This window comes from Equus caballus, chromosome 5, assembly GCF_041296265.1.
Source record: "Equus caballus isolate H_3958 breed thoroughbred chromosome 5, TB-T2T, whole genome shotgun sequence".
Classification (NCBI taxonomy): Eukaryota; Metazoa; Chordata; class Mammalia; order Perissodactyla; family Equidae; genus Equus; species Equus caballus.
Window position 1 is genome coordinate 23,001,963 of NC_091688.1, and position 137,015 is coordinate 23,138,977.

Sequence of the window (137,015 nt, forward strand, 5' to 3'; positions counted from 1 at the left end):
GTTTTCATTAGCAAAGGATACAAGGTTTCTTGAAGAATAAGAGAAATTTATATGAATCCATAGTTCAAAATAGGTTATTATACATTAGCATACCCATCCTTGGCTAAAAAACCTGAAAATATCAGATGGATACCTTACGTATTGAATCTATACTATATCACTTTTCATTTGATTTTATAACATTTTTGTATTCTGTTTTTAATTTCTTCAGTACTGTTTTCCAGGGTCTGCATCAAGTTCTGTTCTATGTGTATTATCTACTCAGTATGTGCTAGTTTATTTAACCAAGTCTATGTGTTCAAGTTTGTTTTGCATAGTAAGTTGACACAAAATAGAACAAAACATTTCTGCCTCTCTGTGCCTTATAATAGATACTTCACTGCTATCAATTTATTTAATCCTCACAATATTTCATAAGTATTATTACCCCATTTTAGAGATGAAATAACTGTAATCAAAGAGGTAATATATTTGCCAATGCCACAGCTGGGAAGTGTCAGGGTCTATGTTAAAACACAGGTCTATTTGACTCTTAAGAGTCTTCCCATTTCCTGTGCTACACTGAATCTCTATGTCCTCGTGATTTTTGAGGCACAGACTTTGAGCTTATAAAAAATTGTTTCTGGACATTACATAATACAATATATCTGTACTTCCAGGTAAGATACCTTATAAGTTCTTGTACTAAGATGTCCTCTGCTCCAAACACATAGCAATGAGAGATAAAATATAAAATGAGAAATTAAGAAATAAAACAAAACAAGAAAATGCTATCAAGTTCAGAACCAATATAAACTTCTCTGAGGCCCAGAAACACCAAAGCTGGACCCCGCTGGGTTCCCCATCTAGGAATTTTGCTCCTGCTGGGTAACAGGAGCCAAAAGTCCTCCCAAGAAAGGGAAGAGATGGATTCAGGTTCACTGCTGAAACTAGGGGCTTCTTCACCCATGAAAAACAGGCTGACAAGAGCTGCAAGGCCTGCTTCCAGAGCCATGGCCTAGGGGGGCAGGAGAAAGGTGACACAGAGCCACATCCAGGACGTGGGTCAATGTGTCCACTACCTCAGAGACTGGATCTGAAATATCTCTTAGCACAGCTAGAGAGGCCTAAGCCACCAATATAAGACCTGACTCTAGTCTGACAGTCCCTTGGGGGAAAATGGGGGCAACTAAAACAGACAGGGTTAACAGAGAGAGAGAAAAGAAAAACAAATCTCCTAGTCAGGATGTCTGCACATCAAAATTCCAAAACACATGAGGGAATGTATACTCAGAAGAGTGATCAACAGAATCAAAAAAGAGGAGATAAATTCATTACTGACGAAATGGACATAGCAGAATGATCTGAAAATGAGTTTTTAAATAAGCATGTTTTGTATTCTCTGAGAGAGTTAGAAAAAAAAGAACAAGGAATTATAAAAGCAAGTAGAAATAAAACAAAAAAGTTGATTAGAGGGGGCTGGCCCCGTGGCCGAGTGATTAAGTTCCCGCCTTCCGCTTCAGCGGCCCAGGCTTTCACTGGTTTGGATCCTGGGTGCAGACATGGCACCACTCATCAGGCCATGCTGAGGTGGCATCCCACATGCCACAACTAGAAGGACCCACAACTGAAATACACAACTATGTAGTGGGGGGATTTGGGGAGAAAAACCAGAAAAAAAAAGTTGATTAGAAAAGCACCTACTAGAAATCATAGAAATAACAAAATATAGTCAATGAAATAAACATTCAATAGACGAAATACACTCTAGACTGGTCTCACTTGAAGAAAAAAATTAGTAAACTAATAAAACTGAGGAATTCACCCAGATCTAGCATAGAGAGAGAGGGTGAGAAAAAGGAGAAGAAAGAAAAGGAGGAGGAGGAATTAAGGGTAGTCAAGAGACAAAAGAATTAAGACGCTTTAACAGTGGTCTAATAGGAATTCCAGAAAAACATAATAGAGGAAATGGTGGAAAAACAATATTCAAAGAGATAATGGGTCAGCATTTTCTGAACTGAACAAAGAAATTCATCTTTAGAGTGAAACTGCACACTGTGTGCCGATCAGAATAAAAAAAAAATTCCATATATACAATGTAGATCTTAAAAATGAGAAAAGACAGTTCGGGAGCAAAGGAATGGCATTTAGACTTACAGCAGCCTTTTAATCAGCAACAGCACAGGTTAACACACAATGAGTAACATCCCAAAAGCACTATGGAAAAGTAACTATGGCTCTCAAACTACACCAAACCCTAAACTATCACTGAAGAGAAGAACCAAAATAAAGATATTATCAGCGACACAAAAACTAAAAGATTTTATCACTCACAGATACTTCCTAAAAGGAGAAACAACAAAAAAACAAAGAAACTGCTATAAATATATTGGGGAATTTACCATTGCAAGACTAATTTTGAGGGAACAAAAAAAAAATCAAGAAATCTGGGCACCAATGATTAACGAAATAGACAAACAGACAAACAAACAAGACTGACAAACCAGATTCTCTGTTGTCTCTCACTCAGCAGAAAACAGATCTCTATAAACCATGAATCCTTTTACAGAAAGCAATGGTCAGACCTATACAACCAAATTCCTGATCATTGCTGCCGCAGAAGGAAATCATTTATTGGCCATATACAAACCAAAACAAAACACAAAATTGGTGGAAAAGAAAATTTAAATGAGGAAAAACAGAGACTTAAAAAATTCTATTGTGCTTCAGGTTCACCTCTGGGAACAAGAAAAATGTACCTGGATTTAGCAATCCATGAGGGGTACTTCTCTGGCAATAAAGTTCATCTGGCTGTTAGTTGAATACATTAGGCATCTTGGTGGGAACAGCAGAACCATTAAAGGATAATTCTCAAAAAAAAAAAAAGGAAAAGTAAAGTCACACAAAATAATTTTCTTTGACTAATTAAATAAGAGAATGAGAGAGATGTTACAATCTGTTCAAGGAAAATCCAAAAACCAGACACCTCACTGATCAAATGGATGCAAAACAGGCTTTTTCTACAGAGAAGGAGAGTTCTCCCTCCATCAGAGAGAATTCATTCAGATGTCTGTAGACAAGAATATTTGCATTATCATCAAGTCTCTACAAATTAATTTTAATCTCTATGGAATTCTAAAACTGTCTAATCCAAGATAAAGGTATCTTTTTTTATTATTTTTTTTTTTGAAGATTAGCTCTGAGCTAACATCTGGCACCAATCCTCCTCTTTTTCCTAAGGAAGACTGGCCCTGAGCTAACATCCGTGCCCATCTTCCTCTGCTTTATATGTGGGAGGCCTCTTACAGCATGGTTTGCCAAGCAGTGCCATGTCCGCACCCGGATGCCAACCGGGAACCTGGGATGCCAAAGCAGAACGTGCATACTTGACCACTACGCCACCAGCCAGCCTGGTGAGTATCTTTTAGGATCAAATAATCCCCCCGAACTCCAGCATTCCATTGAATTCCATTAATCTCTTTTGCTTATATCAGAGTGCTACATTTCTCCCTACATATCACAAACCGGAGGTTATAGAATGTACTAGAGGGGAAAGCTTCCATTCATTCACAGATCTTCTGTAATTCTGGCCCTGTGTTAACCGTCCACTCAGAAATGTTTTATCTACCATCTACTGTGTACTTAGCAGTTGGTCTGGTGAATTTTGAAAATAATGGGTCATGGTCCTTGCTCACAAAGTACTTACAATCTCATTATGGAGATAAGACATACTGATAAGAAACTACTCGTCAATAAATTTAATAAACTGCAAAATTGAGAGTACAATTAGAAAATACGGCAGTTTAAAACGGAAGTACACTCGATCCTCATTATTGGTGCATTCCGTATTTGCGAATTTGCCTACTCACTAAAATTTCTCTGGTACTCCAAAACCAATACTTGCAGTGTTTCGCAGTCATTCACGGACACGTGCAGAGGGGTGAAAAACGTAGTTGACTAAGGTGTGTGTTCTCTGCCCTCGTGTTTCAGCTCTCACACTGAAAACGCGTCCTCTTCACTGTCTCTCCAGTACCTGTTTTCACATTTTGGTGATTTTGTTGTTTAAAATGGCCTCCAAGCTTAATCCGAAGTGTTGTCTGGTGTTCCTAAACGCAAGAAGTCTGTGACGTGCCTTATGGAGAAAATACATGCGTTAGATAAGCAGCTTCACTCAGGCATGAGTTACATGCTACTGGGCATGAATTCAATGTTAATAAATCAAAAATATATATTAAATAAAGGGGCTTTAAACAGAAACACATATAAAACAAGGTTATGTATTGATTAGGTGACTAAAATGTTGTGACCAGAGGCTCACCAGAACCTAAAACGCTGTATTCCCCCTAGGAGCAGTGGTTCCATATTCCCTCGCAGTAACTTTATAGAACATAGACTACCTCAAATAACGAGAATCAACTATGCATATTTAAACCGACAGAAAGTGTTTTTCAAATGCGTCTGATTTCCTTATTAGCACAAAAGAAAAAAGAAAACCCTTTCCAAAAAATTACTCCACTGCTCTCCGAAAGAGCCTAGAAAAGCTGCAATCCTGCCTTCCATTTTCCTTTTCCACTTTATTCCTCCTCAGCTCTCCCTCTTTCTGTCTCTCGGAGGGGTCCCCATTTAAATAATGTTTTTCAAGAATCTAAAGTCCTAGACCAAGTTTGATAAAGGTGGACACTCAAGATACACACGTACATTTAAAAGTGAGTTCTGTGGATGTGTTCTCGCAAAATTAATTGCAAAACTCCGTGGTACCACAGTTCTGTGGGAACCCAGAGAAGGGTATTTCCCCACTTTGGCCATCCACCTTTCAAATCCCAAGGTCATTATAAAAACACGCTAAAATTTTTTTTTCTTCTTAGCTCTCAAACAGTAACTGCGCGGTACGCGCCCACCCGTAGGCCTTAACGAAGCTTTTGAGCCTTTTTAGTTTGCGTCTTTCTCCCTGTTTCTTTAAGACAGAGCTCGGGCGTCCTGCCCTAGGCCGCAATGGCTGCCCGGGCTTCACACCCTCTGCGCATGCTTCTTGAAGGCAATTCTGGGTTAAGGCAATTGGCGACTTTCGCGGCGCAAGATGGGGACTTGGCGGCGGGCGAGGTTGAACCTCCCAGCATGCCTTGCGGCCGGGCCCGGAGTCCGGACGCCTAGGGATGGGGAGCCTCCGCCACTCTCAGCCGCCAAATCGGCTGTAGAGGTGGAGGCCGAGCGCGCGGCCTGAGAGCTGCCGCCCGCAGAGGGGAAGATGGAAGCGTGGCGCTGTGTGAGGAGGGGCTACGGCCGCTGTGTGGTGGGGAGAGGCCGGTCAGTAGTGCTGGGTGGCGGGAGGGAGGAGGAAGGGGCGGGCGCGGGCGGCCCGGGGTAACCCGGGGCGGGGCGGACGGAGGAGGAAGAGGGTCGGGGCGGTGGTGCGGCCGGACGAGCCTCCGGAGACCCCGAGGGATAGGTAAACCCGGCGCGTGGCCGGCGGCACGCTGGGCCTGCGGGCTGCGGGGCCCGGCGCGGAGCGCATCGGCCGCCGGCCGGCCTCGTGCCTTCCGGACCGGGCTTGGCCGTGGAGCCCGGCCCACTTCCCCCAATCCAGCCTCCTGGCCCGCCCGAGCCTCCCGGTCCCGGCTCCTCCCCGGGGGCTCGCCATCCGCGGGGAGGCCGCCCGTCCGCAGTCGGTCCCGGGGCGGCCTGACCCGGAGCGGAGCGCGCGCCGTGCACACGCGCCCGGGGGGTTTGTTGTTTGTTGCTGTGTTAGTGTCTCTCAAACTTTAGTCACTTGTATACCAACCTTTACGATTATTATCAAATTCTTGTTCTACCTCTGCATTATTTACTGGGTATTTTGAAATTGGCTGACTTTTTAAAAAAGCACTTCGTAGATGCTGCTTACATTAGCGTCGCCCTAAGCAGTATCCGCGAGATCTTGGGTTTGATGTACTGATTATGTTTCTGTTTGCCTAATACATTTTAAGATAAATACTTTGCTATTAAAAATCAATACGTTTAGTTGTGTACCATATGAAACTGGTGTACCACACATGGGAAGCACAGCGCTGTACTAATGATTACATAAGTTATGGGGATCTGGTTTTAACTCCTGTAGTCCTGGGACTTGATGCCAGTTCAGTTCAACAATGTTTTCCTGAGTACCAGCTGTGTGCCAGGCACTGTGCTAGGCACTTGGGAAGAGACTGCGATTACACTGAATAAGAAAGCTCTGGCCTTGAAGGAGCTCATCATCTTAAGAGAAAAATCTATATAAGTAACTACAAATATAGAGAATAAGTTTTGTAGTACAAGTTTTATATTTCAGTAGGGTAGCTTATTAGGATAGAAAATGAATGAGCAAGTGCCCAAATCTCTATGGCTTTCAGAGTTGTCATCAAGCAGGATAGGCTGCCCATGTCATGCCTACAATTAAGTTGAATTTAGAGAACAGTTTGAGAATGCATAAGCTGAAAAAAAAAGTAAAATATTTTAATGCTGTTAAAATGAAAAGAACATATAAAAGTCAAATAAGAGTAGGCACAATTTAACCAAAATTCCTTTAGAGATAGAAGTGGACATTTTTGACACTATCTTGGAATGTACCCTTAATGAATTCTGGAAAAAAGGATAGAAGTCCTCCTCTGAATCCTCACGTTTTGCCAGAATAGTATAGTAGGAAGAAGGTGGTCCTTGAGTTGCATTGTTGCTTGAGAGAGCCTGAGAGCAGCATATCTATTCAAATAGTGTTAACACTACTTTGGAGATATTTTAGATGATAGGTTAAATTGGTGCTTTTGGGTTTGGAGTGTTGGTGAATTGCTAGTAAGTAATCTCTGTCCTCTTTCGTTTCCCTCAAGGAGAAGCATGGTTTTAAAAAAAATAAGAATGGAAAAATAAATTAGCCACCCACTGACTAGCAAGAAAGGTAGTTGTGAAGTTGTGTTAGGTTTTTGTTTTTTGAGCTGTACAGATGTTTGGAAAATATAACCTCTGTATAAAAATACTGTGCAGAAACCTGTTTTTATTCCAAACCCAAGTTAGAGGATTCACTTGAATTATAGTCAATTTATGTGTTCCATATTTGATTTAAGTATTAGGTTTGCTGTGGATTTTATTTGCCTAGTGAGTTTTATTAGATGCTAGAAAGCTACTCTGTATATCAGTTTGATGGTTGATCCACCTCTTGGTTGACTGTGGACTTTTTGACGTATATATGGTGTTTTGGGAGTGTGGTGGATTCTATGTTAAGTGTTTAGGTACCATTCATGGTTGTTTAGGGATATTGAGAGATTGCTGCTAGTAGTTAAATACTGGCTGCTCCTCCATCCCCATCTTTCACAGATTTAGAGGTAAGATTTTGAATATTAGACATTATCTTCCCTTGAGGAAACAGATTTAGGTTTTACGTACTGTAGTGGAACAAAAAGTGGTACCTCAAGGAGTGTATTTATTTCTTTTAGATACCCCATGTTACCCCATCACCAGAAGAGTCTGGGCAGAGACTGGACTACACCGTGGGAGAATCTGCAAAGGTGTTGCTGGAACAGACATATTTCTAGTTGTATGAGGTGGCCTGGACATTACTCTCGTGCTCCTTACCCGTACTTCAGTAGTAGGCATTTTTCACTAAATTGGAGACCGCCTTGTCTGTTTGAGTCTAGAACTCAGTTTCAGTACTGGAACTGGAGACCTGAGAACCTGAGCCAGACATCTTTGATTCATCTCTCTAGTTACATCATGAACTCTGAGGGAGATGAGCCTTCATCAAAACGAAGAAAACACCAAGGTAAAGGTAACATTTATCTTGGTGCAGAAATAGACATAAGCCATAGACTAGATTGAAACTTTCATTTCTAATCCTTTAGAAAATCTCCTGCAGGGGCCGGCCCGGTGGCGCAGCGGTTCAGTTCCCACGTTCCGCTTCTTGGCGGCCCGGGGTTCGCTAGGTTCGGAATCCGGGTGCGGACATGGCACCGCTTGGCAAGCTATGCTGTGGTAGGCGTCCCACGTATAAAGTAGAGGAAGATGGGCACGGATGTTAGCTCAGGGCCAGGCTTCCTCAGCAAAAAGAGGAGGATTGGCAGAAGTTAGCTCAGGGCTAATCTTCCTCAAAAAAAAATAAGATAAAAATTTAAAAAAAGAAAAGAAAATCTCCTGCAGGTTTTAGAAGTGTTTGGTGTTTATTTTTAGGTAAAGTTTTCTGGCTAAAGTTTTCCAGCGCTTTTGGTCTGGTGCTTAAGATCCAGCTCCCTTGCCACCATGGCCTGGGTTCTTTTCCCAGTCAGAGAACCACACCACCCATCTGTCAGTTGTCATACTGTGGCAGCTGCGTGCTGCTGTGATGTTGAAAGCTATGCCACCGGTATTTCACATACCAGCAGGGTCACCCGTGGTGGACAGGTTTCAGCAGAGCTTCCAGACTAAGACAGACTAGGAAGAAGGACCTGGCCACCACCTGCTTCCAAAAAATTGGCTGTGAAAACCCTATGCATAGCAATAGAGCAGTCATTGTTTGATACGATACCAGAAAGTGAGAAGATGGCGCAGAAAGACCTCCTGCTGGACACAGGGTCGCCAGGAGTCGGAATCGATTCAGACGGCACCAACAACAAGTTTTCTGTTAGGGAAAAATAAATTCTCTTTTTGTGAAGTCTTCATTTTTTCTTCAGTTAATTGTGTATTTCTGACAGTGAAAATTGAAGTGACTCTACATGTACAATAAGGTTGGAAAAGAATGGAGGAGTAGATTAAAACAGTAGGTTTAATTTAAGAATAGTTTTCAAATTCAGGGTTTTGGGAACAAAGGTCCTTAGACTTCTTAGAAATTGGTGGATGTATTCTTTGGAGTCCACAGATCTATTTAAAAAATTAAGTTGCTTGTTCTCATTTTTTCCCCAAAGATTGGCACCTGAGCTAACAGCTGTTGCCAATCTTTTTTTTTTCTTCTCCCAAAATTCCCCTCGTATATGGTTGTATATTCTAGTTGTGAGGGCCTCTGGCTGTGCTATGTGGGACGCCGCCTCAGCGTGGCCTGCTCAGTGTGGCCTGATGAGCGGTGCCATGTGCTCACCCAGGATCCAAACCAGCAAAACCCTGGGCCACCAAAGCAGAGTGCACGAACTCAACCACTTGGCCACCGGCCTGGCCCCTCTTGTTTTTGTTTTTAATGCTAACCTTTTTGTGTAAGGTGAAAGGGCTTTTAAATAGAAACAATCATAAATATAAGATTTTTTTATAGACTGAGATTTAGCTTATTAAATCTGTATTTCTCATATGGGGTCTATAGATGTAATTTTGAGAGTGTGGGAAGTTTTTTCTCTTAAAAAGGGTACACATCTTATTCAACTATGAGAAATGGTTTTTTCTAAATATGTTGATTCTTTCCATTTTTCTCATAGTCTTTTTACTCTAAACGTTTTACTAGACTCCCTGTGTGCTACCAGCCCTGTCCCCCACATCCAAAGTATACGTGAATAATCTAAGTAGAATTTGGAATTGTCTTTCTTACTGAGCTATAGTTTTCAGTGAAGATAATTTCTCAGAAGATATTTGAAAATTGGCTGTGCGGGTGTTATTGTGTAGGGAGCTGACACAAGGAAGACGTTCAGAGTGAGTCTCACCTGGAAGTCAGAGCTAGAAGATTAGCCAGCGTTAGTGTGCTTTTAGGTAAAAATTCTATACACATTTAAGTAGAAATTCTAAGCACTCAAAAATGGAGATCCATGGTACTTAACCACAGCAGGTGTTTATAAACAAATACTTGTTTGAATGAGTGAAAGGTATATTCAGAGGCATTAAAATTAGGGTCCTAAGAACAATCCATAATCTACAAATCTAGGCCTCTATGATGACATGAGATTGCGTTTCCTTCATGTACTCACAGTGTTTACCAGGTTAGCACACTCCTCTGTCTTTTAGCCTTTTGTAAATCTGATGTGCTGTCAGGAGGAGCTGTGGCATATTGTCATAAGCATGGGCTTAGGAATGCTCCCTGCTCTCATTCTGCTTCACTGCTAATTGTGTGAACTTGGACAGGTTACTGAACCTCTCTGCTCCTTGGTTTCCTGGTGTAAAATAATGTCTACTTTGAAAGCCTGTTGAGGATGAATGAGACGTATCAAAGTGCCTAACACACTGTTGGCTTCATAGTAGGTACTCAGAAAATTGTGGTGGTGGTGTTTTCCCTTTAATGGATGGGGAATTACATTTACATACTTATAAACTTTGACTGCAACCTGACTCTTTATATGTCCATTCTTCCTAGGTATTGTGAATAAGGAAAATGCTCTTCGTTAAGCCATATTTGTGACTTCCGATATTTCACTAATACTTTTCAATCAAGAGAACAGCATTGCTAACTTGCCTATCACTTTAAAGTGGTGTTTGAAGGATTTGTGTGACACAATTATGACTTTCTAATTAGGCACCCTAAAAACCCGATCAGGCCTATTGCTTACTTTCTTTGATTCATCTGTCTTCTCTGCTGTGATCACCTTGTTCCTCCTGACATGGAAGGTATATAAGCTTTTGTAGTGTGAATTTATATTGTGAAGTATATGAAGGCCAAAGATGCTCCACTCCATCAGTAGATTTCAAATTGTCTTCCATGGAACCCTGGCATTGGAACACATTTTTGTATGTTTATTAAAAGCAAACGTGGTCAGGATAAATGTGTTTGCCCCATCGTCCCAGCCCCAGTCCTAACGTGCCAGAGATTGATGCTCATGACGTGAAAAGTCATGCCAAAGGGTTGTACAAGCTCTAGAAGTTTGGAAGCCACTGTATTAATTAGATAATCTGATGGTCTTGGTTATTTAAAAAAATGGAATTGCAAAGAGTTGGCTTACAAACTCTTAGTTGCTAGAATCACAAAAATCTGAATGCATTTATATGCCTTTACATATACGTATTTTACAAGGGAATAAGAACGAGTTTTCTAGACCTTCATCTTCCATATTTTAATGTGGCGGTGACACCAGGTTAGTGCTGTAACTTTGTGGTGATAGCTCACATTTTGTTTGCATGACTAGAGCCCTTTTCATCTCGTATACATATGAAGACTTTATGATGTGTGGCTACAACCATCATAGGCAGTCCCCAATTTATGAATGAACTGTGTTCTAGATAATCAGTTCTTGAGAATCGCTGTTCATCGTTGGTTCTGTTTTCCCCGTAGAAACTATGTTATAAATCTCAAAGTCGCTCTTCGGAGCTAGTAGTTACCCTTAGTGCTGAGCCTTTGAGGGTGGGATTCTCCATATTCAGTGAAGGATAGTGAAGGGGATAGTTTCCTTTCCTTTGCCTGGCATAGGACAAGATCTGGGGTAAGTTGTGTAATAGTTGAAGGCCTTTGTTTAGTTTGGTGTTCTTTCCTTCCACTTTTTTTTCTTTACCCTTCTCCTCGGGCTCCTAGTACCTTCAACTCCCGTGTTCCACTCAGACCTCACTATTGGTAAAAATTATCTTCCTCTTCTACCTTTGGTCACAATTTCTCTTCCCTCAGTGCAGCAGATACGGGCATTTAAATTTTGAGGAAAGCAGTCTGATTAAGTCATTTACCAGACCGTATTTTTAAATTTTTACTTCATTGGCATTTTTATAGAGTGTTGGTATTCTGCTTGTAAATATATTGTCATTGTAGAAGATTTGGAAAAATCTTCCACAATCCCACCACTCAGAGATAACTACTCTTTAAAATTCTGGTGTATTTCCTTTTAGTCTTTTTTCCCCCTGTGTAGAAAATATTTTTCCTCAATTTAATTTTTAGTTGGCAAAATTTTAGGCATTGTAATCCAGTGAAGTGAAAACCTTCATGCGTGAAAAGGCAGAGATTCTTGGGCTGAGGTTCTTCAAACTTGAAAGTCCATCTCCAAGTCTGTTTTCCCAAGTTCTTCCCATTTCTTGTTTTCTCCTTCGTTTGAGCTCATAGATCCTCTGAAAGTTCCGCATTTTTCTTCACGGCTTCCATGGCAGTAAGAGTATCCTCTTTAATGGTGGGGTGAGGGAGACAAAGTCAAAGGTGAATCTATACGGTGGTCATTTCTAAGTCGAGGACTGCCTATAATTGCAAAATCTCATGCTTTTCGATTCTCTTTTCATCACTTTTTCAGGGTACATGGTGTCTTTGCAGAATATAAACTATCACACATTCCTGGTTGCTGCATGCTGGGTTTGTCAACCAGCCATTATCGTTTACTAGCATTCTGTAACTGTGTCACATTTAACTTTGCTTTGGTCTGCATTAAAAAGCTTTCTTTTGTTCATTTTGTCGGCATTGTTCCACTTTAGTGTTCTAGGCAGTAAGCACTGCTTCATATATTGCCAGTATACACCCTTCATTCATGTCTACACCAGTATTCTGAGATGAGTTGTTTCTGGAACTTAATCACTTGATGTTCTTATCTTACTAATAAGGACTAAAATATGATGTGAAATCATCTTATTGAAAAGCCAACTATGACATACAAATAGATTATCATGGTTATAAGGTTGCTAAGCATGTGTATGGCAGAGTTACTTCTTAACCATAAAGAAGTGAGAAACCACGACCCCTGCCTTGTCTTAGCTTTATTAACACACTCTCCCAGCCTCCAGAATCTGTTGCTAGATCCTTTCACACCTGTATTGTACCTTTTGGTCAGTCAGTATATCATTTTACTTTGTAACCAATTTGATGACAACTTCAGTTACTCAGTGCTGCATTGCCATTTCCTAGGGAAAAACATTTTGTTCATTGCCTATGGGAATTTTTAAAAGGCAAAAGAATGCTGATATACAGGAAAATACATGGTCTGTTTTTTATTAATTCTTTATATTTTGTCTAAAACATTTAATAGGCACGATAAAACGGCATTGGGAATATATATGTAACCATAATAAAGAAAAAATGAAGATCTTGGGAGACAAAAATGTTGACTCCAAATGTGAAGACAGTGAGAACAAGTTTGACTTTTCAGTGATGTCCTATAATATACTTTCACAAGATTTATTGGAAGACAATTCACACCTCTATAGACACTGCCGGCGGCCGGTATTACACTGGAGTTTTAGGTTTCCCAATATTCTGAAAGAAATTAAACACTTTGATGCAGATGTAAGTGCAAAATATCATCAAAATTCTCACAAGAAAAAGTTGGGTTAAGTGATTCATTTGTAAACTAAATGGTTTTATCTCTTTTGTTTGTGGGGTGAGAAGGGAAGACGTTTAAATATAGTGATGGAACAGTTTTTAACAAGGTATCATGACTTCCACAGTGTTATTTGCTGATGGTTGTCGGTGTAAATAATCATTAACTTTTCAAAAAAGATCCAAAAAGTTTTAAGTATTGGTCACTTTTGAGACAGGGACTGGCAGCATATTAAGTATTTAATAGATATTTCCTTTGATTTGAAATTTAAGTAACTCATGCAAAAATTAATCTAGATGATGGCATTCAAAGAAATCAGCTCTTAGGAAAAGACTAGAAAGATTTAGTACTAATGAACATGTAAATTCAGGAAAATATCCTGACGTGGAAATTAAAATTATTCCTTTGGGAATTACCAGTTTTAGATACTAAGAGAGCTTCAAGAAAGCCCAGGGTTTTGAAGACTGCTCAGATTTGGAAATACTAATTTGATAGATCTATAAATTACAAAAGAAAAGATCATGTCTTTTATTTCAGTTTTCATCAGGTTTTTAGAATTTTAAAAGCCTGCTTTTAAAGATGAAAGCACAAGAAAATTCATATTTGTATCTTTGTTTTAATTCAAGCCATTTTTTTCTTCCAAGGTACTTTGTTTGCAAGAAGTTCAAGAAGATCATTATGGAACAGAGATCAGGCCAAGTTTGGAATCATTGGGTACAGTGTAACTTTTATTTTAGCCAAATTTACTTTGGAAGGTTTGTGTGTTGTTGAAGTATAACTTGATAACAGATTTATTTAGACCAAAAATCTTAATTTTGAAAAAATGTAATACCCATCTCAAAAGTTCAGGAAAAGATTGAGATATTTCAAGTGGAAACTTGTGTTGTTATATAATTTTAATTCAAATGGAAAGGTGTGTAAGAATATCTTCGTACCTTCCTTTCCAGGAGTTACTCTGCCCACCACCAGACCCCTAAGATTCTGAGCTCTGTGAGATCAGGGACCATTCTGTCTAGTTTATTGTTATAACACAAGTGTCTACCACTGCCTAATGGATAGAGGCTAAAAACCTTTCTGATGAATGGACACTTCTAGAAACAGGTCATCGTTTGAGAAATGCTGCCTACTTTACATTCATTCATTCAGCAGATATTTTTTGAGTGCTTACTATACGCCATGCACTTTCTAGACAATGGGAGTACAGCAGTGAACAAAACAGCTAAAATTCTCTGCCCTTGGGGAGCGTCCGTTCTAGTGGAGAAAGGCTGACAATAAACCAAATAAGTAAGTAAATAACAGGAAAGTAGAATGAGTCAGGTTTCAATTTTAAGCAAAATAATCAGAGAAGGTGACATTTGAGCAAAGACTTGAAGGAGGTGAAGGAACAAGCCGTGCCTAGAACATTCCAGGCAGTGGAGCTGGTGAAGGCAGGCCCTGAGCTTGGAGTGCCTTAGGCAGGAGAGAAGGCCAGTGTGTGTGGAGTAGGGCAAAGAGGGGAGATCTAGAGGCAAAAAGGTCAGAGAAATGGGGTGGGGGAGAGTGGGGGCAGATTATTATAAGGCCTTACTGTCTTTGTCATGACTGACTTTTACTAGGATGGAAGGAGAGTATGAAAATACACATTAGCATATTTAAGACTGAAGTCTGCCAGTAAAGAGACCTGTTAGACCCAGTCCCCAACTTTTTTGATTCCAACACTTATTAGCATCCTGTTTGACTAATGTTTTGCAGAATACACTTTGGTAAACATTGTTCAAAATTATTAGGAGAGCTGTGTTTTGCCATATATAAAAAAAATCCCTTGTTTTAAATTTCTATCTTTCTTATAGGTTATCACTGTGAATACAAGATGCGGACTGGAAGGAAACCCGATGGCTGTGCCATTTGCTTCAAACATTCCAAATTTTCACTGTTATCAGTGAACCCAGTGGAGTTCTTCCGCCCTGATGTTCCGCTGTTGGACAGAGACAATGTTGGATTAGTATTGCTCTTGCAGCCCAGAATTCCAAGCACTGCCTCTCCTGCACTCTGCGTAGCAAACACACATCTATTGTATAATCCAAGGCGAGGTGATATTAAGCTGACCCAGTTGGCAATGCTTCTGGCAGAGATTTCCAGTGTTGCCCATCAGAAAGATGGCAGTTTCTGCCCTATTGTTATGTGTGGTGACTTTAATTCTGTTCCTGGTTCTCCACTCTATAGTTTTATAAAGGAAGGAAAATTGAATTATGAAGGACTTGCCATAGGAAAGGTGGGTGCTCGCTTCATCACTATTAGGAGGCAGTCTTAGCTCACTTCATTGTAACGTGAGGATAGGCATCACAGGGCTGTTTGAAAACCATGGGTGATCCGGTACTCTCACTCTACCAAGCTATGATGAGTTTCCACAACTACTAACGAGTAATTATATTCACTTGATTGAATTTCATCTTTTCCATCTATTTGTGGCAACATTCTGCTTGGAAGAATTGGCAGGCAGCAAAAAATCCAAAATGGAGAAGAAAAAAAATGCATTGACAGACATGAATACTTCATAAATAAGGAGCTGCTCTCAAGGTGGCAGAATAGAATTTTGAATTCTGGATGTATAGGCCATGCAGTTGGCAAAACAGTAATTTAGTATTTCTTTAGTATATATGTTTTCTTTTACTAATGATAAATATTTTAATTCTCTAGCTGAGTATAATTTATCCTATGTTTTTATTTTCATCTTCAGTATTTTTAGCCAAAATAAGATCTCCACCACTGAGTTTTGAGTGATGGTTTAAAATTTTATAAGAGTTCATCTTTCATAGTATTTTGTATAATAGAAACTATATTGCAGGTAGCAAAAGGGAGGGCCAGCATTAGTCCAAAGCTACAGATCGTTTAGATATCCAAATTAGAGAAAAACGTGGAGGAAAAGACTGCCATTTTCATGTAAATAATAAGTGCTTCCTGAAGTGTATTTGAACAAGATTTTATAAGCACAAATAATCACTTAATATAATGAATAAAGGGTAATATTTACCATTCTTGGATTCCCTTTTATTTAAGACATAAACTTTTCAATACATAAACTATTTAGAATCTATTCACTTAAGATACCTGTTGAAATTTTGTTTAGGTATCTGGCCAGGAACAGTCTTCACGGGGACAAAGAATTTTATCTATTCCAATTTGGCCCCCAAACCTAGGTATCTCACAGAACTGTGTGTATGAGGTACAGCAGGTACCAAAAGTAGAAAAGACAGGTAAGTGTTTGCAATACATTTTAGCAGACTTCTTGATAACAGTGTTCCCTTTGAAGACATACTACTAAATTTTTAGGGGAATAACACCTCAGGGATGAATATTCATATGTAAAGAAATAGGTTGTTTGCTTATTCCTTTTTTAAAGAGCTCTAAATTTAGTTTTTTAAGTTGAACTTCTAAAATTATCCTTGCATGAATTACTTGCATGTTGCTTTGAAAATGTGTCTTATTTGTGCTAATTCTGGAGACCATCAAAACATAGATTCCAGGATGAAACATTTAGCAATGCGTCTATATAGATATGTATTAAATATTGTTCCCAGAGTAAGAGGACTATACTAAGGCAAACTAGAACAAAACAATATATTGATAGTATTAATACATTTCTCTCTCTTCCTACAGACGGTGATCCAACACAGACACAGCTGGACAAAACAGAGGTCCTAGTGACACCTGAAAAGTGAGTTCTGGAAAGCAGCAGTAGACTTCTGCTGACTTTAGTTGAGTAAAAAAATCATTTCTCAAAAATGACTTGGATAAAAAATGAAGATAATGATATTGCATTCTAGTGAAAAATACTGGCTCTTAAGTCAAATAGACCCGAGTTCCAATCCTGACTTTGCTACTTTTTAGCTGTATGATTTTGAGCAAGAAACTTAACATCTCTGAGGTTCACTTTCCTGATCTGTAATTTGGGTTGTTATGAGGATTAAATGAGACGAAGCTTGTAAAGCTCGATGTTTGATACATAGCTTAAGCAGTGTTATTTAAAAAGAACAACCTGTCCGTGGATGTGGACCAGCTAGCACTCTTTGAAATGTATTGCTATTACATATTTAAACAAAGGTCAAGATCACACAAAAATATCTTTTAGATTTCAGAAGAATCCTTAGCCTCCTCTGACTTACTAGATCTCAAAACAATCAATAGGAGAATTGATCCAAAAAAGATACGCTGGCAGAAAAGATAATTATTTATGCTTATCTCCTGAACTACAGGAAAAGGTCATCAGAGCTACGGGGCAAAGATGCCTGGATTCTGTATTATTAAAGAAGCATGAATGTTTGGGGCTATGGTTGACAAACAGAAGTATGTTCATAACAACAAGATGGAGACTGAAACCGCTTTAGGATATTCTTGAAATGCCCTGATTGTTTCATATTGTGGCTCTTTTATAGTTTTTATTTTTGCTTTAACATTTAAATTTAGGGACAAAATTAGAATCATCTCTCAGTCATTTCATCTGCTTTCTTCTCAGTCTTATTTTATTTTGCATACCTTGTTTTGAGAAAATGTTATCTCAATATAAGAACCTAGTAAGAAAGGAAGCAATTGTTTTGAACTTTTAAAAAAGAATACTTAGGAATTTATAATTAAACCTTTCAAATATACTAAAAACTTCCCTGAGTAAGATTAATAAAAAGGCTAATATGACTAACAAATACTTAGTTTTGAGTAATTCTAAAATCTTTTTATAACAATGTGGGGTATAAGAAAAGATATTTTTAAGTATCTATGTATAAATACAGTGTGTTTACATGCATAGCTGATATCTGTAAACTGGAAAGTTGATAGTGAGATAACAGTTTGCAGAAATCCTGCTTTACATTTAATAATGTAAATAAAACTCCTTAGACATAAAAAGTTGCTAAAACTTGGAAGTAAGGGCATTTTGAAGGAATTACCTTTGTTCATCGACATGTGAGCTCTTTAAAAGCAGGGCAACATCTCTGTCTCTGTATCCTTAGCTTCTAAGGTAGTGCCTGGAAGTTAGTAGATGTCTGGTAAATGTTTATTGCATGAATTAAAAAATTTTTTTCAATTTTGTTTTCTTTCATGACATAAAGGATACTAAACTTCATGATATGTTAATAGGAAATGAATTTTAAACCCTTTACCCATAACGTCATGTATGTATTTGTAGCGTGGGGTAAATGTACACCATTATAAAAGCTGGTTGTTTGTGTGGTTTTTTTTTTAAAGATTTTATTTCTCCTTTTTTTCCCAAAGCCCCCTGGTACATAGTTGTGTATTTTTAGTTGTGGGTCCTTCTAGTTGTGGCATGTGGGACACCGCCTCAGCGTGACTTGATGAGCGGTGCCATGTCTGCACCCAGAATTCGAACTGGGGAAACCCTGGGCCGCCAAAGCAGAGCGCATGAACTTAACCACTTGGCCACGGGGCTGACCACTATAGAAGCTGTTTTAAGATGCATGCAGAATTATCTCATATCTCACGGCAAGAATGATCATAGAAAAATATGGCCCCTCTGACATGAAAAGTCTAGTGGGTTACAGATAGCATTCCTGAAGGCTACTTTGATTTTCTTTCTTAAAAACACAATAAAAAACTTACAGTTTTAGAATATGTTTGTTAGTAAGTGGAAGTCCTCAAATATGCTACGATTAATAAAAAATAATATTAGTTTGTTAATTATTGAGCTTTTTCCCCCCAAGTATCACAGCCCTGTTAATGGGTTTTATATATTGCCACATGTTAAATTTATACATCGCCAAAGCTAAATTGTGACATGATCTTTTTAAATAAAGCTTGTCATAATGTCTGACTTTGTCTGGAAATTAAATGAAAAAGTGCTTTAAATAGGAGGAATTATAAAAATCATGAAGAATTTGATGGATGCTAAATACTTTTTCTTTTCAATTTAGATTATCTTCACATTTACAGCACCATTTCAGCTTATCTTCGGTTTATTCACATTATTTTCCTGACACTGGGATTCCAGAAGTGACCACCTGTCATTCTCGAAGCGCCATAACTGTGGATTATATTTTCTATTCTGCTGAGAAGGAAGATGTTGCTGAGAAGCCAGGTGAAGATGCATGTAATCTTAAGTTCTGCTAGAGAACACAGTAACTAAAACCTCAAGGCTGAAGTTGCAAAAAGTAGCTAAACATCTAGATGAAGTTCAAGATTTAGAAGTTTAAAAATATCTTTAAATTGGTGATACGTTTGACAGATTGGTAATAAATTGGAAGAAATCAGTTAATTACCTGCAAAAGAGGGAGGCAGTGAAACACCTTCAAGCAAATTATTGTATCCTCAACTGTACCCTCCAGTTCCAGTCAGCTGCTGAGTTATAAATCTTTCATATTGCCCTTTGGTTGTACTTGCCATAAATTTACTGTTTTTCTTATGACAGCAACTGGATATATTGTGCTAATGGTCATCATATGGTTTGAGCTTAAATTTTACAAAGGTGTGCTGCCTTCATCGTAGGAACATGCTTACACTGCCATCATAGACCATTTGCCAGGCTGACCCTGGAAGACAGTCACGTGTCACTTAACAACAGGCATATGTTCTGAGAAATGTGTCATTAGGCAATTTCGTCATTGTGCAAACATCACAGAGTTCACTTACACAAACCTGGATGGTATAGCCTACTATATACCTAGGCTGTATGGTGTTGATCTTATGGGACCACGGTCGTATGTGTGGTCCCTTGTTGCCTGAAACATCATTATGGCGCATGACTGTATTGGATCTTTCTGAGAAAGTGAAGTCTGTAATATGACTGTGTTTTGAAAAAGCAGAGATCATAAAACATTTTCCAATTCAATGAAAATCAGATTTTAAACCAAAGGATTCAAAGTGAGGAAGAAAATGCAGTATAAGATAACTGAAAGTAGAATACCATTCAGAAAAATGTGGGCAGCTGTTTGATCTTTTCTGATTTCCCCATTTTTTCTCTTCCATTTTTTTGTGCTATTTTTATTTTTCCCTTTTTCCATTGTTTGTTTCCTACTGAGGATAACCTTATTAGTAATACTCAGGAGATGGCTTTCTCCTCCCCACTAGATCAATTCCACAAAACATGCTTGCTGCTTTGACTTTGTAATGAAGTTCTGGTAGTTGTCATGCCATAAACATTCACTAGGTGGCAAGAGTGTGTCATGGACCAGAATCTCAAATCTTAACATTAAGAGAGTGTCATCTTTTACTCTACTTCTGTGGGTACTGAGTCTCTGGGACAAAATCATACTAATTTATTCTCTAGTCACCTTATAAATTTCCTAATCAGCTGTGGCTGGGTCTGTCTGGTTATATGCAACTACAAAATGGTTGATGGATGAATTTCTTATGTCATTGTCAATATCAAATTACTCTTAGCACTGTTGTTTATTACATTTTTTTTTTCTAAAGATTATCTGCATAACTTGAAATAAATATAAAAAATATCTGAAATATAAAAAAATCTGAAACTGCTGTTTGAGAATTATAATTAAGTTATAACTGAATAAAACGAATTGAATCACATTCTAAAAACTGACTTCCAGAGGGGTTTCAAGTTCTATATCATCGTTTAGAAAAGAATACTTGTATGATTAATTTACAATAGGCTGTTGACACGGTTTCACTAAATCTATATGTGCTTCTTTAATGTAGGAGCTGAAGTTGCTTTGGTTGGTGGCTTGAAACTTCTAGCTAGACTGTCACTTCTTACAGAACAAGACTTATGGACCGTGAATGGACTTCCAAATGAAAATAACTCTTCAGATCATCTGCCCTTATTGGCTAAGTTCAGACTTGAGCTCTGACTCTTCTTTCATTACATATATACTTTTCTTTCCAATTTATATTCTTTTTCAAAGAATGCAAGGTTCTTAAGAGTTTGCATGTTGTTTATTTTTGCGCTGTGGAGTTTCTGAAGAAGTTATGTTAAATGCTTGAAGTAGATATGGGAAGAAACAAGTTTACAACCATTTTCTTTTTTAATAATGAAAAAATATTTTCCTGACAAGTGAGATCTAAATGCTCTTTATTGTAAAAGAGTTGTAAATATTTTTTATTCTAAATCCCAGTAAAATTGACAGTGACTTGTAAATATAGTGCATCTTCTTTAGTTCTTTTAGTAAAGAATTTCTGTTCATGTTTTTGGCAAGCTTTACAGTGAATCCAAAGTACCTTTGAGTTCTTGCAAACTACAACTTGTTTCCCTCCAGAAGGTCTGATTTCACTGGGAGAACCATATGCTTGTTGCGTCCTAGTTAATGCATCTCAGAAATCATTGAGTCATTCACAACCAGCCATTTTGGTTTGTTTTTGAGGGGGCTTGATAATGCTTTTTAAAATTGTACAAATTGCTTAATCCACCTTGTTACTATCCTGAGCCATGTAAAATGCCTGCATTTTTTTGGGAAACAGGTCACCATAACTAGTAGGATGAGGCGCTCTACACGAGCCCGCTCTCTCCATCCCGCAACGACAGACCCTCACAGGATGCCTGAGAGGGAGACACTGGGCTGTGCCTCTGTTTCCCGAGCGGTTTTTCCTTTTTTCTATTCCATTTCAAGAAAAGGCCCCTGGTTTGGGAGAGAGAGTTGCTTTTACTGAACCAATTCTGTAGAAATTTATTTTGTTAGAAAACTTGTCTTTGGAACAAAGTGGCAGCTATAAGATTATTTTTGTTTTGCCTCAGAAGTTTGAGGAAGCCAGCAAAACTCTAGTGGGGAGATACCAACTTGGAGACCTAACACTCTTAAGTAGTAATTTTAACTGTTTTAGTAGTTTTATTTCTAAAATGTTTTATTTTGTAATGATGCAGCCATGTGAGATGGGGCTGACATTTTTTTATGAAGTGGTTAAGAGCAGGTCTAATAAATCCTGCAGTTGGCTCTGTATGAATGTTTGAATCAAAATTTTTAAAACATGAAGAGTGAAAATTTCCTCTTTTTTAGACTTTGGGAGCAAAGAATTGCGTGCATTTTTACTAAGTAGTAATTTTATATTGAATCGTACTGAATTATAAAAGTTTTTACAATGTGTTTTCTTAATAGAATGCTTCATCTTAAATTAGAAAGCAGTCGTTACTTTATAGTCTTGGACTTTAAAAGTTTTTGTACTAAAGCATTTACTACTTTTATTTTTTAAAAAATAAACCAGGTGAATACCCCAAAAACAGCATGTGGGTTATAAGGATTTGCCTAGTAAAAACTGTAGTAAGTACATTTAAATGTTTAAGTTCTCATTTTTTGGGTTTTAACTCACAGTATTAACTGTTAATACAGTTAGCAGATATAGTCATCATCAAATAATAATGACAGGATAATTATACCCTTTTAGTTTGGGGGAAAAAAATGAAAATCCGTTGATTAATTACTGCTTTGTGTTGTGTGAATTTATTAACAAATAACACTATATGTAGGTCATTTTTGACAAACTAACACCCCTGAAAATCTCTGTGAAAAGCTAATTTTTTTTTTTTTTTTTATAAACTAATGATTTATTAGGATGGTTGTGTTTTAAGATTTTTTTTATTTTTTTCCCTTTTTCTCCCCAAAGCCCCCCTGTACAGCGTTGTATATTCTTCGTTGTGGGTCCTTCTAGTTCTGGCATGTGGGACGCTGCCTCAGCATGGTCTGATGAGCAGTGCCATGTCCACGCCCAGGATTCGAACCAACGAAACACTGGGCCGCCTGCAGCGGAGCGCGCGGACTTAACCACTCGGCCACGTGGCCAGCCCCGAAAAGCTAATTTTTTATATCCTGATTAATATATTGTGATTTTAGGCCCTGTTCATGTGCTTCACTTGACAGAGTTAATCCATAAAATTGCTTTCCACTCTAGCTGATAGAATGAAGTATTATTTTGCGGACTGGAGGCCAAAGGGTCAATGGAACCTTCTCACAGGTTTTTAAAGCTCCACTAAAATTGTCTATTTGTCTTTACTTTTTTGGTCAGAAGAGTTGGTAACTCTGTTGGAGCCTTCTATTTTCCTGCCAAAAGCAATGAAATCTGGTTAATTACTAAAACCAGGTCTTCCAGTCTCAAGTGCTATACTCTCCAAGTTTGAAATGGAAAGGGATATTATGGAATAAATGAAATTTTGGTTTTACTGTATCTTTTGATATCAAGATAATGTGCTTGTTTGAAACCTTGTCCTTTTTTTGGAATTTAGCAACTGTCTGCTTTTAACCCTTTGTTTTCCTCAAAAGCTAAGTCAGAGATCTAGAGCGTTCAAGGGGTTGGGGAAACAGACATCAAGTCCTTTGCACTTTGTACCTGTAAATTACCTAATAAATTATTGTACTAGTACATCTGTGCCTGCAGGTTTGTGCTAGGTGTACTAAGCTGTGTAAGCTGGCCTGTTGCCTCTTCTGAACTATTTCATTACCCTTTTCAGCCTTTATACTTAGGGTGATGCTAAAATATAAGTGAATTAAGATGTTTAATATACAGTCTGAAAATTGTGGAAGAAGACTAGGGTGAGAGAGCAATAAATTAGTTTACTAAGACAAGTATGTAATAAGAGGGCAAGAAAAAATCACACCATCTTACATTTTTAGAAGAAAAACAATCCTTACGTTTCCAGGATGGTTTTATTAAAGTCTCATGCTGTGTATAAACATACAAGTGATGAGAAAAACATTAACTTGAAACATGCACTTATCTGGCATTCTCTAAAATACCATTATACAAGTTTTCATTTACTTAGAAAAATACCCACTAAAACAATCACAGTTTTTCTTAAAGATTTAAAAAAAATGTATCGGCCAGAACAAAGTCCAAGAGAATAAACAAGATTTGAAACTGTATGTCAAAAAAACTGTACAAGGTTGTACATAAAACTATAGCTTACAAAAGCCTTGGGTAGAGTAAGAATACTGAATTAAGATTTCCAAAGTTCTATTTACCAATATCTATTAATAAAATCCTTATGAAATAATTGACTTAGAAAAAGTGAAATGCTCATGATTTCAGAGTGTATAGAAAATACTAAATATCACTTTCTGAAATAAAGTGTACTCAAAACAGCACAATGTGTAGTCTAAAATCAAGATTTCTGTCATTCATTTAAACTTTGCATATATTGCCTTAAAGGCCTTAAGCATAAAATTTCTCTTGGATTAATAACTTTTTTAAAAATTAGATTTCAAATCATTTCATAGTTTTATTTTTTTCTCTTTTGAATTATAGCCAGTTTTTAAATCAATTTTGGGGGTATATCATGTCATGGGTTTTTTTTCTTGCCTTAATATTTTTAATTAAATTACTTCACTAGAATTTAGAAGTTTGGTGCCTTTTCCATCTCTTTTAGAAATTAGCATATTCGATAGGCAATAAAAATAGAATGACAACTAAGAACATTTTAAATTAACTGTCATGTTTCTGTGGCTAACTCTTGCTTTGGGGAAATGAATCTTAAAATCAAGGAGTAAGTGTGGAAGAGATCAGGTTACTAACTGAACCATCAAGCCGGTTGGCAGTTTTAAGGCTTATTCATCAGCATATTAGAAATAGTTTGTATTCCTAATCTTTTCCCCTTTTTTGTGGGAAATGAGAGGCTATGCAATGATTGCCATTCTATATTTTAGATGGGACAGTACTTAAGTAATACTTGGAAAATCATATTTCAAGTTCTTAGAATGGCTGCAAGGTTATAAGTAGTCTACTGTTGGATATAGTAAAGTTTCAGATTGATAAAGAGAAGATATAGAGATATATATATATCTATATATGCCTTATATCTCAGAGAGAGAGCGAGCTGAGTCAGTATTGTTTTAGAACAAGAATGAAATGATTCACTGACTACCCCAAACATCTAAACACATGTGCCCGTGAGGTTGCAGATGGCTTTACCTTGTGAAGATAAACAAAGATAACTCATTTTAAACTCTGCTAACTGACAATACTACTCTTAAAGAAAGTGATTCAGTTCAGAATTTTTAACTTACGCTGTAGTTTAGTCTACCGAGATGTTCACTTCTTGGTCCTTTTCATGTAAAGGACATCAGATCTTCTTTTTCAAGAAAACAGTACTTTCCTTTAATAACACTGATTTTTAGGGTAAAGTGAGCTCGTGGCTGAAGGATGAAGTCCTTTTGCTTTCCATGTCACCCTCAGAGGTTTTACTGATAAAGAACCTCAAAGCACAGCACAGATTCTTGATTTTTTTACCCCCTTCCTAAAATCACCTTCAAAGAAAGCCAGAGGGGAAGCACGGAGACTGAAACAGTACTTCTGTTGACTGGCAGACTTCACTTAAATATGCCTTTTGGTCTCATGAGTTGGCATGGTTGCCAAGATAAAACAAATGAAACGGAAGCTGTACTCTTGATGTTGATAACACACAGACTTGGGATGCTATTAGAGTGATTCTGTGTGGGCTGCAGCCAGAAGTTACACCGTAACTACCATATGCAGGCCAGACACTCAGACTGCTTCATGGACTAAATCCCACTGTAAGGTGTAACACTGTACCTGAAGACTTTCCCATTTAAAAAAGGTTCTGCTTCTCTAATTCATTGCATTTTCCAATACCAGTTCGTAAATGTCGTGAAGTGGTACCTAAAAGCAAGGTACTGGAAAATAACCACATCGTGCCACATTTGGTCTTAATATAAGACATCAGAACACATCTCTAACAGTGCATCCTTCAGAATCAAGGCCAGACTCGGGTTAAAAATCAGATGAAACGTGAACAGAAAGGTTATCTGGTTCTCAAGACCTAATGATTCACTCCCGGCCTGTGCCTTTCCGAGTGTGTTTTTGTCAGAGGTAATCGCAGTACAGCTCAATTTGTGTAATAGGGCGGGACCTCTTGTGCTTTTTGCTGGAGTCTGCAAAGTTTAAATGTTAGTGACAGAACATAGACTAGCTTCCGAACGTGCTTTTTGTTTTGTTTTGTTTTGAAGGAATAAAAATTGCTGTCAGTGAGTGCTTTAAGAAAGATTAAGAAAGAAGTAACTGCAAGATCCTGAAAATGGTTTCCCGTATTGCCAGAAGAATTTCAGTGCTTTTTAGTAAAAGACTTGCATATAATACCTTAAATCTCATCACATGTGTGCACCAGGAAAAAATTCCAAACTTTGTGAAGATCCCCATGGGAAATATTGGGGAAACAATACAAATAGAATATAAAAAAACAAAACACCATTAAGTTTGCATATCTGATGTCAAGATGCTGAGGTAATATTAACTGCTTAAAAAAAATCCCACCAATCTTTGCCTCTGTTATTGCTGAAAAAGACATTAATACTGATTGAGTTGCCTTACCATATCAAAAGTAGGAGAGAGGATTTCATGAACATTTACTACTGGTGAGGCATAATGTTCAAAGCAAGTAAAAGAAAGTAGGTAAATGGAAAAATAGAAACTACAGTTACGGTATTCTCCTATCTGGAGGAAGGGAGACAGTCCAACCCCAGTGGGGTTTATTCCTTTAGGCTTTTCATGGTTGCCCCTTCATGAATTTTTTTAAAGTTAATTGTTACCACCACTCAGATCCTATTTCCAAGTGAATCCTTAAAAATAAAATTCACAAGCTCTTAATAAATAGTTGCGGTTCCTTCTGAAGACGCTGGGTAAAGTGCAGAGAGAAGCACCAGAGAAGCCCTCTTGCTGGCTGGTATGGCTTGCCTAAATTCGGATTTGATAGCCCACTTCATTCAGAGTGCTGAGGTCAGCCACTTTCTTTTCAGGCAGTGCCGGCCTAGGGAGAAAGACAGACAGGTGGCGGGGAGAGGGGATGGGAGAGAAGGTCAGTTAGCATTTCCCGGGCGTCCGCTCAGGCTTCCTAACCCTTCTGATGCTTGCTGCCAGCCTTAGCTCCCAACTCTGCCTCTTGTTCCTAAGTCCACCTTTATAGGTTTTAAGGAACATTTTAAAAGGCTTTCCATGTAGTGTTCCAGAAAATTTATGGGCTGCCAAATGAATTTGTTCAACCTCAAGCCTGAATTTGGTCACACTATAACTTCTGAAACCTAGTATCTGTAAAACCAGGAAAGGTCTAAAAGTCACATCTAGTACAGTAGAACTAAAAATCTGAGCCAAATTCTCCTTGAAACCTTGGCTTCCTGGCGTTTGTGCCCTGGGGGAAGCCCAGCAACTACCAGACATCACAGGTGACTCAGATCCTCGTGGAGAGATTCTCTGTTATCTTTGAGAGAGGGTTACTATTCCAGGCTTGAATATATGTAACCAGGGCGAATGTTTTAGAATTCATCTGAGAAAGCATGTCAACGTGGAAAATCATCTCTCTTCCCTAAATACATTTTCTGAAGTACTTTCCAATATAAAACTACACCTAAGCATTTATGTAAAGTCAAGTAAGAAAGTACATCAAGCTGGGGAAAAAAATCATTCAGTAGCATGTCATCTGTCTCCATCAAGACATTCCTTGGGGCCGGCCCCGTGGCCGAATGGGTAAGTTGGCGCTCCGCTTCGGCGGCCCAGGGTTTCGCCCGTTGGGATGCTGGTCACGCTGAGGCGGTGTCCCACATAGCACAACTAGAAGGACCCACAACTAAAAATACACAGCTATGTACCAGGGATCTTTGGGAGAAAAAGGAAAAAATAAAATCTTTAAAAAAAACAGGACATTTCCTACGTGATTTCCCAATATAAAACTAGGCCTAAGCATTCTCACGATTTTTCTCACAACTTTTGCATTTCTTAATGAGCCTCTTCTCACCTTTGATAAGAAATAACCAAGACTGTAAACCAAATTTAGGATGTTCGATATGTCTAGTGAGTTCTAATTCAAAAGTTTCACATTTAGCCATTTTTGTAAGATCAAAGACATTTCTAGGTTACACATGAACCTTGTTTTAACTGGTAAAAAAGAGACCGAAATGAAAATATAATTGTTTAAAAGTTTCTTGATTTATACCTTTGAAAGATTTCCTAATAGCAAATGGTTTTCTCCTGTCACAAATGTGGTCCAACTCATTCAATGTTGACAGAACCAGAAATCACAGCTAGCTTCCAATAAGGGTGCTGCTCAACGAAGGACATTAGGTTCAAACTTTGACAACAAATTCTACCACCCTACGTAGTCTTATTCTCTCTCTCTCCGCCCCTACCCCTCCCTTTCTCCTTTTTCTTTCAGAGATGTCCCATCTCTGCATAGTCATCAACAGTCTGTGATCATCCTCTGAAACTCGAAAGTGGTCAAGAAACCTGACTTGCTACCCAGCACTAAAATAACTTGTAACTTTGTCTCTGTGTTACATGGGGCGTATTTCTCAGCTTCACCACATGCCCTGCTTTACTGGTCAGGAATCATGCCTCTTATTTCTTTGCGTCTCTTCTCATGGTGCCCAGGATACACAGGTGATGCTGATAAATATGGCTGACTGGGGGTAGGAATCCCAATACTTCCTTGTGTGTAGCTCCCTGCTCGTTGCATCAAACAGCTCAAGGCTTCTGACCTTCGATGGTGTCCTCCAGCCCATACGTGCCCTGGAGATAAACAAAAGAACCACTGCCTACAGCCTGGCAGAGTGGCCCCCAGGGGCCGCTGGGAGGACCATTCTTAAGTTGACGGCTCAACGGAGCACACTTTTGCTTGAGGATTCAAACCTAAACTTATACTTCTGCCCTAGTCCTCAGCCCACGCATGTGGAGAGAACTAGGGTTCTCACAGACAAGTCAGGTTCCGAGTCCGTGTGTATCTAGTCCATTTTGTCATAAAGCCTGAAATGAAGTCTCTGTTTTGCTTCCTTGCCTGTCATCTTTACAAATACCTAATACGGGACTTTTTGCCTCAAGCAGACTCCCCGTAAGTTAGCATCGGCCTAAGGGAAATGTGGTTAGGAAAGACAAATCTGCTTCTCCCCTCCTCAGTGTGCCCCACTTTTAGAAAATTCAGTAATCAAAATTCACTTGCCAAAGGATAAGCTTGAAGTACCCATAGGCATTCCTCACTTTAGAAAAGGATCAAATGGGGGGTCGTTTCCTAGAGCAATGAAAGTATGACCTCCACACTACCGTTCCTGGCGGTCTAACTGTGTAAGCATATAGTCCTCATCCAAATATGAACTACATTTGTATTGGATGATTTTTTTAGCTGATCTTTTTAATGATCTGTGTGTGGCCCAGTCTGTTAGTGGCCCCTCAACATCCACTCTCCCCTTCTTCCTTAAAAGATTTTTACTGGGCACAGAGCTGCCTAGATTACAAACTACATTTCCCAGCCTCCCTGAAGCCGGGCAGGCACTGGACTCAGGTGTAGCCAAGGAGAGTGAAGTGGAAGGGTGCTGTTGGCAGTCAGTTACCAAGACACCTCTTCCAAAGACACCAGGCATGTGCCTTTCATCCTTTTCTTTCCATTTCCTTCTTTCTTGTGGAAGCGATGGCTGGAGCTTGGCCCTCGAGGTGGCACACTAGAGAGGCACAGCGCTAAGAAGCTCCCTACCACCTCCGTTGAGCTGCTCTCACATTATGGTGGATGGTGGTTAAGCCACGCTCAGACCCGATCTTAACGGGTACCACTTCCCTCCATTAACTCACTAAGCGCTGATTCAGACATGATGCTAGTGACAGTGGTGGGCATGGAGTCGGCCTGCGGAAGGTTAGTATGTGGAAGAACATGTTCCTAGCAAGTTCTCTGTAATTCCACTCAGGAAAAGCAGCCACACCCTAAATGAAGTCCGGAGACTCATTTCTAAGCATCAGTCTTCTTCCCTGGAGCCCTGCACACTATGTAGGACCTAAGCCATGGTGGCCCTTTAGATCCCCGTTGTCTCTGAAAATCAGGCAGTTCCCTGAGCTTAACAAGAAAATCCCTGTTCCAGGGTCCGTGCAGCACCTACCAATTAGCTCACCCGATTTCGAACCCTCGCACATGATTTCTTCCTGGCCTGGCATCTTCCTCAACACCAAGTCACACCTCTCCTCCTCCTGAAACTCTCAATGTCCTGCCCTTCATATATGAAACAATGCTAATGAGACACGAGCTTAATATTGTTTCTCAGGTGTTGGAATAAATCTGCACTGACCTATTTTTCTCTCCCTCGGTCCTGTGACCAACAGCACCTGCTGGAAAGTCGGTGGCAGGACAGGCTACAGGGCAGATCTGGGAAAGAACAAACCCTGCCCCTCAGCCCTGTAATGTGGGCTTCCCTGGGGTCACAGCAGCCACCAGCCACAGGCCAGGCCACAGGCATGCTGCATCCTCAGAAGCCGTTTTTTGGCCACTCTATCTGACTTCCTCACTTTGGAGCCCCTCACCCCTGAGGAACAGAATTTTCATCACATTTTTTTAAGTCAGTGTGTTCTTAAGACTTCACCCTGTACCTTTAACCACGCTCTGTTATTGGCACCCTTGAAAATAGGTGCACTCGCATTGGGGGTCTTTGGCCTCCTTTTTCTAAACCTTTCCTTGGCACCTCCATCAGTTCCCCTGCGCCTTCCAGGTGCTGAGAAATCACCATCAGACATCGCTTTTATTGATCACGCACTTACTGTGCACCAGGCATTGTTCTGAGAGGTTTACATGGATTAATTCATTCTCACCATAACCTAATGGGGGCGATACTGTGGCGGCCCATTTTACAGAGGAAGAAATGGAGGCACTGAAAGGGGACTTGCTCAAAGCAGAGTCACATGGTAGGCAAGTGGCAGAGCCAGGGTTTTCCCCCAGCATCCAGAGCCCATGCCCTTGATCGTGACACAAACTGCCCCCCATCCTCCCACTCCCCACGCAAAGCATCTGAGGGTGACACCACAGCCACCCCTACCTCTGCTTCTTGGCTTGTGGAATGCCCTCCCCCATGCCTTCCTGTCATCCTTTCAAGGTCCAACCCAAACGCCACTTCTCCCATGAAGTACTTTCTGACTTCCTTCCCTCACAATGCACTGCTCCTTTCTCTGTATCTTATGTCACTTCCTTTTGTACATCTGTCAAAGAATCCTGCGGGCTCATAATCTTTGTGCCTGCCTCGGAGACTGAACAACTTGAGAGCAGGGATCAAGTAAATTCATCTGTGAATCTCCACTTTGAATATCCTGTACTTCTCCATAAACTTTGGTCAAGTTCTCACTAACGTGTAAATGGCTGATAGGGCTTCATTATGTTACCTTTATCGTGGGATATTTTTGTTTTAACAAAGACAAAGTCTGAAGCCAGGAATTCAAGTCACCATGACAACATTCTAAGAATTAACGAGTAGAAAGAATTTTTTTTTTCTATGTAGGAGAACCTTTACCTTATTTCTGGATGCCACTTGAGGAAACTTCTTACTTGTAAAGCTGAATGTGGTTCTGTAATAACAGATAGCTTGAGGGCTCCCAAAGGAAAAGGCCTAGGTTGTCTCCTTCCTGTGTATCCCCACCTCTCCCACCCACCCTTAGGTACCCAGAACCCAGAGGAGAAAAAAAAACTATTATTGGCAGAAAGTAAGTTCAACTGAGATTCCCAGTGAACTGCCTGGAAGATGAAACCCTTTTCTTTTACAGCAGCACTGGCTGCAATTTCCTGGCCTGGCGAAGGGCAGAAGTGGGTTATCACAGCATGCCACCTGCCTGTGGGGCCCAGCCAGAAATACTGTTCCGTGCTTGCCAGCTCATATCAGGGCCAGAGCTGGGTGAGCTCTCGTGTGTGGAGGGCCTCTTCCGAGGGCTCCCCCAGCTATAATTAGGATGTGGCAAGGGGATTTATTTTTAACAAACACAGGCACCAGGATGATGATTCAGCCGGGTCTGCACTTGCCCAGAACTTCTCATCAGAGCCAGGGTTATTATTTTAGACTGAACAATATATTTCTCCAAACCCCTCCCCAGTCCAAACAAGGAAAACATCAAAGGATCTCCTTCTGAAAGGCTCTCAGGCCGCCTTCTGTGTAGGGGAAGCAGGGCTGGGGACTTTGTTTCCTTTGACACACTTTCTTCTGTCTGCACACAGATGGATAATCCCAGCCTCAGCTGTCGTCACAGAAATGCATCCAGGGTGAACTAGGGTGACTGCCTGATGGCCTGGTCCCAAGTGTCCCCTCAACCCTGACCTCGGCCTGCATCCCAGGAGTCAGCTGTGGCCGAGGCCGTGCAGAGGCGGAGGCAGGTTGGGGAGGACAGGGCAGTGGCTCCACAGGGAAGGTATGCTGTGCGAAATACTACCAGTATTCGCCGCCGCTACCTAAACCTTGACAGTTCAGGGGGCGTGAACCATCTCCCATATGGGCCAGGCAGCACGTGAGTCTTCCATCCACCCTGAGGCAGCCTCAGTGCTGAGGAAGAGCTCAGCTGGAATGGATGTTGGCGTCAGTGAAGCCACAAGAAGCCTCAGAACCAGAAAGTGATGGCAGCATGTTGCTGGGGACTGAAGTGAGGAGGACTTCCCATCCTGGGGCTGGACAAAGAAGATGGTGTATGTCTGTACGAGACTGGGTTTCAGACAAGAACCAGTAAGTGGAAGGAAAGCCTATAGGTGCCCCCAGTCCCTTTTCTGCACCTCTGACTAAGGGCCGTGTCCCGGGCATCTCCTCTCCTCACTTCTCAACACCACCCGCCTCTCTGCTCAGCTGTCGTTGGGCAGGATGGGCCACAGGACCTGAGTGGCAGCCGGGCGAGCAGGGGTCCTCAAACCTGCTTGCTACTTACTCATTCCCAAGAATGCATTAAGCAACATTTTTTGCCACGTCGATCTTGGGGTTACCAAGACAAATAGCAGTTCCTGCTCCCAGTGGAGCCCAAATCCACTCCCTTTCTTCCAATGGAAATTTACCTCTTCCGTCTCCCCTTCGAGTGTGAGATACTTCAGAGACATAGCCCATCTACATCCAATTCAGGGCTGCCTGATGGGGACACACAGGCCACCAATCAGTCTACTCACACTTCTTGCTCCTGTTTTTCCCTGAGGTCACAACTCCTGGGGGAGGGGGAGGTGGTGCACATGCCCGTGTGTTCACATGCACTCACCCTCACACACAAACACACTCACAAGGACTCAGGATTCTAGAAAGTGATATACAGTAGAGGTGCGACTCTAACATTAACCTCTCAGTCCCCAGTGGTAAGATTGTGGAACAGATTAAAGCAGGGGTGGTGTTGACCCAGCATTTACAAGTTTAAGCGGAGACCCCAGGCCCTCCTTTCTTGTCTAGTCTGGCAGGAATTAGGTCAGGCCAGGCCCTGATTTAGGATTTAAGCCTATTTGGGTAGGTCTCAGCTGGAAGAACACCGGGATGAGGGAGCAGTTCCTTCCCACCTGTCACCCTCGTCCAAAGCCAATCCTGCTCCTCGCTCACATTCCTTACTCCCCAGGACTGCGGGCACCACTCCTGCCAGCTGACAGGGCAGACAGCTGAAGTTGCTATGTAATCAGACCTCAGCCAAGAGAGAGTCGGCTCTGAAGAGATCCCTAGCCCTTTGCCCTTTCTTTCAAGCCCTCCTGAGGCAGGAGGCTCTGGCCAGAGACCAAGAACCACAGGCCACTGTCTGAGATTTCAGGGCACACCTTCTGAGCTCTGATCTCACAGCTCCTTTCTGTGACAGAGAACCCCCGGGGGGACCCCAACCCTGTCTGACTACCTACAACAGTCAGCTCTGGGGGCTCTTGGCTCCCCGCCTGAGGCAGTCTTCCTAAGACCCATCACTCCAACTCGGTTTCTTCAAGCATCCCCAGGGACCCTGGACCACATGAAATCGCAGGAGAACTAAGCTGGCAGGCCTCTGAGTTGGATGCCTCCTTCTCTGGGCTTCTGGAAAGAAACTCTACATCATCTTAGAGGTTTTACTTCTCCCTCGACAGCCTTTCTAGTTGTCTCTCTCTCTTTTTTTTTTGTCCCACTCTACCTTCCATGCTAAGGAATGTTCTCCTTTCCACTCTTGGGAATATTTTTTCATTTGGGATCTAAAGAGAATAACTTCTTGGGCCCCATTCAAAATATCTTCAATGTGATTAGCCCATGGAACCAAACTGATTCTCTATGACTTCATTATGACTTCATTTTGAAATGACTTAGTGGCCTCACTCAACCAGATGCCTGGAGGCATCTTCAAGATCCTTCATGACAGAACAGAGCAGGAATCCCATTGTCTAGCTTGTGGCCCAGCAGTGAAAGGTGGGGCTTAGTAACCTCAGTGACCCTGCGGGTCTCCAGCAGGGAGAGCAAAGCCCACTAGAGCCACAACCGTCATAGAGACAGATGACTAAGAAGGGAAATCCAGAGGAAGAAAAAGGCAGGAAAAGAACCATGACTAGCAAAGAGCGGAGGAGGAACAGAGGGAAAAAAGAGCTGGATGGGGAGAGAAGACAAAGAGTCCTCAGGGACTCTTGTCCTAATTTAGAAGAATATTCCACGTGGTCACTGCAATTGGCATGAGCTGCTTTCATGCTCACACAGGCAGCCCAGCCAGAACACCACTGTCCGCTCACCACTGCTCTCCCAGGTTCAGGTCCCAGGCAGCAGCCAAGAGCCATAAATCATCAGAGATGGAAATGACCCCAGGGGGCATTCATGGTTCTCAGTGGAGACACTGCTGGCATTTTAAGTGGACCATTCTTTATTGGGGAGGATAGTCCTGAGCTCTGCAGGACATTTACCATTCCTGGTCCCCGGCCCTAATGGGGAGTGCCCTCTATCACCATGATAAGCAAAAACTTTCCCTCCCAGGCATTTCTAGCCCTTCTCCCCCAGAGGGTGTGCTGGCCCCCGTTGAGAACCACTGTGAACGCCCCTCAGTGAAGAGCTGCAAGGAGACTGACGCACAGAGTTGTGAAGGAGTTGGTTTCAGTTCACAAAAGTCCTTTTAAACATGGATCTCAACCTGTATCTCCCTGTCTCTTTAAGAAACACAGGAAACAACCTGACTGTTCTGTGTGGAAAGTGCTTTAAACACTCCCAGGGGAGCAGAATAAGAGAAAGGACTCGTGGGTGGAGGGGTAGGGGAGTCCCTGTTTCCCTCTTCACACTCTGTCTCAGCTGACACCAGTGCAGTCATTGCTACTTGCCTTCCACTCAGCTGACTCTTTTTGTCAACCCAATGACACCGATCCTCCTTTCCAGAAGGATTATTCAGACAAGTGCAAAAATGGAGAGGAATGCAGGGCTGGAAGGAGCTCCAGCTGCAGGGAGGAGGTGGATGGGGGTATAAAGCCACTAAAATAAAGCCACTAAAATTACCCATGCACAGGCAGGGGCTGAGCTCCCACAGCTGGTGGGCCTCTTGCCTGTTATGGTAATTTTCCACCCTTTGCGCCACTCCCAAGCTTCATTATGGCACCCAACACATTTAGAAGTGACTTGATGGCCTTAAGTAATGGTGAAATAATAACACAATGACAGAGTCACCAAACTCTTCCTAGACCTGACCATTCTACAGTAAGTAGGATGCCCAGAGCTTGGTGGAGTTATTGGGTCATAACCAAATTTGTCCCTTTCTCGTTTCCACGTCAAAAGCAAGATTCCCCAGAGAAAAGCCTGCTTGGCGAAGGCCACAGGTAGAAGCTGAAAATCTGCTTTTCTCCAGACGCACCTGCGGGAACCAGGTGTCCTGGGTTCTAGTCTGCAGCAATGGCAGAAGCTGGGATCTGGAGCAGGAGGGAGGCGTTTGTGCTTCCGTTCCTCTTGTCCACCGCTCGCAGCCCTTCCTTCTCCTCTCATCTCCTGCATCTCTCTCCTCCCACTTCCTACATAGTAGCCCCTGTAATCCCTTACCCAGCCCTGCAGCTCAGAAGTCAGGACTTAGGAAGAATTGGGGAGAGTGTCTTCTCTCCTTGTGACACCTCTATCCATTTTGAAACTTCAGCCAAGATATTTGCCCTCTAGATTCCCCTCTCAACCTCCAAACACTGGGAAAAGAGAAAAGAAGTGACAAGGGCTACCACCACCAGGAATAACCATGGTCCTACTGGATTTGCTCAAACAAAATTGTCCACAGGAACCCACAAGCCACTGGGCTCCCTGGATGGTCAAGCACTTCCAAGGCTACCTGGCTCTAGTCATGAAAAAAAAAATCCTCAAATACTGACCCATTGGAAGGAGTTTACGAAGGAAGACTCTTGGGACTCAGTGTTCTGCCCAGGAGAAAGGGCTGTGGGGAAGGGGCATGGGTCTGGGGGATTAGGGGGCTGGTTGTGGCCACTCTTAACCATTTTTAAATAGTAAATGTTTTCACTGAACCATGAGTCATGACCTCTGCACTCCTGGGGACTGCCCTGCTGGTCTGGGATGCACTTCGGGGCAAGGAGGGAGGAGAGTGATGGAACTGAATCTCCATCTTCCCGCAGGTCTTCCTTCCTGACCCTCCAGTGACTACTGCCCTCACCCCAGTCCTCCTCTCCACTCCCAGGCCCACTCCCATGCTTCAGGTGGGCAGGAGAGCAGAGGGCAAGTGGGCCTGACATGAGAAGGTGGCTTTGCACTCACAACCGTGGCAGTCTACCAGCTGTCTTCTGCAGGTGCAGGCTTGGTCGCTTGCCTTGGCTGTATGACAAAGTAGCCAGAGATTAGGCTACGGGCACAGGCTGGGGATGACTGAGAACCAGGTTTCTCTATCTGGCCCCCAAGAAAATGGCCAGCTGGGCTCCTCCCAGAGTGACCAGTGGGGCCCAACCTCGGGGGCCAGGCCAGGGTCACACCGTCTGACTTCACCTCAGCAACCTCATTATCCCAAGGCCCAGGCAAGACCAAGCAGGGCTGAGCCCCCGAATCATGCTCAATGGCCTCCCCTGCCCCTCTCAGCAGACCCCATACCTTCATCTTGATATTCTGTTATTTTTTAAGGTCAACCCCCAAGTCAGCTCTCCCATTCTGATTGCTCAAACGGTGGATCTCCAAGTGTGGTCCCTGGACCAGCAGCATCAGCATCCCCTGGGAACTTGTTAGGACAGCACGTTTTCAGGCCACACCCAGATCTGAGGAATTAGAAACCCTGGGGGAGGCCCCGGCAATCTTGCTTTAACAAGCCCTCGGTGATTCTAGGCTTGCTCAAGTTTGAGGACAGGGTTTAGGATCCTTCTCTCTCTCCTCAGCTGGGCCCCCAAGCTGTGTGCAGCCCCTTTGTCACCCTGTACTGATAACCCACCTCTCTTCCTCACTCCCGTAGATGACTCAGCCCCCTTCACCGGCAGGAAAAAAGCCATTTAATGTACAGCCCGCCAACTTCTGCCTCCTCATCTGCCTCACACCCTCCCTGATTTCCCCCCTTCCTTTGCTCCCACCCTCTTAACAGCTGTCTTCTGCAGGCACAGGCTGCCCCTTCACACTCCTGATCCATTCTCTCTCTCTCTATTCCTTCCCCATTGCCTCTTCTGGTTCTTCTTCTGGCCTACTCAGGGCCTTGACGTCACTTCTTCTTCTCTTCTCTCTTCTTTCTTTCCTTACAAATGTATCCAGCTAATGTCTCAACTGTCACTTCTAAGTAGACGGCTCTAACATCATTATCTCTACTCCCCGGCTTGCTCAAACTCCGGAGCTGCATTTTCAACAGCTTCTAGGACCCTCCCCCAGATGCCTAAAAAGCACCTCAAATTCCACAGCCCAAACTCAAGCTTGCCTTCTTCCTCCACTCTTCTCAAACCACCACTATCACCACCACCACTTAGCTTATCATGCTGACTTTTGTCTCCACAACCAGGCTCTAAGATCTTATTGCCTTTACCCTTCCTGGGCAATCACAGTAACTTTTTCTGGTTAAAAATTTAACACGCCTTAGACTGAAAAGTTCCTGTGGATCCAGGTAAGATGGATCCAACAGGAACCGTCTTAAAAGCCAACTGCTGCCATTCCGTGCGTAAATCCATCAGGTGGAACGCTTGGGGTTTCGTGTGCTCCAGACTCCAGAGTCTAGAGGGAAGAGCAGAACTTTATGGCCTGTTCAGTGTTTGCTGAAGACTGGGAGCTCCTAAGGGAAGGACGCAGCCCTCCAGGGGCAGAAAGGACAATAAATCAGATTAAAGGGCCCTCCCCACCCCTGCTTCATGAGCAATCAGATTCCTATTTCTGGGTCACTCACTCTATTCTAAATGACCCTCTGGGGAGGGTTTACATGTTCATAGTCCCCTGAGACAACTGCTACTTTGTTCAGAGAAAGCAATGAACAGATGTCTGAATCAGAGAGGACAGCTGGGGTTAGGGTCAGGTCAAGGGTCAAAGGCAGTGGTCAACATCAGGGGCAGGATTAGGGTTAGAGGCCATGTGTGAAACGTTTGAAGCTGTCCTGCTCCCTAACAGGACAAACCTATGCTGAAGCCATGCTAATCTCCAGCTTCTCTTGCTCCAGGAGCACCCAGCCCTCCCCCAGCATCATCCCTCCCCTTTCAAAGCCTGGACTCCAGTCGTTTTAGCCAAGGCCTTCCTGGCTGCAGATGCTGAACCCTGGGACTGGCAATAGGAAGTGGAATGGAGACAAACAGGGAACCTCCCTTGGAACTGACAATACTTCATGCTGTTGTATTCTTCTAAAAACAGAACGAATACTCCCCCCTCTGCCACATTCCCAGGGTCAGGGGACAGGGGTTTTAGCCCCAGGTCCATCACTGACCAGCTCTACAAGACAGCACCAGATAACACATCTTTCCTGGGTCCTTGTTTCTTCATCTGAAAAGGAAAACTGTAAAACTCTCCCTGTTTACTCTCCAGGATGGATGTGACAACAAGAATATACTGTGTAAAAGCAGTTCACATTAGCAAATCACTCTCGTTACACTTTCTGACTCACTCCTTAGAAACACCTGGTGAGACAGGCAGGGAAAGCATCTTTGACGGAAGATGAAACTGAGGCTCTCTAAGGGTTGCCCAGGCTGCAAGGCTTGTGTGCAGCAGAGCCAGGGCTCATGCTGGACCTCTGCACACTGTACCACATGGTCCCCAGCATGGTAAGGACGTCGTGTGACACAGCATGCTGCTGTTACTCATACAAGCATTATTTTTTTCCCAGTGTAATTATGGCCCAAATATTTGCTAGTGGATTATCACTGGTTACTCCAGGCATCCTCAGCATTTCCAGTCTGTCATTTCTTAAGTGGGTCACTTTGACCCAAGAAGTAGGTGTGGAATCACTACCTTCAGGGCTAAAACAGGGGAGGGTAGAGTCAGCCAAGGAAGAGGATGAGACTGGGTATTTCTGATCCATCCCCAGAGGGCGATCACACTTTCTGCTGGGCACAGAGGGGTACAGGGTTTTAGGAAAGTTCATCAATGGCAACAATCCCATCATTGGGGTGAGAGAACTTAAGTGTGGAAAGGTGACATGACGTGCTTAAGGACACGTAGCTCCTAAGTAGCTGAGCCGGCTCCAGACTCAGGTTTCCTAATTCTAAGCCCAGTACTCCTTCCATGCTGCCAGGATTTCGGGGTATTCTTCATCTCATGCTGCCTGGGGCTTATTCCTCCATCTGTGTCTACAGCTGACAGTCAGTAGCGTAAGAGCAATGGGAGTGATGCGCATGGTGGATCTTTTCCCTAAGAGAAGCCCCCTGAATAAGGGGCAGTCCTCTTGGAGATATCTGTCTGGTTCAAATGACATGCCTTAGACATACCTTTGTCCCCATGGGCCAGGAGAGCTTCATGAATGTGTATTGGGAAAGAGGAAATGCTACTCACGACTTGTCTCGCCTGCCGAGCCGTCTCGGGGGGCTTGCCTGTCTCCTTCGGGGCGACAGGGATTTCCCTCGGCTTCTCACTTGGGTTGGAGAGTGGGCACTTGCAGGTTTCAGGATCTGAAGGAGATAGGAGGAGTTACCGTACTGCTTCCTAACAGATCCTACTCTCAGGTCCTCCTACAGCACAGCATCCCAGCCCCAGCCCACTCATGATCCCATGGTTTAACAGGCGCTGAGCTGGAAGATCTGAGACACATGTTCCTCTCTCATTCTGCACTGGCAAGAGGCAAGAGTGCCACTTCCCAAGGGTGGCATGATCACACTGTGCCCCTATTCCTATGGCAGAGAGAGGAGCAGAGCCCAGTTGCTCAGCCTCCTGGGGCCACGTTTGGTTGCTCAGCAAGTTCCTCTCTTGTGCAGGCAGAGTCCCACATGCATTGCTCCAGAAACCAGCTTGTTCTTCCTCTGGCTCTCCCACCCCCCAACACACACACAGCATGGTTTCAATTTATCATGAATCTCCATTCCAGGTCCCAGAGTGAAGAGGACAAGTCCTCAGGTGCTAAATATAACCAAAGCTGAGGTCAGCATAATCCCTGTCCCCTGTGGTCCTCAGTGTCTGCACAGGAGTTCTGTCAGTGACTCCACAAGCCCTGAAGGGACAAGGACCAGCAGGCATCTTGTCACTTTGGAAATGACACGGTAGAAAGAAGAAAGACTTATGAGTATAGTTTATATAAAGCCAGCACAGTGAAGGCTTTCTAATTTGCTATTGTGACACCAGGTCAGAATTTTATGTCAAGGGGCTTTGCAACTTATAAAGGAAAGCAGAGATATAATGTGACTCTGAAATAGATTATAAACAGAGTGACTCATTCATCCTGATTTGCCCAGGACTTTCCTGGTTTTAAGTACTGACTATCTCATGTCCTGGGAAACTGGGGTGACTGGTCACCCTATTATGAAGACAAAACAGAGCAAAACAAAACTAGAACCTTAATATAAAATGACTGACATTTTAGATTTGATTTCATAGAAGGAATTGCAGGCCAAGACATAACATTTAAATTGACTTTAGCTCTGGTTTTTGAAGTAGCATGTGCAAAGAGGGACTGTATATCAAATAGAGAATGACTTTCCTTTTGTTTTAATAGAGTGGCCACTAAGCAAGATGCCCTCAAGAAACTTTGACCATCCCAGAATATGGGGCATGGGGCAAGAGGAAGAGAGAGAGAAAGGGGAAACAGCTCTCTTGCATTGTTTAATTGCCTTCCCAGTACCTACCTTCATTCTCATGTCCCTGGCATATTTTTCCAGCTCCTTCCTTATATCAGCCCTCAACATCTTTGAGACATTAAGGACCAGCTGCTTCCACTCAATGGGCTGGAAGCTATGAGGCTCATGGGGGACGTACAGCCCAATCTTGACCTTCTTGACTGTGTGCAGGTATTTCTTGTAGGAGTCTTCAAAGTCAAAGATGAGGTCACTCAGAGTCCGAAAGGTCAACGGCTTGTCCATCAGCTCAGCCCTTCGGCTCATGCCCAGCGAGCCATAGCGGCCGTTGCAATAAATCCCCAGCACAACATGGTGAAAGTAGTTTCCTGAGAAGTAGGTTTTAAAGCTGATGGGGAATCGCTCAATGGAAGGCTGTCCATTGGTTAAGTATCTGAGACAATCTGAGTCAAGGAGGAGAAAGGAGGCTTTGACAATCCACAGAGCTTGGACTCCCAGGAAGGGACAGTGGCCCATAGGGTCAGTGAGTCCATCCCTCTGCCTCTGAGCAGGCCCACCTCTAACTTTTCCAGACTGATTCCCTTCTAATAGATTCACTCAATGTCTTTGGGTACCTACTGTATGGTACATCCCAAAGCCAAAGTAACATGGGACAAAGAGGAAAAACTTGCCATCTCTAGTAATTAAATAAATGCAAAACAAAACAATAACAAAGTACTTTAACCTCCCTCAGTTTTCTACAGGGGTTGATGAGACATTAAAGTTTTTTTTATGCAGTCAAAATCATGTTCTCAGACATTAATTCTGCCAGGAGTGTGTGGAACAGACCAAGAATTGAAGGCCTCTGCCAATGGTCCAGGGGAGAAACAACAACTAGAATCAAGACAAAGGATTGGAGATGTGAGAGAGACAGGATGGTTGACTATCTGGATGGGAAGGGAGAGAAAGGTGTCAGAATCCGTGATACCCGCACCTTGTCTGCTCCTCTCATTGGCCCGGGGCACACCCAGGCCAGCAACCTTGGCTACCACACAGAAAGCTGCCCGCAGCTCCTGCACCTCAGGCTCCCCTCAGTCCCCAACCCACTTAGTGTCACCGCTCGGCTCTCTCCACACACTGGCCCATTTGCACTGAGTAACCCAGCCTCTTACCGTTACCTCAGTTTGGGTCCAGCAGCCCCCTAGGGTGCAGCTCCAAGTAATTGCCCCGCTGACTCCACACACTAGAAGAATGGACAAGAGGCACCACATCTTCAAGTCCATCTCAAAGTCCCCAGACAGCCCTGGCAAGGCCATGGTGACCCAAGGGTGTAGCTTGTCTGGAGTGGGATATTGGGAACTCATAATAAACTCTGCTGAAAATCTTTGGTGACTCCAGTCTTTCTACCAAATAATAATCCAGGTTCTTAACATTATGCATGGAAAGTGCTCAGTAAGTGGGTACTGTTCTCCACACTCAGAATTTGTCTTCACCATGTCTTGCCCTCACTCCAATTTACTTTCCACACAGTGGCCAGAATGATCTCTGTAAGCCAAGATTTGGTACACGCCATTCTTCCGCTTAAGTTTTCAGTGTCTCACATCTTCTCCAGGACTTGGTTCAAATCCCTGAGCCAAGTGCTGCCATGATTTAGGTCCTTCTCATCTCTCCTTGTGCAGTCTCATTTCCCCACACCCTGGGCTAGCACACTGACCTCCAGTAGACCCCTGACATTTTCGCAGGAAACTCCCTGAGACCACAAAGAATCCACAGATCTATGCCCATGCCCTCAGCACATATATTTCCCCATAATATGAAGTCAAATATCATTGAAAATTTTAAATGATCTTTATAAGCTATGAGACCAAAGTGATCCATGAAACTTTCAAAAATATGCTAGTAAACACACTCCACACTACATTATGTCCCTATCATAGTGTAACTACTTCTTTTTTTTTTTTTTTGAGGAAGATTAGCCCTGAGCTAACATCTGCTGCCAATCCTCCTCCTTTTGCTGAGGAAGAGTGGCCCTGAGCTAACATCTGTGCCCATCTTCCTTCACTTTATATGTGGGACACCTACCACAGCATGGCTTGCCAAGCGGTGCCATGTCCACACCTGTGATCCGAACCGGTGAACCCTGGGCCCACAAAGCAGAATGTGCGCACTTAACCGCTGCGCCACCGGGCTGGCCCCTCATAGTGTAACTTCTTTTATAGCTTCATTCACACATCAGACTTATAGTGCGGGGGATTCAAACCTGGCCAAGATCTTTGGGGTCTCATAAGAATCATGAGTGATAAGGATGCTATGGGCTTATTCTCTTTACACAGGCTGTACCTCGACTGGAACAGCCTCACTACTATCGCCTCCCCTTTCCTGGGGCTGATACCTTCCCTGACCTTCCTCAGTGTGAGTTAAGTATCCCCTCTTCCCCGACAAGAGCTCCCCTAGCACTTGGTGCTTAATCATCAGGCAGTGTCATTGTTTTTTTTGTATCTTGTGAGGTCAGGAGTTGTGTTTTGCATCTTGGTATCCCTGGGCACAGCACAGGCCTGGCACACAGAAGTGCTTGGTTCATGCTTGCTGAAACAATGAACCTTAGATTGGAAGACATATTTCCTTAAAAGGACTTCACTCGGTGAGGGGGCAAACGCAGATACCCTTAAAGATACCCTTAAAAGAAAGAAGCTGGTAGAACCCAGCCCACAGCCCTGAGGTCAGCTTTGTCCTCTGCCCTCAATTTAATCACAGATGGCTCCTTTCCATAATGGTTATCTGCTTGCTCTTCACTTCATTGTGTGAGATTAACTGACAGTGAGGGAGTGAAATCACATCCTTCTGAGTCCTCTTACCTAAATTCTTACTTGCTTTCTGGGGCGAGTTCTCTGGGGCTGGAATGAGGGCGTTCCCTAGTTGTCTAAGTCAGTGTAACAAACACTTACTGAGTGAGTATCTCCTGTGCCGGACAGTCTGCTAGGAAGGGCTGTGGAGCCAAAGATGAAGACTGCAGCCCTTCTCTGGGAGTGTGGTGGGGAGACAGACTCAAAATGACACAATATAATCAGTACGGCAGTTCCTCCAAAAAATAAACATAGAATTGCCATATGATCCAACAATTCCACTTCTGGGCATATACCCCAAAGAATGAAAATCAGGAACTCAAACAGATACTTGCACACCCATGTTCTTAGCAGCATTATTCACAATAACCAAAAGGTGGAAACGACCCAAGTGACCACCAGTGGATGAATGGATAAACAAAATGTGGTATATACATACAATGGAATATTATTCAGCCTTAAAAAGGGAGGAAATTCTGACACTCGCTACAACATGGATGAACGTTGAGGACATTATGCTAAGTGAATAAGCCAGTCACAAAAGGGCAAATACTGTATGATTCCCCTTTATGAGGTACCTGGAGTAGCCAAATTCATGGAGATAGAAAGTAGAATGGCAGCTGCCAGGGACTGGGAATCCTGTGTTTAATGGACATGGCATTTCAGTCGAGGAAGAGGTAGTTCTGGAGATGGAAGGTGGCCACAACTGCACGACAGTGTGAATGTTCCTAATGTCGCTGAACTCCACACTTAAAAATACTTAAAATGGTAAATTTAGCTACGAATATTTTACCACAATTTTTTTAAAAACCCTCATTTGCAATATATTTATGTCAAGTCATTATGCTGTACACCTTAGATTGATACAGTGCTGTATGTCAACCATATCTCAATAAAACTGAAAAAAAAGTGATGTGTGCTGTAAAAGAGGCAAGCCCATGACCTCAGGGAGGGCAGAGAAGAGGCCTCAGTGCACCCACACTGGAATTAGTCTTACAGGGCAAGTCAGCCAAGTGAGAAGAGGGAGTGGGGAGAGGACCCGAGAGACCGCCAGTCCATCCTGTCACAAGTCACCAATTGCTAGGGTTTGTTCCATTATTAAGGCATTCTGCAAAGCCGTGGGACCTGAAGCATCTGGGAACAGAGAGGGAGGGATCAAGGAAGTGTGGACGAGGGCAGGGAAGTGGCCTGAGCTTTCCTAGGGAAGCGGGAGCAGCAGTACCCCAAGCTCCTGGAAGACCTGCCGGGAATCCAGCCTGCTGGGGATATGCCTAACTGCCTCTACTGTTGAACATGTTACTTGAAAAAAACCATAGCACTTTAGTTTCAGGATTGAGCCCCACCAGGGTGAGTGAGGCCCCCAAAAGAGCTGCCATGATTTGGAAAATAATTTGGACCCAAAGGTCTGTCTCTCCAGCGTGCATGTGCAAATACGCACACGCACTCAAACAGGATGAAGTGGCTCTTCACAAATAAATCTTGATCTCAAACAAGACAAAACAGGGCAGGACAAGCCAACGGAGACAGGCTTCCAAGCAGCAGCCAAGCTGACCTGTTTCAAAGTTGTCAAGGCCCCACTTGTTTCTCGGGACCTGCGAAAGGGCCAATGGGAGACAGACAGACGATGCGAGTCATGTCCTTCATTCTGCCCACGAGGACAGCAGGCCACAGAGATGCTGACACAGAGCAAAGACAAAGATGCTGTAACTTTCAGAACTCAGGTCTGAGTTTCTTGTCTGCGTGCAAGAGTCAAATTTCCCTGAGTTTGGCAGTGTGAGCCAAATTTCTCCACCCTCCCCACCTTCCTGGCACTTTTCTGAAATGTCAAACCAGCAAGAACAAAGGAAAACCAAGAGCACACTATCCTCTGATTTGGACAGGCCCAGAGGCTGGCGCAGGTCTATCCCCCACAATCCTGAGAGGCTTTAGGTCATTTAGGTAAAGTAGAGTAATGCTTGGATTTATAAAACAGCACAGGGACGAGACTATTGTGTACAAGACTGTCGCGTCAAGCAAGATGACCTCTGTCAGGTAAGGGTCTGAAGGGAGCTGGTCCCCCAGTGAAGGGCCTGTGCTGGTGTTCGCCCTCACTGATCTCCGCCAGCAAATCCCTGACAGTTGTTCACCCCCACTAAACTTGCAGGAGGCTCTGTCCACCAGCTGTGGCTGACTCCTGCCACGAAACGATGGGGCCCAGAGCCATCTGCCGTCCCCACCCTGTCCTGCCCTTCTGCTGGGCTCCCCAGGCACACGTTTCACCTCCTTTCTGGGGAGCAGGGAGGAGCTATGACACGAGGGCTGGGGAAGGCCCACAATCAGACTTAAGTTTCCATTTTTCAAATGTCAGCCTGGGCACCTGTGGACAATCTTGTTTCAGATCAGGGCTGCCTGTGTCCTGCAGACTGCAGAGGGGCGGAGGCTCCCCTTCCCACGAAAATGTTCAGGAGACCAGGAAAACAGACTAGACCCAGCCTACTGCCCCTGTCTGATTCTGAGCCCCCTCTCCTGCTGACTTCTGCATCTTCTTTCTCTCCTGGTTTTCCCTCTACCTCTCTAACTTTCCTTCTTAGTCTCTGTCATGGCCTCTTTGTGTCCAGCTAGACCAAAAAGCAATGGGATTTCGTCCTTATCTTTTTCTCTTCTCACTCCTTGAACACCAACTACCACCTTCTAAACACTCACAGCTCCCAAATTTTTATCTCTAATGCAGAGCTCTCTCCTGAGCTCCACACTCCAAATACCCCACCCCGACATCCCACAGGCACCTCAGTTCAACATGACCACAAGTGAACTCATCTCCCCACAAATCTGACCCTCCCCTTTAAGTCTCTCCCTTGGACTATGGCACTATTGTCCAATCACCTAGTTTGTGATTGCCAGAATGTGGGGTCATCACCTCTTTCTCTTCACATCTAATCAGTCCACAAATGGTGCTGATGACACCTCCAACTCCTTCCCTCCACCTTCATTGCCACTATGTCAGTTCAGGTCTGGGCTGAAGTGTCTCGCCCCTCTGTCACTCTCATCCCTCCAGCCCAATCCAGAAGCCTGTATTTGTTGACTCCTTCCTCATTAACTCCTGCACTCAGTTGGCCTCCAAGTCCTGCAAATTTTATCTCCTTGAGATCTCTTGAAACTGTCCCCTCAAAACTATTCCCATCACCAGGACCATGACTCAAGCATTGCTACACCCCTCATGTAACAGCTCCTAACAGGCTTTGCAGACCCAACCCCAGCTTCCTCCTGTCTGCCCTTCAATCTGCCCTGAAAGCGACCTGTCTCAAGTGCACACCTGATCATGTCATGCCTCTGTTCCAGAGCTTTCATCTGGGCTGCCCATTACCTTTTGGAAAAAGGTCACAGTTCTCAGCATAGCACTCAAAGACCTAACTGGTCTTACCTGGGACGACCTCTCAAGCTCACCTCTTGCTCTGCTCCCTTGGTCACTGTTCCTTCCAGCCATCTGCCCTACAAGACTGGGAGTTTCTTTATTCTTCTATCAGATCCTGCTCTACTGTCATTACCACTAATCAGTTAGTGCCATCACAGTTTTTCTGGGCCATATTCCCTTCAGCCTGAGGAGCCATAAGTCTGGTGGAAAATGGAATAGAAAGTGTAGGAGAGACCAGACCCTTGTTTCAGCTCTCTGTTCTGTAGAGTCAGGACACACCACCATAGCTTGGTCTCCTCCACAATCCACTCTTGGAATCTTCCCTGGAGATGGGTCTGGATAATCCTATTTTCCCTTGAGTGTTTCCTTGAATTTTGCTTGTGTCTAGTGAGCCTGGCCTGAGAGCTGGCCCTGATACAGGCTTCAGCCAACAGGTTCGCTGACGATGGTCCAAGTAGCCAAGCTCTGATTGGGTTCAACTCCAGATGGTGAAAGTTAAACAGAAGTTAAAGGGGAGCTTCACACTGTAAGGAGACAGCAGCCATCACCTCTATGGATCTGCAGTGTTAAAGGCACAACCAGCCCCAGAGTGAGGCCACCATGTATATCTATCTATATCTATATCTTACAGAGTAAACTTAAGCATACATAACAACTTAAAGGATACATGCCCAGGATGACAGCTTCAAGGCATTTGATAGGCAAGGACTCTCGAGTCATTTCTTTTGCTGTTTCCATCAACCTGTGGGATAGAACACAGCAAAGGATCTCAGGAATTACATAATTATGCAGTCGGTCTGACCATCGATCCATTAGCATGCTTGTCTCCACACTAGGCACCATGCAGAAAGAGGGAAAGGGGAGAAGTCACCTCGCAGGTGGGTGCTAGAGCACATCACACCTGGCAGAACTAAATTCCTAAATTCTCCACTCCTCTCTCCAAGAGTTAGTTCTGAGAGGTTAGTGCCCACAATTCCATTCTGTTTTCCTCCCCCACCCCGTGAAAGAGTTAGTCTCTACCACCGAGCCAGCTGTCAGAGTGGCCCAGACCTCAGCCCCACTCCAACCTGGCCCTGGGGCCGCCCCGCCCCCACCTCACCCTGTACAGACCAGGGTTTCGGAGCACTGAGATACAGGGATAGAAGGTGGGCGAGGGAGTCGGCAGCTCTCAGGTAGCAGAGAGGTCACCTGGCCCACAGATCATGCACCACTTACCCACTCAGCGGTCTCATTTTCCTAATTTCAAAGAACTGGGTCCCTGTATGATTGTATCTGTGTGAAGTATGTAAAGGGAAAGTGACAGAAAACTCCAAAGGTCCCAGTAATCCAGCAGAGGAAGCTGTGCATCAATTTCTCAAAGGGATGAGAAAGTGGGGGCTTTCCAGAAGGTGTCCAGCAGCCAATAGCCTCTTACTCTTCACTGTCTTGCCCTGTTAATCTAATTTCTAACTTAGGCCCGAAAGCACCCTGGACCTTTATAATAGCTATTTTCAATCTACTCTGCATTCTCTTTAGTTGAATATGTGTCCTAATTCCCCTACTAGACTACAAGCTCTTTGAGGGTTGGGATCATGTATTTATCATCTTTATATCACTCATAAAGCTGGCACAAGCCCAACATATTCCAGTTAGCAAATATTATTAAATGAATGAAGAATAAGTGAACAAATGAGAGGACAGATGGATGGATAAATGGGTGGATGGGTAGAAGGGTGGATGAATAGATGGATGGATAGATAGAAGGAAGGAAGGATGAATGAAACTGATGAAAGGATGGATGGAAAGCTGGATAGATGGATGGAAAGAATGGAAGGGTGGATGAATGGATGGATGGATGGATGGGTAGATGGAGGGAAGGATGAATGGAATTGATGGAATGGAAGGATGGATGAATAGGTGGATGGAAAGCTGGATGGATGGATAGATAGAAGGGTAGGTGGATGGAGGGATGGAAGGAATGGAAGGGTGATGGATGGAAAGGTGAATGGATGGCAGTAGGGTTTCTCAATAGTGCACAGACTGTAACAGAGCTTAGTATGGAGACATCACTTTCTTTCTTTTTTTTTTTTTTTTTTTTTTGAGAAAGATTAGCCCTGAGCTAACACCTGCTGCCAATCCTCCTCTTTTTGCTGAGGAAGGCTGGCCCTGAGCTAACATCCATGCCCATCTTACTCTACTTTATATGTGGGACGCCTACCACAGCATAGCTTGCCAAGCTGTGCCATGTCTGCACCTGGGATCTGAACCCACGAACCCCGGGCCACCGAAGCAGAACAGGCACACTTAACCGCTGCACCACTGGGCCGGCCCCAAGACATCACTTTCATTTCATGCCTGGACTGACACTTGACATTGATTACTAAATCTAAGATGACATCATTATCCACATCCTGGGATTTGCTGTTTGCCCAGGAGGTCTCAGGGACTGGCAAACTTGCACCAGGTCCTTCTGAAAGAGACCAAAGATTCCCTGATGTCATCCTCTCTGAGACTGGATCTCGATTCCTTTCTGAGCCTAAAGAAAAGTTGCTTTATACATTGCTCTTTCCTGCCTTAGACAAAATCCTACAGAAAAAGTGAATATTGGGAAGGTGCCAATGAAGCATAAACTTATAACCTAGGTGGGGTGTATGAGGTTAGACGTGTGCCCCTACAGTGGTGTAGGCAGCTACAGAGGGTGGTGTTGAGCACCCACAGGCAACGCACACCCTCCTGAGAGGGGCTGGGATTCCTCTTCTGGTACAGACAGGCTTGGCCACTCAGACACGAGCAAGCATAACAACCACTGGGAAGCTCATTATAAGCAGATTCTGGGCTCCACCCTTGGAGGCTCTGACTTCAGGCCATGGTCCTAACTCCAGATGCCATTCAAAGTCACCCTACCTCACACTGTTGAATTGGAAGTTCCAAGGTGACAGCTAGGGGATGATTTGAAAGAGCTCACCAATTTGGAAATTACCACAATGAGCCAAAAGAATAACCAATAACGATATAAGATTGCCTAGCTTTTTAAAAATGCAACATACAAAACCCTAGAGGTAAAAGAGAAAAATGAGAGCCTACATATTCTCACGGTGAAGTGATTTTTTTATTTCACCAAAGATTTCATTCAAACAGTGAGATTCCCAGTATATTTAAAGTAGAATTCAATTGGAAAAAATTCTATTTGTGTGCCCAACTTTCCCCTGTTTATATATCTAGTTTATACATCTAGGGCATAAAGTGAGACAAACTTATACTAAAATAATTTAAAAAGTACCTGGCCATCCTTTCTCAGTTCCTTATACTTATTATGCCCTGAAAGTGAGCGGGGACGGGGGGGGGGGGGGGGGGGGGGGGGAGGAGCTGCTGGTGGCTGGGGAGAGAGCCTCCTAGAAATATTGCCTTCAGAGTGAGAGACTCACTGAGCCCAAATCTACCCTCAGAAGACTTCTCCTCACGCAGCAGAGCTCAGCTAGCACGTCTCTTCCCAGAACCCCATGCAAGTCAGCAGTCCTGTTGGCCAATGCTCTGAGGCTGTCAGAAGGGAAGGCAGGATTCGTCCTTTCATATCCCCAGCTGAGCACATCTTTAGTCAGGGCTGGCCCCAAGCAGCCCGGTCACTGCGTCCAGGACAAAGCAGTAGGAAGTCCCAAGGAACTAAATAAAAAAGTGTAGTCAGGAGGCAGAACAAAGAGGCCACACTTTTTGTGTGGTGGCTCCAATGGCCAGGTGACAGGGAGCACGGTCCCAGCTGCCTGCTGGAACTTTCCCTTCTCCAGCCCTCTCTGCAGTTGGTGATCTAGGTCAGTGACCATCATAATGGGTGAGAGAAGAGAAAAGTAAAAAAGCAGATCCTTCAGGGCAACAATGAAAACTTGGCTGAGAATGTGCTGCAGGGTTCACGGGAGACTGAGCAAATGATATGCAAAGCACATGCAAATTTGCCCCTATCAATGCATTCCCAGCCAGGCTCATTCTCTTTAATCTCTAGCTGGATGATCCTTGTGAAGACCATGTCCTAGATAGAAGTGGGAGCCATTCCAATTTCTGTCCCCTTCTGGAATGTTCTGTGAGGAGCCGGTCACATCCAGGAAGGCTCAGCTCTTGGGGTCCAGGTCTACTCTGGCAGGAGTTTATGCTTCTGGACAGGAGCAGCCCATGTGGGGTCCCAGTTTGGGGATCAGGACCAACACCAGATAGTCTTCCTAGGACTGTCTGCCTCACCCCTGGAGGCTAGTGCCACCTTCTCTCTCTAACATCGCTTCAGGGTTCCACTGGGAAGATGCCACACAGGGGAGTTCATAATCTGTGAAGTGGGAACTGAGAGGCTAATCAAGTAATCTCCTACCCAAACGAGCAGCAGTCGGTGTAGTCCCATCTGGTAGGACCCTTCCCTTCAGGGAAGACACAAAAATCCACAGGAAAGGATCTTGCCTATAGCGCAGAGAGGAGGGGCCTCTTCCGGGGCATGTGGGACATGTGTGCAGTGCCCTGTGAAATCTTTTCTGCTAAATTCTATGTCTTTAGGGAGGAGGGAAAGAGGTCAGCAGAGGCTTGACCTCCTAGACAATGTGCTGGGGCCTATGGTGGCGGCAGATGCCTCAGTAGGGAGTCTGATGCTGGCTTAGCTCTGAGATGCTGGCTGACTTGCTTGGGCAAACAGCCTGTCCCTGTTACACACACCTCTGTCAGCCCTGCTCCCCTCCGACTCCTCTCCCTGATAAAGTACCAGCAATAGCGAGTGGACCATCTGCCTCTGCCCCCTCGTTTCTACAGCATTGCTCGAGCAGACCCTCAGAACTGATCTAACCCTGACTGCCAACAAGCTGAGACCACTGGAGGAGAAAAGGACCAGAGTCTGGCTGCTCTGAACCCAGCCTGGACTTACAGGGCCTTTCAGCTCTTCTTCAAACTCAAGTGAGGGGAGAGGGCCCCCATCCCAGAGCCCCAATCATTCATGCAGAACGGAGCAAGGTCACCAGTCCGGGACGCCTGGGAGCCAAGGCAGCACCAGGTGGGCCTCTGTAGATTATGAGCAGTCAGGATGAGGGCAAAAAAGTGAGAGAGGAAAGAAAAGGAACAGAAGACTAGGAGGGAAGGGGGAGAAAGAAAGACAGTAGAGGAAGAGAGAGGAGGGAAATAAAGACAACTGAGGAGGAGGAGGAAAGGAAGAGAAGAGGGGCTCCAGGTCGCCCACCGCTGCCTCACTGCTCCCTTGCCATTCCGGCCCCAGCCTGCTTAAAGGGAGAAGGTCTGACCATCGCAATGACATCCTCTGTTATCACTCCTTCTAGCCTCTTACATAGGCGCAGCCCTCCACGCCCGGGCCTCACCAACCTTAGAGAGCATTTGCTGACCACCTGGGGACAGACACGCCACCAGGCTTGCGATCACCACACCTGTCCCCTGGCTGGGTCTGCTCAGACCCTGGTTGGAAGGATACTGTAGTGTCTTCATGTAGTTCTGAATTGCCTGGAGCCAGTCCGGGATCGACATCGACAGCCTGTAGTTTGGAACCTGGGGTACTGAAGGCTGCAGAGAAATAGAGAGAGGTCTTTTCATCAAGGAGATGCTCTGGGGCCCAGTGCCTGGGGACAGGCACAAGGCTGAAACCACTGGAGAGCCGCTCCTGAGAGCACACGGCCACCCTGGTGTGGTCACCTGTTCAAGCTGAATTTCTCCCTCTCTGTGTTCGCTCTACACATACTCTGCCCTGGGAGACAGTGGCTCTCTATGGCCCTCCACGTGTTGTGAGTGGGAACATGGCCTGCTTCCCTACAAGAGCCTCAGCACCTTCTTGAGGCCCAAGACCATGTCCTATAGGGTCCCCCACCAAGCCTGGCCCAGGATGTTCACAGAGGCGCTCCATTAATCCTCACGTTTTACTGTACGACTGAACCTTTTGCTGCACAGCTGATGTGGATACGAGATGAATGGTGGCCTGAAGAAATGCAACATGGCGCTACAGGTGCCATTACTCCTCAACACCAGCCCCTGCAACGCCCATGGAGTCCCTTCCCCGAGTCCAGCCCCAGGTGCCTTACTCTTTCCAGGTGAGTGCAGCTCCTCTGACTCGTGAGCCCTCTTACCCTTTCACCCCTCATGGTTGCCCAGTCACCTCTTCATTTCCTAGTCTGCCTCATGGTCAACACTCACCAAGTGTCCACAGTTGAGTGTTCAGAGATCTAATCCCTGCTGTCAGGAGAAAGGAGCCAGGGGAGACAAGGACTACAAAGGGGCAGGTGGGTGCCTCCTCTCAGGAATTTAGAGATAAGACACCCCCCAGTCTGAGCAACCCTGCCAACGGGGCCAAGAGTGAGAACAACCAGGGGCTTCCAATCCAGTCACCCCTGGGAGGCAAGGGATGGCTTTGCCTTTATTGCCCCTATATGTCTCTCAGCCTCTCTGGTGGGGTGGGGTCGTTGGCGACAGAGAATCTTAGCCCACGTGGGCCTGCGGCTCCGGCAGCGCTGCTGCCAGGAAGGCAAGCGGAGGCTCCTCCAGGCTTAAGCCACTTAGGGAGGAGCAGAAGGGGTCTCAGAGCAGATTAGCTCCATCCTCTGAGAAACAAGGAGACAGAGGGCCCGGGGATTCAGCGCTGAGCTGATGGAAGGGGAAGCTGCTGGTGAACAGACTTGGGGACAGCCCCACGGTGAAGCTGGAGGGTGTGCCCCTGGGCCTGAGGCGGGAAGGTCTTCCACACTTCTGCATTTACTTCAAAGGCTACTAGACATTCCTTTCCTCTCAGAGCCTCCATTCTCTCCAGGCCTTGAAGCTTCCTACTTCACAGCAACTGCCCCTTCAACAGAAAGGAAACAAGTCAGCCCTGTTCCCAGCCAAGGTGCTGTGCGTGTGTGCGTGTGTGTGCACGCGTGCATACACAGCTGTTCTGCGAACTACATTTTGTTTATAACATATCAACTGAAATCACATTCCTGTCTTAGAGAGTCATTTTTGGGAGCGAAATGTTCCAATCTGAACATTTGCTCACATGACCTCCCCCATAAACACACACACACACGCAGAGTCAAAATACAAAGTGTAGCTTGTATTTCTGCCTAACAAACACTAGGAAGTGTGAAGCTTGCCCTTATTTTTTGCAGTAACATCCACTGATCTATCCATACCTGGGATTCAGTGTAAGAATTCACAGAGAGATGGAGAGAGAAGGGGAGATGCGAACACACGTTCTTTAGCACCCGCTGGGTTCCGAGCTCTAGGCCAGGTACATAGGGGAGGCAGAACAGGGACAAAGGAACGGAGGAGGGAAATTATACAGTTTATTAAGGCATAAGCTTATTTCTACACAGAAAAGTGCTGCTTGTACTTTTTTAATAGAAAAGCTAGTAAGCATGGAAAAACGACCCAAAGAATCACTGGCCACCTAAGGGATCCCCAGAGGGGCGTCCCTTGGCCAGAGCCCTGTGATAGCCAGAGTGACCTGGTTCACAGTCGGCTTTGGGGACTGACCACCAAATTATTTCAACTCCCCCAAGCCCAACAGAGCTCACAAGAGCCGGATGGTGGGGTGGGAGTCAGGCAGCAGCTGGTCCTCAGAATAGCAGCCTAGTGGCGCCCAAGGGCTTTTAAAAACAGCTGCCTGGTTACCTCAGCCCTGGCTGAGAGCGAGTGCAGGAGCTGTGGCCACATTCCCCAAACCCCAGCTGGGGAGCAGAGCTGTGGTGGGGAGAGGAGCCGAGACTGCGGGGGGATGATGTCATCAGGCTACAACTCACCCTGATGTCTGGGATAGCTGGCTGGGGCTCAGGCTGGGGGCAGCTCCCAACCAGCGCCTCGGGCGGCCAAGGCCCCCACAGGATGATGGACTATCAACCAGGTGGGCTCCTTGGGGTGTAATGACGAGGTTCGAGTCCCTGCTCTATCACCTACTAGCACGGACCCTGGTCAAGCTGCATGAACTCTCCAAGCCTTCAATTCCTTCCTGATAAAATAGGAGAATGTCATCTGCTTCCAACCTTCTGGGCTGGCTGTGAGGATTATGAGACCTAATGCATGAAGAGTAGGCAACTTGGGGTTTGGCACTGAGTGCTCTTTAAGTGTTAGCTGTGTTATTATTCATCAATAATGTGTTTTAGGGGGTCTAGACTGGCGAAGCCTAAATGGTCTTCGCTTTTCTGAAACTGGAAAACAGAACCAGCAGGGCCTGAGTTCCTGGACACTCAACTCAGGAGTATCATGAAGATGTCTTCTCACCCGAATGGAAGAGAATGAGAACATCCACCTGCCCCTGGGGACACATGGCGACCATGAGCTAAAATCCTTAACTCACGAAGAGTTCATGCAGGGTGATAAGGAAACTCTTTAGACCTCAGTGAGAAAAAAAATGACCCTCAAAGGTGGAAACAACCCAAGTGTCCGTGGATAGATGAATGGATAAACAAAATGTGGTACAGACATACAATGGAATATTATACAGCCTTGAAAAGGAAGGACATTCTGACACATGCCACAACGTGGATGAACCTTGAAAATATTATGCTAAGTGAAATAAGCCAGTTACAATAAGATGAATATTGTATGATTCCTCTTATATGAGGTTCCTATAGGAGTCAAATTCATAGAGACAGAAGGTAGAAGGGTGGTTGCCAGAGACTGAGGGGAGGGAGGAATAGGGAGTTAGTGTCTAATGGGTACAAAGTTTGAGTTGGGAAAGAGGTAGGTCTGGAGATGGAGGGTGGTGATGCACAACAATGTCATTGTACTTAAAGCACAGAACTGTACACTTAAAAATGGTTAAAATGGGGGCTGGCCCCGGGGCCGAGTGGTTAAGTTCATGCACTCTGCTTCAGCGGCCCAGGGTTTTGCTGGTTCAGATCCTGGGCGCCGACATGGCCCCGCTTGTCGGGCCATGCTGGGGCGGTGTCCCACATGCCACAACTGGAAGGACCCAAAACTAAAAATATACAACTATGTACCGGGGGGCTTTGGGGAGAAAAAGGAAAAAATAAATTCTTTTTTTAAAAAAAAGGTTAAAACAGTAAATTAAATGTTATATAAATTTTACCACAATTCAAGAAATGGCCATGAAAACACAATGCACAAAAGAAGAAAGGCAAATAACGAATAAATATTTGAAAAAATGTTCAAGCTCGCTAATAATTTAAGAAATGCAAATTAAAGCTACTGCAAAATGCATTTTTCACCTCTCCAATTAGTAGAGGTATTCTGAAATGCGGCTACTCCATGCTGGCGAGGATGCTGTCACACACCAGGATGGGAACGTAAACTGATACAACCTTTTCATGAAAAACCCACGGCACGCTCCTTTTTTTCTTCTCCCTCACAGGTCCTGGGAGTCCCTCCTCAGGTTATTTTCCTGCCCTATTTCACCTGAAACTCCAGCCGAGATTTCCCATGGCCCTCTCCCTCAAGGTTCTGGCCTCCCACCACCTGCATCCTGCCCCTCCAGCCCCACCCCAGCTCAGGAAGGCAGAATCCAGAGGGAACAGATCAAAACTACCCTCTCCATACAGGCGCTGTGCCTATGGTCCGGGGGTTGGGGACCTGGGAGGTCAGGGGCCGGTAGGAGGAGAGAGTGGGGTGGCCAAGAAGATGGCTATTCAAGAAGAATAATGAAACAAACCACAGGCAAGGCTTTCTGTGGACGGGCTCTCTCTCATTCCACCCTTGCCAAACACAATTACCTGTCACAAGAAGGCAAGGGGAAGTGATGTGGATGGACACAGGTGTGGAACTGGCATCACTTCACTGTGCTGGCACCAGGCAGAAGAACCTTCTCTGGCAACTTGGAGGAGAAGCACAGAACATCATTCAGAAGCCTAGGATGGGCCCCAGGCCCCCGCATCAGGGGCAGCCAGGAACCTGTTGATGGCACCCTGTTAGGGAGGCCCAGGGGTCACAACCTCGGGCCGAGTAGGAAGGACAGACGGATGGTTGAGCTCAGGACAGGGGCAGGAGGGAGCTGCCCGTGTGAGCCAGCAGGGGGCAGGAGTGGGGCCCTGACTGTACAAAGGCTCACCCACAGTGCTCACACTTCCTCACTCACTCAGGCAAGGCTGAGTCCTCTACATGTGAATTATTTCCAAATTTGGAATCAACGTGAGAACAAGGCACAAAAACGAGGGATCTGTAAGACACCAACCGCTGTTTCCTGCTGAATCCATCCTGGATTGTCTGCCCCTAGGAGAGTCCGGCTCCAGCCAGTCAAGCAGCAGCAGGAGCCGTTTCATAGGACACTCGGCCTCCCTTCCCATCCTCTATCATCCTCCAACTGAATCGTGCGGCTTTCTTGCACTAGCCCTGAAAAACCCTGGCTTTCACCTAGTCAATTGGTGACTTCAGACCCAGTAATCAGCAGGGGAGAAGCCTGCAGTCACACATTCAAAGGAAGACTGCAGATACCCGGGGTGGGGTACCTGGACCTCTGGGCAGGACTTCCCATGGCTGCTAGCAGAATGTCCCGCAGCGACAGGAAGCGTCATTCAGTCCTCCTCTTCAGCCTGTGACACCTTTCCCTGTCCCCTTGTTTTGCTTCTTATTCCACATTCAGTTGCCAAAAAAGGTTAATCTCCCTGAAGCTCTCCAACCCTTCCACCACCACCCCATCACCCCACCTGTTCTGCACAAATTCCTCAGCAAGACAGACACTTGGTTAAAGCAGAAAAGGACTTGGCCCCAAAGGGAAAAGTCTGCCAAGCTGAGCGCAGGAACAGCCCTTGAAGCGGAGAGGAGTGGCCCCGGGAAACAGGAGCTTTTGAAGCTGTACCCATCTCAGGGCCTGCATAAGGGTCAGGAATGTTGGCACCTGGAAGAGGGGGGACGCCATCATGGGGCTGGAGATTCAGAACCAGCCATGATGATGCTATGTAAGAGACAGAAATGTTAAGTTCTTTATTTTGGTTCAAAAAGCCAATGCCCACGTTCGGGCTGGGGTTGTCCTGGCTCGGCAGGAGTTCTCACGTACCTCTGGGTTACTATAAGGTACAATACGACATGGCTGCCATATGAAAAAGGGAACACTCTTTTTTAAGAACACAATGTTCAGCTACAATAACACAGGTATCAAATACAGGTCTTCAGGAGTAGTAATCTGTGCTCTAAACTGCTCAGACAACATTTAGGATACTGTGTTTCATACATGCTTGTTTTAGGGAACTGACTGATGACAAATTAGCAATTGCCCTAGAAAGAGGATGAGGAGAGTGCCTTGATCTGGGACGTATGACACATAAGAAAAAGTGAAAGGAGCTACCTGCAGACAAGGAAGACTAAAGGAAGATGCAAAATGACAGATGTCACAGTTTTGAGGACTCGTAATCCAGTGCACCTCTAGTGTCCCATAGATCAGCACTGGAGACCTAGACACTCATGGGTCCTGTCATGGGATTTAAGAGCTGGAAAGAACTTTGCATGAAATCTGGTCTACTCCCATTTTATAGATGAGAAAAGTAAGGCCAGAGATTTTAAGTGAGTGACCTAGGCCACAAAGCTAGAGGTAGCACAACCAGGACTAGAATTCAGTCCCTTGATTTTTACTCCAAGTCCCTTCCTTACTCCAAAAGTGCAGTCTTGTAACATTCAAGGGCCTGTGAGCGGCAGAGGAAGTCGGCCTGTGCTGCCCTGATTCAAAGGGAGCACAGGAATCAGTGGTGACATGTGACTGAGCCAGGAGAAGGAGGATTGCTGTCAGTCTAAGAAAAGAGTTTCCCAACAAGCAAATCTGGCCCTGCCTGGGACCAGCCCTCCTTCCCCAGGAGGTCTTCAGAGAGAGGAAAGGATTCTGCAGAGAGGTGCGAGATGGCCTCAATCAACATTAACATTCCTTGATTCCTATAGAAAAAGGGAGTCCCCACACACAAGGTCGGGAGAAGGATGAAGCCACAATTAGACGCAGGGTGGGTGCTGAGGATGCTGAATTAAAAAGGCAGCATGGGACAGCAGGAACAGGCCTCTGTTCCCTGTGGCCACCTCTCTTCCAGGTTTAAGGGCTCCTGCTCCTTGAGAAAGAGAGGCTCAGTTAAGTAAGGACAAATTGTGAAGTCGGAACTGCACGCCAGCACCAGTGCTGCTCTCATGCTCAAGGAGGACTCAGCAAAAGGTAATTACAGCTGACACTAATGCAGGCAAGACTCTCGCTGGGCATAATGAAGATCTCCTTGACCTGCTGCTAATAAAACACTGGAACTTACTGCCGCAGGAAGCTTACAGACCACCCCAACCCCCCGCCCCCAAAGGGCACACATGGCTTTCTGGCCTGCAGGGTGCAGATGCTCAGGTTACCAGATGCTCAAGGTTGGGGACCAGACCAGATGGTCTTCCAAGTCTCAGGTGTGGCATTCCCAGACCTGCCCAGGAATCTTCTCAGCCATACCAGTGTCCCCAGGGTGCAGGGGAAACCATCTGCCATGCTATAATCCCCAGGGTCTGCAGCATTTCTCCCCCAGTCTGCATTTGGACATTCATGTAGCGACCACTGCACATCTCCCTCCCTCCATTTTACAAACGATACCCTTGGCCACCAAACCCAGTCAGCTCCCTGGCTTCTCTCCAAGGTAGAGAGAGTTTCGCTCCTGAGCCTCTCTTTCTCTATCCAGTGAGACTAATTCATCATGCACCCTGGAAAGTCCCTTTTAAGCCATAGTCAAAACTCTTGTTTTTTTGCTTGGAGCCCAGATAAGCTGGGAAAAGAGTTCACCGCTTTGCAAGTTTCAGAGGTGAAAGTCACTGTCATAAAAAAAAAAAAAATTGGCAAAAAGTCTAGAAATGATTCACGCTCAGGAGTCTGACTGGTTGACTGCAAATTCATTCACAGCCTAATAAATCATTTGCAAGGAGGAGACAGAGGACTCCACAGAGGAAGAGCAGGGTGAGATCCTCAGGGGCTCCATGTGTTCTTGGCATCGCTGGTGCTAACTGACGGCCACAGCTTTTGCTGAAGGAGGATGTACATGGAGTGAGTAAATGAAACAGAGTTGGCTGGAGATTCAAAGAAACCTTGGCACAACCCGACCGTCCAGTCCCAGGATAACAAGCCCCCTACCTCTCTCTCTCCTTCTAAGGCTTCCAAGACAAATATCTCAATTAAGCCAAGGAGGTTGGGGGCTGGTGGGAAGAACGGGGAGGAGAAGTTTGTACCAGGACCAGGAAAATGGAAATTGTCTCTATTTGCTATGTACAGGCTGAAATGGTCCCATCACTGCCCACCCCACCCTCTCCTTTGAAGCCACTGACCTTTGCCAAGAAGGCAGCGTTCCTGATGGCGCCCACCATTTCTCCCCCCTTGGGGTGCACCTTGGCCACATGCATCCACATGCGCTCCCAGGTGTGGCTGTCGATGGGGAAGCCGCTCTTGTTAACGTGGAAGAGCACCCCGCCGTCTTTGTCCTCCTCCTCCGAGCCCCCACTCGTGGCGAGGCTCACCGGCCGCGCGTGGCTGCTCCGGGACCGGGTGCCTTTGGCGCCTTTCGCGTGGGGGCAGCGGTGAGTGTCGGTGGCGGAGCCGGTCATGGCGGGGCCGGGGCGGGGAAGGAAGTGCGGGGGCGGCGGGGGGCGCGTGGCGCGGGCACGGCGCGGGATCAGCGCCCCGCGGGGCCGGCCTTCTCCATGCCTCGAGCTGCCGCAGGACGCGCGAAGGGGGAGCGGCGGCTGGAGCTCCGCTTACGGGCCGTGCCTGAAATCAGTGGAGACACACGCACCACGGATAAGTGGACACCCATGGAACCGAGGCGGGGGCCGTGACCGCACAGTGAGCGTCCCCACATCACTCCCCCCTCGATGACAGACCCCCTAAGGAGCTGAATACCAGCTTCCAGCCCTGCAATTACCTAGAAAGGCGACTCGAATTTTGCCACAAAGCTTCACACACACCTAAACACCGGGAGGGAAATACAAGGAGACTGGAGGATGCGGAGTGGACTGGGTAGGGAGAAGAAAGACAGCTCGTGCAGCGTGAAGGAACGGGAGGTCCACGCAAGGCTCCACACATTCTTTGGTCGCCAGATGTGGCCGAGCGCGGAGCCGAGCCGCGCCAAGAACGTGCCGGCACGTGAGCGCCCGGGGCTGGCGCGAGGGCGCAGCAGCAGCCGCGGCTTGCAAAGGCGGCCCCGTTTCTTCCAGAAAGCCCTCCTGGGGCCGGGCAGGCAAGGGGGCGGCCCCAGCCCCCAGGTTCCTGTGGAAATAGCTCTCCCCGCCCGCTTTCCCCGAGTTCCAGCGCCTGGCACTCGGAGGGACCGGCTGCAGGCGGGGCGCGGGCAGGGTGCGCCGCAGCTCCGGGACCCTACCTCGGGACAGTGGGCCTCATTGCTGCGGAGCCTCCCCGGGCGGCAGGGGCGGCTGCGGCTGCTGCTGCTGCTGCTGCCGGTCCTGGGGCTGGGGCTGCTCGGGCTGCTGCGGCCGTCGCCTCATTCCATGTCCCATTCTCGAATGTTATTCTGTGACATATAACCGAGTCACCCAGGCAGCCGCCGATGTTCCGAATGCGTCCATTGGCCACCGCAACAAAGAGGGGCGGGTCCCGGGCTCGGGACTCTACAACCCGGAGCTCCGCGACGCTCTGATTGGCTCGGGGGTTCCCGGGCGGGAGGGGAGAAGGGAGGGGGGAGCTGGGCAGCCACACGAAATCCGATCGCTGCCGTGTCCTGGGATCCCCGCGGGGCTGGAGCGTCCATCCACGGGACTGAAGACCGAGTTTCCCCAGGAGTCGCGGCCCTGCGAGGGTTTGCAACTGTGGGAAGGAGAGGAGAAGCAAAGCCACCCAAGAAGTGACCCTGAGGTGGTGGGGGGCTTGCCATTAGAACAGCATTCCCTGAGGAAGGCTGGCCCGGGCACCTGCAGCTCCCAGGGAGTGACCGATAGTTCAGGCAGGGTCTGTTCACATGAAAGCACAAAATTAAATCTTATTTTAAAATCCCACGTTACACATTCCCCCAAACTAACAAGGGGACGCAGCTGGGTACCTGCTGACATTACTTATAGCTAATAAAGTCCCTTTAAACACAAGCTGATATGTGACACTAAAACCCTGGGGGTCAGCAAGGCCCTAACTGTTCCTCACAGCCGCTGAGTTAGAGGAAGGCATAGAGAGATGCTTCAAAGCCATGGCGAAGTGGGAGGCCCTCTCATCTCCACTGAAACACCTTTTCCTTAAAGGTATCTTCTTTTCTTAAAAGGAAGAGAAGAGCAAGGCAGGTTGGGAAGAGCACCAGGCTACTGACCTGGTCCAGGTTTGTCACTTGGCTGTGTGACCAAGGACAAGCCACTTGCCTGTTCTAGGTCTTAACTTCTCTTTCTGAAAAGAGGAAAGCAGACCCCTCACTCTCCAAGGTCTGTTCTGGCTCTAAGGTTCTGTGATTCTGAGTTCCTCTCTCCTGGACCCTTAGGAAGCTGGCCATAATATCCTTTCTCTTTAAACTCCGGGCCAGCATGGCAGCTTTGAGAGGGTGAAACAGTTGTGATGGCCATGCTAAGTTAACCTCGAGTTAAGAATGCAGTCATCAAAGAGCCACTGATAACAGATCAGTTTCTGGATGCTTAACTCTACCAGTTGCTCGTAATGGAACTGGAACCTCTCTTCCATGGGAGGGCACGGCGAGGGGCCAGTGCTGGAGCGTAGCTGAGAGCGAGGACCTGGGTGAGGGGACCTGGATTCTGGGCCAGTCCTGTGCTGCAGGCAGAGCCCACGCCTAGGACTTCAGAGATTCAGTAGTGAGAATAACAACTTGGGTCCATGTAGACAAAGGAAATGGGCCAATTCAAGAAATTATCTGAATAGTTCAAGTGGAACAAGCACACCTGAAAAAAACTAAGAAATTGAAAGAAAATTAGCCTCTCAACATACATTTGTCCCACCTTTCATTTCCTGATCAGAAGAAAACATGTCTCGGAAAGTGATCTATTTTCTCCTCTCGAACATCCTTCCTCCCTTCTTTTCTCATCTCTCAAATCCGTCCCTTTCTCCATACTTCCCCAGAGTTTCAAGTCCAGGAGACTAGGATTTCAGGATGAAGATCTGTGTGCAGAGGATGAGAATTTGGCCTAACAATCCCTCAGGAGAAAACTGAGCTCTCAGAGCTCAAGTGATCAGACCAGTTGGTGAACATCGAAGAATGTCTGGCAAGTGTCACCTTTCTTGGCATCGATTCCCAGTGTCCCCACTCAGACGGAGTCCAAACAACTACAATTACCCTGTTCAACCAGGGCCTGCATCCTGCTTTAGCTGAATCAAAATCCTAGGGACCAGAGAGGGTTATCGGTTCATCTTCCTGCCCCAGGCACCTCAGGACTCCCTGACAGTTGAGGGAGAAGCTTTTGCTGTTCACCTCCAAGATTCCAACGGTCTGTTCTGTTCTTCCCAGGGGGTGGGGTGCAGTGGGGAGCCAAGTGAGATGGTATATGAAGAGAGCTGTGAGATTTGGATATTTTTCCAGAGAGGTGGTAAGAAGGCTCCTGAAGTGAACTGCGCTTGTCCCAGTGAAGGGAATGTGAGGCAGAGGGCCCTTTTGTTCAGAATTCTTTTGCATTTGAGAGTCGTGCTAGTTGGATGAACCAGCCAACCCTGTTCTTTATTTCCTTGTGTGTTTTGTCTTACATAACACTCAAATGAACCCAGGCCAAACAGATAATGGGTTCTGAAAGTTCAAATAGTGAGAATGACATACCCATATATGCACAAAGTGGGACAGGGCCGACTTATGATTTGAACAGGGACATGTGGTGACTAGATGCTCAACCTTTGAAAGCGTGGTCACTTCTATTTGTTGGCGTAACAACTAATAGAGCAGAGATGTGTAGTGAAAGTTTTGGAACAAGACAAACTGGGTTTAAATAGTACCTCATTATTCAAGTGCCAGCTGCTGGGGTCTCAAAGATAAACAAGACAAAATCCTAACTGATGACCATTTTCCTAGCTCCACCACCTGTGGATATCAATAGCCTATTAATGGATGTATCATACATATCTTATGTGCCTCCTCACATTCGCTAGCCCTTGCCTTTCTCCTGGCTCCGCAGCTAGCCCCACAGGCAACCGAATCTGTGCGGTCCAGTCACCTGGGACTGACTAGTCACTTGCCCAACCAAGTCCCCTCAGGCTGGCCAGCCACACATCTGGCGTCTCTGACTCCTCCACCACTTCCGGACTCAGAGGAAATGCCACACTGCAGGATGCGGCTTCTAAGCAGCCATCAAAGGGGCTAGATGATGTGTCTTAGGGAATTAATTTCCTGTGGGAAGCATTTGGATCAATGAGAAGAGATGGGAGGGAGCTGGGTAGGTGAATTCTCTTTTCTTCCTCCCTCTATGGGCTGTCCCAAGCCATGATTTTCCAGCACAGCCTGTCTGGAGATGTCCTGCTTGGCTGAGCAGACCTACCTCCTGAGGAACTGGCCATGGCTCTCTGCAGTTGGCTGGGGAGCAGTTACCTGCATGATCACATATCGCCTACGTTACTTCTCATCCTAGCCTACCTCGTTTCCCGTTTCGCTCACTCTTGCTGCCTTCTCAATCAGATTTAATCTGTGCTTCAGATTCTGTTTTCTAGGGAAATGGAACTAAGACAATTGAGTCCACAAGTGGTTCTAGAAAGCAAATCCTCAGGATGGGTTTGGGACTTGTAATGCCTACCTGTCTGAAATCAATAGACTCCTTTGCTGGTGAGGAGAGGAAAGGTAATAACTCTGATATGCAATAGCACCACAGCTTTCCCTTGTGTTTAATTGGGGTGAATTGGGTGGAGAGCAAGACTCTGGGAGATCAGGGAGCTGTGGCACTCAATCCGTTTGGAAACAATGATAATTATAAGGTACCAGAGACCTTGGAAGCAGAAAATGACAGGCTCAGAGCAGTTAATCACCAACTCATAGAATGCTCTGAAAGACGGAGAGCCTCCATGGTAGCTTTAAGAGAGAGTCTTATTTCCTGCAGCCATAGGATGGACTCTTCAGATCAAGCCCAGGACCTTATCACAGGGTAGCAGAACTGCAAAGGATATGAAATGCATGGCCTTCAAGGGCTTCCATGTCAAAGTCAGAGCTCTGATAGGGAAAGAGTGGGACCCTGAGACCTGGAACAGGGATGTCTCAGTGGATGAGCATCTCGACCCTTCAAATCCCATGTGAGTGCTCCTGCCCAATGAAGAGCCCTTTCTCCATGGCTTGTTCTTGTCAAGACCTGGCCTCACCACCTACTGCCTCCACCAATACCCAGAGTCGAGCTGCAGCAGAGCCCACGCTGGGAAGCAAAAGCCCTGCTCCAGGGAGAAAGAGCGTACCTGCCAAAAATATTGTAGGACTTGGCTAACGTGTACTGGCAGGAACCTTGGAAATGTGTGTGGGAGTGGATCTGGAAGATGTTATATTTGGGGATAAGGGTAAAGCAGAAAGCTCATTGGGGAGAATTCATCGATTTGGGGATATCATATAGAACTCAGGATTTAATGTTCTAGCAAGCAGGCCTGGAGCGTGTCCCAATAGTTTGCTGGGTTGGCTCTTTGAAGCTTATCTCAACCATAGCCTATAATAAGCAAAGCAGGCAAGCCAGACTTCCTTGTGTAGTGTTGAGGAAGCCGTCAGAAGACCCAGGAAGGAGGGACTATTAGAAGAGTTTATTAGTATGGCTCAAGAACCTGCCACCTGACTAATTCCCTGGCCAGCCACAAGGACACTCCCTTCCCTGAGGCAGTAAAGAATGCACTGGTGAGGAGGCTTTTGGAGCAGTTGGTAGTGGCTATCCTTGTAGTCCAGGGTTGACGGTAGGGGGAAGGGAGCTGTGTAACTGGGCTCCCTACTACTAGTGAAGATAACAAAAATCCCAGAATTGCAGGGGCCAGGTGAGAGCACTTAATCACAAAGGACAGGGTGGATATACACCACAATGGGCAGCAAGGTAGAGGAGCGATCAGGGTGAATTTCTCTGCAGGGACTCGTGGCTCTGGCTAATCGATCATGTGTTCCTAGAGGAAGGGTATTCATATAATTTTTTTGTCCAAATTGAGCTACTTTTGAGAGTGCAAAGGAGTGCTAGTGATGATTACACGGGGACAACTGGTGTACACCAGGGCCACCCCAGTCAAACTGATACCTATGGTCACCCTACCAAGGGTGAGATAGATGACTAGCCAATCAGGGTGTTGCTAGATTTGTATAATCAGAAAGAACAGCTGGTGAGCGGAAGGCTGACTTCAGTCACCATAGTGAAAGATCATAGGCCTTCACCTAATTTCCAAATCTAAGCCAGATCTGGCCCAAAGCTATTGCTATTGCTGAGTGAGCCCAATTGGCCAACTGCGAAGACTGATGCTGAGCCGTCAATAGAGCAGCATTCCTTAGGGAAGCTGCATAGCTGCCTGGTGGCTGGTAAATTTACATCAGACCTTTGACCTCAGAGAAGGCAGTGACTTGACTTTACCACAATCAATATAAACACCATATATGAGTTTGCCTTCCCTGCCCACAGGGCTTTAGACAGTACCACCATCTAAGAACTTCCAGAATATCTTATCCATTGACATGTTACCCCATACAACATTTCCTCAGAACGAGAGACCCATTTTATGGTGAAAAAGGGGGAAAAAATGGGGTCATGACGATGGGCTACTGGTCTTACCATGTATCCCACACCCAGAAGCAGCTGACCTGATAGTATAGTGGAAAAGCCTGTTGAAACTCACTTAAGGCAAAACTAAGGGACAATGCTTTGCAGAGTTGTGGCACAGTCCTCCAGAGTGCAATAGGCTTTGAACTCATGACCAATATACTAGTCCCCAGTAGCTAGAAAGAGTGAATCCAGGAACCAAGGCATGGAAGTAGAAGTGGCACCTTTCACTATTACACCCAATGACCCATTTGAGGAATTTGTGCTTTTTGTCCCTGAAACTTTGGACTCTGTTATGTGAGAGGTTCTGGTTTCCAGGGAGATAGCTCTGCCAGGTACACAGTAAGGTTCCACTGACCTGGAAGTGGTGACCGCTCTCTGGCTGGTTCAGCCACTTCAGGCTGGTGAGCAAAGAAAGGAGTTAAAGTATAGAAATTCTAATTACCTCAAGAAGCCTGCATTGCTCCTCCTGGATTGCAGGGAACCCAGGGGACTCACTGGGCTATCTCCTAGTATGCCTGGTAAAGCAGTAAGTTCACAATGAGAGCAATTACAACCGCATAAGGGCAGTTCACCTGAGAGTTTCAGACCCTCCCCCATATCTGAAGATCACCCAATCAGGTAACCAATCTAGATAAACCAGCTGAAGTGTTGGACAAGAGTGAGGGAAGTCTAGAATGGGGGGATGAGAAGGGAGATAATGAATATCAATTACAGCCTTAGGACCAACTATAGGAGCTTGAATCAAGCTGACCGGAGCTTGACTCATTGCCCCTCTTCCCTTAGGTCTTCCAGGAAGTTGCAACTGACCACAGCCTTGAAGGGAACTTCATAACTGAGTGGATTTGTACCTCCTCTCTTGGAAGAGGGGTGAGGGTGTTTTATTCTTAAAAAAAGAAAAAGAAAGAAAAGAAAAAGAATGGTAGTTCCATATTCTGATATGGGAGCCATATATAATGGAAGGACATGCCTTCTATCCTGGAAGTAACAGTGATTTGTCTTTACCAGAATTAACATATATGCCATATATGGATTTGCTTTAATTGATCACAGGGCTTCAACCAGCACCACCACCTAGAATGTCTCATCCATTCACATGGTACCCTCTACAACTTTTCTGATTGGTGAATGGGTAGACCGTATGGGACATATCTTATGATGCCTTCTCAGATTCCCTTGGCCTTGACAGCTGCTGCAGCCAACCAGCTCCACACAGCTCCACTGGGTAGGCCTTTCTCTTTGGCTGCCATTGTATAACCAGACGGGCCAGCTCTGGCTCTTCCTACTGCTTCCAGACTCGGGTGAAATACCATACAATAGATGTGAAATCTGACTTAAGAGATGGAGTGACATAACCCAGAAGCATAGGGTTAACTCCCTGTGGGGCAACCAATGGGAAACATGCAATGGGAAGTTTATGAGGATAAATTCCCTCACCTGCCCCATTGTTGAATTTCTCTGAGGCACAGTTTCTCTATACAACCTGTCCAAAGACTTGCCACATGGTCAAGTGCTCGCATCTGCCAAGCAACCTGCTTCTTCACTTAGAGGCTCAGTTAAAGCAGAGGCCAAAGTAGAAACTCACCTCCTTGCATTGCTTCCCAGCTTTCCCTGTCTCACTTCTCTTTTTTCTTACTCTTCCTGTTGTGAGTTAGCACCCCTCAAATGAAGCATCAGCACTTAATCTTTGCATCAGGCTCTGCTTTTAAGGGCAGAAGTTCTCAAATTTTAAATCTTCTAAGGGTCTCCTTAAAGTGAAGATTCTGATTCAGTGGGTCTAGGGTAAGGCCTGAGATTCCACATTTCTAACAAGCTCCCGATGATGCTGCTAGTTAAGGACCACACTTCGAGAAGCAAGTTCTAGGGAACCTAGGTTAAGACATAGCCTTAAGAAAAAAATATCAGGTGAATTAATTATCTAGATGTGAAAAGCAAATTTAAAAGTTTTAGAGGAAAATATAAGCAAATGAACCAGGATAGGGAAAGTTGATAAGGCAGAATTCTTCAAAATAAGCACCAAAGCTGATTCTGGTTGACCAAAAAGAAAAAGCATTTGTTAAAGGAATGCTGAGTAGCTCACAGAATTGTTGGGAGGACTAGATAACCAGGCTTGAGGCTAAGCTTCTGAGGTCAATATGCAAAACCAGGTTGCAGAACTGGACTGATGGGGAATTGCTGCCACCACCTTAATACTAGACCATACAACTTGCATTGCCTCCAACATTACTTCACTAGAGTGGCTCTTGCTGCCATGTCCAATTGCCATTTCTGTGTAGAGCTCAACTTAACACCCTCAGTGAATCCTTAGGTATAGACTATTCAGCCCTCACCCACCCTCACGAGCAAAATGCATGTTTAGTACCAACCCTAATGCCTCCCCTTGTTTTGTTGTGAACCAACATGTCACATTGATTGGATGTAGTGAATGTGATGGTGGGACTCAGGTTGCTTGTTTCTGCCCTACATGCAAAGAAAATTGAAGAGATAATTTTCCACATTTTATCTTAGGAAAAGAGATTCACATGGTGGGAATTTCCATAGATGTAAGAAAAGTGTTCAAAAGAGGCTGCACAATTCTGAAACTATTTTAGATGTCTGATAGGATTAGGCAAATGCATAAATATATTGATATTGTTAGGAGAGAGTGTTTTCACTATCGAAGAAAGAACACACAAACATGGAATAAGGGAAAGCAAAAAAGAACCCTGTAGGATGAATTGGAGTTATAGGTGTTTGATGTGAACTCACTATTGCTAAAATACACGTATATGCATGTATAAACGTACATACATATGCATGTGTATATTATTTTGTATGTCCATCTACTAGCACCATCTGCTGAAAGGACCAAGAAGCAAAGCTGCCCTCTAGCAACGAGCACACCAAGAACCCATACCTTGGTGTCTAAATACCATTCCCACCAAAAGGAATCAGGGCTCTTTGGTGAAACAGCCAGATGTATGGCTAATGCAAGGTAAATACGAGATGAGCCCAGAATGTCTCGTTATGTCAAAAAGTAATTACTCAAAAAAAATGATGAGGGCACCTCACAAAGACAAAGAATCAGCTTGAAGGGGCTCCCACTGGTCAAATACGGAACAATTCAAACACAAAATAATTAACTACAGTAATAGATTACAAACTGTTGGAAAAAATAAGATCCATGAGTCCATATTGATTACAAATAGATAAATGGGGAAGAAGGGAAGGCTCTTGTTTACAGTAGAACGTGCATGTGGAGAGAGTGCTAGGGTTAGAACACCGTCATTGGGCAACCATCACATTAAAGATGATTTCAGGCAAGAGTCATAAGTGGACACCAAATCCAGGAGGACATTTTGATGAGGAGCAGGGTATCTGCGTGGTCGTAAAGTGTCTTCCTCCAGATTGTTTATTAGTTGCAAGGGAAAGAATAGTAATTATTCAGTGGAGTGATTGCACCACACCTTGACCAGGTGATCAAAATTAACATCACCAGTGCTGGGCAGACGGACATGATGTGTCTCCAGATGTCACGTCCTGAGAAGGACACAACAAGCCTATGCAATATTCTGGCTGAGAATCCATAACACGAATCTAATCGTGAGGAAACATCAGACCAATCCAAAAGAGAAGTTATATTTTAAAAACTATATTTTTAAAACTGTCAATGTAATAAAAGACAAAATCTGTGGAAATCTTCCAGATTCAAGAAGACTAAAGAAACATGAACAGTAAATGTGCTTTTTGATCATAACCTAGATCTTGACCTGCAGGAAAAAATGGTGTAAATGATATTTATTAGGTCAGTTGACAAAATTGGAATGTAGATGTTCAATTAGATAAAAGTATTCTTTCTATGTTAAATTTACTGAAGTTAATAACTGTGCTATAGTGTTGTAAGAGAATATCCTTATTCTTATTCTTATTCTTATTCTTAGGAAATGCACATGAGGTATAGAGGGGGAAAAGGCCATGATATATGCAGCTTAATCTCAAATGGTTCAGGGAAAAAAAACCCAGTGTGTGTGTGTGTGTGTGTGTGTGTGTGTGTGTGTGTGCAGAGAGAGAAAATGATGAAGAAGGTACAATGTTAACAGTGGATGAATCTGGGTAAAGAGTCTATGAACATTCTTGGCACTATTCACATTCTTGCCACTTTTCTGTAAGTTTGAAATTATTTCCAAGTAAAAAGTTCAAAAAAAGAAGGGAACTGAAGAACCCCTGAAAACATAATAAATGTCTACTATAATAATCCTGAGAGGGGAAAAAAAAGTTTGATTTCTTCCTTTGCAAAATAGGAATAAGTTTTAAAAGGTTAGGTAACTTGCCTAAGATGATACAATTAGTAATTGTCAGAACTGGGAATTAAGTGTAGATTCTCTTAACCCAGCTCTTTTTCCTTTACTTTGTTTTCTTTTCTTGTCTTTTTGATAATAGCAGGAAGAATATGGACTTAAATGGTAATCACAGACAATTCCAAAAAGTTTTATTGTCCTGATGCTTCAAACTTTTACCTCCCAGGGAAGTCCCTTGAATTTCAGGTTCACGTCTTTTTCTAAGCTATCTCTTGGAGAGGGGATGCCAGGGAAGGGGTGGGGGGCGTGGAGAAGAATTAGAAATGAAATGACCAAGACCAGGGGACCCATCAGGGAAAGGACCACACTGGACCCTGAACAATGGTCCTTCCTGCCAGGTTTAGGGTGCTAAGGTGCTCTGAGGACATTTGGCTAGAGAGAGCAGAAATTTAAGACTCTTTTGGATTACAGCTACTTTTTGCCCGCAGAAGAGGATCACCTGCTGTAAAATTACTGCCTTCTCTTACAATGGCAGCCTCCAGGGAGAAACCTGTTGTCCCCTTCCAACACTGCAGTCCAAGGCTCTGTGCCTGTCCCTTCCTGGGAAAGCAACTTTCTCCGTCAGTTCGGGCTGCCATAACAAAAATACCATAGATTGCATGGTTTACAAACAGCAAACATTTATTTCTCACAGTTCTGAAGTCTGGGAAATCCAAGATCAAGACGCTGGCAGATTTGGTGTCTGATGAGGGCCTGCCTCCTGGTTCATAGATGGCCATCTGTTCACTGTGTCCTCACGTGGTGGAAGGGAAAAAGGAGCTCTCTGGGGCCTCTTTCATAAGGGCACTAATCACATTCATGAGGCCTCCACCCCCCTCACGACCCAATCACCTCCCAAAGGCTCCACCTTCACACACCATCGCATTGAGGGTTGGAGGGACACAAACATTCAGTCTCCAGCAACAACCATCTTGCAAATACTTAGATTTGGCCTCTGTGGAACTTTCCTGAGATTCCACGGAGAAGAGCATTTGCGCAGATGCCTGTGGACCACTGGGGTTAGTTGGGAAAGCTCCTCTTTGGCTCTCTGGCATGTTAGGAAGATGAAAATGAAACAAGATTAACGAGATAGTGTGTCAGTCCCAAAAGAAAACAGAAACACACCGACCTGGGCCTGCCCAGGCTGACAGATGAGACCTAAGGCTGTTGCTTCAGAGACGCGTACGATACGCATCAGTGACGGGGAGGGCGCTCCCCCTGCTCATCTTAGCTCTGCCTGTAGCCTCCTGGGCAAAGCAGGGAGCCACCTCTGGGTATTTGGTGAATGTCACAGGATGTATATCATGAATATTCATGGAAATTGGAGTTGGACAATCTTCCCTGAGCAGGATGAGTGCCTGCCCCATCACGCCTGGCCTCTGAGCAGTTTTTCTAGGTTCAGATCTCTCTACTGTCCCCTGAAAAGCTATGTACAGATGACATTCTTCCTATATCAGTCAGAGGCCAAGGAGGAAACAGGTGAAACTCTCAAAAAGGTTTAAGTCAAATACATTATTTTTTTTTTTGAGAAAGATTAGCCCTGAGCTAACATCTGGTGACAGTTCTCCTCTTTTTGCTGAGGAAGACTGGCTCTGAGCTAACATCCATGCCCATTTTACTCTACTTTATATGTGGGATGCCTACCACAGCATGGCTTGTCAAGCAGTGCCATGTCCGCACCCGGGATCTGAACCGGCGAACCCCGGGCCGCTGAAGCAGAACGTGCACACTTAACTGCTAAGCCACCAGGCTGGCCCCCTAAGTGAAATACATTTTTGAAGAGCCTGTTCATGGAAGCATTGGCAAGATGACGGGATCCATTAACGATGGTGAGGAACCCAGGACCAGGAACCTGGAAGCTGTTACCTGCCCTAGGCCTGAAGGAGCCCAGTGAGGGCAGGAGATGGGAGCCCAGTCCACCGAGGGCAGCATCCTGGGCAGAAAGCAGAGGAGACAGTGGATCTGGGGGCAAACAGAGATGACGAGGGCACCTCAATCTTCAAGGCCAGGCCCAGGGCCCAGTGCCTTCGGGGAATTTCACACACATGGAGATGAAAGGGAAAGACAGATAAGACGTAGCAAGGACTCAACACAAGAGGGAGGAATGGCATATGTGTATCCAGACCATGAGCAGAGGCACATTCAGAGGCTGGATGTCTTCCGGGGTGTACTGATAGACTGAGCCCGGGGTTGTGTGGGGAGGCAGCTCGACTTTCCCTGAGGAGAGGACCAAGGGGAGTCTTGTTGACAGTCTCCCTTGATGCTGCTCCTGAGCATCCAAATTGAGGAAAGGGGCCAGCATTAGGAATGGGCCCACATGTCTTCCTTTCTTAATCGTAACACTTTCTTCGGCCTTATTTAGGACAACAGCTGTTTAGGGAGCAGGGTGGGTGCCCGTGACAAATGCATCTTTTGGCAGAAGCAGCACTACGACAAGCTAGAGGAAGCCCACGCCCTCAGTACTATGATCACGCGTTATTGCTAACATTTACTGAGGACGTCCCTTATGCCAGACGCTGCTCCGAGTGCTTTTCCTGCATTGACTCATTCCATCCTCACACAACAACCCCAGGAAATGGACACTGCTATAGACTGAATTGTGTCCCCCCCAAAATTTGTATGTTGGGGCCCTAACTGGCCCCCGCCCCCACCACAGTCTGGCTGTTTTTGGAGTTGGGGCCTCTAAGGAAATAATTAAGTTTAAATGAGATCTATGGGTGGGGCTCTGATCTGATAGGATAGTGTTCTTATAAGAAGGGACACCAGAGCGCTTGCGTCCCCCCCATCCCATGTGAGGACACAGCAAGATGGTGACCATCTACAAGCCAGGAAGAGTGCTCTCCCCGGAAACCTGATGTGTTGGTACCTTGATCGTGGACTTCCAGATTCCAGCACTGTGAGAAAATAAACGTCTGTTATTTAAGTCCCGCAGTCTGTGGGGTTTTGCTATGGCAGCCGAGCAGGCTAAGACAGGCCCCATCAATATTCCCATTTTACAGAGGAGGAATTTGCAGCACAGGGAAGCTAAGTGGCTTTCCTATGGACACCCCGTTTGCCTTTGACTTTGATCTCTTCACCTCTCAGGGTCCTGTTTTTCTGATAAGAAGAGGAAAGGTGGAAATAGATCAGGGGCCATAAACTCAAATGTCAACAGGCGGGCTGGCCCGGTGGCGCAGGGGTTAAGTTTGCATGTTCCACTTCTCAGTGGCCCAGGGTTCGCCGGTTCAGATCCTGGGTGCGGACATGGCACCACTTGGCAAAAGCCATGCTGTGGTAGGTGTCCCACATATAAAGTAGAGGAAGATGGGCATGGATGTTAGCTCAGGGCCAGGCTTCCTCAGCAAAAAGAGGAGGATTGGCAGTAGTTAGCTCAAAGCTGATCTTCCTCAAAAAAAAAAAAAAAGTCAACAGGCATCAGGTAGATGACACAAATGAGTGAAGTCAGCAGAGTGGGAACCAGCAGCAGACCGGAGCGGGCGGGCCCCTTCAGAGAGGACAGCCGTGAGTCAGCTGCACCCAAGGGTTGTCCAAGTGGCTAGTGTTCTCAGATCTACAGTTTTTAAAGACAAACTTGGAAGTCTGAATCTTTTTGGGAAATGTTGTGGTTTTTAAATTATTGGCAACAAATGCCATCATGGTACAGTAGGCAGGCCAATTAAGACAACTCCACGGGCCATGAGTGGCGTACCATGTCCAGTTTGCCCCCTCTGGACGAGACAATTTTTCTACACTCCTTTTTTCTCCTGCCTCTCCCCTTGGCCATGCTTCTCTGCCTTTGGCAATATTCCTGTGTGCAGACTCTAAACCCCCTGCCTTCGGGAAGATGAGTGCCATCATGATCCAGAATTGCTTCCAGGTACAGTCAGTGCAGAGAGTACTGTGAAGACTCGACTGAGCTGAGTGACACTGAGCCCGTTTCCTTTTCTGAAAATTGATCCAATAACACCCACCCCACAGGAGTTCCGGAAGGAGCAGAGAAGATCATGCAGGAGGAAGCAACTGGCAGATAATGCCCTCGCTGTGTGTCGAGCCCCTGCGAGGCTCAGAAACTCTGTGCTCGGTGCTTTCCATTCATCCTCAGGTGGCTCAATATTGGGTGTTGGAGCTCCTTACCTACAGGGCACTGATGCTTCATTGGCTGTAACATGCTTGCAATACAAACGATCGGCAAATTTCTAAAAGGCAGCAGAGAATGTTCTGGAGAGCCCAGGGGCATGGCTGGGAGGTAGAGAATTTGTCAAGAGTGAGAGCAGCAGTGATGTCACCCCTGGAAGACAGGAACAAAACAGCATCCTCTGCTCTTGGGGGGTTGGAGGCATAATTAGTAAGACTCTTTGTAACAATGCACTGAAGTTCTACCCCATGCTTAACAGCTCTGCGTAAAAATTCCAGTGGGTCCATTTTTAGTTGGGGCTAATGTGGGTTAAACACTCAGACTGCCCAAAATACCCTCAATGAGGCTCCCCAGGAGGGGGGTTTATTTACTGCACTGCTGGTTAAAGAACACTTTATCTGCTCTGGATCCTCTTTCACCAAACCTTTATCAGTGTGGTTTTTTTGGCTGCTGGTGGTTTGTTTTTTAAATAATGAAAGCAGATTGTGTGGGTTCCAAGGCTGTGACTCAAGTGAGCTGTGTGCCAGCTGTGAGGGAGACTGAGCTGGGTCCTCTGGGGCCAGCCCTCTCTTTGCAGAGCTGAGAGGAGTCATCATTGAGGAGAAATGCAAAAGAAGGAGGCAGCTTAAATTAAAAAGAAGGGAACAGCTCAGCGGGGAGGGATGATTGGAGGAGAACATTAGCCAGGAGAAGAAGAGGGGGTTAAGGGCAGCTGAGGTTTCCAGAAACAAGCTGGCCAGGGACAGAGAGGAGAGCAGAGGACGGCTCCAGGGGGTGCTCTGGAGAGCTCCCCAAGAAGCCCAAGACACCAACCCAAGTGGTTGTGGAGGAGGACCCCACAGAGCAGAAGGGAGGATCTGAGGGAAGCTGCATTCTGGGCTGGATTGAAACTCTGGATTAAAACTAAATCCACTCTGGGCAGATCAAGGAAAGGCTTAAAAGGTGTGACCTTGGGAAGAACCTTCTGCCACAAAAGCCAGGAGATCCTAAAATGCATTTTCAGAAGAGATAATAGCAATGCATTTGGAGTAGACAAGAGTCCTCACTGGATTTGAGACTCAGCCCTGCCACAGGGTGATGGATCATTCTGGGCACACCCTCCCCTCTCGGAGGCTTGGGCTGTAAAACGAGGGGGTTGGGTTAGATCCCTAGGCTGCACAAACCTCGGCTGCACATTAAAATCGCCTGGGGACCTGTAATCCAGACCAAATAAATCAGAATCTCTAGGAGACTAAAGGGTCCAGGCGCCCACATCCCACAAACTAGAATACTGTACGCAGTGAAGTTTGAGACCCGCAGGCTAGATGGTCTCTGGAGGTCTCAGGCAGCCCTGTGGTTCATTAAGCCTTTAGGGAAAGGAGAGGGGATGATTGGCAGGCAGTCCTCCGGAGAAGCAAGCCATTGACCAGATGGCCCTAGAGAGCTCCGCTGCCCCTGAGATTCAGTGATCTGAGACTCCAAGTGGACAGGCTCTCGCTGTCAAGTTCCAGCACGCAGTTCCAGCTGTTTCTCCCCATTAATTAATTCCTTAAGCCTTTACTGAGCACCGACTATGTGCCTGACTCTGTTCTAGATGCTGGGGACACAGCAGGGACCAAGACAGACCCTCTGGACAGACCTGAAACCATGAGGCTTACGAGCAGATGCAGAGTGGTGCAGAGAGCGGGAAGGGAGGGGAAGTTCGGGAGTCTGTTGATCCGGACAGAGTAGCCCACACTCACACATTATTTCATTAAACGCCGAAGCTTCCTAGGGATCTGTCCTTGCTGCATTAACCCCATCTTCGTTTCCTCCTCCCCCCTCCTTCGGCTGTGAGGTCATCATACCCGCATTTAGCAAGCAAACCTAGGGTCAGAAAAATTCTGCCCCCGATCCAAAATCCGTACTCCCAAGTGCACACCACGTCATCTCAACTCAGCCTCAGCTCCTCAAGCGGAGGGCTGGCCCTTGCATCCTCGGGGAGTAGATGGTGTCGTTCAGAGTGTGCAGGCTACAAACAGCCCGGACCCAGACTTTGCCTGCGCCTCCTACTGGAGGCCATCACGGTGTGACCTTGGGCACGATACTCAACAGCACCCACCTCGGATCTGCATCTTCAAAATGGGGATTATAATAGTACTACCTTTCACATCGTTGTGAAGAGTAAGTGAAGCAATGAAGGCAAAGCGGTGTCTGGCACAGGATACCTCTCAGTAGGTGGTGACTCTTATCGTCCTAGAGCAGGAGAAGTTAAATGTCCTGTTCTGATTAAGCTAATGGAGAGCGCAGCAAGGTCATATGTTGTGGTGGCATCTGCTCTTTCTCATTTCCCATTAGGGCAGGAGTCTGATACCTTGGTTAGGAGAATGCCAGATGCTCTAACAGGAAGATCTGGAGTCTCAGTGGTTTAATTCAACAGTTTATTCTTTTCTCCAGGTCTAATGGGCCTGGGAGGGGTGATCTGCTCCATGCAATCATTTAGGGTGCCAGGGGCTCCATCGTCCTCAAGGCAGCCCAGGGCTTTGACATCCAAGTGGCCCACAAGCCGAGACAGTGGAGGATCACATGGGAGCCTTTTGTGGGCCATGTAGTGAATGGCATCACCTCCACCCACATTCCACTGACCAGAACTCACAGGCCACAAAAAGCCTGGGAAAGGTGCCAGGGGGAAGTGCAGGTGGTGTCTCCAGGGCCTGGCGCCTAGGGGGTCTTCGTAGCTGGCAAGGGTACTGTCTCCCCATCTCAGACCCCCAGCACGAGTGGTGGTCATGCTGTCTGGGACGGGCAATGGGACCACTGCGCATGCGCAGGGCTCGCTCCTCGCGCCTCCCTCTCTGACCTTCTCCAGTTACTTTCCTCCGATTCCTGTTCTCTCTCTGATGGCGCCTACTTTCTATTTAGCTCCTGTGATTGGAGAAAGGTTAGTTGTTCGGCCACGGAGGGCTTTCGTGGAGAGATGCTCTAGGGATTCAGTGAAAAAGGATGTTGGGGGAGGGCGAGGAGAGCCGGCAGAAGAGCCTTCCAGGAAGGAGAGCTGTGGCCACCTCCCTCCAACCGCTTCCTGTGAGATCAGGGAGTTTGACCCCAGGCCGCTGGGCAACCTGGAGCCTGGGAGGGGCTCTTAGCGCCTGACACACTGTCTCCTGATCAGCAGAAGCCCTATCGCCTAGGAACTTGTTAGAAATGCAAATTCTCAGTACCCCGGCAGACATGCTGAATCAGAAAATCAGCTCAGAAAGATTAGTAACCTGCCCAAAGTCACACAGTTCGGAAGAGGCAGGACAGAAGTGTTCGAACAAGCTCTGGGTGATTGTGGTGCACACAACAAGTCCGAGAATTTCTGCGGCAGGGATGGAGCACGAGGGTGCAAGGAAAGTGCTTCACACTGCCATCCAGTGGCTGCAGACGGAACAACAGCCCAGCCTCGACTTTGGACGAACCCTGGCCAAGGAAGCAGTACTGCTAAGGGTATGTAGAATATCAGAAAGGACGTTCTGAAAAGCGCTGGGGAGCCCACAGGCCCAGCAGGGGGCTCACCCAAGTCTGCCTCCCGGACAGTTCTTAAGACTTAGACCAGAGTGCAGCCCAGAGCCAAACCCGAAGTGTGTTTCCAGAAGGCAAACCCATGTGGGTTTACATTTCATGGGGACCAGGCACAGCTGGCTGGACCGTGCCTCCGTGATCAGACCCATGACCCCATTAGGGGTCAGGCTCCAAAAGCTGCCGTCATCCTCATGGGGTACCAGGAGAAGCAGATCCCTCCTTCCCTTGGAGAGCACACAACTCCAGCTGTGATCCTGCCAGCTGGGCCCCGAGACCCGAAGGTTCACCTGGTTTGGCCCTCCCTGGGCTTCTGTCGGGAGCTTGGGGACCCTGGGGCCAGGGAGCAGAGGGAAAAGCCTGTGTGTGGGGGAACTGCAGGGATGGGGATGGCATCTGAGCTCCACAAGGAGGAAATGCCGGGACACCAAGGCCACTTGCTTTCTCTCTTGCCCCCTGACCTCAGACACAGCAGGGCCGGAAGCTCAGCGCTCTGGGGACTGGCTCTGGTTTTTCATTTTTATGGAAGAATGTGGCAGCTGTGGGGTTCCCAAGGGGATGCGCCCAGCTTGCTGAGTAGGCTGTTCCATCCTGACCTCTGGCTTGTCCTGGCCGTGCACTGGAGACGCAGACTCTGGGGGAGGAGGCCGGGCAAGGGAACAAGCGTCTGTAGGGCATCCTGTGCTGTGGGGGGAACTAGCAGTCTCCATCTCATTTAAGACACACACCGTCGCGAGGACTCAGCTCAGAGAGGTTAGTAACTTGCCCAAAGTTGCACAACTATTAAGGAGCAGGGCAAACTTTGACTCTAAGATCTAACACCAAAGCCTACATACGCTCTGGCCAGTGCTCTCTACTGCCCACTGCCCCACCGCAGAGCTCCCTGGGCTGACTGTCACGCCAGGCGGTTCTCACGCCCAGAACCCCCCTGGATCCACAAGCAGAGAGAGCCTCGTTGCTCAGCTGCCCTGCCCTTTGCTCCCCGGTCCCTTGTTGGTGGCTCAATGACGGCTCTGATAAGAGAGGAAGCTCCAGCCAACTTAGGGACCAAGGACACTGGTTGGAGGGAGAGCCTCTCCCCACTGCCCCCAGGTCGGAGGGAAAGTGTCCCCATCCTGAGGCAAGGCTAACGTCTGGAGGATACCTGTCACCACCCTTAGGGCTCCCAGCCAGGGGGTGAGGGCAGAGCCTGAGGTGGGGAGCAGGGAGGAGGGAGCAGCAGCTCAGCTCTCCCACAGGAGGGACAGATGGGGACCCTGGAGCAGCACGGAGCAGCCTGGCCACCATGAGCCCAAGGTGGACGAGGCAGCCAAGCCTGGGATAGTGGTCCCCAGACACCCCACTGTTATCCTAGGTTCATCAGGTGGGCCACAGCCACATCCCAGTACAGATCACCCAAAACCAAGGTAGCTTTTTATTTTTAAGATACATTTTCTGCTGCAGACTCAAAACTGCATGCCCGTCACTAAAATAAACACGAGAAAAGCATGCATGGATTTATGCTTTAAACTTTATTCAATATACAATCGTCATCAAAGAGCCTGACATATGTGAACCTCAAGTTCTCTCTGGGTGTCTGATTCAGGAGTGTGTGGGTGGCTCATTGGACTTTTTGCCTTGCAGAAAGATCCTAATGATCCCCAGATTTGGGACTCACGATGCAGCTCACAATCATCACCATAATTAGAAGCCCAGAGCATCCACCTCTACATGCCTGGAATTTCTTCCCTGACTGCCCCTGCGGTCATTGACCCACATCTTCAGTGCAAGGCCCCGAGGATGGGATGGGCATAGAAAGGGGGCTGGCTTGATGGCCCCGGGGACACTGCCCCAGACAGACCGGGTTTGGGAGACCTTCTTTCTTGCACAGGGTCTGCAGAGGGCTCAGTGCCATGGAGCAATCCAGGCCACTGTCTCATGGGTGTTGGGAGGCAAAAGCACCAGCAGAAGGTGCGTGCCAGAGCTCAGAGAGACAGCACCTGACTCCCTCAAGGTTGGTAACCAGCTCTGACTCCTCCTTGGAGACGTACATCCTTCTGGGTCGCAGGTTGGACTGGCGCCTGCCTGCTCACGTTAACTGCCTGAGGCTGGGGCTGCTGCCAGCCACTCCCAGCTTGGGTTTTCTGACTTTCCTTTTCCCAAGGAGGCAGCATGAACAGGAGAGAGGGCGGCCCTGGGAATCTACACTGGTCCCAGCTCTGTTCTTTTCTAGCTCTGTGCCTTTCAGCAAGGCTGGGTCTCAGTTTACTCTTCTGCAGAATGGTTGTAACCAGTGAGCCTCCAGAATTTTTACAGGAGGCACTTAGGGGTCCCCAGGAAGGAGGTGGGGGTGCTGGGGAGTTGTCTACAAGCACATATACACCATTTTAGTTAGATGACAGGCTTGTTGGGGATGAGTTGGGGGCTGAGAGTCAGGGCGATGCTGAAGCCCCTCCCAGCCGTCTTTGTGCTGCCGTGCGTGGTTTATATGAATCAAAACCCGCCTCCTTCTGGGGTGATTGTGATGGTCAAACGAGATCATGGAGAGGAAGCCCTGTGGGAATTGTAATGCTCTCAGCAGATGGAGCTTATTATTATCCCCTGCTAAAGCAGGACTCTAACTCTTGAGTCAGGAGCCTATAATGGATCAGTGATGTCGCCTGTGGACTCTTCTGCAGAGGGGCCACCAATGAGCACTTTCCCCAGCCCTGGACGATGCTCCAGGTGGTTTTCTTGGGGCTCCTTTCTAAGCCAGGGACGTGGTTGGATCTTCCAAGCCCCCCAAAACTTTGTTTTCGGCAGGAATCTCCATACTCATCCATGGCCCAGGTAGTCCTCCAAATAGGCGGTAAGAGCTTCAGAGGAGAAGGCGGCCACTGCCCAGCTGTTCCCGGAGCGTGTGGGATGCTTGGGAAACATCCCTCCCCCGTTTCTGGGTCTGCGGAATCACCTTCTGAGAGCGGGCTTGGACAGTGTGGGGGGGATTGCATTGTTTTGTTTTGTTAATTACAAGCATCCTGGTTATTGTTGTGCAAACTGAATTTGAGTTTTGCACCAGGTTTATCCGGGATCTGGTCCCAGATAGAGTTTCTGCAAACCATTCACATTTGGGAGACTCTTTCCCATTTCTAAAGGGCCCACCTGTCCCTGGAGGGTGATGAAGTGACAGGAACACACAAAATATACCACCCTCATGTCCTTTTGGGACCGTCAGCTGAGACAGTGCAAAGGAAACTTGAGATTAAAAAGAGGACTGGGGAGGTCGGGTTTTAAATGCATTTGGACCTTGCTAAGGGCAGGAACTCCCCACTCTGAGGGGAAAAGCAGAAAACCAGAGGAGGCCTCACAGGGCGCAGGTGGATGCTGATGTCAGACTCAGCTCAAACATCGGCTCTGCCAGCCACTTCCCTCACCCACTCCCTGCCCACCACACCCCCACCCACGAGTTTATCCTAACGTGCCACAGCACGTGGCACAGACCCCTCCTTAGTGCTTCCTCACCATTACAATTCCCCATATATCTGTCCTCGCCTGACTATGAGAACTGGCATCAGGTCATGCTTGACTCTGCCATCCCAACCCCTGGCCCAAAGTGCTGATGATGTTTGTTGAGTGAATAAACAAACAAATCCCATAATTAATCTGCTGGACAGAAACCCAGAGGAGACCTTAAATCTTAAGAGATAATTTAAAGAAGAAGAAAAAAGAAGTCCTTATCATACAACTCATCCTTACAAATAATACAGGGAAAACATAAGCAGGCAGAGGAAGGGTGAGGCAAAACCATACTTGACAGTTCTAGAAGTGAATAATTCAGGGAAGTGGTGTCCTGTATGAGTCCGACCCAGTGTGGCCATCCCGGGAGTCACTAGGTGATTCCTAGAGCATAAAAATCAAGACTACAAGCATCTCTCTTTCCCTCCTCTATGCTCTCAGAAGCAGGAGGCTCCAGCGTCAAGCCTAGGAGTTTTCCCTGTGGGAAGCGGTAGGAACCCGGTTTCGAGGGCAGAGCCTCATCTCTCCTTAGCTACCTTTTCTCCAAACCAGGTAAAGGTGTCACTTGCTTTCCTCGCTTAGTGGCAATCAAGGGGCTGCAGGAACAGTGTATTCATGCTGTCTTCACCAAGGAAGAAACTGCTTTCCTAGAAGCTGGTTTTTCCTACCCTCCTTTCCTCACAGCAGAGTCCTCTGCTCCCATCTTAAATCCACCCCATTTTCAGAATCAGTCCAAAGGAAAGGGGAAGGAGGAGGATAAACATCTGAGAGGGAAGAGCGACAGCTGACACTCTCTAGGAATCAGCCTGGCCCTCCCCAGGGCTCCCGTGGGTGGCTGAGTTTGTTTCTGCACAGAAGCAGGTGTCCAGTGGCGCGTGGTCCCACGCAGGCTGGAGATGCGCCAGCTGCACCGTCTGCGTTCTTTCTCCACGACTGTTGCAGGTGCACCCGCCGGGCTTGGAACTGTCGGGGTGTCTCAGAAACCAAATCTCTACCTTGTTCCTCTTCACAGGGGAAAAACAAAGGCCTCCCATCTGGGTGGTGAAAAGAAGAGCCAGGTCATGTTTCCCTGAGGCCAGAGGAAGTGTTTCTGGGGCATCCGGGCGAGCATCCGCTGGGAGGGATGCTGAGCTCAGGTGGACCCACCTGAAGAGGCAGTGTGTGCGCTCAGCCCCCTGGAGAAGCAAGGCTAGCAGGCAGCTGCTGCAGGCAGGGAGTTCTCAAAGTGTGGTCCTGGACCAGCAGCATCAATGTCACCTGGGAACTTGTTAGAAGTACAAATTCTTGGGCCCCACCTGTGTTAACAAGCCCTCCAGGTGATTCTGGGATACCCTCATGTTGGAGAGCTGTTTGAGGTATGTCTTGATAGTGAGCCCTGAGCCCTGGGGTGGGAGGCAGGCCTGGGGTATGGGGGTCATGCCAGAGGGCCTCCAGTTGGAGCAGCCGCATCCATTTGTGTGGTACAAATAGTGTCCTCTGCTAGGTGTGCCACAGGTTAAGGTTTGGGAGCCTACCTGAGAAGCATGTGACAGGGAGAAACACTGAGGGATGATGTCACCTACTGAAAGATGCTTTCACTCTTCCAGGCACGGATAAGCATTTATCCCAACTTGGATAGCGTATTTCCACAGATTCCCAAGGAGTCTGGCTTGGAGACCAACATGGTGTTCAAATCCTTTTGCTCAACATGAACCTGTCGTTTTTCAGCACAGACCCACTGCTTGGGTCAGCAGGGATGAGGAATGGAGACAGCACACGGCTGAGCTGAGGGGTGTCTCTGGAAGGACGCCCACCCTTGTACCACCCCTGGAGCAGCGTGGCCAGAGGGCACCCCGAGGGCCCCAGGAGGCGTTCACAGATTCCACAGAGGGGCAGCCTCCAGTGAAAAAACACCGTGTTCTTTCCCATTTTACAGAAATTGTGCAGAACAGTTAAGCTGTCAGCACGTTCACCAACCATCCCATTATTTGGGTTGGAAATGGCACCAGAAATGTGAAAGGCTGTTGATGGCTAATGTTTCACCACTCGTTTAATGTGTATGTGTGCATGTGTGTGTGTGTGTGAGTTTGAGTGTGTTTGGGGCAAGTGACTCCTACTGGTTTGGCGATATGGCTGAAATGAACTGGCACACCCCTGTCTCACACACACACACACACACACACACACACACACACACACACGCGCGCACACATGCACGCACTCAGCAATCCAGCGAAATTTCAGTGAGTCTGAAACAGTTTGTGAAAAGACCACTAGAGGGAGTGCTCTCCCCGTTTTTGCAGTGGAAACGGCTCTACCGGCCCAGAGCCAGGGGTGGGTCCAGCTGCCAGGTTTTCGGGGCTAAGGAAAAGCCCGATTTACTCGTAGGTCAAGGAGGCATCAGCCTAAAGCAGAGTGATTTCAGGGGCACAAGGAGGTACAAAGCCTCCATAGTCTGTCTCAGTGGAGCTCACTGAGCTTTACCCAGATAGACCAGACCGATTTAAAATGCAAATACAATCAGTGATGACACTTCAGGACTTCTCTCTCTGAGATGGAGGGAGCTGAGAGGTTTTGACAAACTGTAATGGAGGGTGAGTGCTGGGTTGGGCAGAGGCATAAGGGGTTTACAGCAATGAAACTGGGGCTTCTCAAGCATCTCAATCCTCCTCTATTCAAAAGAAGAGAAAAGCCTTGCCTGAGTCCGTGAGTGAGAGCTGAGCACTGCGTGTCCCTGTGCTCAGGAGGGGGCGCCGCCTCCTGTTTCCTTTGCACCTGGACAGCGTCTGAGCAAGTGCTGTGGACTCTGATAACCGGTGTTCTGGTCTTTGAGCATTTGGAGAGGGGAACACTGTTTTGAATTTCTAGCTCCTAGCATAAACCCTAACAAAATTGTAAAGGCTCAATAAATGTCGGATAAGTGAATGAATGAATGTCCATGAGTAGGGAAGCATTAAGTAAATTATGCTGTATCAGTCTCATTGGAATATTATGCAGTTATTTAAAATAATAGTTATTTGAAAGTTGCTAAGAGACTAGATCTTAAAGGTTCTCATCACAAAAAAAAAAATTTGTAACTATGTGAGGTGATGGGAGTTAATTAAACATTGTGGCAATCATTTCACACACTATATATACATTAAATATTATGTTCTACTCTTCAAACCAATACAATGTTGTATGTCAATTATATCTCAATAAAACTGGAAAAAATAAAATAATGGTTATAAAGGCCGTGTAGCAACATGGGAAATGAGTATATTACATTAAATATACAAATTGCATTGTACCAATGTAAGATTATGCATGCATGTGAACGAAAAGGGAAGAAGGAGGAAGGAAGAGTTGCATGTGGGTGGTGCTGTGGGTGGCTTCCCTCCTAGCTTGTTGTTTCATCTCCTTTGCTGTGGGTTGTGCAATAAACATAGAAGTCATTTTTTCCTGCCCACAAGAGTGACTCAGTTTGGTTCTTTGGTGACCAGGTACCTTGACATCCATCCCATTTGCCCAGATCTCACCGTCTCTCCAGAGTTCATGTTTGTTTCATTTTCTTTGCACGGTGCCCAGTGCTGCACCCCCATGAACACGGAAGTGGCTAAAGACTTTGGGTATTAATGATCTTAGTGGCAGCTGCTATAAATGACGTCAAGTTCAAAGACTTAAACACCATGTTCTCCCAAATCGGTCAACTTTCTCTGAAGTGTGATCAGCAGCGAGTCCCTGTTGATACCGTTTCTCACAGTGAGAATAATAATGGATCTGATTTGTTAAGGATCTACTATGTGGCTTCTACTTAAATTTAATCCTCACCACAAACCTGCAAGGTAGGAAATATTATCCTATTTAGTAGAGGAAGAAATAGAAATCCAGAGGGTTTAAATTATTTTCCCAAGATCATGGACAGTCATGTTTTACACCTAAGACTTCAGGCTCCCAAGGGCCATGTTTTTACCCTCCATACCATGATGGATGCTTTCAAAGGGCTCCTGATGCAGTAGAGGCAATAAAATAATGCACGTAAATAGCATAATTCAACCATACAAGGAAACTGTGTTATGAATAATAGTACCAAGTGTTGCATAGATCCACAGGTCATGAATCTATGCCCATGTGTGACCTCTCCAGGGACATCTTTTTTTAGTACTAATCTCCTGATTGTGCAGTGCGAAGCTCTATCCACTCATAAATCCTGCCCTAGCCAGAATGACCTAGAACTTATTGTCTTTGTTTTGGGTCAAAATACGTTTTGAAGGATTCAGGCTTTTCATTGAAAAAGAAATCACTGTTACTACTTTTTTTTTTTTTTAAGATTGGCACCTGAGCTAACATCTGTTGCCAATCTTCTTTTTTTTTTTGCCTCTTCTCCCCAAAGCCCCCCAGTCCGCAGTTGTATATTCTAGTTGTAAATCCTTCTGGCTCTGCTGTGTGGGACCCCGCCTCGGCATGGTTTGATGAGCAGTGCTAGGTCCATGCCCAGGATCCAAACTGGTGAAACTCTACGCCCCTGAAGCGGAGTGCGCGAACTTAACCACTTGGCCATTGGGCCGGCTCCCACTGTCACTCTTATTTCAGCCTCACTTTCATGTGTTGTGAAACTCCATGACGGGCTGGCCTGGTGGTACAGCGGTTAGGTTCGCACATTCTGCTTTGGCAGTCCAGGGTTTGCCGGTTTGGATCCTGGGTGCGGATATGGCACCGCTTGGCAAGCCATGCTGTGGCAGGCACCCCACATATAAAGTAGAGGAAGATGGGCATGGATGTTAGCTAAGGGCCAGTCTTCCTCAGCAAAAAAGAGGAGGATTGGCAGCAGATGTTAGCTCAGGGCTAATCTTCCTCAAAAAAAAAAAAGAAAGAAAGAAAAACAAACTCCATGAACATTATTCTATCAATTAACCTCGGGGGTTAGGGGCCATTTCAGTGCCTGAAGGAATCAGATGTTCCCTGAGAAAGACAGGTGTGCCCAAGCAGCATTCATTGCTCAAAACCTAGACACTCTGACCAGAAATCAAATTTCTACTGGTTTCTGACAGTTCATTCTCTTTACAGTCACCACTTCATCATGGGCTTAAAATAAGAAATGAAGGGAAAACGCAAATGAATATAAATGACAAGAAAGGCAGAGGCCGGATCCACCATCTCTCTAAATGGAAAATGAAGCTCCTCTGCCTTAATGAATCTTTTTCTTCCTCTGCTGATCCCATTTCCTCCTCCCTCCTATTCAACCTGCTCGCAGGACATCTACAGATGTTAGCAGAGATTTAAGATAAGGTGTTCCCTCTCGGTGGCCAGTGTGCTTTGAAACTTTACCTCTCTTTAGGGAACCAAAGATATTTTATCTCCTATGAGATGTCATAAAGGCATTTTCCAGGCACTAGGATTGTGTCAAAGCACTTGAAGTCACTTCAGGGCAGGTTGTCACTTATGTGAATAACCAGCTCCACTTGCAGAGCGGGAGGGGCAGTGTGGCGGGGGCTGGCGTCTTGGTCCAGGAAGCTGAGACTGGGGAAGTGGGTTACAAAACAGAGTTGACTTCAGAAATGTGTTACTCACCCATATATCTGTGTCTGCTGTGGAAAATAAGAATGGTATTTTTTTCTGGACAGAAGTAGTTTTTCCCACTGACAATCTAAATGTAATTTTAATGATTCTCAATGGGATCTGAGAAAGGTCTTAGATTTTAAAGTCTATTTAATATATACTGGTAACATAAAATGCTATGTATTATTTTACATTTCTAACAGTTTGAGGACCAAACATTTAGCTATTTGTAAAATTAAATAAAGCTGGAAACTTCATCTTGAAATATCACACTGTTATCTAAATTAAAATAGTATGACAAGAGGTAGTGGTAGCATTTTTTTATGGCTTCCAGCTTACATAGGAGGTAGCATCTTCATTTGCAGCTACCAATTCTCTTCTCTTTGGCCTCATTAACAAAGCTACCCAGTTCTGCCTTTCTTCCCCACAGGTTCCTTCTGGGTCTCCAGTGACTCTTCTTCCACATGTCTCCTCATTAGAGGTCTTGGATCCTTAACCCTCTTCTTACCCACTCTCCCTTTTTCCTCACACTGTCAATCATCGATCCGTGTCCATGACAGCCAAACTCTTTTCTAGAAGAGTGGTTCTCGCAGTGCACCCCAGACCCTTGGGAGTCCCCAAGAACCTTTTCAGAGAATCCATGTCAAAACTCTTCACTAATAAATTAAAGAAGTTCCTTGATGTTTTCACTGTGCTGACATTTGCTCTGATGGTACAAAGGTGGTGATGGATAAACTGCTGGCACCTTAGCCCAAATCAAGGCCAAGGCAGAAACTGTACCATCGGCGGCCATTGGATTCTTCACCACCACACATTTGCAGTTTTAAAAAAGACAGTTCCCCGAGATTATCCTCAATGAAGGAGTAAGAGCGATTGAATCCTTGGGTACATGACTTTTTCATATTCTGCAGCGAAATGAGAAGTGTGCAATGACACACCTCTGCCACACGAAGTACGACAGTTGTTTAGAGGAAAAGCACTTGTACAATTATTTGAGTTGCAAGCTGCACTAGAGGCTTATTTTCATAGAACAATTTGTACTTGAGAGAATGATTGACAGATAAATTACGGTTATTCAGATGAGTATTTGGCAGGTATTTCTTTTTTTTTTAACTTTAATAATATATTTTATTTAGCCCAATATATCCAAACATTATCATTTCAACACATAATCAAGATAAAAAAAACTAGGATTTTAAATCTTTTTTTTTGAACTAAGTCTTTGAAATCCAGTGTGTATTTCAGACTTACAGCACATTTCAAGCTAGATACTAAATTTTCACCAGAAATACTTGATCTGTATGGAGAGTTCATAAAATTAGAGTTGAAAATGTAGATTCCACATACTGAAGTTCTTCTAAACACTCCTAAAAGTTTTCTAATAACTGAAATGTCTGCTTTTATTTTATTTTTATTGAGTTAATGATAGGTGACAATCTTGTGAAATTTCAGTTGTACATTAATGTTTGTCATTCGTGTTGTAGGTGCGCCACTTCACCCTTTGTGCCCACCCCCCACCCCACCTTTCCCCTGGTAGCCACTAATCTGTTCTCTTTGTCCACATTTTTAAATTCCTCATATGAGTGGAGTCATACACAGATTATCCTTCTCTAACTGGCTCATTTCACTTAACATAATTCCCTCAAGGTCCATCCATGTTATTGCAAATGGAATGATTTTGTTCTGTTTTACAGCTGAGTAGTATTCCATTGTATATATATATATATCACATCTTCTTTATCCATCTGTTGATGGGCACTTAGGTTGCTTCCATGTCTTGGCTATTGTAAATAATGCTACAATGAACATTGGGGTGCATAGGACTTTTGGAATTGCTGACTTTAAGCTCTTTGGATAGATACCCAGTAGTGGAATGGCTGGATCGTATGGTAGTTCTATTTTTAATTTTTTGAGGAATCTCCATACTGTTTTCCATAGTGGCTGCACCAGTTTGCATTCCCACCAGCAGTGTATGAGGGTTCCTTTTTCTCCACAACCTCTCCAACATTTGTTACTATTAGTTTTAGATATTTTTGTCATTCTAACGGGTGTAAGGTGATATCTTAGTGTAGTTTTGATTTGCATTTCCCTGATGATCAGCGATGATGAGCATCTTTTCATGTGCCTATTGGCCATCCGTATATCTTCTTTGGAGAAATGTCTGTTCATGTCTCCAGCCCATTTTTTGATCGGGTTGTTTGATTTTTTGTTGTTGAGTTGTGAGAGTTCTTTATATATTATGGATATTAAGCCTTTGTCAGATATATGACTTGCAAATATTTTTTCCCAGTTAGTGGGTTGTTTTTTTGTTTCAATCCTGTTTTCATTTGCCTTGAAGAAGCTCTTTAGTCTGATGAAGTCCCATTTGTTTATTCTTTCCATTGTTTCCCTTCTCTGAGAAGACATGGTGTCCGAAAAGATCCTTTTAATATTGATGTCAAAGAGTGTACTGCCTACGTTTTCTTCTAGAAGCCTTATGGTTTCAGGTCTCACCTTTAGGTCTTTGATCCATTTTGAGTTTATTTTGGTGAATGGTGAAAACGAATGGTCAATTTTCATTCTTTTACATATGGCTTTCCAGTTTTCCCAGCACCAATTGTTGAAAAGACTTTCTTTTCTCCATTGTATGCCCTCAGCTCCTTTGTTGAAGATAAGCTGTCCATAGATGTGTGGTTTTATTTCTGGGCTTTCAATTCTGTTTTTGGCAGATATTTCTAAAAAGCAATGAAGTGAGTCTGTCACTTCAAGAAACAACTGACAGAATTTTTTCCCAATGATAAGAAAAGTTTTCCAACTAAAATTAGCATTTCGGAAAACCTGCATCTGCCAAGGCAAGTTTTAGAGAACTTGTATGAGCTTGACTCCTTCCCAATACTTGAAAGACTTTCTGATGAGATCAGAGGTATAAACGAATGCAATTGGTCTGGCATTATATAAGGAAAAATATTTTGGAAGAGCAGCATAATTCAGTGAAATAATATTTTCCAAATACTAATGCATAATAAGACAAAACCATGCATGATTAAAGATGTATTTAAAGTATAAGACAGATCGTTAGATTTTAATGTAACAAAGCATGGAAAGTTTATTGATACAGTTTCAGATTCCACATAGCAACTAAACTTTAAGACACTACCAGTTCAAATTTTGGCACAGGATTAAAAAATATCTGCAGTTATCTGAACAGGCTATTAAAATAACTCTCCTTTTCCAACTCCACATGTGTGCAAGACTTTTCTTCAAACATTTCAAAACAGCGTATCTCCACAGATTGAACGCAGACTCTGACATGAGAATCCAGCTGTATTCTAGAAAGCTCGACATTCCAGCGTTTTGCACTCTTTAAACATTAAAAAATATTGCTCTTCTCACATCTGTTTTGTTTTTGAAAAGTCATTTTTCATAAAAATGTAATTTATGTTAATATGTAATGAAGTTACTTTTAAATGAATATTTTTTTTTAGTTTCTAATAGGATAAATAATGACATCGATAACTCACAAAAACAAACATTATTCGGGCTTCTCAATGATTTTTAAGTCTAAGAATTCTGAGACTAAAACTTTTAGGAGCCACAGACCTAGATGAATGGTTCATCCAGCCTCCAGTCCCTGTCAGAGTTTCCTTCAGTTGCCCACCAGTTTATTAGGATACAGGATGCTCTTCGGGAGATTCTGAGGTGCACTGTCCCCCACCGTCCGACCCCAGTCTGATCTGAATCATCTGGGCAGCACTCCTGTCCTCCTCAAATGTCTTCTCTACTGACTCCCACAGGACCTCGATTTTCCTCATTCTTATTCTGTTGATATACCTCACTTAACTTTTCTCTTCAAATCTAAATACATCTAAGCGGTAATATGCATAGTGCTAGGTACCAGCGATCAATGCATAAAAATAGAGCCATCTTTTGAGCGTTAATGTCAAGCTTTATGCTAAACACTTTCCACGTATTATCTCATTTAACATTACGAAGAATGAATGTTCATCATACCCTATTTTTCAATGAAGACACTTACAGATTGGTTTTATTATATTAATCAGAAAGGCCTTGAGGAAAAGTGACGCATACTCCAGGAATAAGGTACAATACAGGCACACGCTACCAGGAGAGAAAGAGAGAGAAAAGTCGGAAGCTTAGGTGTTGTGGCCATGATGGCTCACTCAAGGCGGCCCATCTGCCTGAAGGCAGGGTGGGCACCAGAGTAAGAAGAGGAGACACAGCCCTCGCTACCTTGCTGTTTTAGCCCTGACCTTGGTTTGACTTTGTTTCCCTGTGTTCCACAAACCACCTCTCTCCTTCCCTCGTCCATTCTGAAATCACATAACCCCTTTCCATTTCCCATGTGTGCCTAAGAATAAACTTAAAATTTAAAGAAAAAAAAAGCCATACAAAATTACATTAAAAAAATAAATTTATTTCAAATCTGAAATACTGAAGAACAAGCATACAGATAAATAATACAAAAAGCAAAAATTAGAACATTAAAAAAGACTTAGGCATTCTTCCAGCAATACTCTGGGTTAACACCTAAACATATTTTTAAAGACATTTCTCCAACATTCACAAAAGGCAAAAGCAATATTTGCTGGGGCCGGCCCCATGGCCTAGTGGTTAAGTTCAGCACACTCGGCTTCAGCAGCCCAGGTTCAGTTCCTGGGTGAGACCTACACCACTCGTCAGCAGCCACACTGTGGCAGCAACCCACATACAAAATAGAGGAAGATCAGCACAGATGTTAGCTCAGGGCCAATCTTCCTCAAGCAAAAAGAGGAAGATTAGCAACAGATGTCAGCTCAGGGCCAATCTTCCTCACCCCCCCAAAAAAAAGAAGAAGAAGAAGAAGGAAAAGCTATATTTGCAACATTTATAAAGGTGACAGTTTTTGAAAATATCTAGTTTCTTTCTAAAATCATTTGATTAAAAGTTACACAGGTTATGGTTACCCAACAACATTTTCCAAAGATACAACATAGAATTATAAGACATTTTTGTTTGACATATTACAGTCAACTTTAATTCAAAATACAGAAAAATTCTCAGTTCATTTTATGTTTTATCACATATTTCATCCTTTTCCTAATCAACAAGGAAAAATACACATGACATATATGTATATGCTTTTCAGAAATAAAGCATTCCAACTTTTATCTGTAATGTGTTCAAAACCTCAGGAACTCAACAAATACATGATTATTTTAAACAACATTCACAGTTTAAAAATAAAAACAGTTACTTAGAGAAGGGGCCTTAAAATATATTTTCGGCCATAAAACCAGTGAAGTAAATAAATAAGGAAGTTAATGATTCAGCATATTCTGCCTGAGTGATCACCAACTGAATAAAAAGGCTAAAAAGTCAGATTTTAAATTCCCTGTATGTAGAAAGAAACAATCACTGTTGTGTATCCATTTGTCCAGGGAATTTTTCTCTAGCTAGATTTAAGTTCTTATGCTACAATGATCTGATCTACCCTACGATGAAAGCATTTAAGATTCACAAAAGACCTTTGAGATTAAATTGATCACATTCATTATATGGATGAGGAAATGCTGCCCGGAGAGTTACAGGGACAGTGAGAAACAGACCCAGGACATGGCCCCGGAGGTCCTGAGTCCCAGCTAACTTCTGGTAACACATTCTCCAGGGTGAGACTCTACAAAATTTACCGTTGTTTGATCACAGAGAATGTTATAGCTTGAATATAAAGCAAGACATAGGCTATGCCCAAATCAGAATTGCTAATTCACTTCAAGGGTATGCAAGAATATACCTGACAGCTTTTTTTTCGTTTACTTGGACATAATACAAGTATTATGGGTGCTTAAATGTCATTACTCATAAGATATTCTCTATCAGCTTAGAGAGTCAGGACATGAACATTTAAATTCTCACTGTAAATGAAACGCAGTGGTAGGCACTGTGGAAACACATTTGGTCCTACTCTCCTTACCCTGAGCATGTGAAAGAGCAGACTGTTCCAACAGTACGGAGACTGTGTACACTCTATGGTGAAGATACACTCCCCCGATGCTGAGGGAGCACGTACCTGGGCACAGTATTCCTCAGAAGAGAATGGTCACAAAAAATGATACTGAGAACTAGAATAGAGAGCATTTCAAGAGGTTTCCATTAAATGGAAACCTAGGCTATCTGAAGTTATTATAGATTTCCTTATCTCGGAAACTTCAAGGCAAAAGTATAAGGTGTAATACAAAAAATCATGAAAAAGCCAGTAACGTATAAGATGGCATTTTCTTACTAGAAAGTTCTATATTGAAAAAAATGAGAGAGTAAAAAAGGCAATGGGTACAAAACTACTCTATTTCAAGTTGGAGTGAAAAAATAGAGTGGTAGCATTTATACCATGATAGGAAGGCAGCACAGAGAAAAATTCAAGATAAGCCTGTGCCTGGGCTCCTTAGCTTAAATAGAACGTAAGTCTAAGACCAAAGTCATGGGTTCAGCCTGTACACAGCTTTTATAGCCATTGACACCATCTGTTACAAAGCACTTTGTAACAAGAATATAAGAAATGGGAAAAATCTCAGAGGTCATCTGGAGGTCTCACCCCAACACCGTCCTCTGGGGGGTTAGGTGTCATGCCGGCACGCTGAGGGGCTGGGACAGCTGGCAGGAACGACGGAGAGAGGGCCAATCAGGAACATATCGTATACTTGGTTCCACTGGATATTTTCATAGAGAAACCACACATACTCTTATGTAACTTACAGGGATTAAACCTCAATATTATTTTAAAGCCTCCTAAGCCTCCATTTTCTACAAAAAAGAAAAATATTTACTTTTGAAAAATAAATGTCAAGAAGCTTACTTTCAGATTGACAATTTAAGACTAAAAATGGGATCTTCATTAGAAAAACGGTAGTGTTAAAATGATGTAAGCAAAAGTAATTTTAGCAAAATATTGCTTAAATTAACAATTAAGCAAAACAGTAATAAAGTTTAGGAGTCATGTGATAATTTTCAACTAAGTATCCATACCCCATAATCTATAAACCAAGCCTTACTGCTCAATTATCACACGACATCAACTTTTCCTTTCACCTCAAATTGCTGATTCTGCCTGCTTGGACATTATAATAGCTTTTGCTTCTTGATCTGCAGGACTATCAACTGGTACCTGTAGAAAGAATCAGAAGATAAAAAATGTATAGTATCTGGCATACGTCATTATGACAGATCAACAGTTGGCTCAAGAATATAAAACAACTGACTAGATAGATTTGTTTCATACTTATTCTATGCACACATTTCTAAACAGTATAATAAAAATTTTCATTACTTACAGCTTTAATATCACCATTTGTAATTCCTATATTTATATTGTGTCTTCTCAAATCAGACTTGATTAATGCTGAAACAGAGAAGCATCAATGTGGTTACCATAGAGTACATACGAATATACTTTTCTCTAAGCAGTGCAGAGTCTTTTTTGATATCGTCAAATTTAGCACACTATAGCACCATAATATTCAATAGCAATCTCATAGCCTGAAAAAATAATAGTACTTCTCTGAGCCATTAACTTAATTAGCAAGTCATTCATTAGTGAACACATACAGGATGCTAGGAACCAAAGACACTAAGATGGAAAGTGCAATTCTTTCCCTAAATGACCCTCCAATCTAGAGAAATACTGACATGCAAGAATTATAACATTTTAGTCTAACTGCAATAAATGCAGGCATGTACAAGGTGCAGTGGGAACATGGGAGAAAAAATGCCTGTGTCAGCCAAAAGCCATCAGAGAAGGCTTGCCAGAGGGGACACGTGAACTGCAACTTGAAAACTGAGGAAGAACTCCTTCAGCAGGGAAGAGGAGAGAGGAAGGCATTCCAGGCAGGCAGAAAAAAGTATATGCAAAAAATCAGGACAGAAAGAGTATGGCCTGTTCTTGGCACTGGAGGTAGTTTGAGATCATTGGAGCATTAGCACAGGGCGGAGGTGGCAGGAAATGAGGCTGGGTTCGAGGTATGGTGTCCACTGTGTTAAGGAGTTTCCATCTGAGTAGGGAAGGACGCGACCAGGCCCACGTATTAGGGAGGTCAGCCTGGCAGCTCCGTGGAGGATGACTAGCAGCAACAAGACCAGAGGCAGGAAGGTCAGACAGGGGCTTCAATCCTGCTGAAACAGAGTAATCCTCAATGTGAGACATAGGGATACAGGGACAGATTTCAGAGACATATTTTAGAATAGAACCAATAAGCTTTGGTGACTTGATAGAATACAAAAAATGGAGGGAAGGGAGAAAGAAAAAAGTGAGTGACTTGAGAGTTTTCTTGGGCAATGAACAGATGGTGGTCCTAGTTAATGAAAAGGAAAATGTGAGAGGAAGAGGTGTGGTGGGAAGATGGTAAGTTGAGTTCTGGACAGGCTGAGGATCAGACTTCCACGGGACATCCAGGTCAGGGACCGACACGTAATTGGATATATTGGCCTGAAATGTAAAAGAGATCTGGGTCTGGACATAAAGATTTGGAAGTTACTGTGTTAAAGTGGTAAAGCCACAGACTGCTCAAGGAGAGTGTAAAACAAGAAAAGAAGATATAAGTTTGGGGGTAATTAAGTAATCTAATCAGTCATAAAGCAAAATAAAAGTAAAAGATGAAAGTAAAACCAATGTACTAAAAGTCTAAAGCTTCCTTTGAAATTCACACTGCCTCTTATAATTCTGCTCCATTACTGATACCAACATTTCAGAAATTCAAATATTTATGCTGAGCTAATTGGATATATATAAATATGGCCTTTCTGAGTGCATTTAAATGATTTTAAAGAAACCGGTGATGAGGTGGCCTGGTGGCATAGTGGTTAAGTTCACGTGCTCCGCTTCAGCCGCCTGGAGTTTGCAGGTTCAGATCCCAGGTGCGGACCTACACACCCTGATCACCAAGCCAAGTTGTGGTGGTGTCCCACATACAAAAATAGAGGAAGACTTGCACAGACATTAGCTCAGAGACAATCTTCCTCAAACAAAAAGAATGGCAACAGATGTTAGCTCAGGTCCCATCTTCCTCACCAAAAAGAAAAAAAGAAGAAGAAGAAGAGGAAGAAGAAGAAACTGGTGATGTTGTGGAATGAGACCATATTTAAAAGCAGTTTAGATATTAGAACAACTATGTTGCTTTAAATCGCAGCAATGATTGCCATTGACTCATCAGCTCTACAATGTTGTACAATTTGCCAAATCAAAGAGGCTACTCACTCATTTTTCTAACAGGGAGAAAATGTATTTCTTTACCATTAATACTAATTATGGAATTTAGAAACACTATGAATGGCATTATCATCCATTTTTTTCAATGGACACACAGATGAGCTAGGGACAAATAATATGCAGTACAGAGAGCTGTCAGTCCTGGAAAAGCAAAATGCACTGCATTCAAATGCTAATTTCTATGTCAAAACAAGAACTCCCAGCACTTCTAGGAAAGAAAATGTAAAGAGAAAAGGTACCACCTTTATCACACCTCATGAATTTCTCAGTCCCCTTTCCTGTCGATACAATATACAAACACTGGATAGAAAACCCATCACACTTGGTCCAGTAAAATACTCAACAGTTGAGGGAAATTAATTAGCATTTTTCGATGGTAAACGTAGCAAAGTGAAACAATTTTAAAGATCATTTTTCACATCTTAGTTTTCTAGGCTTGATTTCTTTGAATTAACATTTATGAATCTTATTACAAAAATGATGTGAAAAAGTACAAAATTCCTCCCTTTTTTGGTCCAACAGTAACAGTCTATTTGACAGACGTGTTACTTCCTTGGAAATTAAGAACCAAGACGGAATTATTTATGACAGATCAGTAGTTAAAGCAGTCAATGTATCACGTTTTTCACAGTTTTGTATGCTTCATTTTACTAACTGAAAAGAATGAGGGAAAAACCTCCCCCATCATAAGATGTTTTCCTTTGAGGACACAGGTTACATTTACTCTCTTTGAACATAATGAATGAACATAGTGACCTTAGGTGTTTGTGTATTTCGAAAATAAATGTTTACCACTGGTAAGATTTCATATTGGGGGTTTCAAAAAGAATGATCAGGTATTCAATGAACACAAAAAGCAGCCTTGATTCACCTCTTTCTGATAGATCTGTCTCTTATATTGGTAAAGGGATGCAGAAAGAAATCAACAAACTGAAATAACAGTAGAAGCCAACATGGGCTGGAAGCACTGCTGGACAGACGTCTTACTTCCAAATTCAAACACTTATGTGCCTGGAAAACTACGGATAAAAGTTCTTTTACACGCTCGTTCTTGGGCGATGGGGTACTATTCTCTTTCCTGCCCATGTCTATTCTGATTACAATCATGCACTCCCCAGGTGTGTAGTAGTCTATACCATCTAGGTTTGTGTAAGTATATTCTATGGTGTTCACCCAATGACAAAAGCTCCTAACAATGCATTTCTCACAACGTATCCTTCTCAATACCTGAGAAGTCTAAGAATGGGCTAACCATTCCACATGCTATTTCCACTACCACCATTTGACTTCTTACTGCCACTATCACGTTATAATAATAGCTAACGTGGTTGGGCATGTCCTAGGTGCCAGACACTACACTACGAGCTTTCCATGAACCGCCTCAGTTAATCCTCATAGCAACCCCGTAACGCAGGCTTTTTAATACTTTATTATATAAATGAGGAAAGGAGGATTTGAGAGGTTAAGAAACTTGTCTAAAGTCAAACAGCTAGTGAGCAGCAGAATCAGAACTTGAACCCGGGTCTGCTCACTCCAGGTCTTCACTGACTCTCGATATAAAAGCTTTGTTTTCAATGCATAGTAATGGCACTGAATTTGAAACCTGAAAAATGAATTAATAGGTTCATATCCTTGGAAGAAAACAAATAACATCCTGCTTTTTACTTCATTTTTTTTTATGAGTTCTGCCACGTCACTGAGAATCAATATACATGAAAATATGAAGACAACATGACACAAGTCTTTTTGCCAAGAACATACCCTAATTTACCTGTTAAAACGATGCCTACAAACATCCAAACACAGAGGAAAATGTTCCCTGCCTTAGGACTATAGTTTGATGTGAGCATTCCTTGAGCCAATGTGAACAAAATTCCAAATATCTAAAATAAAATAAGAGAAATAATTTTTATTGTTTACGTCTTTAAAATAAGTGTAATGTTCTTCCCAGATCTTAACTATTTTATTCAGATGATTTGGCTTCCAGAAACATTGATTGAAAGGTATAATTTTTAAAACAAAAACTATGGTCAAATTCATTACCCATTAGAACATTCGGTAAACTAATCATCTCAGGTTTCAGAGAAATCAGAGGCTTACCTGCGCGGCAGCATTAAGGAGACCAGAGGAAGTACCTTCAGATTCAGGGTAAGTGATTTCAACTGCAAATTCAAAACCCAAGGGAAGGTAACCAGTCATGAAGAAACTAGGAAAATAAATCCAGAATTACAGAAAGAATTAACAGAAGGACATTATTACATATTGAGGCAATCATTCTACTTCTCAGGCTTATTCTAATGATCAAATAAGTAAATATTTTGAAGTTAATACGTGAAAGTAAGGCACTAGTATTATTCACCAGTCAGCCCAAGGTCACGAGAACTGAGAAGCAAAACAATTCCTAATTTTTTTCAGAGACAAACTTACCTCTAGTTTTCTAAGTTGTCTTTCTAACTAAATAAAATTACTTGGATTAAGTGAAGCTTATCCATTTTTCACCTATATATCAAATTTTAAACTATTTTTAATATTTCTAAAGAATTACACATTTATATGCACAGGATAGATTCTTTAAAGTTTAAAATACTAAAGAAACTTTGGATAAACTTTAAAAATTAAAAACCACGGTAATAATACTTCAGAATTGTAAGGGCATGCTGTCATTCCTCCTAAACACATTTGATGCTTACCCAAGCACCCCTCCAGTAATAAACACGATGATAATGTATCCAAGGTCCAATGTGAAAGTAAATATAACCATTCCAACAAAAGACAAAATGTAAACTATCAGAGTGGTCTGTCTAAAACAAAAATAACAAAATTGTTAGTATTTTGTCTGATTTTCCTAGGCACATAAAAATCATATGGCTAGCCACTGCTCTGTCTATACAGTAATAATTCTGTGGTTTCCAAGATTAGGTTTTCCTTATCTGTGGAAAATGTTTCTACCAGAGTGTGGACTTCAAAGCTTAAGACTTAAGATTCAATAGCATCAGACAATAAAACCCACACCATATCCAATGCTCAGACAGGAAGGCATATTCATTTGGATACAATCATTTTTATGCCACCAAATGGGATAGTTCCCTATTTGTATTTCAAGATTCAAATTCCACCTCTTCCAAAATGCCTTTCCTAACCACTGCAGCTTCCAAGTTTCTTTCTTCCAAACTTCCTTATCATTATACCGTCTACATAACTGGCACTTGACTGCTATTGGAAGAACTTATGATTATCTATGTTAGTCTGTTATATCATTATTTAACTTTTCATATGTGAATGCCCTATCTTCCCCATTTACACCACAAGGGTCTTAAGGACACGGATCATACTTCCTTGCCACAATTCCTAGCTAAGAGCGATGCACACAGCAGGAGTTTGGTGTATGAATGGGAGTTACCCTGAGAAGAGAGCCAGGGCAACAAAGAACCAATTTCTATGCCTATCAAGTTTTCTAATTACATAATGGACTAAAGACTATTAATAAATTTAATCCTTTACATACGCTTGTAAGCATGGACCCTCTGGGACCAGTTCAGCTGACTCCATCTTATCAACAGAGTAATTAAGAGTGGTTTTTCAGGAATGGAGACCCCTTGTCCAGTTCAGGCCAGTTGAGACTACCAACCCATCAAGTGGGCCTGCACAAATGCCCAATAAGTGATCTTTTTGATGTCAAAGGGCTGAAAACTCTACCCTCAGATCAGGCTAACTCCATCCTCAGATGATGCTAACACCACCCTTTTGTGAACATGTGTCCTATGAAGAGCCATGAAGCTTGCCTATGCTTGCATATAGGTCATCCATTACCTCACTTCTCTTTACCTCCATTCATCTATCTCCACACTTCAGACGGCCCTGCCCTTCATCCCATAAATTCTGCCCCAAGCCCTGGATTGGGGAGACAGATCTGAGAGCATATGCCTCCCATTTCCTTGAAGATCAATCTCGCAAATAAAGCTATTTTTCTTTTCCCCAAACCTGATGCCTGTAATATTTGGCTCTTTATGCGTATCAGGTGGGAGCCCTTGCTGGGTAAGGTGCCCTTCATCTACACATTAATGGGTTTCACTCTAAGCCACCACTTCATAATAACGAAGCTGCACCAAGTGTTGTCTTAAAGCATGGGAGAATGATCTTTGAGAATTTCAAGATCAAAGGTATTCTGGAAGGGTTTATTTAGATAATGGTATCAAACATATCTTGGGCCTTGAAAGGTGTGTAGGAGGACACAGTTCCACACTTCATTCATTCACCGTTCCACTCATTCATTTCTCCCAAGCAGATGAGAAGTCTATGCCTGTTAAAAAAAATGTAGCTATTCTTTTAAGGCTTGGTGCAAAACATGCGGCCTCTGACACCCGCTTCTCAGTCTCCCAGTTGGGATTACTCTCTTTCTCTTCTGTATGAGCATCTCGCCGGTTCTGTATAGATGGGCGATTAATAAGCAGGAAAATATTATGTATCATCTTATAGTTAAGTGGTGCTATAGTTTGGGGGCATTTTAGCCAAAAACTTTTTACCAAAAAAAGGCCTATGCTCAATAATAATTTTTTGGTAGAAAAGAACAACTTTTTGTTTGTTTTATGCTCACATGAGAAAAGAACAGTACACAGTTTCTGTCAAAAGTCAAATGTTTCTCAGAAAGGGCTTATTTTAGAATAGAAATGATCCCTTCTGAAGTGGTACATATGAGTATTATTAGAGGGGAAGAAGATTCATTAGGAATCCAGCTTCTCAAATTTGAAATAAATACGACTGATAAAATAAGACAATATTTAGCCTATGGAAACATTTGGAAGTGAAGGGAACCTCAGAGTGTCTAGAATCCAAGTCTTTTAGTACTAATACTTCTAAAAATTTCTTAAAATAAAAAGCAATGTTTTCTTTAAAACCAAAAAATCTTAGGTTGTACACCATACATTTTATCTACTTTCACTTACTTGTATGTTTTGGTATAATCCAGCCATAAGCCACAAAGAATAGAGCCCACCATTCCAGCCACTACCAGTGTTAGGCCAATCCTTCCAGCATTCACTTCTTCTCCCTTAAAAGAATTTTCATAAGAAGTTAATCAGATACTTCTAACTCAAACAGATCCTTCACATTCCCATACCCTTTCATAGTCATTGGAAGTAATCAGACAAAATTAAGCAAACAATAGGAAGATTCAGTATGTGTGTTAGGGTGATGTGGGTGGGGACAGGTAACGCATATATAAAGGACATTCTATTTTAAAACCAAAAAAAAAAAAAAACCACCGCTAAAATATAGGAGAAATCAAAAAGGAAATTTTTCCTGATCCTCCATGAGGTTAGAAGAACAAGCATGTTGTTAGAATTCTTAACTAATTCATAGATGTCTGAAAAGAAGGTTAATCTGATAGCTTTTACATATTACAACTGTTTTCTCCTTTCAAAAACAAAGAGAGGTTCATCACTTGATATTTACTCCTGTATACTTGTGTTGGATTCCCTTAAAGTTTTTTCTTTGTCTTTTTCCATATAACCTGTCACACTTTCTTTAAAAAAAGAATAACAAAAAGATTTAGGTATTGTCAAAGCAACAATAACTTCTGCTTTCCATCTCATACGTTTTATAAATTGTATTAAATGTATTCTCAATTAAAACAAACATAAATCTTTCACAGCAACAAGGTCATAAATCTTTAATCTTATGATCATGCTAACAGGAATTATATTGCTAAAGAAAATTTCTGGGCCAGACATTCAACAAATGTAGGTAAAAGCTTACCTTATAATACGTCAGTATCATTTGATTTAATAATGTTGAGACTGAATAAAATGCTCCAGTCATGATACCTACAACAATAACGGAAAACTATAAATGTACCGTTAACTAGTTCATGACAGTTGTGAAAATATAAAGTATTTCTCAGACAGCTGATAGAGAAAATGAAGAACTCTTGCTATTCCCCCTTAGCACGTGGACTGATCAATATAACACCTCAACTTACCAGAGATTATGTCCTTACACCATTTCTTATTATTTAGATTCAGATATACCGGCCATAAATCATCCCCACACAAAACACTCTATATGGCAATCAAGCACGTACAATGTACTCAAGCTAATGAATGCTAAAGCACAAGAGAAAATCTCTGCTTCAGAGATCTCATCCCTGCATCAAAGACTTACAAGGCAATCAGTAATACAATATTAATGAAAGAATACTTAAAAAGAGAAAATAAAAACAGCCAGTTATCGGGAAGCATGACTTGTTTGAATCATGGTGTTTCCTTGCACACACTGCATGACTTTAGTTAAGTCTCTTAACCTAGCTGAGACTTAAGTTTATTATTTCCCTCTCTCTTTATTATGAAATATTTTGAGCATACAAAATAGTACAAAGAATAATTTGAAAGTACCATGACTCATCACCCAGCTTTGTCAAGCGTTGGCATGTTGCCAACTTTGCTTCAGATGCATTTTCCAGACCTTCCCTAATCCTATTCCTCTCTCATGTGCTTTCTCAGAGGTAACCCCATCCAGACCTTGCTACTCATTATTTTAGATATTACAATATATGTGAATCCATAAACAACGATTAGAATGATTCAGCATGTATTTAAACTTTATGTAAATAGTATACTATTTGTATCCATGTGCAACTTGCTCTTATCATTCAATACTATGGTTTTGAGATTTATCCATTTTGATACTTTCAGTTCTAGCTCATTAGTTTTCTCTGCTGTATAATAGTCCATTGTGTGAATATACTTCAATTTAATTATCATCCTGTCAATAAGGCTTTTTCCAATTTTTCACTATTTAAAACAATATTGCAATGAATATTAATTTTTGTTCTTATGTATAAGGGTTCTTCTGAATATATATCTAGGAGTAGAACTTCTACTTTCTGCGTATAACCAAATTGCTCTTCAAAACAGCTGTATCCGTTTATACTAACAGCAGAGTTCCTTTACTCCACATGCTTGCCAAATCTGTTTTCATCAGATTAAAAACTTTTTTTTTGCCAATTTGAATGTATGTGACATTGTATCTTGCTCTGGTTTTGATTTGCATTTCCTTGATTACTAGTAAGGCTGAGCATCATATAGAAGCAATACACCCATACACAAAGACACAAACGTCCTTTAGTTTCCTTGGATTGTTTGTTCTTTTCTCATTCATTAGTAGGAGCTATTTTTGTATTGTAGGTACTAAGCCTTTGTTGGCTATATATGACTTGCAGACATTTTCTCATAGTCTATGTCTTGTCTTTTCACTTTAAATGGTGTCTTTTTAGAAAAGACCATTATTTTAACGTAATCATATTTATCAATCTTTTTCTTTAGGGTTTATGTTTTTTGTATTAAGAAATTCTTTTAAAAATACTAAAGACGACTTCCAATAGTCACTTCTAAAACTTTAACATTCTAATTTTTACCCTTTCGTCTTTAATCCACTATGATTCATTTTTGTGCATGGTATGATGTAGAGACCTAATTTTTACTTTATTTTTCCTGTATGGATAATCAATTATCCCACAACAATTTAGTATATAGTTTCTCTTGTGCCAAACATCAAGTTTTCACATATACATAATGATCTAAGTCATTAGAGCTGTTCACAAATATTCTAGTTTTCCTCTTTTCAGGTACTTAGTGTCATGCCCATATGACTTTGTGAGCCAAAGTGACATTTCCCATTTTCTGCCTTTGTAATCATGGAAGCAGGTACTGAGATGTCAGCCTAGATCCCTGAGTAACTGTGATGAGCAGAACATTGCTGCCAATTCACAGTGAACATGTAGCATTGGTAAGAAATAAACTTTTGATGCGTTAGGCCACTAAGATTTTTTGGCAGGGTTTCATTGTTATAATACCACCTAGCCTATGCCAACTGATACCCAGGGGTAGGTCCCTGGGCTCTCTGTTCTGTTCCAGTGATGTAATTGTCTGTCCCTTGATCATATATGGCATCTCAATTACCATTGCTTTATAAATCTTGATGTCCGAGAATGAGTCCCTCACTTTGTTCTTCATCAAAATTATCTTTGTTGTTCTTGGCCCTTACTTCTCTCACAGGAATTTCGGAATTAGTCAAGTTCCATTACAAACTCTGTTTAAAATGGAGATTGCAGGATGAGGCCTATAGGTGGTCTAAAGATCTCATCAGAAACTCCTAGGTGGAGAAAGGATAGTCTCTTCAATAAATGATGGTGGGAAAACTGGCAAATGCCACATGCAAAAGAATGAAAGCAGACCATTATCTTTCACCATACACAAAAATTAACTCACAATGGATTAAAGACTTGAATGCACATAAAACTCCCAGAAGAAAACATCCACAATATACTCTTTGACATCAGTCTTAGCGATATCTTTTTGAATATCATTTCTCCTCAGACAAGAGAAACAAAAGAAAAAAATAAACAAATGGGACTACATCAAACCAAAAAGCTTCTGCATGGCAAAAGAAACCATGAACAAAATGAAAAGACAACCTAATAACTGGAAGAAGATATTTGCAAATCATATATCTGATAAGATATGAAATATCTGATAAAATATATGAACAACTCATACAACAACAAAAAACCCAATTAAAAAATGGGCAGAGGATCTGAACAGATATTTTCCCAAAGAAGACATACATATAGCCAATAGGCACCTGAAAAGATGTTCAATATCCCTAATTATTAGGGAAATGCAAATCAAAAGCACAGTGAGCTATCACCTCACGCCCATGAGAACGGCTATTAAAAAGGCAAGAAATAACAAGTGCCAGAGATGATGTGGAGGAAAGGGAACCCTCATACACTGCTGGTGGGAGTGCAAACTGGTGCAGCCACTATGCAAAACAGTATGGAGATTCCTCAAAAAATTAAAAATACAACTATCACATGATCTAGCTATTCCACTTCTCAGTATTTATCCAAAGAACACAAAAACACTAATTTGAAAAGACATATACATCACTACGTTCATTGCAGCAATATTCACAATAGCCAAGACTTGGAAACAACCTGTGTCCATCAACAAATGACTGAACAAAGAAGATGTGGTTTATATAGAATGGAATACTACTCAGCTATGGAAAAGATGAAATCTTGCCATTTGCAACAACATGGATGGACCTTAAGTGTATTGTGCTAAGCAAAATAAGTCAGATGAAGAAAGCCAAATACCATATGATTTCATTCATATGTGGAAGATAAAACAACAACGACAAACAAACACATAGATACAGAGAATAGAATGGTGGTTACCAGAGGGAAAGAGGGGGGAGGGCAAAAGGAGTAAAACAGCAGATTTGTATGGTGACGGATGACAACTAGGCTTTTGGCAGTGAACACAATTAGCCCTATACAGAAATCGAAATATAATGATGTACACCTGAAATTTACATAATGTTATAAACTAATGTTACTTCAATAAAAAAAAGTTTTTTTAAAAAAACAACCCTGGATAACTGCATTGAGTTCAGGAAAGCACAGGTTATCCTGGAGAGGCCAAGGGAAACAAAGGAGGCCTGTGCTCAGTGTACTCTACCGCACTCTATCCTATTGAGATCATGAATCTATTCCAGACCCGAGTAAGGACAACAAAATAAAGAATTATAATAGCAAGGAATACTGTTACCCGAATCTGGAGTATGGTATTTGTCTGAGTTTCAGAAAGCAAGTAGCAATAGTGGGGATAGTGAGGGATCATGGTTTCTCCAAATAGCCTTACCTCAAAAAAATTTATCTTAGTCTATTTGGTTCCTAAGTTTTGGACACTGTATATAATCCTAAAAACTTGTCCTAGGAGTGTAGTCTCTATCCAGGCTATCCCATGTGCAAGTCTGCTCCAACCTTAAGTATATAATACTAGGTATGGAGGAGGACAGGTGTCCTTCCAAAAGGTGTGATATGACTCTCATTCATTCAAACATTATGATCCCGAACTATCCACCCCTTTGGTGAAGAATATGAAGCTGAGAAACTTCTCCAACTGTCCTGGGGAATATTATCAAACTCTCTGCAGTGGTACCCAACTCCTTCTTTCTAATTCTTTCAACAAGTAAACTCCGTTTAATTTCCTAGACATCACCCATACCTGGCCTTTCCATTAATCCAAATCTACAACTGGCATTTATTACTACAATGGTCCTGTAAGGTTAACCGACATCATTAAAATCTTGAGTCTTCATAAACATGGTATAGGCCCCCATTTAATTTATGTCTTCTCTTACATCTTTTAATGTTTTATAATTTTATAATTTATAAAGTTCTTTTGGCAGATTCCTAGGCATCTTATAGTTTTATTTGCTATTATAAAAGTTATCTTTTTACAGCAATGTAATTCTTAAAATACATAGGAATGCAACTGATCTTTTCACATTGTCAGATGTTTAGTAATCTTGTTGAACTTATTAGTTCTAATAGTTGTCTGTAGGTTCTCTTGCATAATTTTTATAGAGCACATGGTCAGTAAACATTTCTGTAAATGGCCAGAGAGTAAATACTGTTAACTTTGCAGGTCATACGGTCTCTGATGCAACTACACCAAGCAGCCTTTGTAGTTCACAAGCAGCCATAGACAATATGGAAACAAGCAACACTTGATTTATAAAAACAGACAACAGCCAGATTTGGCTCATAGGCCATAGTTTGCTGATCTCTGCTATACATAATCACATTATCTGTGAATAATAGCATCTTTTTTCTTTCCAATTCATATACTTTTCTTTTTTCTTGTGTTACTGGGCCAGCCAGGACCTTCAGTTGAATGCTGAATAGGAGTGGTGACAGCAGGCATCCTTGTTTTAAGGGCTACTTCTTTTTTTTCATTTTTTCTTTTTGAGGAAGATTAGCCCTGAGCTAACATCTGCTGCCAATCCTCCTCTTTTTCCTGAGGAAAACTGGCCCTGAGCTAATATTCATGCCCATCTTCCTCTACTCTATATGTGGGACGCCTGCCACAGCATGGCTTGACAAGCGGTGGTAGGTCCACACCCAGGATCCAAACTGGCAAACCCCGGGGCCACCTAAGTGGAACATGTGAACTTAACTGCTGAGCCACTAGGCAGGGCCCTGAGGGCTACTTCCTATTGATTCTTAAGAGGATTTTTTCTAAGGTTCTGCCTTTAGAATGCGTTTGCTATAGGATTTTTGTAAATAAACTTTATCAGGTTCAGAAAGTTCATTTTTCTTCATGGTTTGCTAAGAGTCTTTAATCTATGGGTACTGAATTCTATCAAATACTTTCTCCTCAGCTATTGGGTAAACTTTCCTCCTTGATCTATTACTGTGGTAAATTATATTCATAAATTTCTAGTACTAAATCATTTCTCACCCCTCACATAAACCAAACTTGATCAGGATATGTAGTAACATTTTTAAAAACTGCTGGATTACATTTGCTGATATTTTATTTTGGATTTTTACATCTGGGTTCGTTAAGTGAAACTGGCCTGTAATTGTTCTCTTACACTGTACTTGTCTGACTTTGATTTCAAGGTTATCCTAGCCTCACAAATAAGTTGTAGATGATAACAGCGATTGCCTGTGGGGAGGGGAACTGGGTGACCTGGGGATAGAGATAGGGGAAGACTAACTTTTCATTGTACGTCCTTTGTACCTTCTGAATTTTGTACAAATAAACAAAATTTAGAATTAAGAAAAGAGAACTCAGATTCTTCATTTATAAAAATAGGTATGATAATCTTTCATTCTCAAAAGGTTAAATGAAATAGTATATATGGAAGTCCTTTATAAATTTCAAACACTAAAAAAATTTTCACCTCATCATTTACGTATAATCAAGTAAGTACTAAATGACGTGATATAAAAACGCCACAGAAATCAGAGTAGTCAGAGAAGGCACCATCTAAGACGCTTGCTCATGCCACTTCCATCTTCTCCTTTTTCTATCCAAATCTAAGCCATCATTCAAGGCCAGGCTCAACCACCAACTCTGCCGTGATGCTCTGCCTGTCATCCACACCACTTCTCTTCATTTATCCTGTCTCAATTACATATTCTGAAGGCCTTTAGCATGCATTTGCCATACAACTTCTCTTGTGTCATTACCTTTTTCATAAATAACTCTTAAATTGCTGTTTACTTCTCAGATGTTTGTATTATTATATTATCTCACCAATCTGGATTATAACCACTTCAGGGTGGAAATCATATATCGTCTTTCTCTCTAGGCCACACAGCATCTAGGGCACTATTTCACATTTAGTTGATATTTGATAATCATTGATGGAATAAATGAATGAATAACAAAATGAACGTTAACTATGATAAACGTTAGGCTAGCTCTTGTAGGATTACTGAAGGGAAAAAAGGAGCACATTTAAGGTAAAAGAAACAATGGCACAAAATTACACAGACTAGAATTAACAGTGTACAGGCATCTGAAGGCATGTCTATGTGCGTGAGTATACACGTCTGTGGCAAGGAGTTAGTTATAAATATGGATGAAAGAGAATTTTACAGTGGGACACAGTGAAAGAAGTCACCTTAAATGACAATCTAAGAAATAAATTTGTTCCAACAGATAATAGTGAGCCACTATATTTTCTCTACTTCCTAGTTATCAATTTTAAGTTTAAGCTAACCAGTGGAGGTAAACAGCAAAATTAAGAAAAAGAACTATGGCACAGTGAAATATTTAATGCTGAGATGATATACATCTGGGACTTGCTTTAAAATATTCCAGAAAAAAGTACAGCAAATAGATAAACAAGAAGGGTGAAATGCTGCTAACTGTTGAAGCTGGGTGATGGTGGGTACATAGGAATTCATTATATTAAATGTTTCACTTTTTTTTTCCCCCTTTTTCTCCCCAAAGCCCCCTGGTACACAGTTGTATATTCTTCATTGTGGGTCCTAGTTGTGGCATGTGGGACGCTGCCTCAGCGTGGCTTGATGAGCAGTGCCATGTCCGCGCCCAGGGTTCAAACCAACAAAACACTGGGCTGCCTGCAGTTGAGTGCGCGAATTTAACCACTCGGCCACGGGGCCAGCCCCTCACTTTTGTGTTTAACAATTTCCACTAAAAAAAAAAGGGAGGGGGTGGAAGTAATCCTGGCAAAAGGGTAAGAGTTAAGGTCAGGGCATGATCTGTTACAATTTGTAAAACAATTATGTACCAGGGCGTGTACTCCCCAAAAAATGTAAAGAAGAAAACAGCAGTGAATGACTTCTGAAGGCAAGTAAGACAGAAATAGGTGGTGTTGGTGGTTCAAATAAACAGTGTTACTATAAGAAACAAAGAATAAACTGTCAGAAAACTCTGAAGGGAACCAAATGTGTTGGTGGCCGTAGTCAAAGCTACAGTGTTAGGATGAATATCTGTCAGCTATCCTGAAAGATCTAGAAAGATGAGAATTGTTTCTGAAGGTTAGAAATGGTTAAGGAGACCTTAAAATCAAGTTTTGATTGAACAGTCAAAATAGATGCTAATTTGCACAGGGTCAAAGAAAGGAACCGTTGATGATATTTCCCAAATGCTTATAATGGTCATAACTATAGTTCATAAAGGATCTAAAATATTCCGTGGGAACTCATGAAAGACAACAGTGCTTCTCAATTTGAGATCTACTCTTTATTTATTTTAAAAACATGTAAGAAAATCCATCCTAAAGTTTTCGCTTTTAGTCCAGAATTGAAGTTTATGACTATGCTATAATTATTTTTATAGAGTTAAACATATCTCATTAATTAAAGCTAAAACCATCAGATTAAAGGGAGTGAAGTCAGCATCATGGCCAAGTGAGTTGTTCCCTTTGTCTCTTCCCTCTAAGTTACAACTAAACGGACATTCATTAACCAACAGAGGATTCCCTACAGAGCACAACAGGACGTCTGAGAAATACAGGCAGGCATACATCTGAAGGTGCGTGGACCAGGTCCTGCGAAGCAGTGGGACTGGGTGAGTGGACCTCTCTACCTCCCTGGAATCAGTGAGCCAGGTTTCAGAGCCTCACACAACAGCTGGCACGACTATAGTAGGAGGTGGAGGCAGCCAGACCATGAGTGCAAACACTTCTGGAGTGTCAGCCCAGCTGTGGGAGTGCCCACCATGCCACAGCAGTCTCGGCTGTGGGAACACACTCCACTGAGTAGCGACAGTTCAGCCCCCATGTAGACACCATGACCACCAAGAGCAGGAGCTCAGCCAAACCACCCGTGAATGCAGTGCCAGCCTGCACATGCAAACCTGCTCACTAAGCCCAGAGGCCCCACCTGCACAAGAGCAACCCACTGAGTAGCAAGAGCCAGCCTGCACAAACACAGAGCAGCCCTACCTGCACAACTTCCAGTAGAGGGGGCAGGATTCAGAAACACAGCTCCTGCTCCCCCACAGCAGTGGCAGGTGGAATCTGTGACCTGATACTACCACAAATGTGCTTGCAAAGGGTCAACTTATCAAACAACATGAAGAGCTACAGTAACACTTCAGAGCAGGAGGCAAATAACAGTTCTCCAGACCAATCTTGACTCTCAGAAATTTGCAATCTAAATGACAGAGAATTCAAAGTATTTATCATAAAGACACTCAACAAGTTACAAGAAAACTCAGAAAGATAGTTCAATGAGCACAGAATTAAAATTAATGAGCAGAGGGTATACTTCACCAAAAAGATTTAAGCCCTTAAAAAAACTATATAGAAATTCTGGATACGAAGGACAGAATTAATGGGATAAAAAATAATTTAGAAACCATAAAAAATAGAGCTGACGTTATGGAGGACAGAATTACTGAATTAGAGACAGAAATCTAGAAATGCTTCAGATGGAGGGGGAGAGAGAACTAAGATTTTTAAAAAATGAAGAAATTCTTCGAGAAATATCTGACTCAATTAGGAAAAGCAACATAAGGATTATGGGTATTCCAGAGGGAGAAGTGAGGGGGAAAGGAGCAGAGAGCTTATTCAAAGAAATAATAGCTGAGAAGCTCCCAAACCTGGGGAAAGAACTGGACTTACAAGTACAGGAAGCCAACAGAACTCCTAATTGCATCAATGCAAAAAGACCTTCTCCAAGGCATATAACATTAAAACTGGCAAAAAGTCAATGAGAAAGAAAAAATACTAAGGGCAGCAAGGCAGAAGAAAATAACCTACAAAGGAACCCCCATCAGGCTTTCAGCAGATTTCTCAGCAGAAACCTTACAGGCTAGGAGAGAATGGAATGATGGATTCAAAATACTGAAAGAGAAAAACTTTCACCCAAGAATATACTATCCAGCGAAACTATCCTTTGGATATGATGGAGGCGTAAAAGGTTTCCCAGATAAACAAAGCTGAAGGAGTTCATCACCACTAGACCTTCCTTACAGGAAATGATGAAAGAAGCCCTCATACCTGAAACACAAAGGCAAACGTTTACAAAACCTTGAACAAGGAGATAAATAGACCAATACAATCAGAAAAGTGCAGCTCTATATCAGAATAGGTCAGTAAACACTTAATTATAACATAAAAGACAAAGGGCGGGGAAGCATCAGAAATAACTATAAACACTTCAATTTAGTCACAAACACACAACACAGAAAAGAACAATTTGTGACAACAATAACTCAGAAAGGAAAGAGGAAAAGGTTGGAACCTAGTTAAGCTAACGGAGACAAGAGACTATCAGAAAATGGCCTGTCATCTACGAGATCTTTTATACAAACCTCATTGTAACCACCAAACGAAAAAATCAAAGCAGAGCCACAAATCATAAATAAAGAGAAAACTGAGAAAACCATCTCAAAAAACCACCAAACTGAAATGGCAGTCAGAAATACAAGGGGAAAAAAACATGGAAATATAGAACAACCAGAAAACGAGAGATAAAATGTCAGTATTAAGCCCTCATATATCAATAATCAGTCTAAATGTAAATGGATTTAATTCTCCAATCAAAAGACACAGAGTGGCTGGATGGATTAAAAAACAAGACCCAACAATATGCTGCCTCCAGGAAACACATCTCAGTTCTAAAGACAAACATCGGCTCAGAGTGAAAGGATGGAAGATGATATTCCAAGCAAATGGCAAGCAAAAGGAAGCAGGTATTGCCATACTTATATCAGACAAGCAGACTTCAAGATGAAAAAGACAATGAGAGACAAAGAGGGGCAATATATAATGATAAAAGCAACATTCCACCAAGAGGACCTAACACGAATATATATGTGCCTAGCACAGAAGCACCAGAGTATATAAAGCAACTATTAACAGACCTAAAAGGAGAAATTGACAGCAACACAATAATAGTAGGGGACCTCAACACCCCACTTATAGCAATGGATAGATCATCCAGACAGAAAGTCGACAAGGAAACAGTGGCCTTAAATGAAATACTAAACCAGATGAACTTAGACAGATATAGAACATTCCATCCAAAACAGCAGAATCCATATTCTTCTCAAGTGCACACAGAATATTCTCAAACACAGACCATATGTTGGGAAACAAGGCAAGCCTCAAAAAATTTAAGAAGACTGAAATCATATCAAGTATCTTTTCTGACCACAGCACCATGAAATTAGAAATCACTTACAAGATAAAGGCTAGAAAAGTCACAAATATGTAATCAACATGCTACTAAACAACTGTTGGATCAGTGAAATCAAAGGAGACATCACAAAAATACCTGGAGACGAAAATGAAAACATAACATACCAACTCTTATGGGATACAGCAAAAGTGGTTCTAAGAGGAAAATTTATGACAATACAGACCCACAGCAAGAAAGAAGAAAAATCTCAAATAAGCACTCTTAAACTACACCTAACTGAAAACTAGAAAAAGAAGAACAAACAAAGTCCGCAGAAAGGGGAAAATAATAAAAATTAGTGCAGAAATAAATGAAATAGACACTAAAAAAACAATTGAAAGACCCAATGAAACAAAAAGCTGGTTCTTTCAGAAGGTAAACAAAATTGACAAACCCTTAGCCAGACTTACTAAGAAAAAAAGAGAAAAGGCTCAGATATCTAAAATTAAAAGTGAAAGAGGAGAAATTACAACAGGTACCACAGAAACACAAAGGATTATAAGAGAACACTATGAAAAATCAAATGCCAAGAAACTGGACAACCTAGAAGAAATGGATAAATTCTTAGACTCATACAACCTCCCGAAATTGAATCAATAAGAAATAGAGAATCTGAATAGATCAATCACAAGTAACGAAATGGCAACAGTAATCAAAAACTTCCCAAAAAACAAAAGTCCAGGACCAGATGGTTTCTCTGAAGAATTCTACCAAACATTCAAGGAAGAGTTAATACCTGTCCTTCTCAAAGTATTCAGGAAAACTGAAGAAGACAGAATGCTTCCTAATTCATTCTATGAAGCCAACATAACCCTGATACCAAAACCAGACAAGGACAACACAAAGGAAAATTACAGGCCAATATCACTGATGAACACAGGAGCAAAAGTCCTTACCAAAATACTGGCAAACTAAATACAGCAATACATTAAAAGGATCATATACCATGATCAAGTGGGATTTACACCAGGGACACAGGGATGGTTCAATATTCGCAAATCAATCAATGTGATGCACCACATTAACAAAATGAGGAGTAAAAATCACATGACCATCTTAATAGATGCAGAGAAAGCATCTGACAAGATCCAACATCCATTTATGATCAAAACTCAATAAAATGGGTACAGAAGGAAAGTACCTCAATATAATAAAGGCCATATATGACAAATGCATAGCCAACATCATACTCAACAGTGAAAAACTGAAAGCCATCCCTCTGAGAACAGGAACAAGACAAGGGTGCCCACTCTTAGCACTCCTATTCAACACAGTACTGGAGGTTTTGGCCAGGGCAATTAAGCAAGAAAAAGAAATAAGAGGTATCCAAATTTGAAAGGAAGAAGTAAAACTTTGCCTGTTTGTGGAGGACATGATTCTATATATAGAAAACTCTAAAGAATCCAGAAGAAAACTATTAAAAATAATCAACAATATTGCAGGGTACAAAATCAACTTATAAAAATCAGTTGCATGTCTGAGCCAGCCCTGACAGCCTAGTGGTTGAAGTTTGGTGCTCTCACCACTTCGGCAGCCCAGGTTCATTTCCCAGTTGTTGGACCACACTACCAGTATGTTAGCTGCCATGCTGTGGTGGCGGCTCACAAAGAAGAACTATAAGGACTTACAACTGGGATATACAACCATGCACTGGGGCTTTACAAAAAATTAGCTGCATTTCTACACACTAATAACAAACTAGCAGAAAGAAAAGTCAAGAACACAATCCCACTTACAATCACTACAAAAAGAATAAAATATCTAGGAATAAATTTAACCAAAGAGGTGAAAGACCTATACAATGAAATCTATAAGACATTATTGAAAGAAATTGAAGATATAAAGAAATGGAAAGATATTCCATGCTCATGGATTGGAAGTATAAACACAGTTAAAATGTCCATATTACCTAAAGCAATCCACAGATTCAATGCAATGCCAGTCAGAATGCCAATGACATTCTTGACAGAAATACAACAAAGAATCCTAAAATTCATATGGAACAACAAAAGACCCCAAATAGCTAAGGCAATCCTGAGAAAAAAGGACAAAGCTGGAGGCACCACAATACCTGACTTAAAATATACTACAAAGCTATAGTAATCAATACAGCATAGTACTGGCACAACAACAGACACACACAACAATGCAACAGAATTGAAAGCCCAGAAATAAAACCACACATCTACTGACAGCTAATGTTCAACAAAGGAGCCAAGAACATACAATGGAGAAAGGAAAGTCTCTTCAATAAATGGTGCTAGGAAAACTGGACAGCCACATGCAAAACAATAGAAGTAGACCATTATCTTACACCATGCACAAAAATAAACAAATAGGATAACATCAGACTAAAAAGCTTCTGCAAGGCAAAGGAAACCATGAACAAAATGAAAAGACAACCCACCAAATGGGAGAAAATATTTGCAGATCATATATCCGAGAAGGGGTTAATTTCCATAATATATAAAGAACTCATACAACTCAACAACAAAAGAAACAAACAACTCAATCAAAAAATAGGCAGAGGATAGGAAGAGACATTTTTCCAAAGAGATACCGATGGCCAACAGGCACCTGAAAAGGTGTTCAACATTAGTATTAGGGAAATGCAAACCAAAACTACAATGAGATATCACCTTACACCTGTCAGAATGGCTATAATTACCAAGAAAAAACAGCAAATGTTAAAGAGGATGTGGAGAAAAGGGAACCCTCATCTACTGCTGGTGGAATGAAAACTGATGCAGTCACTATGGAAAACAGTATGGAGGTTTCCCAAAATATTAAAAATACAAATACCATACGATCCAGCTATCCCACTACTGGAGATTTATCCAAAGAACATGAAATTGACAATTCCAAGAGATTTATGCACCCCTATGTTCAATGCAGCATTATTCACAATAGCCAAGATGTGGAAGCAACCCAAGTGCCCATCAACAGATGAATGGATGAAGAAGATATGGTGTATATACACACAATGGGACACCACTCAGCTATAAAAAGACAAAATCGTCCCATTTGCAGCAACATGGATGGACCTTAAGGGTATTACGTTATGGTTATTACGTGAAATAAGCCAGACAGAGAAAGACAAACACCATATGATTTCACTTCTATGTGAAAGATGAACAAACACATGGATAAAGAAAACAGATTAGTGGTTACCAGAGGGGAAGGGGGTCGAGGAGTGGGCAAAAGGGGTAAAGGGGCACATAAGTATGGTCATGGACAAAGTTAAACTACTGGTGGTGAGGATGATGCAGTCTATACAGAAACCGATATAGAGTAAGGTACACCTGAAATTACATAATGTTATAAACCAATATGACCTCAGAAAAAACCCAACTAGATTAAATGAGAAGAATTTACAACACTGAAAGGTTTATATAGACGACAAAGAAAATAAAAGAAAACCACTTACCGTAAGTAATCAATAGAAGGACAAAAGGAATGTTTTTAAATAGGTTCCTTATTGATTTCTCATAGGAGTACTCTTCAGGGGAACTGTCTTGGATTGCTGCTTGAGCCTGACTTGGTGGATACTGAGGTTTTTCTTTGAATGCTGGAAACATACAGAAAAAGGCAATTAAATATATGTATCTTCCTCAGTGAGCAGATTAAATTCACCTTAAGTTTAAAGAGGTAGTGAATGTCTTTTATAGTGAAGCTTTTCATTTTCACTAATTTCTAAATGAAGAATAGTTTGGCATTATCATCTCAGTCCTCTGAAACTGACTAAGACACAGAGATTTGGCCAATTCGCACAACTGAATAGCAAAACCAGCAATATTATATCACAACATTGCCCGCTGATTATTCCATTTTTAGTTATGCAAGATCAATTTTGATTATATTAAGTATTCAACAATTGTATTTTTAAATTTAGTTCAGTTTATAAGTAGAGGTAACATCAGATATGAGCAAGCCAATGTATTATTGAACTTTTAGAAGACTGTCTTTAGTAATTATTTTCTTGATATTTGACATAGTTTATCATCTGATCTAATAATACTTTTAGAACTGAAAAAGTCGAGGTGGATTCATGGGAGCGGAACTAGGTGTTTCTTGCTGACTCACTCTAGCTGCATATGGAAAATCTAGGTGTAGAGCTGAGTGATACAAAAGGCGATATATGGTTTCCAACACTGTAAGTTCTAGCACTTCCGATTTTTATGGAGTTACAGATCTCACAGCCTTCTCAGCCAGACATTTAGAGACTGCTCTTCTGATGGGCAGGGAAGGATCTACCAACTTCCTGTAACACGTGGCTAGAGAGATTTCTGTAGGTTTAGGCAAGTCAGACGTCAAGACTACTCGAGAAAGAGTTAAACTGCTAAAATTTGGTACATCAAAATTAAAATCTAGTTTTAGTAATGACTCAAAAATTTAAACTAAAATAGATGGAAAAATACTGTATTTCATTGACTCTAAGATGCTCTGATGCTGGCACTCGATGATCTTGCCAGGTATTAATAGAAGGCTTCTATATAACCATGCCTCAATTGCCACCAATGTTACATGCCATTAATTTTTCTTTATTGTAGTAAGAACACTTAACATGAAATCTATCGTCTTAATAAATTTTCAAGTGCACAATACAGTATTAACTATAAGCATAATATCGTACAGATCTCTAGAACTTAATCATCTTAGACGCTGATTATTAAAGTCATCTCAATTTCAGAGATTTCATGAAAAAAATGTACACTTTAGGAAAAGGCGAAAGATTTATACGATCTGAAGAGAAACCAGAGTATAAACGCACACTTTAGAATCCATGAAATAGGGTAAATTCAAAAACTGAAAAAGAAGGTAAATGGATTCATAAAAAAGTAATATTTTCTAAAAGATCAGAATTTCTTCTTTCTCTTTCTCTTTTTTACAGTGGCTATTTCTTCCAACAAGGAAGGCACGCTTTGTAGTCTAAAAGTGGGCTAGATCTGATGGACCTGGCTGTCAATCATAATCATGTAGAAATTTAAAAATAATACAGATTTTGACATTCTACCCAAAGCTCAGTGAATCAGAACCTCCAGAATGGAACCTGAGAATCTGTATTAAACACAAAACCCGAAATGCTATCAATACCCAGCCGGGTTTGAAAATCATTGCGAAAGAAATGATCCTTAAAACTTCCATATGAAACTTCCATATCAAACCATAATTCTCTAATTCTCCTGTTTGCTGCTAATAAAAAAATTAAACTTCTTTGCTCACCAAAACATTGATTAATTATGATTTAACTAAAACTTATCAAAGTAAACCAACTTCTATTTTTATAGGTCTCACAACTAATTCATGAGGAGACATAATTCATAAATATTTACTTTTTAATATTCTTACATTGGAGGACTGGTAGACATAAAATATTTAAGTTCTTGCAACTCCTCCTCTTCCTTTCACCCTATCTGCTCCTTGGACTGTTGAGGACGTCTGCTGTCCTTTCCTGAAAGTCACTTTGTGTCCCAGTTAAGATAGAAAGCTATCTCTTTTTATTAATGTTGGTAATACAGAACTCATACAGTTGTAAAACAAAGCTTCAGAATGTAAAGCTATGCTTACAAGGTACTCATGGGTATTCAATGAGTCTCTTACTTAGGTTTTTACTCACTATGGTAAAATAAGTCTAAATGGTTTGGATGTAAACTCAAATGCAAAATGAAAACAATTCTTACTAGTCTTTAACTCTACTAGATTTATTTTCTAAAAACCAGTGTTATCTTTTAGTTTCAGGTAGTCAACTGCCCTTTGAGCAAAATCAGGCCTGTATCTACCACCAACACAATATAATAAAAGTTGGGCTTAAGTCTATATGAAGAAAAAGAGGAACAAGAAAACCACTGGTCTATGACCCTGGTTACGCTGCACTGCTCCTTTCAAAGGATGAAACACGGCTTCTCCTTTCTCCTTTGAAACTGAAAAACAATAGCCTTCTGCCTTCTTTTCTCCCCACTAAAAACCTGTGCCAACAAAATAACTATCAAAGCAGTTATTCCCTGCCCCTGGCAACAGGCATATAAAGTAGCCAAAGGACTTTTGGGCACCACAGTCAAACTTTTTCTCCCATGATAAAAAAACTAGCAAATCTATTGCTGTTTAGGACCACTTCTACTTTTTGAAATTAGACTATGACATTATCTTTTGATTTTATCATTTGTCCCTGTGGTTCAAGCAAACGTTACACATACTAATTTATTATAAGACAAATAGAAGTTTAAATCCTGGCTCTGCCTCATTTCGCTGTATGACTCTGAAGAAGACAATTCCTTCCTCTCGACTACAGCTTTCTCATCCATAAAATGGAAATAACATCAACAAGCTGCTATGAGGATTGCATGATGTAATGTAAAACAATTCTGTAATTATTGAGTGAACACAAAGTACATTGTCTGTTTTGAGGAACAGTTATTTCTTAAAATCAGAGACTATCTCAGGGACTTGAAATTCTGATAAATTAAGTAAAATGTATTTTTGTTAAAACTTTACAATAGTAGCCTATACATAGATATCCTGAATATAAGAATCAAAATAAAACTATGCATATATGTTCTACACTCACATGTGTAAGTACCTTAATATTAAATATTCTGACTGCCATTACTTTTGGTTTCTGTCTTGCACTCACTGTAGAGAACCAGGATGGTAAGGATTTTACTTGATACACCTAAGTGATGTAGTTTACTGCTCTGCTGCACAAGAATAGCTTTCAAATATAACATTACCACTCATACAAGAGGAATTTGAATTGAAATAAAAAATAAGGCTAAGTAAAAGTTAAAACGATGTATTTTTATATAAAACATTTTCTATATGGAGTTAGATTGCCAAGCCTCAAATCTCATTTTCAGTATTTACTAACTGTGATCATGGGTATATTAAATTTATTTAAATTCTGGCTCCAGTTTCCTCATCTATAAAATGGGAATGATAATATTACTGTAAGTTAATTGAGATACAGCATGTAGTGCGTCTTTAAACATGTTTGGTGGGGCTGGCCTGGTTGCAGAGTGGTTAGGTTCATGCACTCCACTTTGGTTATCCAGGGTTCACAGGTTTGGATCCCGGGCACAGACCTACACACTGCTTGTCAAGCCATGCTGCAACAGTGTCCCATACACAAAATAGAGGAAGATTGGCACGGACGTTAGCACAGCAACAATCTTTCTCAAGCAAAAAAGAGAAAGATTGGCAACAGATGTTAGCTAAGGGCCAATCTTCTTCACCAAAACAAGACAAAACATGTTTGGTATATATCAATTAAATGCTAAGGGCTATAATAGTGTTCTCTGAATAAGAACAGAGTATTAGTGTGAAATTCAGTGGAAGGCATGGGTTAATTCCTAGAAATGTTAGATGGATTATACTCACATGTAAGCTCCATGAGGGAGAGGAACAGCGTTACATGACACGAACCTTCAAGACAGTATTTTAGGAAGACTGCTGAACACCAACTTAGTATATGTCATCTTGCTGAAAGCATCAGCAAAACTAAACTATTTTAGAAGATCTGGTTGGGCTTCCAAAGTATTTATCAGTAGAATTTAGAGGAAAGTAGCACTGTGTCCCAGTAATTTTGGTCCTTTAAGTAAGTACAGATTTTTTAAAAATCCACATTTTCCTCAATAGTAAACATTTGGATATGAGGAAAATAGGTAAATTTTTTATTTAAACGTCACAATTTTCAACCTAAGACTTCCATATCACAACTGAGTATTATCTTACTTTTATACTAAGCTTAGTATCATAAGATTAAGATTATAGGCTGCCAAGCAAAACTTGACAATGAGCTCTTTTTTCCTATTCCATTTCCATTCTTCTTTTTCCCCATTTCCATTTCCACCATCTACCCATACGCCATGAGTACATAAATATGTAATTACATACATAAATAGCTCTCTCAATTTCTCCAATAACACAGGGTGATAAGCGAATGGTCACACCTATTATCATTTTCTCCCTCCTCTGACAACTAATTTTATATTTGTAGCATCTCATACATATACTTTTAAACACATATATAATTTCATAGCTTTACATATATACAATCTACTACTCTCTCACTTCTTTTTTTTTAAAAGATTTTATTTTTTCCTTTTTCTCCCCAAAGCCCCCTGGTACATAGTTGTGTATTTTTAGTTGTGTGTGTCCTTCTAGTTGTGGCATGTGGATGCTGCCTCAGCATGGCTTGATGAGCGGTGCCATGTCCGCACCCAGGATCCAAACCAGTGAAACCCTGGGCCACCGAAGCGGAGTATGTGAACTTAACCACTCGGCCACGGGGCCAGCCCCTCACTTGTTTCAAAGAGACACGCAATTAAAGACAATTAAAAAAAACGCAAACCACAATTTATGTGAAGATATATACGCAATCAAAGGAAACAGAATTTTATACTTTAAAAATCCCTATTGCTAATAAAAGGTCCGTTTATGCAAAATCCATATAAACTCTATTTCATATTTCATCTATGACTACCAGAAAAGCAGACTTAAGAGCTTGTTTTTAAAAAATATATAATTTCTCTTAAAACTTTGTTAAACTGCTAAAATATTACAGGGTTAATTTTTTCTTTTTCAGTAGCCTCTACACAGCAAATACGCCACTCTCAGACTAATTAAGGACATAAAGCCAACCATAAGGAGATTGGACACGTCAGAATATATGCTACCAAGAGAACATTTGCTCATTATCTTAAACAAAATTAAATATGTGGCTGAGCTTCCTGTACCTGGATCCTGCAGTCCATCTACAAAGGCAGTCTCTATTGAAACACTCCATAGTCTTCAGCACACATTTCTTTGAAAACTGAGGATTTCATATCTGGAGATCATAAAACTTGAATTTTTCATTACTAGTATAGCCATGGTAAAAATTAATACACAAATTTTAAAACTCCAGCTATAATGCAGTTTAACTGTAAATTTTAATGATTAAAAGATGGCCTTTCCACTTTGTAATTCCTCTCCTCTTCAAATCAATTTAAGATAAACTGAGTGCCTAATGGGCAACATTACAGTTACGTTGGCAGCTACATTACTTAAATAAACCTTACCTATCCTTTTCCCTGAAATCAAAATTGTTTCCCATTAAAAATAAACTTTAAAAAGCAGACCTTCCCAAACCTTCTTCCAAACTGCTGATGGCTGCTGGCAGCTGATTCTGACTGACTGCTTCAAGAGACAGGCCCAGACGAGAGGACTCAGTGACGAATGGTGGCAGCAGTGCTTTGCTGGAGTGGCCTAACAAGCAGATAGTTGCCACAGTTTGAAATTCTGCTGAACAGCTTGCTGCTGCCCAGGGTCATTCACTGGTCAACATTTTCAGATCCAGTTAATTGTTAAGTTAGGGATCCTTGGAAGGATTTCCATTAAAATGAAAGTTGTAGCCTATTATCATCATTTCAAAGCATGACAAGAACTTGTTCCTGGCTAGGTTAGCAGAGGAATATGCAGAGAGGAGGCAGGTAATATGTTTGAAACCAAGAGTTATCAGAGAAGAAAAGTTAGTAGGGAGATAAATGAGATGAATTAGTCTTCAAACCCTTTACAATACTGAAACAGATGTAGTGGACCATAACATATCGCTAGGGTTGTAGCATTCATTACCTGAACAAGACAGTGCACAGCGAGAATGAAACAAGCAAATGGCATTCAAGGTATTATCATTAAGAATTTCAGGGTTGGTTATCTTTATTTTCATATGTTTGTCATGCATTTATCTATGTAAACTTCAGGGAAAATAATTCACTTACCAATTACTGCCAAAATAAATAAAAGTGTGGCAACAGCTGACGTTCCATAAAACATGGTACTGATATTACAAGCCAGAAGATCTGTGTTATTCTGTGTGTTGGGCACTAAAACAGGTGGTAGCAAAAAGCCAACTGCAGTTCCAAGCTGTAAAACAAAGAGTCCTGTTAAGAGCTATTATTATAAGAGAAAAAAAGTACATACTGGCAATTAACACAACTTAAGAAGACAGCTAGTGTATGTAAGGTGCTTTTGTAAACTTTAAAGCAGCATCTTCTAATGTCTCTACTACTATGGTACTGTTAAAGGGAAATTGCTGACAAATGTCTTCCCTATTCAACAAACATTTACTGAGCTCCTGCTATCTGAATCATGCTGCGAAAAAGTTGTGTGAGATACAGTACCTACCCTTTAGATGCTTACAATCAAAAAAGGGAATAAGAATATGCAATATAAGGCTGAGAAAGACAATCTATAGAATGGAAGAAAATATTTGCAAATCACATATCTGGTAAGATTTACTATCCAGAATATATAAAGAACTCTTACAATTCAATGATGAAGAGACAAACATCCCAACTCAAAAATGGGCAAAGGACTCAGACAGTTCTCCAAAGATATACAAATGTCCAACAAGCACGTGAAAAAATGCTCAATATCATTAACCATTAGGGAAATGCAAATCAAAACCACAATGAGATACCACTCCACAACCCCTAGGATGGCTATAATAAAAATGTTAAAAAAATTAAAAAACAGAAAATAAGTATTGGCAAGGATGTAGAGAAACAGGAACCCTTGCACACTGCTAGTGGGAGTGTAAAATAGTGCAGCCCCTGTGGATAACAGTTTAGCAGTTCCTTAAAAAGTTACACAAAAAATTACCATATGACCTAGCAATTCCAGTCCTAGGTATATAACCAAGAAACTGAAACAGGTATTCAAACAAATATTGAATACTGTACATGAATATTCATAGCAGTCCTATTCACAACTGCCAAAAGGTACAAACAACCCAAATGTCCATCAAAAGATGAACGGATAAACAAACTGTGGTACATCTCTGCAATAAAATATTATTCAGTCATGAAAAGAATGATGTACTGATACATGCTACAACATGGGTGAACTTTGAAATCATGCTAAGTGAAAGAAGCCAGACACAAAAGGCCACCTATTATATGACTGCCTTTGTATGAAATGTCTAGCATAGGTAAATCCATAGAGAGGAAAAGCAGATTAGTGATTGCCAGAGGCTAGAGGGAGGGAGGAATGAGGAGTGACTGCTTAATGGGTACTGGGTCTTCTTTGAGGGTAGATGAAAATGTTTTGGAACTAGAGGTGATGGTTGTGCAACACTGGGAATGTACTAAGTGCCACTGAGCTGTATGCTTTAAAATGGTTACTTTCATGTTATATGAATTTCATCTCAATAAGAAAAAAATAGAGCTGAATATGATAATCACAAGAGAAATAAAATCAATATATTAAAGGAGGTTCAATGGAGAGAGATATCAGATTCTTTGGAAGAGTGGAGGAAAAGAAAAAGGCACCAAGATTGGTTTCAAGAAGGAGGCTGAGGCAGAGATAGTAACAAGTATCTCATTTGCTCCCTTACAAAAAGTTGGAAAGAGGCAATTAATCAGGTAATTAAAAGTGACTGTAGTTAAGTACAATACCGTGATGGAGAGGTAGAGGGTGCCAACTGGGGAGATGATGTAATTTATCATCCAAACAGGAACACTGTTCAGAGTGAAAAGGACTCCATCAGTAATTATGCTATATGACTCGAGACTATTCCAGGCAAACTGGAACTCAAGGTCACCCCAGCTGAGACAGTACTTTGGAGGAGCACTTTGTGTAGACTTGGGGTTTGGGAAAAGTTTCTGGAGAAGCAAAGATCTAAATAAGAAATTGGAGTTAGCCAAGCGAAGTAGAAGTGTTCCCAACCAAAGGGACATCATGTACAAAGGCGAGGAAGAAGACAGCATGACCTTGTGAGAAACTGTAAGTAGTGCACAGTCCCCCTCAGAGCAGAGAAAGAGTTCGTCTGCAGAATTAGGGGTGTGGAGAGAGGTGAAGCTGAGTAGTTGGCAGGAGGCAGATGTGGAGGGTCTCACATTGTCACATTAGAGAGTCTGGATTTTATCCTAAGGGCAATGGAAGCCACGACAGGGGGCAAGAGACTGCCGTGGACAGATTTGGACATTAGAAAGACCACACTGGATGAGTTTAGAGAAGGGAGGGAAGAGGGTGAGAGCTGCAGCAAGGAAGGTCAGTTAGCAACCTCTAGGTGACAGCTGGGGTTACCCAAAGCTAAGAAACTGGCAGTAGAGATGAAGAAAAATGAGTAGGAGACAAGGTAAATTTTAAGTGGTGGGTTTGTATGGGATATTCTAGCGGAAATATCCAGCCGGCCAGCATCTGAGTCTGAAGCTCATTCATTTATTCAACAAATTTTCATGGAGAATCTAGAATGTGCCAGGCATTGTAATAAATGCTGGTGAAACAGCTGTGTACATTCAAACCACGTGCCTATTTTCATGAAACTTACAATCTAATGGCAAGGATGGGGGATGAGCAATAAATAACAATTAACGTATAAACATATAAATATGTGGGACAGTGATAAGAGCTACAAGGAGAATCAAAGTATAATGATATAATAAGAGAGTGACTAGGCAACTCTAAACAGGATCATCAAGAAATGCCACTGAATGATATTTAAACTGAAAGGTGAACGACAATAAGGACATAATAATGTGATCCTGGAAGGAAGAACATTCCAGGCAGAAAGAATGTTTCTGCAAATAGAAGCTTAATGTTGTTTAAGGAACCAAACAAGACATATCAGTTAAGATTTTGTAAGCCAGAGTAACAACTTTAGATTTTAAGTAGTATGGTAACTCACTGGCAAGTTCAAAGCAGGGCAATGACATGATCTGATCTATGTTTTAAAAGGTTCTCTCAGGTTAGAGATTTGGCAGTATGGATGTGTAGTTAAAAGCCAGGATTCAGGAATCAGACAGAAATGAATGTGCATGCTGCCTCTAATTAGCTGTGTGACTTTGGAAATTAATTTCATCCCTCCAAGTCTCACTTTCTGTATCTACAAAACTGGGAGACTAATAGTTCCTACCTTACATTATTAAATTAAATGACACAATGCCTGTAAAGTATTTAGCATGGTGCCAGGTTCTTAGTGAGTGCTCAATAATGCTGAATATTATTATGGATGATTATTCTATAGTCTAGGCTGAAGATGCATACTTGGTGGTTATGAGCAAGTGCACAGCTACTGGAGTCAAGGAAGGATTAGGGAGAAACTCTTAGGGAGAATTAGGAAGGCCCAGAGGTGTGCTGAGTCAGTTAGAAGGAAATCTGCCTAAGAGAAAACATTTCCATTTATTATCCATGAAATAGATGATCCATAGATACGGAATTGATAATATTTCTGTTATGCTCAATGAATGTTAATCTTGAACATAATTTAGTAAATGTAAACTACTTTAAGAAAGCAGTTCATATCCAAACATGCAGAAGCAACCAACTAAAATATCAGTCACAAATTATTTTGGATTCACAATATTTCGAGCTATCGTTTCGTCTGTACTTTTAAAGAAAGGAAATAAATATAAAGCAATAAGCACACAGAGTTTGTCTTTTTATGGATTTTAAACAAATCCTGTGATGTTGCAACACTATTAGACCAAAAGTAAGACTAACATTCTTTTGTTACATAGCTACATGTAGTACCATATGAATAGAGAGAGGTTATGTTTTTGGTATACAGATTTTTAACTAGATTCTCCTCAAGCTGAAAGAACACTCAATACAATTTACATAAAATATTATAGACTCCATAAGCAAAATTTAAATTACAATAATCAGTTTGCAATTTAAAAAAAACACGGAAACCATTCTACCTAGTAATGCTAGTGACATGCTAACGGAATTTGAACCTATGGTGTTCCGAAAGACTAGGAAGCACCTTAATACAGGCTTGGCAGAATAAGCCACCCTTTCACAATGGATTCCATGATGTGTGATTTGTCTTGCATTTTCTTACTGTTAATAATTGGTAATTGGACTCAGCAATGCTGTGAGGCCTTATCCCTAGAACGTTTATTTAGCAGTCATTTATAAGTGTCTGTCACGCACCAGGGACCCTGTTGACCACTAATACATAAAATTAAACGGGCTGTACACATTGACCACTCAAAATGGGAACAAATTTCCCAGAATCCAACACCTTCCTTTTGCAAAGAATACAGTGGTGACAAAAATAATACCTATCCTAGTCTCATTCATTACTGCAATGACAGTTTTTCTATGATGTGAGGCATATATAGGCTAAAACAGTTATTTTACAAGTAGTTCTCAAAGATGACAAGAGGGTCACTTTAAACTGGTTTTGAAAGTTCTCTCCTTACAAATAAATCAAAAACGCTCTTTAATCCAAGACTGCCTCCTCTCTTGTGACTACTCACCTCTTCTCCTTCATTTATGGACAAATGCCTCCTGAGGGTCTATCCATACGCCTAGCTCTCATAGCCTACGATTTCTCCTGGTCCTCTAAGGATCCGATTTTCATCTATCACCCTAGTCCTTACCTGATTGCCTAGCACGGCGGTGGCACAAGCTGTGGACACCTCCTTGGGCCCAAACCACACTGAGGCGATGCGAGAGGGTAAGCCCAGGATGAACACCTGGGCCACGGAGCACAGGCACTGACCCAGCATGGTGACCCAGAAGAGATGCTGCTGCACACTGCCGCATTTGACCCAGGCGCCCAGGCAGTTGAGGCCGGAGCCCAGCAGGGCGGTGAGCCGCAGGCCTCTGGTGTCCAGTAGCCAGGTGGCCGGGAAGATGAGGGGCACATAGGCCAGCATGTACACCATGGACAGCCAGTCGACGTGCAGCGAGGAGACGCCGTAGAAACCCTCGAAGACGTTGCTGATGATGCTGTACTGGATCCACTGAAAGGCGTTCACCAGCGAGTACAGGCTGAAGATCAGGAGCACCACAAAGCGCCGCGGCGACAGCGCCGTCCGCGACATCCGGGGGTCCTCGGCGCACGGGGTCTCCTCCCCGGGGCCCTTGGGCAGCAGCCGGACCTGGGTCTCCTCCTCCGGGGCCAGCGGAGACTGTGGCCTGCCCAGGGCTCCCAAGGCGGCCGCGGGGCTGTCCGGAGGGACCCCATTCAGGGCCAGGAAGCCGGCTTTGGGCCCGTTCTGCGGCTCCGCGTTCACCTTCCCGGCGGGCGCGTCCCCCGGGACCAGGAGGTATCCTTTCGTGGGCGGGTGCGCGGCCGCCACCGCCGTCCCCTCCTCATCGTCCGGCCGCGCCATGTCCCCGGGCACCCGGCGCCGCCTCGCGTCCCGCTCTCCTACCCCGCCCGGCACCCCCGGCCCGGGACCTGCCGCCCTCCCTGCACCCCAAGCCAACCCCTTGGCCCACTGCTCCTGCAACCCTTTCCGCCGCCGAGTGAGCCCGGGCGTGAGCCACAAAACGCAGCTCAGGTTGCCCGGTTCCGCAAACCAAGTCTTCCTCACGCGTGGCGGAGCCGGCAGTCACCCCGCGCCAGGCCCCGCCCCAGGAGCGTTGAGGCACCGCGCGGTGCCCACCAGCCAATCAGAGGGCACCTTCCCCCGGCGTGGGAGCCAATCGGGAGCTCCCTGGGGGGAGGGGCGGGAGCAAGTTGCCGGGAAGCGGAGGCGGGAGCGGGGAGGTAGGAGGTGCGGGGGAGGGGATGGCCGGTTCGGGGTGCTCCTGGGAAGCGTGCGGTAGCGTCGTGTCCCGGTGCTGGGCGAACGGGAGGCGGCCCGCGGATTGGAGAACTCCGGAGAAACAAAAGAAACGGAGGCGGGCATCACCCTCTCCACCCAGAGGGGCTCCCCTGGGGCTGGGCCAAATCGACGGTGGAGGATGAATTTGACCTCTAGCCCTAGCACAGCTGTCCGTCAAGGTCTTTAGAGCAGACAGGACCACGTCTCATAAATTCTTGCTATCTCGGCAGAGGAAAAACGCAGTAGAAAGCGTTCCAATCCAGATAAAGAGATTTCGTCAGAGATCTGCCCTTGTGAAGTTGGAATCCCCCCACCCCCGCGCCGCTGACGAAGAGGCGAGTGAGAGGTGTTGCGCCGGAGCAGACCGTGTCGCTCGGCATTCTCCCTTGGACCAACGCCTGTTGTTAGTATTTACTGGGCACGCGCATTCGGTGGGTTCCAGCTACCAAACTTGTTTTGAATGGTATGTGCCAAACACTGTCATAGGCCCTGGGGAATGAAAAACAAAAATGAGACATAGTCCCTGCCCTCACAAGTCGCTTGTAAATCTTCCTGGACTAGAGAAAAAGCCAGCCTTGCTACTTCTTGGGAAACTAAATCCGAAAGAAAAAAAAAAGACTCCAAATATTCATTATTAAAGTGAAATTGAGACTAGGGATATCTCACTATGGATTTAGTCTAAAGTGCTGCTATCTAGAATCCCAAAACCCTGTATACCTTCTTTTTATTGCCTCATTATTATTTTGGTCATGTATAAAAATATATCCTATACCTCTCAGTACAGGTGAAATGTTACATAATCCTATACTTTAAGGAATATGTGTATTTTAATGCCTTCCTTCGCTACCGTATATACATTGCCACACGCCCCCTCCCCTTGCCCCTTCCCTGCTTTATTTTTCTTCTTAGTGCTTACGTTATGTAAAGTGGCCTATATTTTACTTCATTTTTTTCTGGTTATTTTCTCCCTCCCCATAGAATGTAAGCTCCACGAGGGCACGGCCGAAAGTTTTGCTGTTTTTTGCTGCTGCTGCTGTGTTCTGAGAACTTGAAACAGTACCTAACACACATGTTCAATAAATATTTACTGAATTCAGCTAACAAGCATTGAATTACTATTGAATATTTTCAATAATTACTTGCTTCGTAAATGAATCCCATTTCTTTTTTTAAAAAGCCTTGTAGATTTTCCCTGCAAATACGATTTCCTAAGCCTTGATTTAGGTATTATTTCAGATTAATGAGCGATGTTCTCTGAATGAACAAATCATGTGGAATCCAAAGGATTTCAGTTTTAGTTAAGTTTATTTTATGGAATTCTGTAAAATGAACTAATTGCATTGCTTAAAATTCAGCACAACTTATTATTCAATATTCAGAGGCATTTTTTATACCATCATGCACCATGAAACCTTCTACATAGCTCACAAAAAAAGCTGTTCAGAAAGGGAATCCAGTGGGTAGAATTTTAAATGGACCCTTCTTTGCTTGCCTCAGTTGTACCTCCATTCCAGATGTTCACAATAAACATTCAGGTGTCTGCAAACTTCCCACCCTCTTCCTGAAACCAGACACTGGCAAATTATATTAGGCTTCCTCTTCCTGTTACCCAGTGGGAGCTGGAGATAATCTTCTGCCAGATAACTTTCCTCTCTGTACAGAGACAGCTTCCTGAATGTACTCCTTCAGGGAGGCCATTCTTTCTGGTTGCGTAGGCTCCTTCTGTTTAGAGATAATTCGTCTTCTCTATGTCTTTAGCAAAAATGGTTGGGTTGGGAGTCCTCTAGGTAAGCTAGATTTCAGTCAGCATCTAATTTCCCTCCATGTTTTTACCAGCTGATGCCTATACTATACTTGCCCACCTTGTCATTTGCCTTCCCTGTGCATGACAAAGCTCTGTATCTGACAATGTCACTATCTACATGGAGCATGCCACCAAGGAGGTCTAGAGTAGTGGGGAAGAGCATCAGATGTAGAGCCAGGCTACCTGGATTTGAATCCCAACTTCAGACTCGCTAGCTGTGCAACCTTGGGCAAGTTAATTAGCTGTTCTGTAACAGTATATGCTTCATAGGGTTGTTATTATGAAGATTAATGAGCGAATGATGCCTGGCACATGGTTCAGGCATTCTTAGTTACAGTTATTATGGTAGTCTACTATAGTGGTTAAGGGTCCAGGCTCCAGAGGCAACTGATCTGGACTCAGATCCTAGCTCTTTCACTCACTGGCTGCATGACTTTGGACTAGTTACTCTTTGCCTCATTTTATTGCAACTGGAAAATGAGGACAATGTTCTTTATGAATTGTTGTCATAAATAAATGGCTAATAAATATAAAGCACTTCAATGGTACCTGACCTCTGATTTGTAAGAATACTCAGTAAATGTTACCCAAAGCCATTGTTATCAACTCATATCTTTTCTCAAAGTCATATCTCATTCTTGTGTTATCTTAGATTTGACCCCGTCTTGTCTAATTAAGCCTTCTTGGAGTGTCCTGGAGTTACTCCAAGCTCTTTCAGACTGAATTTATGATTGTAAAAAGATAGCTCTGAGGATGCACCTGAAGGGCAACTCCCAATGGCATATACTAACTACCCGTGGCCTAAGAAGTAGATTTCTTCTCATTAGAGGTGGTCAACAGTTAAATGAACTACCATGTGATGTATTTAGACAGCAGTTAGATGATATCTGTGTTGGACCAGGTATGTTGTGGATAGAATTCCTGAATTCCATGGCAAATTGAGCTGTGTGAGATCTAAGGTTTCTTCTGACTTTAAGTTTCCATGATTTATGAAAAGTAAAATAAGATAGTTCCAGTGAAAAGATTGGACAAAATTCATGTACCTCTTTCAACAAAGTTCCATAAAGAATGGAGTGCAGAAAGGGGAAAACTCAGCAGTAACTCTTTGTGGTATCATTCTAATCTCTTAACCGTTGCCTCCTCTCTCAAGGCTTTGGTAGTAGATACTTTTTAACCAGTTTAGGCATGAATCCTACTTTGTATCATATTTTAGGATGTATAACACAACATGGACCTTAATCTCTGCCAGAGAGGACACTACTTGGAGCATCACTTGACTGGGAGTCAAAATGAGATTGAGCTACACTATGGGTGTGGAATGCAGAGTCTGAGTGAGATTTGACTATGTAATGGTTCAGTGATAATGAGATCTGAACAGCACCCAGGAGCCAAGGTCTGCGACACTATTAGGAGTGATGTGGCTGTTCCTGGGCAAAGGTTTCCTGCAGTCTAAGAGGGTGCAAACCAGAACAATGCCACTAGATGTAAAATCCATGTTTCATGGGGAGGTGGGTAGATTTTGGCAGGCTTGCCTTCAGTCTGCATCGCTGTTACCATGCTCTGGCCACCTGCGCAGCCAAGGCTGTGCTGTTCTACTCTGTGGAAAGATTAAGTTGGGAATAGAGGTCTGGAACAGGCTGGAAATCAGAATCCTCCTATGCGTACTTTTTTTTCCTGCATTGAGGCACTTTATGTGTTTGTATATATTATGTTCCTGGAAAAAGAATCCCAAGGTTTTCCCTTCCGTGTGTTTTTGTCTTGCTTTCTCTTGGTCTGTGCTGCCAATTGAGTTTGTCAGTCCAGTGAAATCGAACTGACAGGATGGGAGCAGATTATTCGGCCATTTTCCTAGGTCTTTGAGTTGCTCATCAAATCTAGGGCTGGTATTACTCCACTTGTGTAACCTGCTTATGAGGTTCGGAACAATTTTCCCAGCTCTGTGATCATCAAATCAGCTCTGTGACTTCAAATTCGCCGATGTAACCATGCTTCAACATCGCAGTTAGAAACCGAATGATGACCTGGAAGCATGGCCTAATAAGAACTTGGTGTGTGGGTCTCTTTTCAGCATTGTTGATGCTCTTGAGAGGATCAGCCAAGACGTTCATGAGTACCATTGTAGCAGCACAGAACAATGGTGGAAACCACATGTACATTTTTGTGTAAATTGTTACAGATTTAATTTTTTTCCTGAGGAAGAGTAGCCCTGAGCTAACATCTGTGCCCATCTTCCTCTACTTTATATATGGGACACCTGCCATAGCATGGCTTGGTAAATGCTACATCTACCAGTATACCACTGCTAAAAATCTAACAAAAAAAATCATCCAAAGCATTTAAAATACTACTTACAAGCTTAATAAGTTAAAACTTTTCAATTAAAATGAATTTTTTTTTTTGCTGAGGAAGATTTGCCCTGAGCTAACATCTATGCCAGTCTTCCTCTATTTTATATGTGGGTCACTGCCACATCATGGCTGATGAGTGGTGTAGGTCCATGCCCAGGATCTGAACCCATGAACCCAGGCTGCCAAAGCGGAGCCTGCCAAACTTAACCACTATGCCATGGGGATGCCCCAAAACAAATTTTCTTAAATAGTGAAATACTGTTTGCAAAGAAACTCTTTTAGAGCTGTGAGATAATTGAAAATATATATATTGGTCTATGCCCCCAGTGCCTGGCACAGAGATCCTTAAACCCTTGTAATTTCCTAAATGCTAGGAGTATCTTTTATTTTAATATTTGGTCTTTGACCCCAGTTCCTGACACAACGCTCCTAAATCCCTAGGAATTGCCTAGATGATAGAAGTGTCTTTTGTTCTAATGAGACAACCCTTCTGGGGTTCTTGGACGGGGGCTGGTCTCCAGAAAGACGAAGCCATGACAGTAAGCTTGGAGTTTTCAATTCCACCTCCCATTCTCCAGAGAGGGGAGAGAGGTTGGAAACAGAGTTAATGATCAATCATGCCTACGTGCTGAAGCCTCCATAAAAATCCCAGGAGTACGGGGTTCAGAGAGCTTCCAGGTTGGTGAACACGTGGCAGTGCTGGGAGAGTGGCGCTCCCAGAGAGAGGATGGAGGCTGCACCCCCCACCCCCTTCCACACACCTTGCCTTATGCATCTCTTCCATCTGGATGTTCATCTGTATCCTTCATCATATCCTTTTATAATAAACTGGTAAACAGTAATAAATGTTTTTCCTGGGTTGTGTGAGCTGCTCTGGCAAATTAACCGAATGGAAGGAAGGAATCACGGGAACCTCTGATTTATAGCCAGTCAATCAGTCAGAGGCTCGGGTGACAACCTGGACTTTCAATTGGCATCTGAAGTGCGGGGAGCGGTAGTTTTGTGGGACTGAGACCTTAACCTGTGGGATCTGACGCTATCTCCAGGTAGATAGTGTCAGAATTGAGTTGAACTGTAGGACACCCAGCTGGTGTCACAGAATTGCTTGGAATGGGAAAAAAATGCCACATCTGGTGTCAGAAGTGTTGTCAGTGTGATAAAGAGTAAAGGAGAACAACACAGGAGGTAGAGTGAGTTTTTCCTACACACAGCTTTCAAATAAAAATACTACAAGTGGAACAGCAATTAAACATAAATTAAAATCACAAGTCTAATAGGTCAGATTCTCTAATACACCAGGCTCTCTTAATGGTTCAAACATTTAAAATAACAAAACAGACCCTGATTATTGCGATTAGAAAAACATTACAATATTATGATTTTCTTCATTTTCTTGTAAAGCCATTTATCAAACCAGGAGAAGAGATTCACTATCTCAGTTTGGTTGAATTTGTGACCAGAGCCTCGAGGCAAGGACCTGGGACCTGAGCATTGTATTTCCAAGTTGATTTCTCCCAAGTCGCAAATTAGCACAAAAGCCCTGTCTAGGGGCCAGCCCAGTGGCATAGCAGTTGGGTTCACGTGCTCCACTTTGGCTGCCCAGGGTTCGCCGGTTTGGATCCCAGGTGTGAACCTGTGTACAGCTTATCAAGCCATGCTGTGGCAGGCATCCCACATAGAAAAAATGGAGGAAGATGGACATAGATGTTAGCTCAGGGCCAATCTTCCTCAGCAAAGAAGAAGAGGATTGGCAGGGAATGTTAGCTTAGGGCTAATCTTCCTTTAAAAAAAAAAAGTCTTTCTTGAGTTACTAGCAAATTAAAAACTCAAACTTTGTTTTGAAAAGTTCTTTCCAAGTTTTAATTGCTTAATTTGAATTGATTGAAACCTGTGCTACCTCTCCTCACCCCTCGGAGGTTGATCCAGGTTTTTCAGAGTCTGAGGCTTCATCATTTTCAGGATCTCTTTAAGAAACTGACATCAAGATACACCATGGCTTTGGTAGTGTGGGGGACTGGCATTGGCCACCCCAAGATATGTCTCTTTGTCACGAGGATTATTTGGGGCTGGGACAGGGAAGGAGGCTCTGAGGAGTGGAACTTGCTTACCCTTTGTTAAGAAACATTTACATTTGTAAGGGAAATCTCCATCTGTAAAGATACCTCCCTCTCTGTACCGGGAAGAAGAAAGAGGATGACCTTATCCCCAGAAACTCTTAATCAATGCCAAAGGCAAGGACTTAAATCTGCATAATAATCTTATTCCTGTTTCTGGTAACCTCCTGTAACTGACTCCTCCCACCCCCAACATCCTCCTTTGCCCTTAGCTGAAGATGATATTTAAGGTGGGGGCTTCAGCCATTTTGGCGAGTTGCTCAGCTTGCCTGACCTCTCCCATGTATACATGTTATAAAGCTTTGTTTAATTTTCTTCTGCTGTTCTGTCTCATGTGAATTTAATTTGTTCTCTGGCCAGACGAACCCAGAGAGGGTAGAGGAAATGTCTTCCTCCCCTACAGTAGCAATGGCAGCTCCCACACACTCTGAGCCTCACCACCACCTCCCCCAGGAGACCATTGCAGTCGGCCAGCCCCTGCTCCACAGTAGCTCCACAGATGTTAGCTCAGGGCTAATCTCCCTCAAAAAAAAAAAAAAGAGAGAGAGAAAAAGAAAGAGTTTGACAATAAGTACAATGTGGGGAGAAAATTTGGTAGTTGTGTGACATATGAAACCAAATATTTCATTTACTTCTACTTGAGCCAAGGGGCCATTCTTCTTTTCAAATCTGTTTAAAAGCATGGACTGTGCCACGCACCCAGTGATCCACCCAAAAACAAGGCCTGTAGCCTAAATTCCTCTACCAGACATTAAAACCTTCAGCCTTGCCTAAGGGGACACTTTCATCTTTGAACTTTTATGTGTTGTTTTGTACAGGGCATTCTCTATACTAATTTGTTGTGTTTATTAAACAATTAGCAAAACAGCTTACATTTGTATTTGTTTTCTTTTCCATACCTCTCTGCCCCATTTTTTCTCCTTAAAATCCATTCCTTTCAAAAAAAAAAAAATCTGTGGGAGAAGAAAATAAGAAATGAACGTGAAAGTTAAATTACAAAATTAGGTCCAAGACCTTCAAGGAGACCCTGAAGCGTAAGCTATGCGAACTTGGTGGTAAATCTAACTCTGTTCACCCCTTGCACCTACTGCAACTAATATCTTCATTGCCTAATTTGCACTAAAAAGATTGTGCAACTGCTTTACATATTTCCTGTTGATCCCCTGCTCTGGCGTTCATTTACTGCAGCTGTAATGAAGGTATTAGACCAATGAAAATAGACCTCCAATCTCCCTCTCTAGCCCTGGCCAATCCAGAGCATCTTAAAGAGTCTTAAAGGTTGTATGTGATCAGAATGAAGAGAACAAATAGCTCCTAAAAACTATATTTAGAGGAAGTGCCGGCTGGAGCCAGGACACAACGAGAAAGCAAGCTGCTAATCCAAAGATGTTTAGGCAAAGGAGTAAAAAACATGTATGAAGCCCAGAAAGCAAATAAGTGAAAGAGCATGTCTGAAATGGATGGGGAGAGAGTGGAGTGGAGCAATTCTAGAGTTGATGAGCAAGCATTGGTAAACTCATGGGTGTGAACACACACATATACATCGCACGCACTTGCACACATCCTTCCCATGGTGAAGATTATGGACCAAGGGTGATAAGGTCTGTGGAGCTTTTGTTACCAGCACATGGGGTTCTTATTGTCCCCCAGGGTAGAAATCAAGAGAGACAACAAATGGGAGTAGAAAAGGAAAAGTTTATTAGCTTGTGCACAGGAGAGGGACAAGGGAGCCGGTGCAGAAAGGAAAGGGGCAGGTGACCAGCTAGTTAGGGAGCAGGATTGTGGGGCTTTTATTAGGCAAAGGCTGGGAAGGAGTGCCTTGTCAATGGCATGTAGAGGCGGGTTGTGCTTGCGCCTGCGCTATCATGTAGCATGCTACTGCATGTGATGCATGTATTATTAGTATGTTAGCTCTG

General features: G+C 43.2%; 3 protein-coding genes, 2 long non-coding RNA genes and 1 pseudogene across 25 annotated transcripts; 2 read left to right on the forward strand and 4 right to left on the reverse strand.

Moving 5' to 3' along the window:
* Positions 1 to 2,733: 2,733 nt before the first annotated feature.
* LOC111773475 (uncharacterized) lies at positions 2,734 to 5,045 on the reverse strand. Its single transcript, XR_011438510.1, has 3 exons — positions 4,678 to 5,045; positions 4,013 to 4,111; positions 2,734 to 2,849 (listed from the first exon to the last, which is right to left on the reverse strand). It is a non-coding gene; the product is annotated as an uncharacterized lncRNA (long non-coding RNA).
* On the forward strand, positions 5,023 to 23,375 carry ANGEL2 (angel homolog 2). 14 transcript variants are annotated; one of them, XM_070266709.1, is made up of 10 exons: positions 5,054 to 5,283; positions 7,419 to 7,744; positions 10,223 to 10,473; positions 12,795 to 13,051; positions 13,730 to 13,799; positions 14,915 to 15,336; positions 16,192 to 16,318; positions 16,722 to 16,779; positions 18,986 to 19,149; positions 20,727 to 23,375. In XM_070266709.1, exons 3-10 carry the CDS (start codon positions 10,467 to 10,469, stop codon positions 20,876 to 20,878), a joined length of 1,257 nt encoding a protein of 418 aa, XP_070122810.1. In that variant the 5' UTR covers positions 5,054 to 5,283; positions 7,419 to 7,744; positions 10,223 to 10,466; the 3' UTR covers positions 20,879 to 23,375. The 14 variants fall into 14 exon arrangements, 12 of the variants coding, with proteins under 12 accessions (XP_001488584.2, XP_014595127.1, XP_005609861.2 ...); XM_070266711.1 differs by lacking the exon at positions 5,054 to 5,283 and adding an exon at positions 5,338 to 5,425; XM_070266712.1 differs by lacking the exon at positions 5,054 to 5,283 and adding an exon at positions 5,368 to 7,307.
* A 265-nt stretch (positions 23,376 to 23,640) lies between these two features.
* Positions 23,641 to 61,521, reverse strand: VASH2 (vasohibin 2). 8 transcript variants are annotated; one of them, XM_003364952.5, is made up of 9 exons: positions 61,296 to 61,447; positions 60,840 to 60,882; positions 60,247 to 60,685; positions 52,478 to 52,566; positions 48,268 to 48,324; positions 47,720 to 47,794; positions 40,891 to 41,272; positions 39,608 to 39,723; positions 23,641 to 26,772 (listed from the first exon to the last, which is right to left on the reverse strand). In XM_003364952.5, exons 3-9 carry the CDS (start codon positions 60,520 to 60,522, stop codon positions 26,700 to 26,702), a joined length of 1,068 nt encoding a protein of 355 aa, XP_003365000.2. In that variant the 5' UTR covers positions 60,523 to 60,685; positions 60,840 to 60,882; positions 61,296 to 61,447; the 3' UTR covers positions 23,641 to 26,699. The 8 variants fall into 8 exon arrangements, with proteins under 8 accessions (XP_003365000.2, XP_014595128.2, XP_023496515.1 ...); XM_070266716.1 differs by lacking the exon at positions 23,641 to 26,772 and adding an exon at positions 27,923 to 28,523 and having other exon boundaries at positions 61,296 to 61,429; XM_014739642.3 differs by lacking the exon at positions 60,840 to 60,882 and having other exon boundaries at positions 61,296 to 61,521.
* Positions 61,522 to 91,936: 30,415 nt separating this feature from the next.
* FLVCR1 (FLVCR choline and heme transporter 1) lies at positions 91,937 to 128,641 on the reverse strand. Its single transcript, XM_001488684.7, has 10 exons — positions 127,658 to 128,641; positions 123,047 to 123,191; positions 116,719 to 116,859; positions 102,533 to 102,600; positions 101,722 to 101,825; positions 99,469 to 99,579; positions 98,879 to 98,984; positions 98,550 to 98,661; positions 94,848 to 94,915; positions 91,937 to 94,681 (listed from the first exon to the last, which is right to left on the reverse strand). Exons 1-10 carry the CDS (start codon positions 128,393 to 128,395, stop codon positions 94,607 to 94,609), a joined length of 1,668 nt encoding a protein of 555 aa, XP_001488734.2. The 5' UTR covers positions 128,396 to 128,641; the 3' UTR covers positions 91,937 to 94,606.
* Positions 128,642 to 128,778: 137 nt separating this feature from the next.
* On the forward strand, positions 128,779 to 129,931 carry LOC138924028 (uncharacterized). The gene is made up of 2 exons (XR_011438511.1): positions 128,779 to 129,296; positions 129,812 to 129,931. It is a non-coding gene; the product is annotated as an uncharacterized lncRNA (long non-coding RNA).
* A 2,240-nt stretch (positions 129,932 to 132,171) lies between these two features.
* LOC106783152 (small ribosomal subunit protein uS8-like) lies at positions 132,172 to 132,757 on the reverse strand (annotated as a pseudogene).
* Positions 132,758 to 137,015: the final 4,258 nt, after the last annotated feature.

Coding starts and splice junctions, on each gene's coding strand:
- FLVCR1 (XM_001488684.7), bottom strand. CDS start 128,395: ATGGCGCGGCCGGACGATGAGGAGGGGACGGCGGTGGCGGCCGCGCAC. Junction 101,826..102,532: donor TGATACTGACGTATTATAAG/GTAAGCTTTTAC, acceptor AATTCTTTTAAG/GGAGAAGAAGTGAATGCTGG. Junction 98,662..98,878: donor TCCTTAATGCTGCCGCGCAG/GTAAGCCTCTGA, acceptor ATTTTATTTTAG/ATATTTGGAATTTTGTTCAC.
- VASH2 (XM_070266715.1), bottom strand. CDS start 60,522: ATGACCGGCTCCGCCACCGACACTCACCGCTGCCCCCACGCGAAAGGC. Junction 47,795..48,267: donor AAAATGAGACCGCTGAGTGG/GTAAGTGGTGCA, acceptor TCTATCCCACAG/GTTGATGGAAACAGCAAAAG. Junction 28,524..39,607: donor CTCGGCAGGCGAGACAAGTC/GTGAGTAGCATT, acceptor GTTTATCTCCAG/GGCACGTATGGGCTGGAGGA.
- ANGEL2 (XM_001488534.6), top strand. CDS start 5,225: ATGGAAGCGTGGCGCTGTGTGAGGAGGGGCTACGGCCGCTGTGTGGTG. Junction 16,319..16,721: donor ACCAAAAGTAGAAAAGACAG/GTAAGTGTTTGC, acceptor CTCTTCCTACAG/ACGGTGATCCAACACAGACA. Junction 16,780..18,985: donor GTCCTAGTGACACCTGAAAA/GTGAGTTCTGGA, acceptor TTTTCAATTTAG/ATTATCTTCACATTTACAGC.